The sequence below is a fragment of the Passer montanus genome, unplaced genomic scaffold (genome assembly GCF_014805655.1).
Source record: "Passer montanus isolate IOZ18808 unplaced genomic scaffold, ASM1480565v1 scaffold228, whole genome shotgun sequence".
In the NCBI taxonomy this organism is placed as follows: Eukaryota; Metazoa; Chordata; class Aves; order Passeriformes; family Passeridae; genus Passer; species Passer montanus.
The window spans coordinates 121,127-264,916 of NW_024366904.1; the positions used below are offsets into that span (position 1 = coordinate 121,127).

General features: G+C 41.5%; 3 protein-coding genes and 1 long non-coding RNA gene across 13 annotated transcripts; 2 read left to right on the plus strand and 2 right to left on the minus strand.

The window, feature by feature from the left end:
- Positions 1-15,493: 15,493 nt before the first annotated feature.
- On the minus strand, positions 15,494-21,285 carry LOC120502661. The gene is made up of 2 exons (XR_005627561.1): positions 21,201-21,285; positions 15,494-15,725 (listed from the first exon to the last, which is right to left on the minus strand). It is a non-coding gene; the product is annotated as an uncharacterized LOC120502661 (long non-coding RNA).
- A 32-nt stretch (positions 21,286-21,317) lies between these two features.
- On the plus strand, positions 21,318-34,222 carry CUNH5orf63 (chromosome unknown C5orf63 homolog). 2 transcript variants are annotated; one of them, XM_039710255.1, is made up of 6 exons: positions 21,318-21,352; positions 24,804-24,932; positions 27,560-27,680; positions 30,367-30,423; positions 31,177-31,379; positions 32,674-34,222. In XM_039710255.1, the coding sequence occupies exons 3-5, from the start codon at positions 27,561-27,563 to the stop codon at positions 31,354-31,356; spliced, it is 357 nt and encodes a 118-aa protein (XP_039566189.1). In that variant the 5' UTR covers positions 21,318-21,352; positions 24,804-24,932; position 27,560; the 3' UTR covers positions 31,357-31,379; positions 32,674-34,222. The 2 variants fall into 2 exon arrangements, with proteins under 2 accessions (XP_039566189.1, XP_039566188.1); XM_039710254.1 differs by lacking the exon at positions 32,674-34,222 and having other exon boundaries at positions 31,177-31,597.
- A 1,902-nt stretch (positions 34,223-36,124) lies between these two features.
- On the plus strand, positions 36,125-100,956 carry MARCHF3 (membrane associated ring-CH-type finger 3). 9 transcript variants are annotated; one of them, XM_039710245.1, is made up of 7 exons: positions 36,125-36,862; positions 38,219-38,365; positions 70,245-70,321; positions 76,050-76,309; positions 78,617-78,821; positions 93,935-94,144; positions 99,771-100,956. In XM_039710245.1, the coding sequence occupies exons 3-7, from the start codon at positions 70,295-70,297 to the stop codon at positions 99,927-99,929; spliced, it is 861 nt and encodes a 286-aa protein (XP_039566179.1). In that variant the 5' UTR covers positions 36,125-36,862; positions 38,219-38,365; positions 70,245-70,294; the 3' UTR covers positions 99,930-100,956. The 9 variants fall into 9 exon arrangements, with proteins under 9 accessions (XP_039566179.1, XP_039566177.1, XP_039566182.1 ...); XM_039710243.1 differs by having other exon boundaries at positions 36,318-36,862; positions 78,614-78,821; XM_039710250.1 differs by lacking the exon at positions 70,245-70,321 and adding an exon at positions 41,169-41,251 and having other exon boundaries at positions 36,321-36,862; positions 76,096-76,309; positions 78,614-78,821.
- A 5,878-nt stretch (positions 100,957-106,834) lies between these two features.
- On the minus strand, positions 106,835-128,971 carry LMNB1 (lamin B1). The gene is made up of 11 exons (XM_039710256.1): positions 128,525-128,971; positions 119,967-120,123; positions 119,142-119,267; positions 117,882-118,052; positions 116,392-116,517; positions 113,598-113,818; positions 112,135-112,360; positions 110,071-110,175; positions 109,555-109,674; positions 108,745-108,858; positions 106,835-107,586 (listed from the first exon to the last, which is right to left on the minus strand). The coding sequence occupies exons 1-11, from the start codon at positions 128,875-128,877 to the stop codon at positions 107,545-107,547; spliced, it is 1,761 nt and encodes a 586-aa protein (XP_039566190.1). The 5' UTR covers positions 128,878-128,971; the 3' UTR covers positions 106,835-107,544.
- Between the last annotated feature and the right edge of the window lie 14,819 nt (positions 128,972-143,790).

A 143,790-nucleotide genomic window follows, 5' to 3' on the forward strand; every position in this document is an offset into this window, starting at 1 on the left:
GGTGGATGTGGATATGTGTGGGTGCAGAGCCCTGAGGAGCAAGTTGTGTGTCCACACCTTGTGCCTGGTGAGTTGCAGTGGTGCTCCATGCAGCTGTGTGTTGCGAGGGTAGGGAAGAAGAGAGCAGCTGGGAGAAGGAGGGCTGAGATGGCAGAACAGCAATTTCGGGCACCATTGGGCTCTGTGTTTGCCTGTGTGTTTGCCCGCAGGATTGTTGAGGAAGATGTGAGCAGAAGGGCCCAGCTGAGGCACATCTTGCTTGCAACCCTTGGTGCTCACAGGCATTCCCTGACTCTTGGATGTTGTAGATGTGCCTCTGGTCTTGTGTGTGTTGGTGCTATGTTTAAACTGTTCCCCTTCCTGTGGCTTAAGTAGTGTAAACCCTGCCTTGTGTTCCTCCTCCATCTTTTCCGTACCGGTTCAAGAGTTGTACCCACCCCTGAGATTGTTTTGTATATAAACCTCTGTAGACGCATGTTCTTTGTGTTTCATCCCTGACCCTTCCTGAGAAGAAATCCCCTTCAAAATCCCACTGAAATCCCTCTCTCATCATTACCTCTGTCCTGGGCACTTGAAGATAGCAGCATACTGTAGAGAGCAAGCTCTGCTCTGCTGCTGCTGAGAGCAGTGTTGGTCAGAGTGTGGCCATTGTTGGTACATTTGTGTGAGCTGGTGGGCAGATTCCAGCACCACATCAGCTGGTGGCCAACATGTGCCCCCTTGAGACCTGAAGGGAGAGGCTGTTGCCAGGATTTCTTGGGAATTGAGCCTTTTGGAACATGTGTGTCCCCTGTGTGAGCAGAGCACTTCTTGGTTGGTGGTGCTCGTGGGGCCAAAGTGGCAACACTCTGATGCCCAGCAGGATGACTTGTGGAGACAGGAGCTCTTGTGCAGTTTTTAGTTGCTGGGAGTGAGGGTGGTGAATGTTTTGGAGTGGGTGCAGGTTCACTGCTCGCAGGGTTAGGAAGCATGAAACACCAGGCTGTGTTGTGAGCTGGCCATTGCACCCTGACGGAGCAGAGTGGTCCCTGGGCCATTTTGTTTAGTGTTTGTATTTTAGTGCAGGGGAGTGTGGATTGGTGCAGTGCTGATGGGATGGATGCGTGAGTGTGAGTAGATTGAAGGGAGATTTGTGTCCCAAGTTGCGGGTTCCCATGTGGGAGGTAGGAAGATGTTTTCAAGGCATTTGTTAAAGTGTTTTATTCTGTATTCTTGGCGGTTCACAATACCATCATGCTGCAGAGAGAACAAGGAGGGACAGTGGAGAGCCTTGAGGTGATCCTGCATGGACACTTGCCTAGCCCTACACAGGAGCTCATAGGTGTGGCACTTGGCTGGGTTATTTTCTGTGTGTCCCTAGTGTGTGTGACGTCTCAAGAGCAGAGAGGTGGATGTGGATATTTGTGGGTGCAGAGCCCTGAGGAGCAAGTTGTGTGTCCACACCTGGTGCCTGGTGAGTTGTGTTGTGGCTGGGTGCAGCTGTGTGTTGTGAGGGAGGCAGAGGCAGCAGGCGGGTTTGGGGCTGTGGTGTGCCAGTGGGCCATGGGTGGCCCATTGTGGAGGGGTGGGGTGGGCAGGCAGGCGCGAGGGTTCTGCTGAGGGGCTGCTGTGGTGTGTGCAGCGCTGCTTCGTTTGCTGCAAGATGGGTCTGCCCTGACCTGTCTGTAGATAAGGGAGATTGAAGGGGGGAGTAAATATTTGGTGCAACCATAGTGTGAGTGTAGGTGTACAAAGGAATGGAATATCAGTTTTTTCACGCAGTTCTTCAAATATTAGCAATGACAGTGAAAGCGATACGAGCTCCTGTTGAGAAGCAGTGGTTCCTGGCCGCTCTGTGTGTGCTCATGGCAGTGGCAGGGGTGAAGTGGCAAAGACCATGGCACTTATTCTTCATTTCTGAGTGCCTGCAGGTCCTTTTGTGTGGAGCAACAGCCTGGGCCGTGGTTGCAGGCCTGGCCAGAGCAGAAGAGGACCTGCATGATATATGTGGAGGTAGTGGGCAATGAGAGCTGTTTGCATAGCATGGTGTGGCCAGCAGATTGTGATGGCTGGTTGCATGGGAGCTGCAGTCAGAGCCAGGCTCTGCATGCTTGCATTTTCTGTGGGCGGTGTTACCAGCAGAATGAGGCATTGGTTTGGGCAGTGCTGAGCATGGGGATCTGCCTGTCCAAGAGCTTGGATGTTTTTGTTGCGGGTGGTCTGGCATCAGTCAGAAGGGCAGTAGCAGCTCCGGCCCTGATGCCTTTTGTGCTGAGGCTGTTGTGGTGTGCTCCATGGAGGAGGTGGAAATGGGAAAACTGGGTTGGTGAGGAAGGTGTGAGCAGAAGGGCCCAGCTGAGCCACATCTTGCTGGCAGCACTTGGTGCTCACCAGCCATTCCCCCGTTTGCTTGTCCTGGGAAGTGCTGCAGTGCTGATCGTGAGGTGCCCAGTGGAGCCAGTGAGGCTATTCCTGCCTGTTACTGGGATTAATGGGATTGGGATGGGATTTATGGGATTTTTGGGGTCACTCACCCATGGAGGATCACTGGGATTGGGATGGGATTTAAGGGATTTAAGGGATTTATGGGGTCACTCACCCATCGATGGTCTCTGGGTCACTGGGATCCCTGGGATTGGGATGGGATTTATGGGGTCATTCCCATGAAGGGTTACTGGGATTAATGGGATTGGGATGGGATTTATGAGATTTTTGGGGTCACTCACCTATGGAGGGTCACTGGGATCACTGGGATTGGGATGGGATTTATGGGGTCACTCACCCATGGAGGTTCTCTGGGTCACTGGGATCCCTGGGATTGGGATGGGGTTTATGGGATGTTGTAGATGTTCCTCTGGTCTTGTATGTGTTGGTGGTATGTTTAAACTGTTCCCCTTCCTTGTGACTCCCCATTGACTTGAGTACTGTAAACCGTGTCTTGTGTTCCTCCTCCATTTTCTCCCTACTGCTTCAAGAGTTGTACTTGGCCCTGAGGCTGTTCTGTATATAAACCCGTGCACATTCATGTTCTTTGTGTTTCATAGCTGACCCTTCCTGAGAAGAAATCCCCTTCAAAATCAAGCTAAAATCCCTTACTCTTCAGTGCCTCTGTCCTCAGCACTTGAAGATAGCAGCATGCTGTATAGAGAGCAAGCTGTGCTGTACAGCTGCTGAGAGCAGTGTTGGTCAGAGAGTGGCCACTCTTGGTACGTTGCCGTGAGCTGGTGAGCAGATTCCAGCAGCACATCAGCTGGTGGCCAACATGCGGCCCCTTGGGACCTGGTCCCTTACTCTTTAGTGCCTCTGTCCTCAGCACTTCAAGACAGCAGCATGCTGTTGAGAGCAAGCTGTGCTGTACAGCTGCTGAGAGCAGTGTTGGTCAGAGAGTGGCCACTCTTGGTACGTTGCCGTGAGCTGGTGGGCAGATTCCAGCAGCACATCAGCTGGTGGCCAACATGCGGCCCCTTGGGACCTGAAGGGAGAGGCTGTTGCCAGGATTTCTTGGGAATTGAACCTTTTGGAACATGCATGTCACCTGTGTGAGCAGAGCAGTTTTTGGTTGGTGGTGCTCCTAGGGTCAAAGTGGCAACTGTTTGAAACTCAGGAGAATGACTTGTGGAGAGAGGAGCTCTCGTGCAGCTTTTAGTTGCAGGGAGTGAGAGTGGAGAATGTTTTGGGGTGGGTGCAGGTTCACTACTCCTAGGAACAGGAAGCATGAAACACCAGGCTACGTAGTGAGCTGCACATTGCACCCTGACAGAGCAGAGTGGTCCCTGGGCCATTTTCTTTTTTGTTTGGATTTTAGTGCAGGGGAGTGTGGATTGGTGCAGTGCTGATGGGATGGGTGTGTGAGTGTGAGTAGATTGGAGCGAGATTTGTGTCAAAGTTGTGGGTTCCCATGTGGGAGGTAGCAAGAAGTTTTCAAGGCATTTGTTAAAGTGTTTTATTCCTTGGCTGTTTTTCCATTTTCTGGTGCATCTTCTCAGGATGTGCAGACCATCCCATTTTGGGGCACTGTTAGTTGAAAATTAACTGGTATGACGAACCGCGGAGACTCTACATCAGCAAAATTTTTTGTGTTGTTCATATTTAGTCAATTAGCAGTGCAAGATCATGGGAAAATGGAGAAAGAGCCAGCTTAGTTGTCCTTAGTTAATTCCCATGTCCTTCTTTCCCCATCCCATGATCCTAGAACCCTATCCACTACACTGGGCGAATCCGTTGGGAGCAGACTGCAAAGAGCACGGGGCAGCTCCCGACTTCCCTGTCTCTCTTCTGCCTGCCGGGCACCCTTGCTCTGGCAGCAAGTTGCCAGCTGTCAGGGACTGTTGCCTGAACCTGCAGTGTGTTCCCTGTTTCCCTGTTAATAGTCCCCAAAGTGTTCCCCGCAGTGGTTTATTCCCTAATCCCCAAGATGGCTCCTGAATGCCACAAGATGGCGGTGCTCGCATGGCATGGCCCTGCATTTGTGCTTCTTCTTCCCAAAATCCCTATCTACCCTATCCCACTCATCCAAGCCCTTCCTGTCCCCTGACACCCCCACCCATTGTGTCCTTCACCTTCATGCTGTCTCCTCCTTCAGCCCTTCCCATAACAATGTCAGTGTTTTGTCCCTCCTCTTGCTGTTGTAATCCATCCCATGTCTCCTTCCCTTGCCCCTGCGGCGCTGCCTATCCCCTTCAGACTTCCAGTTCCCATACCTGTCCTTGAGGTTCCCATAACCCATGGGAACTGGATGTGACTGGCCTGAGAACCAGAAGCCGGAACCAGAGTCCCTTCCTCTTGCTGCACCAGTTAGTTAAAATTGTAGGGGAATGCGCAACGCCTGGGAGCTCCTGTGCTACCAAAATGAAAAGGAGTTGTGTAGGGCCCAGTGTGAATTTGGGTGAAAAAATGGGTATTTTAAGGGTTATTTGTTGGCCACTTTTTCCTTAAAAGTCTTGGTCCCTAGCGATCTCAAAGATGAAGGCACTTGAAAAACAAGAAGAAGCAGCTAGAGTTAAGGGAGCGTCCGCCAGTTCTAGTGAAGGACCTGGAAAACTGGAAAGTCTGTAGGTCGATGTGATGTGGTGAGGTGGGGGCGTGGGTATGCTTGTTTATCCAAGTGGTCTGGGTTGAAATGGGTCTGCCAAGAATGGGTGAGGCCTTGTATTCCATCGAGGGAGAAGACAGTGCCTAAGGCATTATCCCAGACTTCAGATCAAACGAGGCATGGTCCAGAACTTTCCTTCCGGAGTTGCCAATGCCAAGGAAGCGGGAAAGCAGTGTCCCTTGTTAATCCAAACATTGAATTCCCAATTAGTTCTTCTCATGAATTTTAGATTGTGTTTCTGTTAGCGTTTTGTTTTGTCTCTCTTCCCATCCCTTGAGATGTGGCCAAGACATGCGTGGGCCGTAATGCCTGTTGTCCAGTTCTCAGAGGCCTGGAACAACACGTGGGTCAGTGCAGTAGAACAAGACCATCTGTATTTGTTGATGGCTGCTGCTGAGTTCCCAAGTAGTTCTTCTCATGAATTTTAGATTGTTTTTCTGTTAGCATTTTGTTTTGTCTCTCTTCCCATCCCTTGAGATGTGGTCAAGACGTGTGGGCCGTAATGCCTGTTGTCCAGTTCTCAGAGGCCTGGAACAACACGTGGGTCAGTGCAGTAGAACAAGACCATCTGTATTTGTTGATGGCTGCTGTGGGCAACCCTGCATCCACTTGCCTGGTGGGCATTCCCCTTGCATTATCTGAATACCCTCAAGGCCTGCAGACTTTTGTTTAAAAGGCCACCTACCTCAGTCTGGCACAAAAGTCAGGTGCCACTCTCTCTGCCCCAGAAACTCCCTTGTCTTGTGGAGGCAGTGGGGAAAAAACGTGCTGTGTCAGTGGGCCATGGGTGGCCCTTTGTGGAGCAGTGGAGTGGGCAGGCAGGCGCGAGGGTGCTGCTGAGGGGCTGCTGTGGTGTGTGCAGCGCTGCTTCGTTTGCTGCAAGATGGGGGTGCCCTCGCCTGCAGGATGAACCCCTCTGGAGGGCCAGGCAGGTGTCCATGTAGGATCACCTTAAGGCCCTGCTACATCCCTGCCAAGCTGGCCTTGGGCACAGCAAGGCAGCCATCGATGCCTCAGCAGGGACATCTAAAAAGGAATGGAATATATTTTTTTTCTGTGCATTTTCAAGTATTAGCAACGACACTAAAATTGCTCTCAGCTCCTATAGACAGGCATGGGATGTGTGTGTGGTGCTACGTCTTTGTTACTTTCTCTCAAGGCTGTCCTTTGTTCTGGGGTCTTTAGCAAGAGCAATTGTGGGTTGCTGTAAAGTTGTTTATTGCATGAATACATCAGTTTCGAAGGCAGTGAGTTCTAAGCATGAAAATCTGTGCTAGAAAACTTTGTGGCATGGAGCAAAAGCTACAGCTGCAACAGCTGCTGTCTGGCATGGAGTCCCTGGCGTGGAGTCACAGATTCTGGGCAGGAACAGCAGCAGCACCAGCTGCAGTTGTTCCCTGGCAAGGAGTCCAATGTCCTGAGCAGCAGCAGCAGGAACCACAGCCTTTTCTTCTTCTTTCTTCCTTCTTATTTTCTTCTTCTTCTTCCTTTATTCCTTCCTTCATGACAAATGCATCAGTACAGGGTGGTTTTATTCACAAAACATCCCATCAGCTAAAGCGTTCTTTTTAAACCAATCTAAACTTAGTTCTAATGTGTGAAAGTAGTACATAAGTATTGCCAGTTCTTACCTAAAAAACTAGGTGTATAGTACTACAGTCAGCATTGACCATTGCAGAACAGCAGCTTTTCACTAGCTTCAATTCCACAGCTGGCAGAAAATGCAGAATAATTTTTGGAATTGAGAGAAATTGCACTTACTACCTAGCAGTGTAATTTTGCTAAACTTCTGCAGCTGAGGGAGCAGACTGCAGTCTAATTTTCTAACCAAAGTCCATATTTGTGGAATTTTGCTGTTCCCATATAGCTGGCAGTTTTGTACAGACTAAAGAGAGACAAATAGTTCTTGCCAAAGATCAAACTCTTGCCAAGTTATAAAGCACAGTGCTCATGGTAAGACTTAAAGCCAACCTTTTCCACCTCATTTAATGCGGAAAACCCTCCTGTGCCTCCTGGGCAGTGTTTTGCCACATGCTGGCAGAAACTGTCTCTGCCTCTTGATGACTTTATGACAGTTTGCATGTCTGACATCATAACTGGTTCTTTCTCAGAATTGCAGTATTTCAGGTGTCTAAAAAATAAATAAGCCAAAAAAGCAGGAGTTAAATTGCTAGACTTAAAAATCCAGAACTGGACCTCACCAGTTACCTTCCCTGAAGAGATGTCTGAAGACGGTGAACTCATGGTGGCCAAAGGGCATGAACAGTTACAGACCATAAAAGTTGTAGTAAGAAATATAAAGGTGTTCCAGCCTTCCACAGAAAAACCACTCAATTCCCTATAACACCTACCTGGCATCAAATGCTGCCCTGCCAGCTGCAGAGCTCCCTCATGTGTTTAGCTACACGGTTCAAATATAACATCTTTGGCATTTAAAAGGGTGGAGGATTTAATCAACCCTCCTCAAGGACTTAGTGCTTTCTTATTTACTTTTTCAAAAGATAATTGGGCTTTGGGATTACTTCTTTTGCATTTTGAATTCAGCTTAAAGACTTAAGGGGATGTTCTTCCAATTTAACACAACTGGTGTGTATTAGCAGCTACATTTTCTGGCAGAGCTGAAAGTCTGAAAGACTAGAAATGCCTGCCAGGCTAACAAACCAGAAGTAGGAAATACTGCCACATTCTTTCCACTGTAATTCAGTAGCCTGAAGTTCAATTAGGTGCCGCAGGTTATTGGTTGTCACAGCTTTGCTTTATCTCAGAGCTCATGGAAATAGAATTGCAGAGGAAATGAGGAGGTGCTGCTGGAACTCTGAGGCATTCCAGATGTGCCTGTGCTTAGCACAGCTGTCCTCTGCTGCTGTTCACATTGGTACCTAAGGGGAGAAAAATCAATAAGGCAATTCTATTTACAGCTCTGCATTGTTGATAACAAAATCACTGTGCTCTTGGGGGCAATAAATCAGGCACAGAGTGTGTGTCTGGACTCAACAGGTCAATATTAATTTATAACTTTATTTATTATCCATAGGGGTTCGTTTATTTATTTCACCCTGTATTTTTTTCAATTACGTATTATGCTCACATCACTCTGGAAACTAGGCTATCACCTTTGCTTTTTCCCATATAATAAAGCAGAAATGACTAATTCTTTTTACACCTAAGGATCTGAAGAATGCAGAAGCTGATGTGGTGCCTTACAGATCCACAACCAGAAAAGATAAAACAGAATGGGACCACTTGCATGGGACTTTTTTGTGAGTTCATGCTGTCTCAGGAAGGACTGCAGCCACTCCAGGTGCTGTAATGCATCAAAGTACAGACAACAACCAAAATTCATGGAAACCATTTAGAGGCAAGGGAGAATTTTGGATAGTTTCTCCAGGTGAAAGGAGTCAAGACTGTTGTGTAGAAAATACCAGTTCCTCCCCAACGCTGCAGTGAACAAATCTAGGAGAGGAAATAACATCAACCTGTACACCTCTGTGTTGATTTTTAGCTCCAGGTGTGGCACTGGCAGTCAGATTTTAGGCTGAAACTGCTCTGCTCTGTGTTTGCAGTGCAAGTTCAGAGTGCTCTGGATAAAAGCAGGAGTATGGCTTCCAAAATACACTCTAAAGCAGACATTCCTGTCTCATGGAGAAGTCTAGGTTAAAAAAAAATACATTTAAGAGGAAGAGTTCTTGTTTTTAAAGACATTTCTTACTGTTTTTAAATCTACAGCAAAAGGATTCTTTTGCAGCTTTTGTCTTTGTTGTCTGTAAAAGTCTATGGACAGAATATTGCTATTGTTAAATGCATTAATTAGATATTATTAGGTACTAATTTTTTGTTACATAGATATAATAACCACAGTTGTAGTGAAGCAGAGATATCTATAGATAACATTATATTATGTTAAGCAGCTATTTACATTTATTTATTTATTTATTAAATGTAGACTTGAACTGAATAGCATTCCTGAGGAATCATTTTGCAAATTTAGGACATGAATTTTCGAAGCTAACAGAATTTAAGGAGTTTTATTTTCCTTCAGGAAAGGAGGAGATAAAAAGGGATTTTTTTTTTTTAGTTTCTAAAAATAAAAAGTGATTTTACCTAAAAAGTTTCTGTGCTTTACCTGACCTCAGGTTCTGATGAAAGTTCAGTCTCTCATTATTACCTTTCCTTAAACTGAATGTCCTGGCCTGAATGTGAGCTACTTTCCACAGATTAGAATTAGGCTTCTTCCAATTATAATGCATATGACTCCTAATAGCAGTATGTATTTTTACAACCAAACTGGTGAAGTTGTGGCACTTTACATACCTCAGTATTTTTTCCATGGAATAACATGTTCAAAAAAACCCAGACTATGAAGGAAGAATAAAGCAACACTTCTTCAGTCTTACTAATCAGGAAATTTTCAGAGAGAACATGCAAATCAGAATAAATTTAAAGTTAGGTTTTTCTGTTACTAAATAATTGATGGTTGCAAAGCAGCTATTAGGTTTATGAGATTAATACAAATACCTCTACATATAAAAATCAGTTTGTAATTAATTTTCCTTTCCTTTTTCTACCCCCCCCCGAAGAAGTTATGTGTTAGACAGTGTAAGAATGTTCATTTAAGTTTCCAGTAATTTTTGCAATAACCTAGCCTAGTAACTGTCTACCAGTTACCCCTTGTATGTTGCACAGGAAACTTTACATGCTTGCTAATGATAAAATCTATTTTAATGTGAATTGTAACTTTGAATTTTGAGAAAAACATATATATATACACACACACTATGTACTGTATTTTGAATATGTGGAATTATTTTTGATTGTTATTAATTTTGAGAAAAACATATATATACACACACACACACACTATGTACTGTATTTTGAATATGTGGAATTATTTTTGATTGTTATTTCATTATCACCTTTGTACATTTGACATTAAATGCAAGCAGATTTGACCTAAAAATCATCTTCTACACCCTTTTCAGACTTTTGGTGTACATTCAGAGGACCTAAATATAGAGAGTTTTGAACTGCTAATGATCCATCCAACATTATCTACAGACAGGATGGAGCACAGTCACTGAAATGTCATACAGATTTGAGTTTTGAGATTTCAGTGTGCTTTCTTCTAATGTGTCAAAATCATTATTTCTGTTCTGCATTAAAACCTTAAATGGAGAAATGGTTGCAAATGAACTTAGGGAACCTGATGTTTATTTAAAGATCATGCCTTTCTTTCACAACTAAATGGTTGCAAATGAACTTAGGGAACCTAATGTTCATTTGTTTATTTAAAGATCATGCCTTTCTTTCACAACCCCACTTGAAAATTCAGGAGAAATAAATTTATTTTTCAGGATCTCCTCAGTAAATTTCCTGCCATGGAGCTGTTTCCTAAGCTTTGATGGAACATCCCACAGCTGAAACCTGAAAGGTATTATTGGCATCATTGATTATTGAAAATATGAACAGTGAGTAAAAACTGGTAACAAAATCAGCAGCTGTTAGTATTTAAACATGCCAATTAACTTGTCATTAGGGCAAATTACCCACTGAGCTCTGCAATGTTGTATCTCACCTGCTGCAGATCCAGTGCAGTAATTTTAAAGCAAGTCAGGTATCTTCACTGTTTTGCTCTCATTTTTCTGCATAGAGGGGATAATCTGATTACTTCAGATTCAAAAAAGAAAATCAGAGTCAGAAAAGAAAAATAAAAGGATTTTCTTTCTTCTCCCTTACACAGTTGTACACCCACCAGCCACTCTCTCTGCATTCTTCCTCTTTGTTTTCTTATATTTGTTGTCAGGTTGCTCTGGGATTTCTTGCCTTAGTAGTGTTGCCTCCACCCCAGCCCCAAGCAGAGGGGCAATTCCTGTTCTGGAGTTGTGATTCTCATTTCAGTGTATCTGAGAAAAAATGCCAGCTAGCAGGGGCTGTTCAGCTGCTGCTTCAGTGTCTGAGAAAAACCCTGAAATACAGGTGCAAAATCAGGATGGGGCACATGAAACAAGCATGTGTAAGTTACATAACAACCTGCAGATAGAGGAGATTCACAAGCTTGTGCAATGTGACCTTAGTAAAGCCTTGTATTGACCTTTACACAACTGAAATTCCACCCAAAATGCAGTAGAAATCCTTTATACTTCTCTGTGTGTTGTGGTTGTAATTTACTCTTCTAGAAACGCTGATTATTGCTTTTATGGCATGGCCAAGGCACATGTCTGTGCTGCTGGGGCAAAACCCATCACCCGGGACTTCTGCTGAGCCCTGCTGAGTGCTGAAAGTTTGGTGGCCAGCAAAAAACAGAAGCACAAAGATTTTCACTTCTTTCCAAGCAGAGCACTAACCTCTGCAGAGATTTATTATTAAATAAATACCATCACATAGGCTGTGGAACAAATGGTAGTGATATCAGGTTAACAAAGAATAAATTAAACCATAGAGAAATACGAGTGCAAACTTATTTTGTGGCTTATTTTGTGTCACTGCCTCACTTTTTTTGACAGGTGTGGCAGGATTTTTTGAAGGTGCTGTGAGGGACAGTGACACTCAAAGTTGTCACAGGAAGTCTGAATATGGAAGGTGGTCAGTTCACTGCCTCGTTTTTGAGAGTCCTTTGCACCAGCAGAACACAGGGCCTGTAGAAATTAGCAGCAGGCTTCTTACTTGAGAAATGAACAATAAGAATACATGTTAGGTTTCTAAGCATCAGGGGATCAGGTTCACAAAGCCCTGTCCAAGGCACTGCTTGAGGTCCAGGTCAGTTTGACTAATTTCATTCCATACTGTAAGATGTATAATTGCCTGTAAATACCTCAGAGACAGTGTGGTGGCGTTCTGTGAATAATTAAAATAAATACACACAAAATTTAGTTTTAATAGCATTTTGAAGATAGAATCATATTTTTGCCCCCAATGCACTTTCTCTGATACGCAGAGCATCAAGGTCTCTAAAAAGAAATCTGCCTTTCATGGGCTAAAATAACTTCTAGCTTGTGTTATAATAAAGAACCAGCATGCACCAGAGGAAATTGGAGAGATTTTAAATATTCCAAAGCAAAGTCGAGCAGGAGCCACAGGGTGCCGCTATTCTGCCAAATAAGGAACATTTCCTGCATTTAATTGCCCGGTGAATTTGGGACAGAAGGAAAAGTTGCAGCGATAACCTCGCAAGAGCTCGGGAGTGATTTTGCATCCCGACGACTCCCCTTGGGTAATTTTAGGGGGTGTAGTGCGATTGCTTGACTGCAATCAGGGAAGTGATTAAAATGAGGAGTGAAATTCCTCAGAATGACAGAAGGGAGTGAAACACAGAGGCAGAGCCAGACAAGCTCCAAACAACTCTTCCTTTCTGCTCTTAGCACCACACAAAATTCGGATCAGATGCTTTAGTCTATGGTTTAATTAGTGTGTGCTGTATTTAGACAGGCTCCTAACATTTTGAAGTTGATCCCCCCAAGATCTGGAAGCTCCACCTGTTCTGGTGTTTTACACACAGAGTTCCTAATTTAAAATCTTGCCTAATTCTTGAGCTGCAAATGCCTTCTTGGCAGCCTTGTCCTTCTGTACCTGGGAGAAGATGAGGTTAAGTATTAAATTTTCCAGCATTGCTTAAAGAAAAACTGGTCTGCACTGACTGAGTAAATCTGTATTGAAGTGGCCTGACAGATAATGACTCTCTTGGTCAACAGAAATTATTTATTCTATTGCTTTAAAACCAGAGCTGCAAGTACCTTGTTAGGGAAATTGTGGTGCCTTGCAGTTGCTTCTTGTAGTAACCCCAAAGTGATTAAGTGCTTCCTCATCTTTATACTGATTTTGTAATGCCTTGCAGTGATAATTTTGAAGAATAGCAGTTTCTCCTGCTTTTTAATAGCTACCTTGCTGAGGAGAACGTAATTACTTTTCTCTAACTTGCTGTAAAAATATGACAAATAGAAGATTGTCCTACCTCAGCTCACTGCAGTACCTGAATTTTTTGGATTTATTAATTTCTGTCGTTTACACTTCTCAACTAAGAACTGGAACCTGCCTCCCATATCTTCTACTGAGATCCTAAACAAGGAATGGAAACCAGGCCTCAGCACCTCCTCATGGCATTTTTTTATTTTTAAATTACAAAAAAATACATTTCAAGTAACTTTGCAGTGGGTAGAACACTGTCAAATTTACTTCCAAAACAGCTGCTAGGAAAAAGTCATGGAGTGCAAGAGAGCTGGGCTAAAATATACCAGAACCACCTATGTGGTATTTGGGATTCAGAACTTAAGGGGTGGCGAACACTAGAATAAGAATTGAAGCACAAACAGATAAAATTATTTTAATCTTGCACTTATTCCTATTTAAATGTATAATTACCTTCTTTATAAACTCCCCACCTGTCTCCAGAATTAAACATAAATATAATTAAGAAAGATTTTGTCTGTATTCAGTAACATACAGTATTTCTAGTATAATTCAATAAAATTCTGCAAACTTCCCCACTCCTCCAAAACTATTAGGCAAATGTTAGAAGAGTACTACTGAAAATAATGAATGTAGCAATTACAAACCATTATAGATTTCATGGGCACACGATTTCATCTGCTGAAAGTAATCAGACATACAAAAACAGTGAGAAAAATGTTATTCCAATTATTTATTTGACCAGTTTTTCAGACAATTTACAGCCAAGGAAAATGTCTGCAAGCCTGATGTCATTCTGCACCCATGCTAGCTCACCATGGTTGTGATTAAACCCAAGATTTAAGGTGCTGAAAACTTCACATGGTTATATGAAAAATTCAGCAAATTAAAGGAACATTTGGAAGCTCATTAGACTGAAGATCTGCCAATTAAAATTACATATTACAACTGAAAAATGTGATTCCTTGATGGATTTATACTGTCTGTCTGAAGAATCCTAGGCACATTTTAAAAGAATTAGACCTGTACTGATTTAATTATATATATATAGATAGATATAGATATGAAGTTTGAATCCTAATTATTGTTCTGACATACACCAAGTCCTCGAACAGATAATTACACACCATTTTTGAGCCTCAGTTTTGCCTCCTAACAAGATTCCACTTAGCTCAAACCAAAGGGGCATCACAGCATTTAAACTGGACTTCCCTGAAGGAATGTAAAGAAAAACTTGTAAAGAGACCCCAAATGCTATATCTCAATAATGTCAGTTTAATTTTGTTCTCCAGTTAAAATAAATAAATTATTACTAATACAGCACTTTAAATTAGGAAAAGAAAATAATTTTTTTACAAGGAAGCCATGATGGGGCTCCGTTTTCCATGTTGTCTGACTCACCAAATTCCTTGTCTACACAGCCCCAGTGAAGCCAAAATATGAGTTCTGCATTTTCTTCTAACACTTTCTGTTTGTACTTCTCAGATAAAAGTTACCTCGTCCTTTGCATGGCAGTACTAACCCAGAGTTTCAGTGAATATTTTTGCCTACTTAGGTATCTTTTTACATTGTTCAGAACAAATGTCTCAGTATCTTTATCTCACCAAAGAAATAAATACGTGGATCACACAACACTGACACAAAAGGTTGAAATGTAGCTGAAAAAAGCCTCTGCAGGTGTTGTCAAAAATCAGTTTTGTTGAGTATCTGCTGTATTATTTCGATGCCTGGGCAGCATGCAGTCACATTTCAGATAATGCTTCATGAACAAGAGCTTCCCTTGAAGCTACAGGCTGCCAGACAGCAGGGCCCTTTTTCTTTTCTAGAGTATGAAACAACAGTGGAAGTAAAATAAAAAAACACATAAAATCAGGTGAATATATATAGTAAACGCTGCGGGTGCCAACTGACTGCCTGTTTTGTGTCCCATTAGTTTCTGAAATACTGAAAATAGCTGTCTCCAACAGAAACAAATCAGCAGAGTGTGCAGGGCCCTTTTTCTTTTCTAGAGTATGAAACAACAGTGGAAGTAAAAGAAAAAAACACAGAAAATCAGGTGAATATATATATAGTAAACGCTGCGGGTGCCAACTGACTGCCTGTTTTGTGTCCCATTAGTTTCTGAAATACTGAAAATAGCTGTCTCCAACAGAAACAAATCAGCAGAGTGTCTTTCTAATGAGCTGATTCTTGCAGACAATAATCTTAGATGCATAAGTATTTAGTCAATAAATCTATTTATAAATAAATAAGTGATGAAAACCCATAGAAAGTGGTTTAGAGATGTTGTATGACAAGATCTAGGTAGACAAAGAAACCAGTGAAAGAGGGGGGAAATGAGTTTTAAGGGTTTGCCCAGTTGTCAGCCTGACAAGACACACTGTGGTGACATTCCACAGTGACAGAATAAAACAAGATGGCAATGGAGAACCCAGAGGGAGGCAGATGATGTCTCCTGCAGAACTGGAAACCAAAATAAAACAAGAGGAGAAAAAGAAAAGAAGAAGGAAAAAGGTACTTAACTGGATATGTTTTCATTTGGACAGTAGAGATGTGTAGAATATAGAATTTTCAGCTTACACCAGTAGGTGAATCTGTGTTTGAGGATTCATTCACTGACAGAGAAAGTGCTGAGAGAAAAAGGTGAATATTGTGGAATCTTCCCTCCTTTTAGCTGTTTTCAACCCAGTATTCCACACAGTGTAACCTCTCCAGGAAAGTGTTGAATCTTCAGTGAAGTACTGAGTGAAATACCCTGAAATTAAATCAGACAGAAGGAATAGAGGGGATGATGTAGCTGCATTGATTAGGAATAAAATGAAGAGGTCATATTTTATAGCACCTGTGCACAAGTTACAATAGGATTGCTTTAATTGGACATGCTGCTGCAATAAAGTTGCCATCCTTCCTGGCTGTTTATTTTATGTAGATCTCAGACCAGTTGATAAAATATGATGAGACACTTCATATCATTGTCTCTTACTGATTTTCTGCTGTGGGATCATAATTACAGCAACACCCCAGCCAGGAGTTAGCCCATCATTTGTGTCTCTGCAGTAAAAAAAAATTATTAGAAGCTTAGCTCTGAACAGGGTTTGAGATCAGCCTCAATCAGAGATCCACACAACACTCCACCATTGATTTTTACTGCTGTCATATGAAGTTCTTGACATGTTTAGGCAAGGATAATCTACAGCTCTACACATTTTTTTGGTAGCAAAAGGTTTCACACAGAAAATCAGAGCTTATCTGTGTTTAAAAAAAAAAAAAAATCATAGTAAAATCACGTTGTGCTGTGTCACGTTCTGGGCAGAAAAACAACCTAGGTAAAGGCCTGGCAGCAAATGAAGATACTTTTTCATGACTTTAGGCACTTGTTTAAGAAAAGAAAAGTAAATCCATAAGGAAGTAATTCCCATGTTTTGGAAAAGTCCTCTTCAAGAGACAGGCTCTGTATGAATTTTGAAGCTGCGCCCATTGGCCTTTGTTGATCTTCCATCTCACTGATTAAAAAAAAAAAATTACCATACAAATCACTCGTCACATCCCTAGGCCTGGAAAATCCTCTGCAGCTGAACCACTATGAGCATTTTTTTATATCAGAGTCAAATGCACCTCTCAGTTTTAACTTTGAAACTATGTTATAATTTATTTTAAATCAACACAAGACACAACACTGCTGCTGTTATAATTAGCAAAACACAAAACACCAAAAAATGTCCATGGCATTAAAGGGAATGGGTTATAGCATAGATTATGCTAGTAGTCAGTCAGTTATTTACTGGGTAGCAAATGGGGAAACAGGAGAAAGAAACAAAATATCCCCCCTCCCCAAAAAAAAAAAAATCATATTAATAGAAATTTTGTGCCACGTGCTGCTTTAATCAGATAGCTAAGTTTACAACAATTGTAATTTCAAATGTGAAGACACACCTTTTTTATTCAGGTGGACTTCAAAAAGAGAGTTTTAACACTCTTAACAGTTCTTTTTAGCTTTTTAGCAAAGGAACAGAATATGACGCGTGTTTCACTGTAAAGTAATCAATTAGGAATAACAACAAAAATCAGCTTTTGCATGATAGTAACTATACTCTACATTAATTTCAAAGAAGTGTTAAAAGTGTAAGGTATTAGAATAAGATCTATTTCCCTGAAAAACCCATACTATGTGAGAGAAAATAAAAAAACCCTTCATTTTATATTAGTTAGTACTTCATTACTTAACACCATTGCAAAGCTCATCATTAGCCCAAAAAAGCTCTTCATTTGAAGACCGTAGCAGAGCCTCACACTCAGTCTTTTTTCTTTCTTTTCTTGATTTTTGTATTTCGTGTTTTTCTTTTACATTTTTTTTTCAAAATTTTTTTTTTCCAAGTGGTGAGGCTTGCAGGATGTTACAAGGAGAGTCTCTTCTTGCCTTGAGAGAAAAACCACAGGGAGACATTTCTAGGAAGAAGGTATGAATACATAGGAGCAAAATGAAATTTCTGCTGCTCGCTTTGTAACGCCAAACAAATGCTGTTTGTTCACATGCCACTTATGAGCAATCAAAGGGATAGTGAGAATGTGATGGGAGAATTTTGGTTAGCAAAGGGACTGCTGCAACCCTCCCATAATTTACGTGGCCCAAAATTATACACATTATTTTACTGTCCTGCTGTTCTTCAACTATATAATCTCAGATATGAGGGGAGTAGGGCATTTGCTGACACCATCTACGAGAGCAGCCTTAATTTGTTTGAAAATAAGTGTTTATCCTAGATCCCATAAAAACTTCTGTCTCCTACAAATACTCTCCGCTGAGCTGGAATTTATGGAAAGCAAATTTCACTATTAAAAAAGCTGCTAAACACAACTCAGTTATAGCACTCAGAGCAAACATACCACAAATTATTTTCTGTGCTGCATGCAAAAGAAGGACCTGACCCAAAGCTTCTTAAAGGAATAGCATTGATTTCCAATAGGCTCTGCCTTAGCCTGGAACCCAGTGCTTTCTTAGTAAATTAATTTTTGGATACCATGTGCCACCATAGAAAACATGAGATACAAAAATAAATTGAAAATGCTGCTCAAAAGGCTGTTACATAATGTGTCAATTAACATGCCACCATGTTCACTGTTGAGATGATCCTTGGGTTGGCAGACAGTGAAAAGTTCATGGGCAGGAAGTTCCCTCCCTTCTGCAGGTCATTTAGGCAAATGAAAATGTTTCTCCACTGGCATTCATCATTTAAGGAACACATTATGGGGTTTTTTCAAAGCATATTCCTCAAGGTGCTTTTCCTCAGGCTAAGATCTCTAAAAGCTGTTCTTTGTACAGCAAAAAAAAAATTCTCTCATATTAGAATCAAATTTTCTCATACATTTTTCTGGCATTCCTCTGCTGCTTATTGAAGTTACTGAATGTGTGATGCTGTGATTATTTTTTCGATTTGTCACATTTTCCATGCTCAAGTCACTTGAGCATTAAGAATTTCACTTTTGACAAAATGATTCCTTCCCCCGAGCAGCCTGTTCCAGTGCTTGATAATCCTTTCAATGAAGAGTTTTTTAAACTTAATATTCTAAAGCTCCCCTGGCCCAGCCTGAGGCCGTTCCCTCTGCTCCTGTCCCTGTTCCTGGGAGCACAGCCCGACCCCCCGGCTGTCCCCTCCTGGCAGGAGCTGTGCAGAGCCACAAGGGCCCCCTGAGCCTCCTTTGCTCCAGGCTCAGCCCCTTCCCAGCCCTGTTCCCTTCCCTGGCCCCGCTCCAGCCTCTCAATGTCCTCCTTGGAGTGATGTGCTCAAAACTGACCCAGGATTTGAGATGTGGAATGGCTTTAAGCTGAAAAAGGGTAGATTTAACCCAGTTATTAGGAAGAATTGTTCCCTGGCAGGGTGGGCAGGGCTGGCACAGGGTGCCCAGAGCAGCTGGGGCTGCCCCTGGATCCCTGGCAGTGCCCAAGGCCAGGCTGGACACTGGGGCTGGAGCAGCCTGGCACAGGGGAAGGTGTCTCTGCCATGGCTGGGGTGGCACTGGGTGGGCTTTAAGTTCCTTTCCCACCCAAACCATCCTATGATTCTGTGATTCCATCTCAAAATAACATAGAGAAATAAAATAGAAATCTGGAAGAGAACCAAATTGAATGCAGTCCATCAGAGCATGAGTTCTTTTTAGTTTGGGTTGTGAAACCATGTCCACACTTTATTAAGAGATAAATTCATTTAAAAAAAAATTAAAAAAGGAAGACTTGTGTATCATAGCATGGTACCTGTGCAGGAAATATAACCATTGAGTCCTAACTGCCCTTGAAATTTAAAGATGTCCTTTGTGCCATAATGAAAAATAGTGTTGCACTTCTTTCAGATGTCAGAACACGTTTTTAAGTACCAAACTTTACAGGAATTCATCTCATTCCTAAGCACAGTGATAGTGAGACATGCTCTAAGTAATAATTCTTTCTGCATCTGTCACTGTGAAGATTAAGAAGATTCATCTCATAAATACTGGATTAAAACCAAAGCTAATTTTATGCTGAGATATCTACAGTAGTGTGTCAAAAACCCGCCAAAACAAAACTGGTTAATTGCAAAGCAGATGTTTGTAGCATAATAAAACCTTTTTAAAAAAAAATGTTTTTCTTATTTTTCCTTTTTTTTTAATACTTATGTTGTATTATAAACAACCTGATCTGAGGGTGCAACCAGTTTATACCTGAGTGCAGAACAATAAACACATCTGGCAGTGTAAGAAAATTCTGATTTGGCAGGACCAGTCAGTGATTTGGCTAATTGAACTGTGTTAGGCAACATGACAATCCTGCTGAAACCAGGAAAGGAACACAGCCAGACCACTTCTTATGGAAGTTCAGCTGCAGCTGAAGTTCAGCTTCAGCTGCAATTTTGTTTAAATAAACTGACCAGTTTTGGGAGCTCTCTCCTGCAGGTTCCTCTGGGAATTTTAGACACATGTCGTAGAGAAGGATAGACTTGCTTTGGGAGCAAGAGGGATGAAATTAATCTGAGACCTGAGATGCCAAGAGCATGCTGATCTCTTTATTTATCTGCTTTCCAACCTGCCCCTGCCCTCTCTCTGGGTGTCCTCCCACCCTTTCTGAGAAAGTAAAATCCAGGTGAGAGCCAGGTCAGCGTTTCCCTTGTGTGAGACTTGTCAGGTCTGTTCTGTACCAGTGCCAAACACCGAAGTCTTGCACTGGATTTTCTGATGCTGGGAAAAGAAGAAAGAGGAGGCAGTGTCAGCTGCCAGCATTACCTCTCTGTTCAGCAGCAGGGATTAAGTCAGTGTCTGAAAAGGAGTCACTAAGATCCCGAGCTGACTCTGCCTCGTGTTAATTTAAATGCTGGTTAATTACACGTGTCACATCAGCAGGGTGGGATTACACCCCTGGAGAGCCTTTCCCAAAGCACAGATGAAGAGGAGAAGCTGACTTGAGCCTCTGCCCTAAAGATTTGTCTCCCACTCTCAGCCTAGGGATAGCTACTATGGCAAAACCAAAATCCTGACAGAAATGCAGTGTGTATTTACAGTATGTAAACATGAGCCTGCAGCTTTCATTTGCTCAGCAGTGGACACTTGCTGTTTTTTTACTTGAAATTTCTCTGGGGAAAGGAAAATGAACACACCTGATGACAGAAACACCTCAGAGTAGTCAAATGGAGCATCAAGAGCATCCTCCTAGCACCTGCCTCGGAGATATTTATATGCACTAATAAGATCCCATCTCAGTCACCTCCAGGCTGAGCAGGCCCAGCTTTTTCCCTGTGTGCTTTCGTTGTTGTGACCCTTTGTGCTCCAGTGGCACCCTCTAAGAATGCAGATTTTTTTCCATTATACAGTACACCCACCTGAGGCAAGGCAGCACTTTTCTGGGACAAAATCCTTGTTTTACGACACAACAAATAAAAGGCAGCATCAGCACGGAGGTGGGTGTGAAGTGATGACCAAAGGCTGATTTGTAGGGGGGATAGAAGACCCTCAAAGTCCCCAGGATCCTGGTCATCATCTGGACTGAATCCCTTCCCTTCCCTTCCCTTCCCTTCCCTTCCCTTCCCTTCCCTTCCCTTCCCCCCGGACTAACACACCGATTTCCAGGGCAACTCTCCAACTTACTCACAGAACTTCCCGATCCCATTATTACCATTACTCTTCCCATTTCCATCATTGCTATTACATTACTATTATTACCATTACACTACTATTTATTGCATTACTGTTATTTCTGTTGCATTACCATTGCTGCTGTTATTACTGTTACACTTTCACTTTCTCTGGCCGCCCCCCTTTCCCCCCGGGAGCGCTTCCCGGGCCGGTGTCGCTTCCTTCCCGTGCCGGAGTCACGTCACTCCCGGCGCTCCCGGCGCGGTTCCGGCGGAGCTCCCGCAGGTGGGTGCGGGACCGCCGGGAGCGGCTGCGGCTCCTCGGGGCTGTTCTCCTCGGGGCTCGCTCCCTCGGGGTGCTGCTCCCGCGGGAGTCGGATTTTCGGGGTGTAGCATCCTCTGGGATGCAGCACCCCCCGGGATGCGGCTCCCCCGGGATGCAGCATCCCCCGGGATGCGGCTCCGCTCCTTGTCCCCGCGGAGGGTCCTGTTACAAATTTTCAGGCTGGATCCCTGCGGGGAAAAGTGAGGAGGCCGCTGGATACACTGTACCCTGCTGGGCTGGCCGGCGGTTTCGCTCCGAAGTTTCCAAGTAGAAGTGTTTAAAACTGTTATTGTGTTTTATATATATATATATATATATATATAGTGTGTGTGTGTGTTTATATATATGTGACGTAAAATTTTATATATTTTTAATATATAAGATAGATAAGAATATATAATACATATATATAATTTCTATATTTTTATATGAAATATATAGAAAATATATATTTATATATCTAAAATCTATATTTATTTTTATATATAAATGTTTATGTACTTATACATATTAATATGTGTATTAAAATGTATATGTGTATGTATATGAATATGTAATATTTACTTTAAATTTGTTTTATATGCTCCTTGTCCCCGCGGAGGGTCCTGTTACAAATTTTCAGGCTGGATCCCTGCGGGGAAAAGTGAGGAGGCCGCTGGATACACTGTACCCTGCTGGGCTGGCCGGCGGTTTCGCTCCGAAGTTTCCAAGTAGAAGTGTTTAAAACTGTTATTGTGTTTTATATATATATATATATATATATATAGTGTGTGTGTGTGTTTATATATATGTGTATATATATATTATGTTATGCATATCGCACCTACATATAAACATTTCGATACATTCATTTATTTATTTATTCATTTATTTATTCATTCATTCTTTTATTTATTTATGTGGTTTATATGTATATGTGGTTATATATATATGTGTGTGTGTTTATGAGTTTTTATATATACAAACATATAAATATATTTCTATCTTTTTATAAATAAAATACACGTAAAATTTTATATATTTTTAATATATAAGATAGATAAGAATATATAATACATATATATAATTTCTATATTTTTATATGAAATATATAGAACCTCATATTTATATATATACATATATAAATATATATATAAAACCTCGTAAACACACACACATATATATATGTATGTGTGTTTATGAGTTTTTATATATACACACATATAAATGTATTTCTATGTTTTTATAAATAAAATTTACGTAAAATTTTATATATTTTTAATATATAAGATATATAAGAATATATAATGCATATATATAATTTCTATATTTTTATACGAAATATATATAAAATATATATTTATAGATCTAAAATCTATATTTATTTTTATATATAAATGTTTATGTACTTATACATATTAATATGTGTATTAAAATGTATATGTGTGTGCATATGTATATGTAATATTTACTTTAAATTTGTTTTATATTTTTAATATTTATTTTAATATGATATATTTAATACTTATTTTTCATATATATAGGTATACAAATATTTATCATATATGTAAATATATTTCATGTTATTATTTATCTATTAAATATATGTAATACAAATCTATTATTTATATTAAATATATTTCATGTTATTATTTATCTATTAAATATATGTAATACAAATCTATTATTTATATTAAATATATTTCATGTTATTATTTATCTATTATTTATATTTATATGCACTCTGTAGGTACATATCCATATGTGTGTATATATGTTTAAAGCTCTTTTTATGTAATATATATAATGCGTATCATTTCTACATTTAAACATTTTTTATGTTTTAATATATATGTGTATATGCATACGTATACATATATATGTATGTATTTGTGTGTGTATATGTATATGTAAATTTACTGTTTATTTTAAATTTATTTTATCTTTTCAATATTTATTTCAATATTATATATTTCATACTTGTTTTTCATATATATACACACACAAATATGTGTCTTATATATATATGTGTTATTATATGTATAGGCACACAAATATGGATCATATATGTAAATATTTATAATATATGTCATATTGTTATCTATTTTATATATTTATATGCTTATCCGTAGGTATATATCTATATGTGTATGAATGTGTGTGCTTATATGTGTGTATATACTGCATAATGTATGTATCTTTATGTGTGTACATATATACATCTGTATATATGTATATATATAATGTAGAAATATATATAATATAATGTAGAAATATATATATAATTTATATTATTATATGTGTATATTTGTATATACACATGTATTAACATAAATTTGTATACATGTAAATTGTATACATATATATATGCTCATGCAAATATTTGTATAGTTGCATGATTATATATGTATAGGTATGTTTTTATATGCACATATATGTATATACTTAAAACATACAAGCTGAACATCTAAATAAAATATATAAATATCACATAATATACAATATTATTATGTATATAATTAATATACAGTATTATTATGTACATATTTGATGTAACATACACTGTCATTAATACAATTATTGATACAATACACCAAAGCAATGTTAATTGCATATTAGTGACATATTAATATGACCTTAATATAACCTATATAAATATGTATTGTCAGCAATATCTAAATATTTTAATTTTATTGCTGTGTTTGTTAATATTATAATGTTATAGATAACAAACATTATCATTAATACAGTTATTGATACAATATACCAAATATTAATTGCATATTAGTGACATATTAATATGACCTTAATATAACCTATATAAATATGTATTGTCAGCAATATCTAAATATTTTAATTTTATTGCTGTGTTTGTTAATATTATAATGTTATAGGATGTGTAGCATCTAAAATAATTTCATGAGACACATGGTTTTATATAAAATACTGTGTGCTGTGTTCTATAATGTGGCATATATATTATCCTTTACTGTGCTATTATTACTATTATCTTTTAAACTCCATTACAAACTTTAGATTGTGGTAGCAGTGTGTCATTTTGTGCAAGTTCTGTATAGTGTTCAGAGCAGGCCATTACAGCAACGTGTTGGGTGTAATTTGAATTATCTGGAATTTGGAGTGTGGCCCTGGACCAGATTCATGCTCCTGGAGGGGTTACTGAGCAAAATGTGTTGACAGATGTGACATTTCCCTCTTTTCTGGGATGGAATGAAGTGTCTTTTTGGCATTTTCCCCAGGTTAGAGGAGAAAATGCATGGAAACTTGCACTGATTGATGCATAACTTCACCCCACAGCCAGAGCCGGTATTGCTGATGGTGTCTTTGAATTTCGAGCTGCTGGAAGAGCCTGATTCTCCCTGAAAGACTTCCAGAGTTATGAGCATGTGCAAAAATATTTTCTTGTATTTTGCAGGTCTCCTCTGAGTGTCTGGTGGGGTAAAAGCTGCGTGGGGATCCCCAGAGCTGCAGGGTTTGCTGTCCCCACTCACGTGGGCTCCCTGGTCTGTGTCACCTATTTTCCTGTCCAGCATTTCCTTGGCAGGTAATCAAATGCAGACTGCCAGAAAATTTCATACATTCTGATATTTGCACCCACTTTCTGCCCCCCATTCTCTTTCAGCTGTTACTTAAAAGGTAAATACTTGAAGGAAAAAAAATCCATTCCTGTCTTGCCTTGATTGATGCTGAGATTAAGTTTATACAGGTACTTACCTCATCTAAATAATGGATGGTTTTAGTGTCACAACTTACTTTTCCTGCAGATGAGGATTTATTGGGTGATGGAATTCTATTAATAGGAATTGAGTCCAACTTGGCTCTGCAAAATAGAGCATGGGCCAAGCCCAGTCTCAAAAGAATAATTTGTTAAATGAGTAGCATTGTGGTGTAGGGGAAGGTAAATTCTCAAGTTTGCAAGCATCCTTCTTTGCGTTTATGTATTAATTTCTTTCCCTCAAGCAAATCTTTATAATTGGGGGTAGTCTGGAGAGAGATCCAGAATAATGGTATGGGAAGTTTTGTGCATTTTAGTGTCTTTGGTATCATTTTGCTTAGGTGAGTAAACAGACAGGGCTCTTGTTTTCTTTAGGTTATTTATAAAAGCAGCCAACCAGTCTCAAGTTAGCCCTGGAAACAGCAAATTGTTTCTTCAGTAGCAGTACTGGTCAGGGAAGATTTGCTGCTGGATTCTGAATTTCTTGAAGGTAGTACTTCTGAATTCTGAAGGTAGCATTTCTTGTAATCAGCTAAAATTAGTGAGGTCACTAAGGCACCGCTGGCTGATTTTTCTCTCTTTTTTTGGTGGGTTTTCAAAGCTTAGGTACTGATATTGTTTTATTAATTCCTATTCAGCAGATGTTTTGGTAGGAGTTGTCCTCAGGACACCAGAGCATGGAGGGATCAAAAAAGGGCTGTATAGGACAGAGCTGGAGCTGTTTTTTGCAGATATATGTGTAGAAGGCAGAATGTGATCTATGGAAATGTGGGCTTTGTTCATTCTACTAAAACAAAACAATTTGAGAGCATCTTCCTCATTTGAAAGACTTGCTAGGCTGGCAACAAAAGCGTTCTTAAAAAACTTGTCAGAAAGCAGACCCTTTTTTTTGCCCGTTTTTTATCTTGCATGTGAACAGACCAACATGCTGTAAACACTTCATGCCAAAACTACATCCATTCTGGACTTTTATTGGTTGTGGGTTTAAAAATTTTCCACATTTGACTGAGGCTCTTCCTGCCATCCAAGTCTGCATTTCTCCAAAAGGTTCCAAGCTTGTCCTTCACATTTAACATGCAAAATCCCAGGCAGCTCTGTTTCCACCTTGCATAGTGAAACAAATGCAGTGGCTGCCAAGGACTGTGACCTTTGGCAGTGTGTGCTGTGCCAGTCACTGCTCAGTGACAGGAATTTTACTGCTCTGCCCCTTGCAGCTGACTCTTACTGATAGCTGCTGTCTTTTGGCTGTGCAGGAAGATTGGTGGAGCAGTGCCCTGTCACCCATTTGGTTTTTCTTGTGGTTGTGGCTTAGAAATACAGCTTTAGAGCTGCAGTGCTTTTCCTTAGTGGTTATTCCGGACAAACTGTCCACAAAAAGCTTTGTGATATCAGTACTGAGAGATCCAGTGGAGCAGAAGAGCACTGGGTTCTTTTTGACTAAACATCCTAAACTGTGCCTAGAAGTTGCAGTGATATCCTGCACACTCTTTAGCTGCTGGAAATTGTGACATCACGTTGTGTGTTCAGCTTTAGATAACAGAGCTGCAGGTAAGTCAGGCCTGAAGCTGAGCAGAAGCAGTTTGGCTTTGGGTGAAAGGGAATCAGTTTGGTTTTCCCAGTGTAAATTCTTGTATCAGGTGTCATGTCTGCTGGTAATGACCATGCAGACTCCCTTTGCCTTCCTTTTTTGTTCCTCAGTCCTAAAATGCCTTGTGAAGGTCACATTAAGACAAAAGTTTGGAGGAAGCAGTGTTGCTGTTAATGACATTATTAACAGGTGACTTCAAGGCTCCAACTTGGCACCCTTCAATAACACTTAACTTATTCAAACTCTCTCTCTCGAATCACAAACCCATCAATTAATTTGCTGTTGCTGGAAGGACTTGGGGCAGTGTGAATGCTTTTAATATTGCCAAGTTAAATCATCTTGGCTACAGCTTTTTACTCACTGCAGAACGCATTGTATTAATATTCTGATTAGGTACAGATTAGTTTTTTTTGATGGAATAATTTGGGTAAGTAGACTATGTCAAATGCTGCAGCAAGATTACAGAGGTTCAAAGCACAGCACTTTGCATTTTTAAATATGTAATTCCAGCTGGCATCTGTGGAGCTGGAGCAGCATAATGCATTTATGTCAGCATTTGTGTTAGGGAATTTAAAAGAGGCATTTCGACAAGAAAACGTAGGTGTTTTGTTGCTCTTTCTTCTTCTTTTTTTAATGGAACTGCTGGTTTTTGAGCTCCACAATGTTTCTGGCCTGCCACGTAGTACAGCACCTCCCTGATGAATGTGTTGATACCATGAACATAAAAACCCTGGGATGAATGTTTTGGCTGTGTGTGATTTAGAGCCGCCACAGAAGCGTCGCGTTTATCCTGACATTAAATTTCATGAGCTATAACTTGGCGCAGAACAACTCAAAGAGTTTTATTTTTTCTCCCTGCCTGGAACAGGATGATGGTGCTGTGTTTTCTGAGCAGAGCCCTGCCACGAGCCAGGCACTCACCCTGCCCACTGGGGAGACAACTCTGCTCAGCCAGCACCACAAAGCCAGTGTTGACTTTATTCACCAAGGTAAGAGCTGCTCACACAACAAAGCTGGGCAAGACTGTGTGTTTGTCAGCTCTGAAACACAGGAGTTACAGCTTAAATGGCTTGTCCTTGCCTTCTTTTACCTCCCTTCAAAGCAGTGTTGGGCGTTTCACTTAGTGGGTTTCTGCACACCAGGCTTTGCTGCACAAGTGCTGCTGTCATTGCAGCAAGTAGGAATTAGCCATCAGCAAATGTTTCAGGACAGTTTTGCCTCTGTGACTCTGTGGTTCGTTTACTAGTTGAAGGTTTGGCCCAGCTGCCAGCGTTTCACCAGGAAAATGGAGAGCAGAGATGAAATGTTGCACACAATCTGCCAACCACAAGCATCAGCAGTCAAAGCAGGCTCTTCAAAGTGCTCATGTTTAATTTCAGCACCACCTGCGAGACTGTAAAATGTATGCAATTAGTGTTGGGGGCACGTGAGGGAAAAGTTGATTTTCTTTTACCCTCTTTTTGCTTTATTGGCAGCAGATAAAATGCGTGTAAAATTCCTAGGCATATTTAGAAAACAGATGAGATGAGCAGGAAGGGTCATTTGTGGACTGTCACAATCCATGAATTGTTTTCAGTTACTACCTGCATAGTTCTGCAGTTTTATAAAGGATGGCACAGGGTGGTTTTTTCTGAATTTATGTGGTTGTTGCAGCTTTTAAGAGAAGAGTAACTACAAATGCAAAGCAGTAAGAGTGCTGGCATCAGTGTGGTGGTTTTAGATTAAAATAATTTCCTCCTCCTGCACAATGTTTTTTATTTCCATCTGTAAACATACAGGAGTGTTTAAACTGTGTGACAAATGAATAGGTTAAAAATAATAGGTCAGCATCCATTTAATAATCAGAACTATATTTTAAAGTTGCAGCTTTCTCTCCCCATGCCCAGCTCAGTCTCAACTAATTCATAATTCAAATGGTGTAAGGTTGGGAATGATGTTCTTACCTTTGGGTTAATAATTGCCCAAAAAAAATGCACTTTGTGTCTTAAAATTCCTAACTGGTGTTAGGAATTAGGAAGGCACTGTGTGAAATCAAATTTTCTAATGGCAGATTTCCAGCAGTTCTCTGAAATGGCCTTTTGTTGAAGGTGTTTTTTAACAAGAAATGTTTACTGTTAGCTTTAAATGTTCACTGGAAATTGCAAAGAAAAGCACAGACTATAAAAAAAAATCTAATCTACACTGTTAGTTTATGCTAATTGACCCCTTGTTTGCCTCCTCCTTATTTTTAATAAGGAGAAAAGGAGAAAGCAGAAGGGAATTATGACTTCTGGATAAACTGATAGAAACTACCAAATGGGTTTTCCTTCTTTCCCTTTTTCTGACCATTTGTGCACCAGTTGCTTATATAAATCTACTTTTAAAAAATATTTCATTGTTTGTCAAAATAATTCACTTTTGATTTTAAGCCAGTACCACCTAGTACTTAAGCTTGCCATGACAGTAAAAATATTTTTTCCTAAAAGTTAACCATCTTTAACAAATGCATTTAAGTACCTGGTATGCTGGGAAGCTCTCCACAGGCCTAGAGGAATTAAATGTGTCCTGTTTTAACTGGAAGGAGCCTGGTGTGTTGCAAAACTGATGTGCAGGGTTCTGGGTCAATTCCTTTCAGTCACCAGTATCTGTTAAACCAGTCCCTCCAAAAGCAGCCAGGACTTTTGTGGAAGAACACAGCACTTCAGTGTCCTGCTTAGGTTTTCAGAGCACAAGGACTTGTCCGTGTGGGAAAGGCAGTTTAGGTTAGATCTAAATAAAAGTAGAGTGTTTAATCCAAAGTAATTCACATTACTGGAAATTTCACATTACAGGAAACAAAAAAATAGCTGTTTCAGATTAATTTCACATTTAAACAAGCTCTAGGAAGATTTTTCAGTGGGAGAAAGAGAAGAAGGTCTTTTCCAGCTGTGGGAGGTGTTTTGGGGCAGAGGGACTGAGTGGTCAGGTTCACCTCCATATACTCTGCCATGTGAATTTTGGGCCAAATTCTGCTGCTGCAAATAGTTTCATATGAGTTAATTCTTCATTTACAGCCTGGGTGGTCAGCAGAACTCGGGTGAGGGAGTTTTCAAAAATGTGAGGGTTTTTTTGACCTCATCACAGGTCAGAACACTGCAGCTGTCTGCCTGTTATCCTCACTGAAGGTTACTCTTAGAGTAACTTTGAGAAGAATATTCTCCTCTTTCAGCTCTGCAGTTTGGAGGATCCTGCTTAATATCTTCCAGGCAAAGCCACCCAATCTTAAATTGCCTTCTTTTCTGATTTAAACTGAGAATGTGTCTTGATCTGAGACAGGCTGGAAGTTACTTGTGTGGCTTTCTCATTCCTCCCTTAGCAGGAATGGTGCCTGCATTTGTCTTCATTTGGTGATGATACTTTCAGATCATTCCCTTGGATCTGCTTTTAGAAAACTGTTGAATTTGCCCCATGAGAAATGCAGTAGCAAATGTAAAATAATTTAATTCAGTGGCTGGATAGTTTGTTGGGGTTATATTTTTAATCCATACTGCACTGATAAGTAAAGTTTTAGAAAGCCCTAAGACAGGGTGCTTGGTGCAGGGAAGGGAACCTGAATTCACAGCAATGAATGTAATGTTCTCTGTGTGTTATTTCACAGTACAAAAAACTTTTGTGTTTTACTGCATGCTTTAAGCTACTCTGAATGTTTTCATTTAGAAACCATGCCCTCTGTGTGACGAAGCAAAAGAAGTTCTTGAGCCATACAAGAGAAGGGTAATGTATGGAAATTCTGTATATGTTTTCTATATGGGAAGAACAGTTAATCAGGATTCTTTCTTTGTAAAAAGAAAATTGCTTGGATTTATTTGCATCTGTTATTCTTTCATGGATGACCTCTTCAAGACAATTTCAGCACTGATTTACATAAAACTCATTATCCAAAAGCGTTTTGTGATAATGCTACTCAAATAAGTATTGGCAAACTAAACCAATATAAATCATGTTACAGGAGTTCCTGAAAATACTCCTTTTGCAAATTCTGTTGCCTTGTCTGAAGGAGTTTGTAACTTTTATGAGCCAGGATATAATTTGGGAAGGATGTGACTAAGTGGGGCTTTGAATATTTGAACTATGTGACTGCAATTTTTGCCATTTTTCAGCCAGGTTTTGATCTCTCTGTTGAAGGAGGAAAGTTTTAATACAAGCCTTAAGAACTGTTGCACTCTGCTGCCTGTTTTGTTCCCAGCTCTGTGTTTGTTGAGGTTGCTGCCCACAGGAGACTGGTTCTGCACAGTGGAACAAGAATATTTTGGGCTAGGGAGAGAGTCCCTTGTGGAGAGGCAGCCAGGGCTTATGCTACATATATTTTATACTCAAAAAACCAGTCCCTTATCTACAACACAAAGAATAAACCCACAAGGTTCAGGTAAACAGCCTTGCATTTCTGAGAAAAGCACTGATCAGAGGACAAGCAGGTATTGCTTTCCAGTGTCCAGCAGGAACTGACATATTTTTTCTCTGCCACAGTTTATTCTGCAGGAGGTGGATATTACCCTTCCAGAGAACTCAGCGTGGTATGATAAATACAAATATGACATACCTGTTTTTCACTTAAATGGGAAGTTCCTAATGAAGCATCGAGTCGACGTTCGAAAGTTTGAGGACCAACTTAGGAAGCTGGAGTTGCAAAGTGAGGGAAACCAGTGAAGAAAATGCAGCAGATCTCAAAGGTGAAAAGAACTTTGTGGAAAAAAACCCATATTCCTCATCTGGCTTTAAATTTCTTAGGACATATGAGTCTGAAAAACTTGAGTGCCTTGTGTTCTGTTTTGTATTAATCACCCAGCCCAGCTGCACCAACTTTTCTGTGCTGTTCATTTGCTGCTCTCGTGGGCTGGTGTTTTCACTGAGAGAATAAAAGCTGCTCCACAGCAGCAGATAAAATAAACTCTGTTTGTGTGGGGCTGGCATGGCCAGGTTTGGGTAGTGGGGATTTCTCTGAGAAGCTGCTGGAAGCTTCCCATGTTCAGCTGGGACAGCCAGCTCCTGGAGGGATCCTGTGGCCACATCCCAGACCATCAGTGATGAGGAGGAGGAAGGAAAGAATGTTTAATAAAATGAGCACAAGCCCCATTCTCCATCTCCCTGAACCACCGAGGGGAAGAAGGAAGAGAAAATGGAGAGTGAAGTTAAGCCCTGGAAGAAGAAGGGAAAGGTGGGATAAAGGAGTTTTAAAGATTTAGTTTCCTTTGTCTTTATCCTACTGTGATTTGGTTGGTAATAAACTAATTTCCCTAAGTCTCTTCTGCCTGATCAGTGATCAGTGGCTGATCTCTGTGTTCTCATCTCAACATTTTTTGAGGTTTTTATTGTATTTTCCCTCCTCTGCCCAGCTGGTGCAGGGACTGACTTTTGTAGGTGTGTGGCATCCAGCCAGGATCAGTGTTTAAAAAATGATTGGCACGTGTAGACATAGATTAGACTGTAGGTGAGGAGGAGAATTCCTTGAAGAAGTCTAAGAGCCTAATCTAAATGATAATTCAAAATAGAAAATAGGGCATTTAGTGTTAAGTTAAAAGGACACTTGATTAAAGACCACACACTCACTGGAGTTGTATCTGTAAAATGATCATCACAATTTGATACAGTTACTGCTAACACCTCACAGGGAATAGTTTATTTTTCACATTTCAGTTCTGTCTGCCACACAGCTGCAAATCCATTTATCAGGTGGCAAGAATGCCATTTTTTCAAGGATTGATGCAGTTACAGTAGTTACATTAGTTCCACAGGCAGTGCAGGCCAGTGAAGGAGACAGAATGCCCAAGTTAAACATATTTTCAGGAAGAAGAGAATGACAGATTCAGGAAAAGGCAACCATTTTAGTTTAAATAATCTGTAACAGACTGCAGAAAGTTGCTGGTGTTTTTGATGTACTTAATAGATCCTTTAACACATAAATCCTAATCCCTACCTGCTGCATTTTCATTCTTATGGTGATACTCAGTCTTTTCTTCTCACTAGGAATTCAAGCAGGTTCACTTGACAGATGTGTCTTCAGAGAGGGAAGAATCCAGATGCAATGCCTGGCTGGAACAGCAAACTGAAATAGAGCAGGATTCAAGACAGACTCTGAGTTTTGGAGTATGGTTTTTAATAAGAAGTCAGCTGATCTGCTGTGGTGAAAATGGGCTGTTCCTGCATGGCCTCATCCTGTGTGTCTTTAGTATTTGACAAATAATTTGCAATCCAGTTTTGATGTATTACCCAAGATGAAAAATTTCTGGGGAGGAGGGAATAAGAAATTAAAACTTTCCTCCAGCTTAGTAGCTTCAATCCATTCAGGTTGGGGTCTGAAACTATCCAAGGTTTCTCAGGAGGGAGACCTGTGCCATTTTTGTAGCAGAGAATTTGAGGTAAGTTCAGCCAGATCATGGATCCACAGAGTTTTTCATCTCCATTAGCAGAGAACAGGGCTCTAGAGACAAAAACTTCTATACTTTCTGCAGTTCATGATGCTACAGCCAAAATTCTGACTGCTCCATGGGTTACTGTTAAATAAAAGTTGTTAATTATCTCCATATCAGCAAGTACCACTTGCCTTTCTTCTATGATTTGAGATGGTTTCAGAGGGCCCAGGTTTTTTCCTTACTGAGGTTTTCTTATCACAAAACTGCATAGAGCACTTGTCAACCATAGCTCAAGTGCTCTTCTAAAATGTAACAGCATTATCTCAAAGATAGGGACAACAGAGGCCACGTGGACTCACTCTATTTCTCAAAACACATAACTAACAGAGACTGGCAGAGCTCTCAGAGAGGTTTTTGCCTTTGTTTTATTTTAGTGAGGTCTGTTTTGGGAAGGAAAGAAAAAAAGAGAGGAATCTAAACCCAAACTTATTAATCGTTTTAGAGCTGATTAATCCCTTGTTCCTTTTTCTGTCAGACTGTGGAGAGTTTCCTCTGTAGCCCCTGCCAGATACTTTTCCCCCATTTATTTTGTAAAGTGAACGATAACAGGATTTCCATAATAGCTTTTGTCCATTGCATAGCTTTTATGAGTGAGATTGAGCTTTTCCATTAGGGCTGTGCTGCCAAAAACCTTTCCAGTGGCTTCACTGTTCTTCAGTTGTAAGAGAGTGGAAACCCTCTTTTCATCAGTTTGGGCACAGGGATAGGAGGTGGGAATGTGATAATATGGAGTGTTGGTGGCACCTTCATTTCCCAAGAGCAAGAAAGGATGCATCCTGTATAAATTTGAGGGGTTTTTCTCCTTTCTTCTTGAATGTAAGAAATGGAGCTGTCTCCCAGCACATGCATCTCTCTAATCAATAATGTGTTTAAGTATAACACAGATATTAAAAGGAGAAGGTATTTGCCCCTGTTGAATATGTATTTATGGAACAATGTGCAACGTTGTGAAAACTGGCAATTTACTCTTTTGGCAGTGAGTACTGGCAGGAGTGCAAAACCTTGTAATGCACTATCTCTGAAGTAAAAGGAGAATGAATACAAGATGGATTTACTTCCTATTTCTGGCCAATTAAAAAGCACATAGACAATGTCCCATCTTCTTCCAATAACTATAAAAAACAGATACCCACTGGGCTCACTTTCTTCTATGTTCTGCTTCTCTGGCTCTTTCTTTGTGTCCTTAAATTGTACACAAGACATGGAAGAAAATGTCTCATTTCTTTTAGGCACAGCACACCAGGCACAGTGTCTTCCTCTCCAAAGTGGCCTGTGGTACATAATCCCATATTCAGCTGTAATCACGTGGCCATCTGGATTAACTACACGTGGAAGTAAACAAAGCCCTGTGTGCAAGTGTTTACAAGCTTTTTTTTTTTCTTTGTTATTTTTTCTCTTGTTTCCCTTTTTTCTTTTTTTTAGTGTGCAAGTGTTTACAAGCTTATTTTTTTTTCCTCTTTTTTTCTTTGTTATTTTTTCTCTTGTTTCCCTTTTTTCTTTTTTTTCTATTTTTTTCCATTTATTTTTTTTTCTATTTTCTTTTTAATTTCAGTAGCAATATCACTTTCCAGGCAGTTTTGCTTTACAGTCTACCAATAACATCTCTCTTCTCTTCCATCATGCCCTGCTGGCAAGATCCATCCCATTCTTGTGAAACTGCTTTGCCTGTAGACCCAAACTGAGTTTTTTAAAATCATGACTGGAGCTGTGAAAACAGAACAGTTTCCAGTTAGGGAACTCCATTTGAATAATAGCCTGAGCTGCTTTGGCCAAAAAATCATGGTAAGAACAACAAAATTTATTCTCTGTCCTTTATCCTCACCTCTTGCAGCTTTTGAGATAAAATTCTGGTTTCTGGTCTGGATATTCCAGAGATAAATGACATATGACCAGGCTATCCAAAGGGTAAAATGAGTTCCTGCAGGAGACAAATATTCCCAGCTGTCTGTCTTGTCCATGGAATGAACTGCAGGGACTGAGGGCACTCCAGACCTTCCTCCTTTTCCCTCACTGCTGCCTTCTGGGGCACATATGGTTGATTACAAGGATAAAATCTAAATCCCTCCCAGTCATACCCAAATCTCACTGAAATGAGACAAAACTGCATCCACTCCCTTCTCCTGGGGGGAAGAGTGAGGATTGTAATGTGGATTGCTGGGATGCACCTGGACACGAGGTCAGGGTGTGCAAAATTCAGGGTCTTGCTGCAGCCCAGGTGGTTTCAGCCTGCCACATAAAGAAATGATACTTAGACCACGTTATCCTGAGTCAATCCGGTTCCTTTCCCTTCCTTTATCCCCTTTTTGTGTCCTTCCCAGGAATATTTAACCCAGGGACCGATACAACAAGGTGATACAGCTGGGGTTTTTTTCTTGAGGGTTTCGGTGCTGGTTTTATTTGGTTGGTTGGTTTGGGGTTTTTTGGGGGGGGCTTTTTTTGGTGTGTGTGGTTTTTCTTTTAGGTTTTGGGTTCTTTTGTTTTGTTTGGGGTTTTTTTGGGGGTTTTTATTTGTTTGTTTTGTTGTTGCTTTGTTTTGTTTGGGGTTTTTTGGGTTTGTGGGGTTTTTTGGGGTTTGTTTGTTTGTTTGTTTTTTGTTTGTTTGGTTTGGTTTTTTGGGGGTGTGTTTTCTTTTGTTGTTGTTTTGATTTTGGTTGGATTTTTTCCCCCTAAGTATGACATTCCCTAGAGATCTGCTCCCAGGAAGGTTGACACCTATCTCTCCATCCAGCGGAGGAAAGCACAGTGAACCAAACCACATTGCTACACACAGGTTTGATTTACACACCCAGACACCAATTCAAGCCTCTTCTCCATTGCTACAGGATCTCCAAGGTGCCAGGAGCTGAAGCTGCAGATCTGTGTGCAAGGCTGGGATCCAAACCACCTCACTGGTGTCCCCACTGCTTTGAAAAAAAAAAAAAAAAAACCAACTAAATTTCTACTTAATTTACCTCATCTGCCTCCTGCTGAGGTCATGCCAGGCTCTCCCTTTTTGTTTTAACACCCACAGGTATCACCTGTGTGCTGTCTCCATCTCCACCTGCAAGTGCAGCTGTGGGATGAACATGCAGGTGCAAATGTAGGTGGGCATTTTTTTTTTTTTTTTGCTTCACTGGCAGGGAAGCAAACCAAGGGCAGCTCCTCCCTGCCCCTGCGATTTGCCTTCTAGCAGAATTTCAGCTCTAAGGGGCAGCTGTGTTCAGGGAACGCAGCAATTCTGTGAAATCCCATCCCAGCCCTGCAATACCCTTTTATTTCCCAACAAAGCAAGCGCGGCAGAGGCAGTGAAATGCAGAAAGGCAGTGAAACGCAGAACTGTGGTTAGGCAAGGGAAAACATTAGCTTGAGGGGGGTTTATCTTTGCAACTTGGGGCTGAAGCAGCTTCAGCTGAGTCCCGGCAGCTCTGGAGCTCCCGCTGACCTCAGCTCCGGGAAAGCTTCTCCCCTTCCCGGACCGCGGGTTTTTTTAACTCCCGTGTGGCAGGAAAAAGAGGGAATTCCTTGGCTCCTGGCAGGGAATCGGGCTGGCAGGGAGCTGTCGCTACCCGGGCGCTCCTTTGTGTCGCTGCTGCTCCGCGGGTACCAACGGAGGAGGAGGAGGAGGAGGGGAAGAAGGAGGAGTTGATGGAGAGAGGTCCTGTGGCGACAGCCGAGCCCCAGGCTGCTGCTCCCGGCTCTCTCCCGCTGGTTTGGCCGCTCCATCCGTGTTTTTGGAAGGATATCTGAGGGTCCGGGCGGCGGAGGTGAGTGTGAAAATCTGTGGTTCCTGCCTTTCCTGTGCGGGGGGTGAATTGCTGCTTCTTTCTTCTTCTTGTTGTTGTTGCTCTTTTTCTTCCTAATATTCCTGTCGTCGCCGTCCTCCAGCAGTTCAGCTGGGGTTTGGGTTTAACTCTTTTAGTTAAGGGAAAGGAAGCAAACCCGTGTGAAGAAGATGCAGCGATCTGGCTGCAGGCTCCTCCTGCCAGAATTGCCTTCGGGACTTCGCAGCCGGCGAGGAAAGAAATACAGTTTCTGTCTGCTCCAGAGGCTGTGGCAAACTGTAGCCATTTCTGGGATTCACCATAGGAATTATAAATCCTTTTGCCCTTTTTATAATTTTTTTTTTTTTTAAATTGCCGGGTGTCGCAGGGCTCTTTGCAGGTATAAGGGGTCATGAAACCACTCACTAACCTGCCTAATCTTGTCAGAGGAGTTTAACTTTCACTGAAAAGCATTGTTTAAACTTAAATTTGGGGCTGCTGGTGGTGCGTGCAGGATGTTTGCCAAGCGGTGTCTCAACTTTGGACTGTCCAGGGCAGCCCAGCCACCCCCGAGTCATCCAACCAGTGAAGGCAGAGCCTGTTTGCCTATCGGAGACTGCTTGTTTTGGCAAGGATGTTTACAGGCCATCCAAGGCCCGCTGGAATAAACAGGAAAACTCTCACTGGCGATGATGACTCAAGTCCCTGGAAATGAGCTTCTCCAAGTGGAACTCTGTGGGTAACCCTCCCGCAGCCCCCTCGGCTCGCAGAGGGAGTGGGATGAGGCGCAGAGTGGTGTCAGACAAAAACTCACTGGGCTTTAAATGCATTTGCTAATTGCACGTGCCATTCCTTGGGGTTTTCCGTGCCACTGATTTTTAATTAATTGCCGGTGGCTGATGAGGCAGATTGCAGCCTGTCCTTCTGCAGTAATTGTTATCGTGGTGGCATCTTGGGGTGTGCACTGTCTGCTCTGAAACTTCCAGGGGCGGGGTGCTGGTGTTTGGGGTTCAGAGGCATCAGCACACAGATCAGCCGGCTGACAGATCTCCCAGTCAGAACAGAAGGACAGAAGGGGCTTTTTTTTTTTTTTTTTTTGATACCTTTTCTGATCTCTCGATCTTTAATTAGTTGCCGGTGGCTGATGAGGCAGATCGCAGCCTGTCCTTCTGCAGTAATTGTTACCGTGGTGGCATCTTGGGGTGTGCACTGTCTGCTCTGAAACTTCCAGGGGCGGGGTGCTGGTGTTTGGGGTTCAGAGGCATCAGCACACAGATCAGCCGGCTGACAGATCTCCCAGTCAGAAGGGGCTTTTTTTTTTTTTTTTTGATACCTTTTCTGATCTCTTGCTTGTCACAGGCTGCACAGGATCTCACAAATAAATTCTGCGTCAAGCCCACGGCTTCTGTGAGGTTTCCACTTGCCCCTATGGACATCCATCCATGGCAGGGCTTCAGGCATGACTGAGCCACTGCCTGGTGGCTCACGGGCTTGAGCTCTGAAAGGGTGAGTAATATCTTCCCCTTAAAAGGGCTGTAATGACGCTGGGAGCTGTTTTGATCTATCAAAATACATGGTTTTGCAAGTAATGCCTGTCAAAACATGTTGGGGTGACTGTGGTTGTTGTGGCACTGGTGCTGGCAGAGCCACTTTCTCTTTGAATTTGTTTATATTGGTCTTTGCAGCAGATGCAAAGAGATGTGTGTAGTTTCTGTAGCAGCAGAAACTTCACCTACATTTGCAAACACGTCTACCCAGTGTGTTCTTTGCATTCCTGCAGGGTCTCTTGATGCACATTTTGGGGGGTGGCTGTTTCTGAATGATGTTCTGAATGGATTCATCCTCAGACCACCAGTGACCAGATGAAAATATTACCCTAAAGATGACTCCAGCTAGTTGGAGCAGGGCCAGAAGAGCCATTGTGGGCATCCTTCCCTTAAAATAAAACAGATTACAGACCAATGAAAAGTACCTGAGAGCATCACAAACGTGGTCATGGCAGATTTCTGCTGCCAGGAGAGCATCCTGCTTTGCTTGTGGAAGCTCAGGAAGAAATGCTGCTGCTGCTGCTGCTCAGACCCACAGTCTGAAAGGGAGGGAAATTATTTGTGACACAGTGCAGGAAGGCTTGTCACAAAATCAGAATTCTGAAAAACCAGCAAAGTGATAACATGAACACTTGTCAAGAGATTCCCGCACTTCTCCTGTGCCATCCTCACTGTGCCAGCCCCCTTGGTGATGTGCTACAGATATTTTTTAGTGTCCTTGCTCTGGCACACCCCTGCACACAGCAAAGAATCTCACATCTTTCTTTCTGGTGATTCCTGAACCTGTTTTCAGAGCAATACAAAGCAACAGGGAGGGGGAAAGAGTATCTGGAATCTCTCTCACTTTGCTCTCATTTAAGCTTCATGCAAGGCAGTGTAGACCAGAATTAATTACTAATTCTAATTATGCTTTGTGTCTTGGAGATATTGATGATATTTTCAATTTCAAATTTATGCATCTGCAGCTTCTTTCTTTTTTTTTTTTATTTTTTTTTTCCACTGCAGCAACAAAGCCAGGAAAGCTCTTGAACACATGCCTATTTTAAGCCTGCCAGCAGTCCCTTTGACTTAATTCAGCTGAGTGGCCCAGGGTGGCCCAGGGCAATTGTTTGGTATAAAAATCTCTCTTTCATGATGGCACTCAAAATTGTTGTGGTTTTTTCTCCATGGTTTTGAGGGAAGAGGAGGTGGGGGAGAAGGGAAGAAGTTGTTTATTCCTGAAGCCTCACATGACTTGGCCAAGCTCTTCTGGGCAAACCCTCAAAATGGGGATTCTTGTGTGTCAAAAATGCTGGTGTCTTGGGACTTGCTGTCACCCTGAAAGAACTCTGGGTATTATGTGATACTCATTCATTCCAGACAGTTTTAGGAAGCCTTTTTCATTCCCACAACACTTTATTATAATAAAACCACTGTAAGATCTGCCTCAGACATGTCTATTTCTGACCTGGAGCATGTCCATGCCTTGGCATTTTGCCATCCTTCCACACTTCCTTGTCTTCAGTTTTTTTCTGCCTTAACCTGTTTCTGACCTGGAGCATGTCCGTACCTTGATTTTACCATCCTTCCACACTTCCTTGTCTTCAGTTTTTTTCTGCCTTAACCTCTTGCACTTTCCTGGGTTTTTTTTCCCCAATTTGCTGGTGATCACAGTGACATTTCCTTGATGATGTCTCAGACAGGGGTGCCCGTAGAAAACTGCTTGTGGTGGGACCAGTTTGGGGGATAATCCAGCACCCAAACCTGTGAGTCACCAAGGGACAGGAGGGGACAAGGATCAGCACCTGGGTTAAAGGGAATGTGGCAGTGACACTGATGAAATTTGACTAAAACGTGGCCCAATTGGTTTGCTGAATATCACCTCATAAATTCCTGATCTTTGGACCCTCCCTGGCTCTTGAACTGAAAGCTGCACCTTCCCATCCTTATTTTCCTTTGATACATGGATGTTGTAAGGAATTCCCAGTGCATTTGTTGTGCTCTGTTCTGAGAAATTATGATTATTAGCACAGTTTCCTAACAACCAGCTTCCTCTTGGAGTTGTCACTCAGTTTGATTTGCTTGTACCAGAGATTAGCAACATCAGACTCATTCCTGCTGCTGAGACCCAGCGCTTGACACCCTGGTATCTGAAAATACACAGGAAAGATGAGGGGGTTATTTATAAAACAGATTGTGGGCAAAAAGCTTGTAGCCAGTATGAAGAAAATGAGGCATACTTGAAAGAAGTGATAGCAAAAGTGCCTACAGATTACCTGTCTTTAAATTCAGTATTATATTGAAGTTATGAACAAATCTGTCCCTGATATTACCATGTGGTAATATGCATGAATATCTGTTAGTCTTTTGTCTCATTTAAAACGCTCTTCTGGTTGGTTTTTTTGTTGGTTGGTTGGTTTTTTTTTTTTGGTTTGGTTTTTTTTTTGTTGCTCTTGTGGGTTGTTTTGTTGTTTGTTTTTGTCTTTTTTTTGTTTTGTTTTGTTGTTGTTTTTTTTTGTAAATTAGTATTTGGTCCCCAGCACTGAAGCTACCACTGTAAGGAATCTGTGTTAAATTTTAAAGATTACCTCTATCAGTTTTTAAACAATCTCTTATTAAATGTATTACATAAAGAGTTTTAAAATGTCATTTCCTAAGTATTTCTGAAACATCTTTAAGCTGCTTTCACCTCCTTCTGGAGGTTTGGAAGAGCAGGGTTTTGGGCAGCAGTGGCAGGGGAGGTGCAGAGCTGTTACTAATTCACAGAGAATTTCCTTTCTCAGGTCACTTACAGGTCAAAGCCAGAGCTTTCCAGTGGGCTTTAACAGATAAATAACCAGTATAACTCCAGCCAGTCTTCAGAAAGGTAATTTTAATTCAAACAGGTATTTAAAAGGACGAGAGAGATATTTCTAAATTCGAGTACCTGTGATTTAAAAGTATTAACATTTAACACAGTATTTTAGTCTTAGTGATTATTCAAAATGAGGTTTTATATTTCCCTTTTGCTTTTCAGCATTGCAAGTGACTTTTCCTTGTACTTCTGCCCCTTTTTGATTGAATTCTGCTGTCTGCACCTCAGTGTCTGTGTGAGGAAGTTTTCTCCCGTGCAGCCACTGCCAATGTAAATTCAAAGAGCAATTTCCAGAGAGTTTTGAACATTATGCCCTAATACTTTTTATCAGAAACACATAAGAACTGCAATTCTGCTATCTCTGTGAGCATAATATTAGCAGAGTTCTCATCATCTTTGCACTGTCCTTACTGGAGCCTTAGCTTTGTGTTAAGAGCTCTTCTGGAGGCATTCCATAAAATTAAATGGAGATTAAAACTAATTGGTTTCTATGTTTCTAAGGCACTGTAAAAACTTGATATAATAAGTTGAGGAAATTGTCTTTTTGAAAGATTTTTTTTTTCTGCTGTTGAAAAATTTTATCACTAAAGAGTTATTTCTTCTCTCCCATCCTATAAAACTTTTATTAGTGGCAAAGAATAATTCATTATATGTCTTAAAAGAAAACTGTAAACAATAAGAAATAAGAATCAATGTGATAATTGAGCACAATTTATATCCCCAAAGTTTCAGTAATGCAAAAGCAAATTACAGGAGAGAACTTCCAATATCTCATTTATTATATTCTGCTGATATTAGTCATGGTGAGCTTCTGGCTAGAAAGATGAAAAATGCAGTTTTCATATTTAATACCTGATATTTAAGCTTTGAAAATCCAACAGAAAAAGTGGAATGAGGAGGTGATTTAGTGGCATAACATGGGACAGGAAATGTCACAGCCTTTAGAAGCCACACCAGTGCATTTTGTGACCTTTGCTGTTGTCCTTTGGTGCTCTTCTGAAATCCACTATGAATTTCTCTGCTCAGGAACAACCCTAGGAAGAACTTTTTCTTCAGTCATTCACCATTGTCTGCAGAGAGATTATTTCCACAGTGAGGAAAACTGAGAGTGCTGTGGGTTTTTGTGCTGCTGACCAAATCTTTGGAGCAGGATCCTCACTGGACCTTCTCTGATTTTTGACTCTTCTCATCTCTGCCTCTGTTTCCAAAGCTCAAGCTGAGTCTTGGTGTTCTTATCTGAAAATACATTTAGAGGGGATTAGCTGAGGCATGGGAGTCAAGACACTTTTGAAATGCATGGCATTATAATCTGAAATAATTCAGTGCCCCTGTTAGGAACAGTTTTTAATTTAATCCACTGATAATGCAAAGGGAGAAATACAGTGTTAAGAGGAAAAAAAAACTTGCATGTAATCATGTGAAAGCTAATGCCCCTGTTAGGAATAGTTTTTAATTTAATCCACTCATAATGCAAAGGGAGAAATACAGTGTCAAGAGGAAAAAAAAACTTGCATGTAATCATGTGAAAGCTAGGTAGATACTTTTACTTTAATTTCTAGGTTACCTTACATTCTGTTTTACTCAGTTAATCTTGGCTGTGAGGTGTCGCCAATCCAAATACTTGGCTCCTGTCTAAATTAAATTTGAATACTTTGAGTAATTTGCCAGTGTTTTGTTTGCTCTCAGTGAAGTCAGAGAGCACACCGGTGGCTATTCAGATTTTTTTTTTCCCTAAGATGTATGAATATTTTAAATGGAAATCCTTGCTAAAAAGTATTTGTGTATTTAGTATCAGCAAAGGATTACAAACTGACCTGTGGGCCAGAAGGGGAGAGGCAGAGATGCTTTCTCAGGTCTGTGAGATCTTCAGCATTCTGTAGGGGAACCTTCAAGTTTTTTTTAGGAAATGGAAAAAGAAACTGACTCAGGTTTATCTTTGAAAATTGCAGTTATTAAAACAAAAAAAAAGGGGGGGGGGGAATAAACTTGTTATTCATTTAAGCAGAATTTTTGAGCTATATAGAAATCTTTTCTGCATCCCAGGGGGGGCAATAAACTTGTTATTAATTTAAGCAGAATTTTTGAGCTATGCAGAAATCTTTTCTGCATCCCAGCTACTTGCAGGAGTGTATTCACTAGTGCCAGACTGAGACTGGCTCTGGTTACTGGTAGGAACCATCTCCTCATGCTGATTTAGGTGGTTGAAGAGATGCCCAGAAGCCTGGGGTTATTTAGCTGAAAGTAGGTTTATACTAGAGTATAAACCTACTTTCAGCTAAATAACCCCAGGAAGTCCTGAGCAGAAATAACCCAAACACAGGGTACACCATGCAGGTGACTGCTGCAGCAACCTGTGGAAATTTCTGGGCTCACATTTCCACATAAAATTCTCTGGATTGAGCACTTTTAATTTCAGGCAATGTGCTTTAAATCAGCCCCTTTTGAAAAGAGAATTCAGGGGGGCATTTTTCTTCTCAGGGGACTTCCAGTGCCATGGAAGTTTTTGGTAAAGTTTCAGATCCATCATCTTCATCATGTTTTGGATCTGATCGTGAGGTCTGTAGGCACAACCTGGAATTCCCTCCCTTTTCAAGCTATGGAAAGTTTCAGATCCATCATCTTCATCGTGTTCTGGATCTGACCATGAGGTCTGTAGGCACAACCTGGAATTCCCTCCCTTTTCAAGCTATGGATTTGTGTCCTGGCTGTTGGAAGGAGTTTGAGGTCTGACTGTCCAGGCTTCAAAATCTTGAGAGAGGCTGCTGCAAACACATCTGTGGCTGCCCAGCCATTTGTGCTGGGTCTGGCTGGGGTGGAGCTAATTCCCTCAAGTAGAAATCCATAAATTGCTGAGGTTTTGGATTTTGGCTGGACCATATTGTCGAGGTTTTTGCTCTCTGTGCCTCCCCTGTCTCCTGCCCCCCCAGCTTGTAGGTTTTTGGGGGATGACCTGTGCTGGCCAAAGGGTTTCACACAGAATTTGTTGTCATTCCCAGCAATAAAACCTTGGGTGGATCCCCGAAGGTGGATTGGGGGTCCTGCCCCACAGCTGGCATAAAGCTTTAATTGACTGTGGTGTTTATTAGCATCAGTAAACACAAATGAATATATAAATATTGTTGTGAAGCTGTTACAACCCAGTCAGTCTGAAGCATTTGATAATTTGTAAAAAGCTAGTGTAGAAAAAGAGCTGTACTGTATTTCACCCCTGCAATGGGATTTCATCCAACATTTTCCCTTTTATCCAGTGATCAGATTGTGGCACCATGCATTTGCTGCCAGTCTCCACTGGGACCATCTCCATCATTCCTTTTGCTTCCCTCTGAAGCCCCTGCTCCAGATGAGCTTCATGTTTCACCTATTAAACTGCTGAATCCTGTCCCCAGAGCTGAGGGTCACCCTGGGAATGTGGTGGCAAAACAAATCTTTGTTTTCCTTTGCTGTGAGTGCCACCACTAAAGCTGAAACCTGTTTCTGTTCTGTTAAGTGAGGTAATGGATAACCAGCAGTGAATTTGAACGCTGCCCTACAGGCAATTAACTGCAGATTGCTCTAACCTTGTTTTTCCCACTGGCCACAGCAGTCCTTGATCTGTCACCTTCTCTCTGGATGCCTCCTTGGAACCGAATTTAAATAATTTTCAAAGTCCCACACGACTTTGCCTGCTTGACACCTCTCTTCTGCAGCGTGTTGCATCCACATGAATCCTCTCTCTGGCCACTCAGGCCTGTCTCATTTCATGCTTTGGCTGAGTCTCTTGAAAACCATCTCTGTGTTTCCATTTGTGCTGCCCTGTGGTGGGAAGCTGTTCACGGTGTTGTCACCTGGATGTTCTTGCTGGTGCAGTGGAGGTGGACGGGGTGACTTCTGGAGGCCCCTTCCAGCCTCATCCTGGCTGTGGTTCCACTTGGAAGAGCTATTTTTCAGCATTAGATATCTGTCATTGGAGCTGACTGTCCATTTTAGCTGAGCTCCGGCCCTATCTCATCATTAATTACTGTAACACTACAAAAGGGGAGTTATCTAGATGTGAGCACCATTTTGCCTAAATAAGCTGTCACATCTCCCTCTAATTTACACCCTTTTGCTTCTTTCTTCTTGGATTTCAAATGCCCTAGGCTGAGGAGTTCATTTAGTGTTCCTATTTGGGAAATATCTCATATATTAACACAACCATTAAGAAATTAGCAGTAAATAATTTTTGGGTGTAGTGACACCATCAATTCATAGCTGTGGCCTTCCAGAGGAGCTTTACTGCAAGTCTGCACGTGGTGTCCACGTGTTCATGTGCTGACAGGTTCTGGAAAGCCAAAATGAGCTAAATGAGCCAAAATGAGCCCCAATTGAGGCTGGAGGTCTCCACGAGCACTCTCACCCACCCTGCTGTCACCAAACAAACTGCCCCAGACCACGGGGGCACTTTGAGATCTGTCTTCACAAAATCCAAGAGGATTTCCAGAGCTAACAAAGGCTGGTGTGCACTTTTTTTTTTGCTTTTCGCTCTCTGGACATTTGAAAAATTGTTGCTGTAATGAGGATGTGGTAAATGTATGTGTCCTGCCTTTAAGGTTTTGATAGTAAAAATGGTGGGGTCTCATTTAACCTGAAAAAAAAGGAATTATTTATTTATCTCTGAACTGCTGATTAGTCCCTGTAATATTCAAGGTGTTTAAGCAACACAGTAGAACAATGGAGGCACAACAGTGCTTAGAAATACAGGTTTGAAGGCTGTGCTGTTGACCTTCTGTGTTCAATAATTGCACTTCAAAAGGGTGGGGGTACTTTAAGTTTGTTCACTGAGGGAGTTTATAGACTCTTGGTGTCTGTAGGTGATCAGTTGTAATGTGAATATTCCGTATCCTGTGTGGATTCTGTAGAGTACATTACTTATGCAAAGTAATCTGTAAATATCTGAACACAACTTTTTAAAAAATCTATTTTCCTTCCTTTCTGAACTTAACAAGTATTAAATCAATTAACAAGTATTAAAACCAATATTAAAACCAATTCTGTCTTGGTGCTGCTTGTGACTAAATTAATTTTTTAAGGGCATCCTTATGAATAAAATCTTAGTAGTGGTGCTAGGATTTAACACATTTCTCAGTTGCAGGCATAATGCTAAAGAAAATTTGAATTATCCTTTGGCTCTTGTTCAAACAGTGAATCCCAGACAACTCCTAGAGCTTTACCTTTACCAGAGTGCAATCAGTGTTGCTGAGCAGAGTTCAAGGGTTTTCTGGGTGTTTGTAAATTGGGCTCTTTCATCTCACCTGGGCAGTTTGCAGCGGAGACATAGGTAAGAATTTCAGAAAAAAAAAAAAAGACCACAAAAAAAAACCAGAAACAAAAACAAAAAACAAAAACAAAAACCAACCAACCAAAAAAAAAAAAAAAGACACCAAACCTTTTAGCAGCACTCTTGCATCTGTGGAAGGACCAGTTTAAGCCCAGAGTTACAGATACATTGGGTTTACACACACAGCAGCCACAAACTGCAATGCAAACAGACCTGTGTGTCCTACCTCATTTAAAAAAAAGCAGTTTTGTGTGTTGTGTGATCCAGTTGGTCTATTAAGCAAAAGCTGAAATCCCTCCCTTCTCACGTTTTTTAGTTTCTCTGCATCATGCTGGAGCAGCCAGCAGAGTCTAACACCAGAGAAAACGTGGGGGCTTAAAGCAGGAGACAAAATCCTGAATGGAAACAACCTTTCAGAAAACTGTAAATTAGTACAGAAGGAGATCCAGTGAACAAACTGCTGTCTTCTTTGAGGAAAGGTTAAATTCTGGCTCACTCTGGTAATTTTTTTGTGGCAGTATAAATGTTTTGTGGGAATCAGCAGAAGCCTAGTGTTTCTCCACTAACTTGTGGTAAATATAAATATTCTCAACCTCTCTCCCTTCCTCTCTCAGTGGCAAATGAATTTAACAGGACTGAATATAAGTATTTGCAAATCCCCTTCTTCACAGAGATATTTTTATTTTTCTGTTCCTCTCTCAGTTCTGAAACTGCCCCTTCCTTGTAGACAAGAGCTTTGGGTGATTTCTGATATTTTCTGATGTTTCTAATGTCTGAATGAGCCTGTGTGTCAGTGTGGTCACAGAGACCTCCTCAGAATCAAAATCTGGCCGTTTTCAGGCAAAACCAATACTCTCATCCCCAGAAAGGAATCTGAGGGAGCACGGGTGGACAGACTGGAATGGGAAGATGAACTGTGCTCAGTGCAAGTTCAGGTGGAAAGCAAGGCTGTCTCTGGAGGCACTTTGGATTTGTGTAACCTCTGTTCCACAGCTGACCTAAATCTGCTCACTTTTGGTTGTGCTGCTCAGAGCACAACTCAGGCTACGTGGTGCTTTGAAAAAGTGATGGAAGATTGTCCTGCAGAACCCTGCTATTCTGTAAACTAACCAACTTCCACACTTCACCTGTACTGAATATTGCTGCCGTGGCAGCGTGGCCTCTGGAGAGACAAAAGTCAGCCCAGCAGCTAAAAAGGGAAATTTGCCAGCCTATTCCTGCCACTGCAAGAGGGAGAAAGACAGGCAGTACTTCCTTCCACCTCGGTTTTATTATTTGCAGCATGAATATGACTGCCTGAAAGTGATGGTTTCATATTTTAGTGTGGGTCCACTTGGCTAGAAAGGTTGCAGTAGCCTTGCATGCCACCCAAAACTTCAGTAAATTTGTTTATCTGTGGTGGTCAAACCCTTCAGGACATCTAAAGCAGTACCAGATATGCTGTCTTCCTTCTGTTGGTAGGTTATTACCCCTTTCAGCAGTGATCATCAATCACTGGGTTTTCCTTAATGGCAGGGAATGAATGATAGCCAAAGGCAAGAGTGATTTGTCTTTCCTTAGCTTTGCATTTCACTTCCCTGTGCTGAGGAAGTTACACAGTTCATTCTGCTCCAAGGTTGGCTCAGCCTTCTGCATGAAATTATTGTGATCAAAGCTTCACTTCAGAAAGGAGTCTGAAGAGGTCATTTAAAAAGGACAGAACAGCATTTCTTGGCTTTTAAAACTTGACAGTCTTCAGTTCTTGTAGTTGCACAAATGTATTCCCCCTTCCAGGAATAGCTTTGATTTTTGTTTATTGGTTGCTTTGGCTTTGTTGGAATTGGGGTTTTTGTGGGTTTGTGGTTTTTTTGGCCTGAATTTCGTTTTGTGTTGTGCCATTGATGAGTCAGTGCTGCTTGATTACCATTTCCCTGTCTCCATTTTCCCTCTGCCATGGTTTTTTACCTTTCTCTTCTGCTTCCCCTCATCTCCTTCTTCTCTCTTGTCCTTGCTGGTCCCCCCACCCACACCCCTCAGGGCTTCCCAGCAGCAGGAGCCACCAGCCCCTCTCAGTTCTAACTCCTGTAATTCCTGTTATAATTCCTGTTGGCTGCACAAGTTCTGGGACAAAAGGCCCTTTGCACTGCATTTTTCACGCTGACAATGACCTTTCCCAGGTGAACGTGGCCCTCACCCACTGGGGCATTTCAAAGCTGTTGACCAAACCTTTTTGGCAGTGCATTCCAGTGCCTCATCCTTATCAGAAACAGCAGAATCTGTTTCATTAACCGCTGGGGGAAATAATTGTCCCCTGCAGATGTCTGCTTCTGATAAACTCCACTTATGGATGTGTGGACCTTTCCAGACGGAGCAGTGGGAAGGTGAAACACAATTCCTGCTCCATTTGGTGTGGTCCTGGATCCACAGAGAGTTCACTATTCCACGTGTAAAACTCCAGCCACCTGCAGTAGGCTGGTTCTGTTAAATTCATTACCCCGCTGTAAACAGCAAGTGGAAATACTAATTTATTATTCAGCACCTTTCCAAGGGCAGAATTTTGGACAGAGACCAATGAAAAGATTACTTTTTAGGCGATGAACCAAGCCCTGGATTTCAAACTTTGTGTGCCACTGTCGTGGTGATAACTCCAGTGCAGGGGGCACGAGGGCAGAATCCCCTGCCCTCAGTTTCCTGCCCAAGCAGTTGTGACCAGAAGCCTTTTGGCTCCTACTTTTCTCTGGATTTATGATTTATGAGTCACTCAGCACAAATTGTTGAAGTATTTTGCCAATTACCAAAAGGGAGGTGAGGACAGTCTTGAATTTCTGCAAGTTATTTCCAGGAACAAGAATAAAATCCACAAATTCCTGGGCTTTGGGATAACCAGGAGCTTGTATGGGACGGTGGCTGATTGCACCTGATTGTGGATCTCTGGCTGGGAGTTTAATCCTGTTGTTTCTGAAAGACATTTCTGCACCACATTAAAGATTTCCAAAGTGTCGTGCAACAATATAGGGGTGTTTAAAAGTGTACATGAGGATGCTGTGCTCTTGCCAACAGCATTTTCCCAGCCAGAATATTTTTTTTCCTTCCCCAGTGTGTTACATTTTATAGCCTGGTTCACTTTTTAAGGGCTCCTGGCAGGTCCTTAAACTCTGGGCTCCATCCAGGAGAAGCAGCCAAAATGAAGCTATGCCAAAAACCAGCTACTGTGCTGTTGATTTGTTCATTTTTGTTACAGGCACAAATTACAGTATTTAGCAAGCAGTCATTCCCTGGCATTTGCAGCAGTGGCTGAGTTTTTCATTGTCTTATTATTAAATTAAAAATAATATTAATCATAAAAAGTCATGAAAAGCCTAAAGCAGGGTCTTGGGACTTAGTACTACACATAATTTAGATATGATCTGAGCTGTTAATTTGGGGGTTTTTTCTGCTTTTTTAAGGGAAAACTTTTTTTTTTTAAATTTTTTTGGGTTTCTTTTAAACTGGTCACCTTTTAAAAGCTCATGTTTCTTGTGTTTGGGAAGAATCAGTAGCCCAATTTCCTCCCAGTACTCTAGGATACCACCACAAACTGTGTGTGTACACAAATGAGTGCAGACACAAAATATTTATATTTAAGCCAGACATTAAAATACTTGAAGCTGATTTACAGGATGTCTTCAGAGTATTGAAAAAAAAAAAAAAGAAAAATCCCACATTTTTAGAGTATTTAACAAAAACATCCAGCCTATTCTCTGGGGGTGGAGGGTGGGGGAAGCAGCTGGGAAGGAGATAGCAGCAGAGTTTTAGTACATGCTACCAAAAATAGATTAGGCTTTTCCTTACACACAGTGCCTAAAAGAGAAATAAACCCATGCATTTTGTGTCTCCTCAAGTTCTCTGCCTGGAAATATTTTGACTAAACCTTTGGGGTGTAGATGTGGTATTTATTTTCAATCTCCTCTTCTGGTTTTCCTTCTGGCTTGAGGGTTTTTTGAAATATACATAAATTGGAATAAGAGTTTGGTCAGGCTCTGCTGGCAAAAGCAGAGCAGAGGCTTTCACAGAGCTCTCTGTGCCCTTTATTTTTTATTAGAAGCCAGTTAGATTTAACAAACCCACACCCAGTGTTTTAAATATTTAATCTCTTGCTTGTTTCATCTCTTACTTTAAAATATTACAAAATAGAGGGGTTTTTTTAGTCTGATGAGTTCTTCTGCTTCAGAAACAGAGAAGTCAAATCTCTGATATTCCCAAAAGCAGAGAGAAATACTCTCAGGGTGATAAAGCTGGGTCTTTATGTGAAAAGTGACACTGAGAGCACCAACACATTTCCCTGTCATTTGTGGATCTTTTTAATGGGCAAAAATCCATATTGGCAGCCTTGTGTGTCAGCCCTACTCCTGTGTAATTTCAGTCTTGTCTAAACTCTGCTTTCCTCGGGAGAATTGCCATTTCTCATCCTGTGAGAAGGAGCAGAGCCTTTCAGTGCTGCTAAAAATCTTCTGACTTTCCCAGGCAGCTTTTGAGACAGGAAAGCAGGGGTTGTGTGTGTAACCTAACTTTTCAAGATACAAATACTTGCCAGAATGTTTGCTTTCTGTGTTTGCAGAGGCAGCTTCTCTTGTGTGATCAGGTCAGGCAGCCTCTGAGCCCAACACCTCTGTGAGACATTAACCCAGCAAGAATGAATGAAGAGGTTTAATTTTTTTCCCCTAGGAAATGTTTCCTCCTAGCTGGAGGCTTGTGTGAAAGAGATTTCTACAGAATAATTAAAAAAAAAAGAAAAGCATACAGTGAAAATCCAGTGTCCTGCTCTTTTCCCAGAGGGTGGGAAAGATATTTAGCTTTACAAACGTTTGCAAATCTCTGTTTTCTCATTAATTTTGTCCATTGACCTCCCTAATTTTTAGATGCCACTAACTGCAGACTTTCTGTGTATATCTTGTAGGGGAGGAGAGGGTAGCTGGGTGAAGAGGGGGAAGAGAAGTTACCCAGAAAAAGAGAGTTTTAGCACAGGGAAACAAAGCTTAAGAGCTGAGGGGAGAGGAGAGTACAAAAAGTGTGTATATCTGAAAGGAAAAGATTAAACACAATGAATTCCACTGAGGAGAAGGCACTACAAACTCAAACAAAATTATAAAAAAAAGAGAAAAAGAAGAAAAAGCCAAAATAAAAAGCCAGGAGTCACAGTATGAATTACTTATCTCTTTCTTGTTTGAAGGAAGAAGTGATTTGATCTGCATGCTTCCAAAGAGGATTTTAAACCTGAAATTCTTTCGCAGGTTTTTGAGTGCTAAATGAAGAGCAGGGGAGGTGCTGATAGGAATGGCAGCAGGGGCTTCTCCAGCTGCCTCTGAGATGATTTTACAGCACACTGGAACAGGGGTTGTGAGTCCACAAGTCATTCACCAGCCCCAGTGCCAGCTAGTCCTGAGTATTTTACTTTTTACACCACTTTTGGTTGGTTTTAAGTCCCCTTACCAGATGCTGGTCTGTCAAAATCAGGGAAGATGAAGCTGTGCCTGCTTAGCATGCTTAAAAATAAAACCACAAACCTTTTTTTCTCTTCATAGCCAGGATTTTTCTCTCCTTTTTAAAGAGGGAGAAAGAACAGAGTGACACACATGAGGCTTATAGCTTGCTTTATGGCATGGTCTTCTCATAAGAAGGTGTAACATCCTCTTCATTTATTTTCTGAACATTTTTTTAAATTAAATAGTCATCTGAGAGAATGCCATTGCTACTTGATGATGAGTAGCTTTTGCAATTCTTGGCAGTGGGTAGGAAATTTGTAAGTGTGCTATACCTGCTGTAGTCCTCAAGACAGACTGTGGCATGCAAAAGTTTCTGTCTAAATTACAAATTAAAAATAACATGAAAGTTAAAAAACTACTGTTAGGAAAAGGTCTTTGTCCCACAGCAGTAACCACTCACCAATGTGTGTGGTTTGTTTGGGTTTGTTTTGTTAAGTGACCTGGCAGAGTGAGTTTTTCTGGTAAAACTGCCATAATTCCTCTCACCATTCATCATGTCCTGTGTGTTCAAAAACATAACTCTCTGGATTTTATGCTGTCATGCATGTTCAGGTGAACTCCACACCCCAGTAAGTCTCTCTGTTTGCTGGAATGCATCTTCTGTGGCCTCAGTTAAAAGAATAATAATATAAAAAGAGCCAAATAACTTCACTAAATTTAATTAAATTAATTTAACTTAATGTTATGAATTTTAATGAAGTGAAGTTAAATTAAATAACTTCATTAAATTTCTTCTATTTTTCTATCCTGGAGCTGACATGCAGCCCTTTGTGTGGCATGCACGTGGCACATCCCCTTGCTTGCTGCTGGATAAACAGGAGAGTATCGCAGGCTGTGAGGCTTTGGGGGTGAATTATGGACAGGAAAAAAATAGAAAAGCACTGTGAGACAAAGCAGAGAGGACCAGTTTTAATTTGCTCTTGGCCTGTTCTGCTGGGGTGGTGTGACCTGCCCAGTTCTGGTGTCACATTTTGGGTGTGGGATGTGCAAAACACCCAGCGCTGGAAGGGCATTATTTTTTAAACTTCTAAATTTATTTTTTTTTTCCCTTTCATTGTTCTGTTTCTTGGCAGGAAGGAAAATAACCCACCTCTGCAGAAAGTGCTGTCAGGGATGCATTTACTCTCTGGGACAGAGAGTGCTGCATTTGCCTTCGGCCTTTTTATAGCACTCTCCCTGGCCATGCAGTTTTCTTAATGGAGCCACGTGCCTGAGCCTTTCAGCTGAAAGAAACATTTCAGCATTAATGGCTAAGAAGGAATTTGGGCTCTGTGTGTGCAAGGAAGGAACTCAGGAATGCTCTGGGAGGCAGCTGTACAAGCCCAGGTGGTTGTGGCTCTGCTGAAAGGATGAGAACTCTGTAAGGATGGAAAAGGAACACGAAATTTTAAAGCATTTGATGAAATACAGCAAGATTGTACTGTATAAAAGGAACTTGTGTTCCTTTTGCCATATGTGTGGGTTGATTTATTGATTTATTTATTTTTTACTTTATTTATTTATTTATTACTTGATTTATTTATTTTTTAATGCAATAAAGTAGAATAAGGAGGCATAAAAGGAACTTATGTTCCTTTTGCCATATGTGTGGGTTCTTACTTGATTTATTTATTTTTTAATGCAATAAAGTAGAATAAGGAGGAATGGAAGTGCTCAGCTCTATCAGTTCTGTCCTTCCATGGTCACATTTTTAACCACTTTTAACAGTTTTTAACCACTTTTAACCATTGAGCTGTTAAAGTATCTGTGAGCTAGAAGTGGTAGAAAAATGTTGCATACCATTCAGCTCTTTCAAAATCCTGAGTTATTTTGATGAATGATGCATTTCACAATTAATTAGTTTTCCTCCAGCCGAATACCCCTGTGGGAATAAGTTTGGCTGATGCACAGTTCACATGCAAAATCAGGCATTGCAGAGGTTTCATGGGTACATTTTTGCAAGTTTTTAAGGTATTTATTTTACAAAGCAGTGTGGGGAAATTTAAAAAAAAAGTTTTCAGGGAAATGTCTCTTTGCTTTGGAAGTGCCATCCAAAAGTGCACAGGGAGCTGCAGCACAGGAATTGTCATTCTGGATTTGAAGGAAAGAAAGGAAAATATATCCAGGATGAAGCCTGCTTCCTCATTTTGCTTTGCACACGTTGGTTTTCAGATGTTGGTGTTTGTGACTGTGGTTTGGAGAGGAAGGGATTTGTCCACAGGATTTGTATTTTTGTTCTTTTAAAACTTCCCCATATCAAAGAAAATTACTTTCACACAGTCTACTAAGATATGTGGGAGAGAAGAGGAATATGTTTGTGGGAGTGGAAAAATGCTTCTTTTTTAGGCATGCTAAGCTTTGAAATCTTCTTGTGAAGTTTTCATGCCAGGTGTGACAAAATAATGTGAAAGTAAGCATAGTAGCTTTAAAAGGCAGAAATCACAGTTACTGATAATTGTGCAACATCTGAAATGCAATTTTAAAACTGAGAGTTAAGAGCAGATACACAAATCACAGGCATGGATAACCTGAAGTACATTTGAATATATAATCTAATTATTGTGTTTTAAAGGTTCCTGAAGCTCTTATCCCAGAAGAAAATGGGAGAAAATGCACAAGAAGATGGGTTTTAATTTTGTACAGTGAACAGTTATATTTGTGTTCATGACAGAACTAGAACTTTATTATTGTAATCTCAAGAAAACAAGACTGGGGGCAGGTGGGTGTCTTCAAAGTCATAGAAAACCAAATGAAGTTTTAGTGTTTGTGCAATGTTAGTGTGAATGACTGGCTAAAGGTACAAACTCAGTGCTTCTGAATGTGTTTGGGATGGTCATAAAAGTCTCACAAGTGCATTGTACTCGGTTTTGGTAAATAATTAAACACATGTTGTGGGACTGAAGCACTAAAAGCTCTGTGTGAGTGCTTGGAACTCAGCTGGTGGGAGCAGCAGCCCTTGGAAGGCAGCTCTTCTCCACAGGGAATTCTCAAGCAGCTTGGCTATGTTTAGCCTGCAAGATTTTTGTCTAAAAAAAAAGGCTGAACAAATAATCTTTTGATTTTACTGCCACGAGTTTAGAGAAGCTGCCTACCAAGGAATAATCAAATGGGCTGTGAGTACCTGGTGCTTTCTTTTGCATCACACACCTGACTGCCCTTCTGCTTCTGCAGAATTGAATTCTGGAAGAAAAGCATTCCTAGAAAGGGGCACTGAAAAGTTTAAAGTCATCTCTGCCTTTTACCTAAGCTCAAAAAACCACATTGCCCATACATGCTGTTGCTGTTCTGGAGCTGCATTGTGATTCCCACCCAAACCTGGATATACTGGAGCTGCATGCCAGCTTTCCTTGCATTAATCTTTAACAGGAGAATGTTATAAATGAGAAGCTTGACTAGGCCAAGAGGACACAAAAATCCATGTTCGTTGTCACAGAATCACAGAATCACAGAATCCCCCCTCAGTGATTTATTAGAATCACAGAATCACAGAATCACAGAATCATGAGGTTGGAAGAGACCTCTAAGATCATCAAGTCCAACCTATGCCCTGACATCTCAACTAGACTATAGCACCAAGTGCCATGTCCAGTCTTTTTTTAAACACATCCAGAGATGGTGATTCCACCACCTCGCTGGGAAGACAATTCCAGTGCTTTATTATTCTTTCAGTGAAAAATTTTTTCCTAATATCCAACCTGTACCTTCCCTGACGTAGCTTGAGATTTGTCTTTATAACTGTCCTGTGGTCACACATATCACAGTCACAGATGCACACATTTCCTGTGTGTACCTGACACAAAACTCAGATTTGCATTTCACACGAAGGGTGCCCAGCTGAGGCACAGATCTGCCCCCACAACCTCGTGCTGGAGCCACTCTGAGCCTGCCAGGCTGATGCACCTCAGGGAAACCTCTTTTCCACCTGCTGGTCTGATGATGCACGAAGCTGTAGCAAAACATTCATTCCCAGAGCCTGGAATTATTGTCCCTTGTGCCTGTGGCTTTATAAGTGACTGGGTGAATTTTGGGGCAGAGAGCAGCTGCACAGATTTTACTCACAGCCAGTTTTACTCTCAACACATCCTAAAATCCACTAAACTCCCTGTAAACATTGAAAGCCTCCCAAAACAGGAGGAAATAAACTCATTGAAAAGACATAATTCTTCTTCATAAGATGACCACTAAGATGCAATTCTTACCAGTGGTGGAATAAATCCTATTATTCCTTATCAGATATAAAAGGAAAATATGTGATCATTCGTAGCCCAGGTTAAGTTATGGATTGGTATCTATGAATGATGAGTTAAATATTCTTTGCTTGAGACCTCTGTCCTTCTCTAGTGCTGTGGCAGCTAAAAACTGTGGTGTAGGTACAGCATAACTTTAATTTTCACACCCTGCAACCTCACCTGAAGTGTTGGAAAGGCTGCTCTGCCTGCCTCAGGACTGCTATGAGGCATTTCTGGCTGACTTGGGTTTTGAGATGCTGAAAGTAAAACTAGCCACCCAATATTTGACACAAAACAGCTGAATATCAAGTGAAGATTCAGAGAGAAATAACGCAATAATAATTTTGTCAGCTGGCACAAAGGAGCTGAGTTTAATTGCTGTAAATTCTGTTTCTTAGAATGGTTAGCATTTCTAATTAGCAATTTTGTCAACTGGGCTTCCAAGCCTGCTCAGCAAACGTGCAGAATATTTGATCTTGCCAAGAACCTACTGAAGTGGACCCTTTTTTAATCAGTAGGATCACAATGGCCAATGCAACACCAAGGAAACCCTGACCCTACTGAATTCAGTGGCAAACTTTTGCTGAAAATCAGTGGATTCAGGTCATCTTAGGTGCTGGGTCAGAGCCCCTGAAAGCTGCTGGGGGTAGATGGAAGGCTCCTGGTGGAATCTGAGGAAGTCAGCAGGACAGGATGTGTTCCTTTTCTTCTTTCCTCTGCTTGTGTTGCAATATTGGATTTGCATCTGGCTAAAATCCCTCACGATGAGCTCACCCCTCTGTCTGCTGCTGGGCTTTGTGCCTGTCCACACAAACTCCACAAAAATCTGGGGTTTTTCCCTCGGTGTGGAGTTGTAAAAAACTTGTTTTCCAGGTGTCATGAGGCTGATGCTACTCTTGGGTCAGTCCAAAAAATGTGGCAGGACCAAGCTGCCAGGCCCCATTAGGTGCCAAATAAATTTTGGAAGAAAGCAACTCTGTTGTTCTGTATCCTGTTTCCTTGTTTGGTCCCTAGGAATGCAATTTCTTAAAAATTTAAAGCCTAAAATTAAAAATAACGTTATTTTTGTTAACCTCAACCCTTGCAGAAAATTAGTAAATACTTACTAAATACGTACAATTGGGTCAAATGTTCCAGAGAATACATAGATTTAATTTTATTTTTTTTTCAAGAGAATAAAATAAAGCAAAATACATTATAAATCTGTGCTTGGCAGAAGGAGAGAAGCATTGGATTACACCAGACACAGGTTTAAGAATGAAATACTGGTAGATAGTGTAAAAATAGTAAATTCAGTATTACAGTACTAATATTAAGGTTGTATGTACAATACCCAGACTTTATTCACAGCCAGTTTTACTCTCAACACACCCTAAAATCCACTGAACTCCTTGTAAACATTGAAAGCCTCTTAAAATAGGAGGAAGTAAACTCCTTGAAAACATATAATTCATCTTAATAAGATGACCACTTAGAGGCAATTCTTACCAGTGGTGGAATAAATCCTATTACTCCTTATCAGATATAAAAAGGGAAATATGTGATCAGTTATAGCCCAGGTTAACTGCTTTTTCTGCTTTTTGAGCATGCAGACAGGCATGCAAACCCAAAATGTTTATGGTTTCATAAAACCTAGCAGAAAGTGATCCCAGGAAAGTTTTCTAAAATTGAAATTAATTAGAAACTTGGTGCAGCAGTCATGTCTCCAGCTCTCCAGATATCCCAAATTTTCCAGAAAAGCCTACCTTATAAAAAAAAAAAAAGATAGCATTAGCATAGACAGCACTTCAACAGGACCAAAAGTCATAGTTTTGCATCATATTTTTCCTTACAATTTAACTGTAAGTGCTTTTAAGAAGTACTGAAAGTGAAGCATGACACTCAGTTTTGGGAAAACTTGAAAAGAAACCACTTGAGAAAGCTGCCTTTTTATTTCTGCTCCTCCTTTAGCTGGAACACAATGTTAATTTCCACCAAGTGAGACCCAAGGCAGCTCATTGCAGTCAGCAGCCCTAAAAACAATGGGATAATCAGCTTGGGCAGCGTGTGCTGATCCCCAGAAATGAGTAAAAGATTGTGTCAGCTGATGAGCAAATGTTAAATTTTATGGGAGGGACCCAACCTTTTTCCCCTGTAAATGTTTTTCTCTGTGGTTGCATGGCCAAGGAGCTCCCTGATAATAATGATAAATGGCTGAGGTGCCCTCAGTCTCCCTCAGAATAAAGGGGTTTTTTTCACAGCAGCATTATCTTAAAAATGCAGAAAATAAGAAGTTTCATGAATCTGGGATTTATCCTTTGGAGTAATTAACATCCCACTGAACTGAGGATTTCTTCCTCTGCTCTTTGTGGGAAAAATAATAAAATTGGTAATAGTTGCCATTCATTTTTATTTAGTGGAGTGGTGAGTTTGTTTTTTTTTTTCTTTCTTTTTCTTTTTTTTTTTTTGTTTTGTTAGCAGAAACAGGAAATTAACAATCTTATTAATGTGTTCTGCTCTAAGGTGTTGGTTGTCATTGCAACGCTGCTCTGCCAAGGACAAAGGAATGGCAAATAACTTTGGATAATGTAGTCTATAAATTGCTTTCACCTGAAGAGTTAGTGTATTCCTGTGCTGAGCAGATCCTAGAAAAATGAATGTTAATTAACTGAGTGGTAGACATTTGTTTCAAAGGAAAAAAATTAGGAGTAGGGAAAAAAATGTTATTAAGAGAGAGCAGAGATATCATCTATTTTTAATTATTCAACAGTATTTTGTAGGGATGAATCATTGCTGGCACTGCTAAAGCAGAGACAAAATATTTGGTCTAACACTGTAAAAAAACCTCTAAATGCTCAAGACAGATCTTGGATGCTTTTCCTTTGATTTGTGCAGATCTTTATTGAGTTTTATTTTGTGGAATCACACAGAACCACAGAATCTATTAGGTTGGGAAAGAGCTCTGAGTCCAGTCTGTCAGCCAAGTCATTCCATAAACCCCTCCAGGGACAGTGACTCCACCACCTCCCTGGGCAGTCCCTTCCCATGAGCAATCACCAATCCATTTCTGATCAATTTCACCAATCATCAATCAATTTACGATCAATTTCACCAATCAATTTCCAATCAATTTCACCATTCATCAATCAGTTTCTTCACTTGTGTGAAGAAATTCCTCCTCTAGTCCCACCTAAACCTCTCCTGGTGCAGTTTGGACTAAGTGAAAGTGGAGTTTTTTGTATTTTTTTTACCTGTTTTACTTTTTTTTTGTTTATTTGTTTGGTGGTTTTTTTTTTTAATATTGAATTATTCTGGTTCTACTTGTAACACAGAACTGCTGAATTTTGAGGACAAAATTTCCTTGTCTAACTTTTATGTCTTTGTAGAGGGAAAAAAAAAAATCCTTGTAACTTTTATGGCTTTATGTGTGTAGAGAAGCACATTGGCTTGGATAGAGCACACTGACTATGACAGACCCTTTTACCTCCGCTCAGTTTCACTGATTTTTTTAAAAGTTGGCTGTTCTGTGGGGGATGTGGAGGCATTTCATGCAGTCTCTGCAAGACTGGGGATTGCTGGAATGAGGGGAAATAGTCAAAGACAGGAAATAAATCTGTGGTTCACCAAGCTTGCTTGATGAACTGCTGCTCAGATGCTGGGTGTCTTTTTAGAAGGAATAATTTAAAAAAAGGTACAGGCCATGTTTTTCTTCCTGGTATAAAGCAGCAGTGGAGATGGCCACTGGAATTTTAGAGTAGACTTCTGATAGATAGAGGTGACCAATGCTTGGTTTGGTTTTTTTTTAATTCTGTCACACTCATATTAGGCTGCCTAAACTTTACAGCAAGTGTTGTAACACCACTAAGCAAGTCTTAAAGTATTAACACATAAAATTTGCAAAGGCATGTCTGTGTTAAAATGCAAAGGAAAAAAAAAAAACAAACAACAAAACAACACTAGCAAAAGAATAATTTCTGTCATCATCAAGCTCTTTGTGGCTTGATGATGAAGAGGTAAATTTTGCAGAAGGTTAACCAAAGGATACAGGCAACTGGCATAAAGCTTTTATTGACTGTGATATTTATTAGGATGTGACAGTAAACACAAATGAATAAATACTGTTGTGAAGCTGTTACAACCCAGGCAGTCTGAATCTTTTTAGAATTGGTACTTTATAAAAGGCTGGTGTGGAAAGAAACTGGCCACATTTCACCCCTGCAATGGGATTTCATCCAACATTTCAACTTTTATCCAGTGATCAGGTTATGCCACCATGCAGTGGCTGCCAGACTCCATAATTCCTTTTTTCTTTTCTCTGAAGCCCCTGTTCCAGGTGAGCTTCATGTTTCACCCTTTAAACTGCTGAGGATCACCCTGGTCACTTCTGGGGATGAGGTCAGGAGGGTGATGCTGCTGCAGAGCTGCAGTTGTTCAGCTCTTTCTGCATTTCATCATTTTTGGAGACCTGGGATTGCTGGAATTCAGAGAGGTTTAAAGCTGCACGCTCAGAATGCTGGCTGCTGCTTTGGGGTGAGGTGCTGACCCATAACCTGGTGTTCCTAACCCTTCCATTGAGCCACCATCAGTGACACACTGATGGAGAAGAAATAATCCAAGATGTTTAGATTGCAGCTGAAGTGCAATTTTTTTTTTATTTTTTTCTTTTTCATCTGGGCTCTGCTGTCCCAGTTCTCATTGTAATCAGTGCTTTACCTCAAAGAGAGCAGGAGAAGCACAAGGCAGGGTCAGAGTCTGCAATCCTTTCTTATCCACCTGGGTTTTTTTTCCACCTCTCTGTGAGCTGGGTGCTTTACAAGCCTCACTGGGCTGAGCACTGGGCAGATTAGTTTTCTCCAAACTGGCTTATGGCTTAGGAAATTGGTTTTCCGAGGGCTTAAAAAATAAAAATTGTAAATATGAAACAAGGTCAGTGTTGGTTCTTTGCTTATCTGCTCTGGGCTGTTTATGAGAGGCATCAAATGTTTCTTTTTCATCTGGGCTCTGCTGTCCCAGTTCTCATTGTAATCAGTGCTTTACCTCAAAGAGAGCAGGAGAAGCACAAGGCAGGGTCAGAGTCTGCAATCCTTTCTCATCCTCCTGGGTTTTTTTCCACCTCTGTGTGAGCTGGGTGCTTTACAAGCCTCACTGGGCTGAGCACTGGGCAGATTAGTTTTCTCCAAACTGGCTTATGGCTTAGGAAATTGGTTTTCCGAGGGCTTAAAAAATAAAAATTGTAAATCTGACACAAGGTCAGTGTTGGTTCTTTGCTTATCTGCTCTGGGCTGTTTATGAGAGGCATCAAATGCATTTATCTCTAAAACACTTGGAAATAAAACCATGTAGCATTTCATGGCTGTAGCTGGAATATAAAGGCCTTGTTTAAGCCCCTGGTATCTTCACATGAGGACAGGTTTACACCTTCATCTTTGGGATTTTTGCCCCCAGTTTAGTCCTTAGGATCTGTATGGAACAGAACAAAATCCCTCCTGTGGATGCCACTGGAGATGTCATGAACTTTATTTTACAGAAATCCTCAGGCTGCTCCTTCCTGAGGTGAACTCTGCCAAATCACGTCTGAGGGGGCTGGTGCAGCAGAGGGAGGAGTTATTAATTCAGCGTCAATGGGAGTATCAATAACACACTTTGTTTAAGCTTTGCTTTCCACGACCAGCCCCTGAAGACCTTCTGAAGCTGGAAATCGAATCCCAGCTCTCTCTTCTCCTCCTCTCAAATTGCAGATCCACTTTTTCACGGCTGCTGAAGTTGTGGTGTCTCTGACTTGGTGTCCTGTCTCCAGGACAGGCAGGGAGATGAATGTGGGAGATAACCTGCCCATTCCTGACCTCCCACTTGTGTCCTTTACCTTCCAATCCATGCAGCATAAAAGGACAGTTTCCCTTGCAGCAGCTTTATTTTAAATGTAGACGTGTTCTGAAGCCCAGGAGATCAAAGCATTCCCAACAGCACGAGAGGAACTCATCCACAGCAGAGCCCTCAAAGCCAGCTCCTTGCCTGTAAGCTGATTTCAGTGTGCAGCAAGGGCTGGTGGCTCACTTTCTGTGGCTACAGGGTTCTGTGACAATCCTGCTTTTAGGAACACATCTTGGGCTGGCAGTAATTGGCAGCTGCCAGGCTGGTGTGGGCTTTCAGCTGTGACACACCACCCAGAGTTAATTTCTAGCTGTTGTTGGACTGTCATTATGAACAGCCAGGGGTTTATAAAGACTGAAAAAACTGCAGTGGCGAAGAGCAATGGGAGTACTTCACTGGACATTGCTGCTGTAAGCAAGCTCTGCTGCCACTGAGGTTTAGGAATTAGGGACAGCTCCCTCAGCTCTTTGAAATATTTTTTACATGTACAGGTTGCTTGTGCTTGCTGGCACTCAACCCACTCAAACAGAATCCAGACAGAGATTGATTTAATAGCTTCTATCAACTAAATCAAATTAAATAATGAAATATCAAATGGAAAAATGAAAAAACTGAGAGCGACTGCAGCTCAGTTTCCCTGTGTTTTGTACAAATCTATGTTAAAGCCACAAGAGCAACTCCATCCCAGCTCACTTGGGTTGTGGCTGCCAGAGCTTCACCCTTTGCCTGCTCACACTTTGTTAGGAGCACAACCTGCTTGGGGGCATGAAAACATGTCTTTTTTTTTTCTCTCTCCCCCCTGAAGTCTCAAAAGGCAATGAATCTGTTCCCATTTGCACACACAAAAAACCACCCCCAAAATCCAAGTGAAATTTTCTCCCTCACCTCCTCCAGTGCTGGCTTGTTCCAATTAATTGCTTTTGTTGATCATTAGGCTTCTGTTGTTTTACTTTTGACAAAAGACAAGTGTGCTCTGGCCTGGGCCGAGGTTCTTGAGTACTTTGGGGCTGAGACAGTGAATTTCCTGTCTCTGTTTTGCTCATTTCAGTCCTGCTTGGCAGCTGAGAGCTGGTGGCTCTCTGCAGTGAGACAGATACTCCGAGTTTCTGGAAACACTTGGTCACAAATTCCTACCCGTAATTAATTTATCCTCTATCTCCATCAGCAGCCAGGAGTGCAGTGTGCTTGAAACAGGTAATGACTGTCAGAAATCTCACAAATAATGGGAACAAATATGTGGTTTAATTATTGAAGTTGTTATATGAGACTGTTCAGCTTTGGAGATGAGCTGCACTGAGGAGGGGTTTGAATAAGGCTTTGTCTGACTTTAAAGTAATTTTTTGTCACTTTTTTAACTCACTGCTCTTCATTAGGGCTACAAATTTATTGTATGCCTGGAGGATGTTAAATGGACAAGGATGCCATGAGTATTCAGATGTATTTTATAGAATGATGGGATATCAGGGATTCATTCTGCTTCCACTGTAGCTGTGGTAGGAGATAAACCAGGAGTTAGAAAAGAAGAAGAGCTTCCTCAGAAAAACACCGGGGATTCATTTGTTGGAAAAATTGAGCAAATTTTAGGACTAGCTGAGAGCAATGCCCAGATGGCATGGGAAATGTAATTAACCTTTGGCAAATGCAGCAGTCTCAAAATGATGATACAAAAATTCACTAAGATTCTCTGGTTTATTAAGATGTTTGTACATAAAGGGATCAGTTTTTCAACCTCAGCATCAATGCTATTATAAAATACTTGTGGAAGTATTCTAATAATTTTTAATTAAAGAGCCAGAAACACCCACTTAAAATCTCACTAGTCAATGGCAAGGAAGATAAAAGTGATGGAGATAGCCTAACATAAAACAAAAATATGATTGAATCTTACTTATCCAATTTACAGGGTGAAAAATTATGTTTCCAGCAATAGGCAAAAGCTAGGAGACATGGTACTTAATGAGGAAATTTGTTTCAGTGCTTTTCCTAACAAGGTGCAATTTCTTTCTGACCTGACAGGCTGCTAAACCTTGGGATGCCATTAAACTGGTAATGAAGTGCCGTGCTAAAAATAGTATTTCTGCTTTCTTTCTGGTTGCCAGAACCAGCAGAATCATCTGTATACTCAATTTACCACTGCGTGGAGGCCTCCAGGGAGGAGGAGTGTCCTCTTTTCTCTGTCACACAGAGCAGAGTTCTGTGCTCATCAGGTGCCAAACAGGCAGGCAGATTTGGGAGCTGGGCGTCTGCTCATGTGTGTTTGCTCACCAGGTCTGGATTATTGGGAAGTGTGCTTTGACAGCTCAGTCCCTGAGCATCAGCTGAACCAAGGAAAGTGCTCCTCGTGGAAAATGGGGTGTGCTGGTTTATTCTATTAAATAGCAGAGAATCCTCAAATTTACATTTCATGGGCTTTGTAAATATAGATTGCGCTTGGTTAAGAGAGAGAACTGCTTTTTAGGGCTGTTGAGGTTTCAGTTTTTAGGTTTCATTGGTGATTGTCTCTACCTAAACTCTCCTCAGCTGCTGTTGCAGCCATTGCATCACAACTGCCAGGATGGAAAGTGAGTAAATTCTAGAAATTTCCACAGCCCTAGAGTGAGATAAAGCTGGCTGACTCTAAACTCTGGTGTTTAGGGTAGTGGAGGGGACAGAGACCCACAAAACCCTGCAGTGTGTAAGGTCGAAATCAGTCAAGAGTTTGTGGAAAACCTAAACTTCCAGCAGGGTTTTCGTTTTCTCCTGCCTCAGCAGCAGGCAATGGCAGGAAGGCAAGTCTTGGAGGAGTCATCTTTTAGTGACTTGTTTACTAAGAAAGAGTAGTTTTTTGGAGGATGAAGTAGGCTGGTAAAACACATTGCTGAAAGCAAATAAGTATTTTATCTTCTTTTTTACTTCCGGCTGCTCACAACACCTCCAGAAACCCCAGAAATTTTGCAGCCCCCAGGGTAAAACTTGGAGCTCTTAAATTACTTCGCCCTTTGTCAAGATCCAGCTTCACACGGATTCTTCTGCAGCAGAGCCAAAGTGCTCAGCCAGGTTTTAGCATTTCCATGCTTCTGGACGATTTCTGTGCCATCAGTGATGTCTTAGGATGTGCAAGGTGATGCAAAGACGGGCGAACGTTTCCATGAGACACAAGTGAATCTTTAATAAGATTCTTTAAAAGTGTGGTTGAAGGAAAATCACAATCAAAATGTTCTCAGACCTCGTGGAACTTGGTGCTTGGGGCGACTCCAGGTATCAGCCTGGGGAAGGAAAGGCTTCAGGGGGAACTAATTGTGACTATTTTGATGCAGAAGGGAGGCTACAGGAACGATGGAGAGAGACTGTTTATAGGGTCTGGAGTGACAGGACAAGGGTTAATGGCTTCAGACTAACAGAGGGTAGGTCTAAATCAGATATTAGGGAGAATTTCTTCCCTGGCAGGGTGGGCAGGCCCTGGCACAGGGTGCCCAGAGCAGCTGGGGCTGCCCCTGGATCCCTGGCAGTGCCCAAGGCCAGGCTGGACACTGGGGCTGGAGCAGCCTGGCACAGGGAAAGGTGTCCCTGCCATGGAAAGTTGGACACTGGATGGGATTTAAGGTCCCTTCCAGCCCAAACCATCCCAAGATTCTGATACACAAAGCTCCAGCAGCATTAATACAGTGGTGCATAGATGTGGTTTCATGTTTCTGGATTACACACACTCAGCTTCTTAAAAAGGATCAGTAATTCTCTGGCAGGGAAAACAAACAGCAGAGCTGGCTAAATGGCACTATAAAAATCTATGAAATGTCTAGCAGGTCCAATTACACAATAGTATCTATTTTTAGCATTACTCTGGCTCACTGCTGTTCTGCAAAGTTGTAATAGTCCTATACCAAGCTTGTCTTGGGTGTGCAAGAAAAGCTGCATGTCAGGGTTGATTTCAGTGCAAAAGGCCCAATAACACACAGAGTAAAATCTCAGCTGAGTTCAGCTCAAACCCACTCCAGGCTTCCACTGACTTTATTTCTCATAGAAATAAGGCTAATACCTAGTTAATTTCTAACTCTTGTTATTTCTCTTGTTGGTATTTCTCTTGGATTTGCTAAGGACAATAATGTTGTCCAGTCAAATTTTACCTCTGCCATTTTGATTTAGTTCTGTCTTGTAGTTTTGATTCACTAGTGCAGCATTTCAGTAATTTGCCCGAAGATTTACTGAAGAGAAATTTGATTTTAAGTGCTTTATTTTGCAGCACTAACTTTTCCTTTCCAGGTCTGCATGTCAGATCTGGTTTGTTTGACTATTGCCAACTTCATGTGACAATGACTAAAAGCATTCTTGGTGTGCTTGTTACCGGAAAAGAAGTGGAGCTGTTCAGTCCCCACAGCATATAGTTTTATATAACACACCACAAACCCATGTAAAACTAGTTACTGTAGGGAATTATCAGTGATTTTAATTAAATCACAATATTCCCATGTGTTTGTCTCATGCTGGACTAGAGTGCAAGTCTTGGAGCTTGATGAAAATCCCTCCCCCTCCCCCAAACTGAAGTTCAGAGGGAAATTTTTATGTAAATATTGCAGAAACCCATGGAGTCCACACTTTGCTCCTGCTGAGAGAGGCAGACTGATATGGGAACAGGGAGGGTTTATCTTCCCATGTGAAGAGAAATGCAGCAAGAATATTTTTAGCTGCTTTTGACTGAAGGGCAGAAAGGGAGAAGGGAGAGGAATAGACCTGCATTTGGAGGCATTTTGCCTTTTTAAGTGTTTTCCTCTTTTTTCAGACGAGATGTTTGGAAGACTGATTCCCCCTTGCTGAACATCAAACACTCAGCTGAAACACAGCAAGATAAAATCATGCAGAGTAAATTATCTTCAGGGAAGGAAAGTGGCTTGTTAGATGGCACCTCCAGAAACACCTGGGGTGATCCCACAGTCAGGGAACAAGTGAAAGCACAGATTCCACCTGTAAATATATTAGTTTGGGACATGCTTTGCAAAGCATCACACACAAGCCAAGCTCCTTGTATGTGCAGATTGTCACCCAGGTGATTCATTGCTGAATAAAACATGAGAATTTAATCCACCCCGTGGGGTTTTCAGTCTTGTTGTAGAAGTGACAGACACAGTGCCTGGGGAAGAAGAAAAAGATCTTCTGATTGTACCTGGTGCAGAGCACCAGACAATATTTTAGTAATGCAGGTACCTTGCAGACAGTGAGATGTTTGGGATGCACCATGTGGAAAGGAGAGAAGTCCTCTGTGGAGGAACTAAATATTAAATTTTTATGCAGATGAAGACTAAGGAAAAAAAAAAATTTAATATGATGGTACCTGAGTGATTTCTGGTTAAATTACAATGCATCAAAACAGAGGTATGCAGGCTAGGATAATAATCTTTGTTTCAAAACTGGAGTCTTAAAGACAAGTTGTGCTCACTGAGCACCTAATGAAGCTTTTCTCAAATGCAAGACTGATGCAGCCAATATTGCTGAACTCTGGAATTAAAATATAAAGCTATTAGAAAGAGAAATGTTTTCAATTTTCAACTTACTTTAATTTGAAAGCGGGCTTAGTATCTTTTCTAAGTTTCATACATTGAGCTGTTTTGCCATCAATAGTGAGAACTATAAGTGCAATAATTGTAACAGGATCATATTCATGTGCAGTATTGACTGCAGGAGCTGGAAGAATCAAATGTACTAAAACCAGCCAAATAAGTAACTTAGCAATGATGAACAGAAGAATTAGCATTTTTTGTTAAGCTGTCTGTAGAAATACCATGGCCACCTTTCTCCAAGTATCCCCCATAAGTAGTTAAAAACATTTTGCTTTTTGCTGGCTCTTTTTCCCCTGCAGTTTTCAAGCTCTTGCCTCCGTCACCTGCCAGCACTCTCTGTGTCCAAGCTCTTGTGCAAACAAATTTATTGGACACAGCTTCAAAATCTGAGTGGATTTGGCCACTGTGAGCAAGGTAAAACTGTAATTTAGGAGTTATTTGCTAAAGAGTTAATTTACACATGAACAGGATGAATGAACAGGATTTCATTACCAAACCCCAGGCATGAAGTCAAGCCTCGGGTATTAACCATTTACTCCATTTGCAGTTTAAATAAGTAATTTTCACCTTGCCCCTACCAGGCCAGGAGGAATCAGTTGTATTCAGCTTTAGTTTAGCTGTGTGAACGAAAAAAAAAGCCAAATTAGGGATTTTTTACATGGGGCAATGCAATAATTGCAATGATCTGTGTGATGTTGGCAGCTCTCCTTTCAGCCTTGCACTGGAAATGGGGAGAGCTACTTTTAAATGTGAAAACGTGGCCTTGGGAGTACATAAATGTTTAACTTTGAGTGTTTTCCCCTGAGCTCCATCCCACAACAGTGGGACTGTAGCTCTGGGTCCAGTCTAAATGTGGGGAAGGACAATAGTAGCAGTTCCATCAAATGCAGCACATCTGGATCAGATCTGGCTGGATTTTCCCTCCTAAGACCTTGTATTTAAGAAAGACTTCAAGACTTTATATTTGCCAGAAACACTGGTCTTCACACTGTCTTCATTCTCCCCATTTCTTGTAAGAATAGTTGAAGAAATCAAGGTGTAATTGTGCAATTTCTGTTCAATTTTTTGGTGCACTCTGCTGTGTGCAGGTGGGCTGTGGGTCTCAGGGGGTGGGGTGAGCATCCTGAACCCTCAGATTTTGCTTTTCCTGGCAAGACAAGCAGCAGGAATGAAGCACCTAAATGGAGCAGGGGTCAGGGTCCAGAGGCACTGGCTGATGCATTAAAAACGGGGGGGGGAAAAAAAAAAAAAGTTGGAAGTTGCAAAAGACAGGTTTTCTGATGAAATCCGGGGTACTTCAGAGAATGGGGCTGAAAGTTTTGCAGTTCCCACGATGGAGGAAGTGACTCGTCAGTAAAACACAGTGTGCAAAAAAATGGTGTCACTCTCCAGGACAAAGTGGTTTTTGGGGATGAACCCTGGCTTCAAGGACTGACATGGAGTTCTTTGTCCTTTGACAGCTGCTGAGAGCAAATTAAATTCCCATCTTTCACGTTTCAGGCCAAGAAATGCTTGACTCATTTGTATAAGGTGACCTAATTTGGAAGGGGGAAGAGAATCCAGAGCTTTCTAGTGCAAAAAAACCCCAAACTTCTGGGCTTTTTAATATGCAGTCTTTGAGTATATAGGCAGATATTTATTTTTCCACTGTATTTTGGTGCCTAGGTGTGAAAACAATTGTGGTTTAAGCCATGTTCTGGTGTATAATCAGGAATTTTGTGGGTGGGAAATAGGGAAGTGGGGGTCTGAAGCAGATGTGGCAATGAAAAAAAAGAGAATTTAGGAACATGTTGGAGTAGGTGCCTTTGTAACCTATGAGGAAAGACATTTCTACTAGAAGAAAACTAACACAAGGAAAGAAAATATACATGTTTCCTTGTACCTGGGGGGGGAAAAAAATTCTATTTCCAGATCAGTTATAAACTGAATTTGTCTTCTGAGTTTTTTTCTTATTCATGCAAGGCTAAAATGCCACCACCACAAGTGCTTCTGGTATTTATTATGATCTGAAAACTTTCATTTCAACAACCAACAGAAGGATACAAATCTAAGCAAATGACCCAAGTTAGTGGCTGTGCAGGCATATAAAGCAATTTATTAAAGTTCACGGTGCCAAGAAGGGAGTCTATTGCTCCCATGGAAAGTGGCTCAAGGTTCAGTACCCAACAAAATAACAATGATTTATGGGTGGGCACTGAGGTTTTAAATGCGTGGTCAGACTCTTAAGGACTACTTATGCTGAAGTGCTTTGTGCTGCTGCCTCAAATGAGCCCTCGGTTTTCTGACGTGCTTGTTTATAAAATTGCACTTTCCAATGCAGCCTGCTGTGTGGCAGCTTTTAAAAGCCCCTGCAGCTCTCTGCAGTCAGACCAGATGAATGGGAAATGCTTGAAAAATTAGCAAAACTTGGGCTGAAACAGAGTAAAATTGCCCAATGTCGTCCGGGTTTGTGCTGTGCTGCTTTCTGTGTGTCGAAACACCTTAACTTGAAATCTGTCCTCCCCAGCTGGGGAACAATTGCCACATCTTCCTCTTGCACCTTTCAGTGGGCTCCTTAAAAGGTGGTGGTGTGTAGTGCAGCAAAGTGGATGCTGCTGACCAAAATAAAATTTTCTCCAGCCTTCCTCTCCTGTCGCCGTGCCCCAGAACTGCCGTGTCCTCTCTCCCTGATGGCTTTAGAGCTCCAAAATGAACAGGTCAGGCAGCTTTTTTTTATTTTATTTTTTTTTTTCCTCTCCTTGTGCTGAGCCACGTGTCGTTACCAAATGTAGGAACTGGTCTTCTCAGTTTAGAGAAATGAATTTTTTTACTCTGGGGGTGCTGCAGCATCCACAACTTCAGGTGGAGCTGCCAGTGACTCCACCAATTTTTTTGCTCAATATTTGTGTAAATATGAAGCTCCTTGTGGAGGGGAGAGTCAAGAAACATTTCAGACTATTCCAGATGTGAGTGCCCAAGAATGGACGTGCATGAAACTCGTTGTTTTTACAGTAAAACAGGATTTTGAGGTGCCCCAGGGGTTCTTGGTTTTTAAGAAGTGATCTGTCCATTCCACCTTCACAGCACCCTGCCTCGCTTCTTAGCAGGTGAAAGCCTAGGTTTCAGAGTGCTCTGGAGTTGAGAATTTATCTTTTTCACCCAGCCTCTGACAACTGCACTGCTTTTGAAAACATTTGTGTATTACTTTGAATGCAACAATTTGCATTCTGAGCAGCCAGCCAGGACTGAGAGCAGAAAAGGAGGTGGGAGATGCTCCACCATGATTTGAACCATTCTTCCAGCTGGCAGCAAGGTGCAGAATTCTGTCTCTGTTCCAGATCTGCTGGCCTGTTCCAGGTAAAAAACTGGCTACACATCACTGGGGCCCAAAATTCTGGAGTGAACTGTGCAAAATTATGTGACATTACATAAATAGTATAAATAAATAAATAATAAACAATAATAAATAAAGAAATAATAAATAATAATAAATAATAAAATAATAATGAAAAATTAAACAAATCTATATTTAAAAATGAAATATAAATTATAACAAAATTTATATTTTAAATTTATTTATTATAATAAATATATATAATTTATTTATTATAATAAATATATAACAATAAATTTATAATAATATATAATAAATATAATAAATATATAATAATAAAATAATATAATATACAGTAATTTATTGTAATAAATAAATGTACTTTAAATAAATATATAATAAATTAAATACTTTATTAAATAAATAATATACTATATTTAAAATATATTTAAATAAATATATTTTAAATATATTTAATTAATATATATTTATATATCTAAATTTTTAAAAGGTAATAATATATTACAGTACAGTATATACTATAATTATATTATATATAATATTATAATACACATTATATTATTATATATACTATAATGACATTATATATATCATATAATGTTATAATATTATATTACACTATAATTATATATGTGTATATATAATTTTAATATGATTATATATAATTATAACATTATAATATATTATAATATTATAATAATATTGCTGTTATTAAATAATAAATAAATATTAAATAAACAAAAACGTATCTCTGAGAGCTTCTGAAAACTGGAGGGTGTTTTTTTAGTTGTTTAAGTTGTTGTTGGTGGTGGTTTCTGTTTATTTGTTTAGGATTTTTTTTAAATTATTTTTCTGGGTTGGTATGTATTTGGGATTTTTCTGCTGGTGAGGCTTTTTTTGGCTTTGGTTTGGTCTGTTGTTGTTGTTATAATTGTTATTAATATTAGTATTAGTATATTTTGGCTGCCTTTTTAAAATAACGCAGTATTTCTTGGGAAAATGTCTCCAGATGGGATGCTGGTGGTTTTTCATGCATATTTTTAAGTGTTGAAGCTGACTGATGCAAGCTCATGTCACATTTCCTGAAACTAATAGGGTGAACTCGTGGGAACGTGGAACAAGAAAGGTGAAAAGGTTTCCAAATTTGAAACCATGACTGAGAGGTGGAATAAGTGCTGTTCTTTGCAGAGGTGCTGAAAAAATTAAAAAAAAAAAAAAAAAAAAAAAGGAAAAGAGAGCAACTCCACAAGTATCTGTTCAATATTTGCAACCCACTGCTTGAAGTGTAAAGATAATTTTCCTTGTGCAAATCCCAGCCAATCACAGCTTCACAGAAAAACAGCTTTGTTTAAAAAAGCTCTGCTATGATAATTTAGCTCTTTGGCTTTAAATTCCGTCTCAGGGCACTAATGCTGGTTTCTAACTTCTTATTTGAGTGCAGCTCAGTTGGAGTGGCAGTGCCTTGCTCACTGGCACTATAACTTCTATGCCTTTTTTTCTATAGAAGTTATAAATCTCTAAAATAGCAATATAGCATCCTATAAATTATTATGGGGGAAAGGATGTCTTCTGCATTTGAATCTTCTGCCTAGCTTCAACAAGCCCTCAGATAATTTGCTTGAGTTTATTGGTTGGTTTGTCACTTTTTTTTTACACTTCCTGCATAAAGAAAATACTTGCAACACATTTACTTTTGCTCTGATACCCATAAACCCATATACATACATACATGTATATTTGTATATATATATACAAATGAAAAACTATGACTCGTGACCACACAGAAAAGAAAAAACAAAGAGCTAAATACTACCATCCATTCATCGTGCCAAATTCAGACACTTTTCTGAGATTTTTCTGGTGTCTGGAATAAATATTGCTACTCTGTCTTCCCCAGTTAATATTGCATGTCCTCATAAATACCAGCTAAACACATCTTCCTGCTTTGTGTTCTTTATTTTCTCTTTTATTGAGGCTTTTTTGACAGATTTCCAGTGGTTTCAGGTGAAATTTTTTTTAATATAATACATACATATGGGTAAATACTGAATTTGGGGGTTTGTGGCTGTTAAAATTACAATTCCCTAATGCCAGATTTACCTTAGGATTTGCTTAGGATCTCTGTGCTTCTCAGGACAACTAATTTACATTATTTGCCATGGGGTTCAGTATTAAAGCAGACATCATGTAATTCTATAATTGCATCACTTTTCAGGCACATGCACTGATTTTGTGTGAAAATGGTTCTTCTGAAATCAGAAAAGTGTGTTGTAACTTTCAGCTTCCTTTAAAAAAAAAAGTAGAAAGGGATTACCTGTACCTTCCTTCTTTAAAAAAAAAAACAAAACAGAAAGGGATTAACTGTATCTGCTTTGCCAAAGTGGGAAATCAATGCTGTAGGTAGAAATTTGAATTAACATTCTTGAGATACAGCCAGTTAATTTCCTGTGTGCTTTAAAGCTTTGCATTTAGTTGCATCCTCTGATGCTCCATCGAGCCCTCCAAACTCATCAAGTGACTGAGGGATGTGTTTGTAAAGGCCTGGATGGTCATTATATATGAAATTATAAACCCACTGTTGTACTTAATGGGGTCAGTGAAGCAATCAGGATAAAAATACATAATTCTGCAGCGTGGGTCTGTAAGCATGATACTTCTTGGGCTTTTTAAGTTTAATGAAGCAGCTACTCAGCAGCTGAACGTTCTTGTTAAACAGTCTCAGCATGGATTTTAGGACTAAAACTGAACACCACGGTCTCCTTGGAGAGCCTGTGGCTCTTATTCTCTTGAAATGTCTGCATCTTTTATATGTTAATGGTTTTGACATCAGCCATTTGCTTCATTTTCATTGTAAATGAGGCCCAGAGTCCGATTCCCTTCCCCATTCCCCGAACACTCCCTGCCCTGCAAGCTGCATCATCAGCCTCCTGCTCTCTCCCTGGGGTGTGTGTGCTCTGAAAACAGCTCAAGCAATCCTGCAAAACAAACCAGTTTCCCTATTTTTAGATGCCTTTCTAAGAATATGAGTCCCTGTGTGAAAGCTTGTGTGGTGTGAGTGGTCCAGCACCCACACCAGTCCCCACATGACACAAAACCTTACTGCCAAGGCCAATTCACCAATTCCCTTGCCCAGGATTTCCTCATGGAAAGCTGGGAAGCTTCAGCTTCTCCCTGTTTTGCTGCTTTGGAATGTGATTTGGAGAATTGTTCTTACTTAATGGCCAATCCCAGCCCAGCTGTGTCGGACTCTCTGGCCAGTCACGGGTTTTTATTATTCATTCTTTTCTAGCTTTCTGTCTGTATCCTTTCTCTCTAAAGTTTAGTATAGTTTTAGCATAGCATTTTTAATATAATATAATATAATATAATATAATATAAATCAGCCTTCTAAGAAATATGGAGTCAGCTTCATCTCTTCCCTCTTCCTGGGACCCCCACAAACACACCAACAAGGGGGCTTCCAAAGGTTGGTGCTGCTCTTCCTCAAACCCAACAGAGTCAAATCACAGGGTTTCACCTAATCCCTTGGAGAAAAAACCCTGTTTAGAGAGTTTTGTTCATGTTTGGCTTTTAAAGATTCTTCCCAGCTGCAGTGCTGATCCCATACAGCTGTGGTGTATGGGCAGAACACTTTTTTTTAGGGGAAAACTCTTGATTGTAGCACGGGGATATCATCATTGCACCCTGCAGTGTTTACACAAGAGTGCAGCCAACTGTCCCAAGGTCTTATAGGGAAATCTTTCCCCTCTTTTGCAGAGGGATTAACCCACCCTATGTGTGGTTTTTGGTGCCTGATCCAAAGGGGAAGAGAGCAGGGACAAAGCCTGGTGGAGCCCACCAGGACCAGCACACCCAGCCAGGAGCATCCATCCCACCAAGGCATGAGGAATTTACACGCCCAGGCTCCTTCTGGTTGGAATCTGAAATGCAGAGAACTCTCAGAACTTTTGGCCTCTAAGGCAAAGCTTAGAATTAAACACAGGTTTTGAACTGAGACCTTGGAAAAGACTTCCAAACTTAGGTGCTAGCAGTGAGAACGTGTATTTATAGCTTAAAGCAAAGACATGTTAAACTAAGTAAAGGAAAGTTTAGAGATTTAGAGTTTAAGATATAAAAGTTAAAGTAGTTAGAGTGGTAAACAAGGAGTTTAGAATGCACCACTGTAGGTTTGTGTGTCATAACATGATTGGCTAATAAAGCTTATACTATAACACCATAAGATGAAATATTTCAGGATTGGGTCAAAAACATAGACATCCTTGTTGGCAATGTTTTATTGGTCAGTAACTCCTTAAAAGGTCTTGTAAATAGGGGTCTTCTGACCTTGTGAGCCAAACTCCCCCTTCCTACCTATGCAAAAGATAAGAAAAATAAACCGCATCATCAAAAACAACTCAGAAGGCCCATCTCAAATTCCTTACAAAATTCCCCACAAGTGAATTATCACACTTGTTCCAGCACAGCCCTTCCTTCCCAATTGCCATGTGTGGAAGCACTGTGCCAAACACACTCACAGTGATGTGAGAGAGAGCAGAGCAGAGCAGAGAGGCACGGGCAGGCTGTGATTTCTGCCTCACCTTGTGGCATAAATTACTGCTGTGCAGGCTGTGTTTAAGCAGGTCTGTGTGACTAAAGCCCTGTACAGGATTAATTGCCAGGTCTGTGCTCTGCCGTGGGTTGGTGATAGAAGACACTAAGCAGCCTTGAAGTGTTTTCAAAGGGGATCTGAAGCAAATCAACCATTTTCTCCTCCAGTACATAACTTTTTCCCCTTGGCGGACAGTGGCAGCCTTTAAATTTGAAAGTGAACAGGGTGAAGAGTGTATATAGCTTTGAAACATTTATAAGGGGAGTGACAAAAGGTTCAGCCTCTCTGTTTATCACTCATTACTTCAGCAGAGAGAAATTAACCAATTTTTATAAGGGTTGCAGCCTTGCTGCTTGTGGGACGTGCAGACTGTTTTTGCCTGTCTCACCCAATACTGCAAACCCCCAATACTGCAAACCCCCTTTCCCTCCTGAGTGGGCTTCAGAAACATGGGATGGGCAGCCAGGGATGCTCCTTCTCACGCCTGCTGTTGGTCAGACAGGGAGGGATGTGCCCCACAGCACCTCCCTGTCCCCGTTCCTGCCTAGATGGGGACCCGCTGCCCAGCGCCATGAGGACCAACCACTGCAGCCACCTGCCTGGAGTGCCCCCGGAGCGCCCACACCCTCCAGCCCCCGATGGAAAGAGCCTGCCTGGCAGCAGCGGGGGCCTGGCCACCAGCTGTCCCCAGTATGTCATGCAGGTGTCCTCCAAGGATGGGCAGCTGCTCTCGTCCGTGGTGCGGACCCTGGCCGTGCAGAGGTGCGTGGGGGGACAGAGGGAGGGGTGGGCTCCTTCCCCCTCTGGGGTGGTGAATCCCCCATCCCAGCATCACAGGGGTCGTGCTGCAGAAGGCATCCTGCTCGCTGAACACTCCACCAGCCCCTGGCGTGCTCAGCAGCCAGACAAGGTGTTTCTTGTGGCCATGATATTTTATGAAAAATCCTTTTGCTAGGATTTTTGTCCAATTCTAGCTGAGAAGCCACAGAAAAGAAATGTAAACAAATAACTATCTGATGGCTGTGGACATTGTTTACCAACGGGTGCAGCTGGGATTGGTGCATGGTGGTTGTTTCTAATTAATGGCCAATCACAGTCAGCTGGCTGGGACTCTCTGGGAGTCAGGAGCTTTTGTTATCATTGCATTCCTGATCTTTCCAGCCTTCTGATGGATCCTTTTCTCTCTATTCTTTTAGTATACTTTTAATATAGCATTTAAATATAATATATATAAAAATATAATAAATCGGCCTTCTAAAACATGGAGTAAAGATTCCCATCTCCTCACATGGGGCATCAACCATAGTTTCTAGCACCAGTGTTGCAGCTTCTGTCATCATCTGAGTGACTGACCTTCCTTTCTGCTGCTGGGTTAGAGAGCCAGATTGGAGGTGAAATATATTGTTAATCTATGCCTTTGAAGCGTGCTTCAGGCTGGATTTGTTCTCATTAGAAGCAAGAAGGAGTATTCTGATGTGCTTGGCCTCATCCAGACTTGATGCCTGGGTCAAAATTAAATTTGTCTTTGCTGGTGGTGAGCTGGAAAGGCTTCATGGCTCTTAAAGCAGTGCAGAAGAAATACCCACCTGCAGCCCCACAGCAGAGATGCGTTTGTATCCCTCCTTGACCTGCCTGTGGGCTGTCCCAAAGAGAGGGAAACCCTTTCCAGGGAGAGGAGGTTTCTGCCCTCATGTACTTTTCTGAAGTTGTGGCCCTGCCTTCGGGGTGCTACAGGGCAAGGTGCTGCTCTTTCAGCAGTCCTTTATTATTGGCCAGTGAAAATAAACACTCCACCAGCCCCTGGCGTGCTCAGCAGCCAGACAAGGTGTTTCTTGTGGCCATGATATTTTATGAAAAATCCTTTTGCTAGGATTTTTGTCCAATTCTAGCTGAGAAGCCTCAGAAAAGAAATGTAAACAAATAACTATTTGATGGCTGTGGACATTGTTTACCACCAGGTGCATCTGTGATTGGTTCATGTTGGTTGTTTCTAATTAATGGCCAATCACAGTCAGCTGGCTCGGACTCTCTGGGAGTCAGGAGCTTTTGTTATCATTCCATTCCTGTTCTTTCCAGCCTTCTGATGGATCCTTTTCTCTCTATTCTTTTAGTATACTTTTAATATAGCATTTAAATATAATATATATAAAAATATAATAAATCAGCCTTCTAAAACATGGAGTAAAGATTCCCATCTCCTCACACGGGGCATCAACCATAGTTTCTAGCACCAGTGTTGCAGCTTCTGTCATCATCTGAGTGACTGACCTTCCTTTCTGCTGCTGGGTTAGAGAGCCAGATTGGAGGTGAAATATATTGTTAATCTATGCCTTTGAAGCGTGCTTCAGGCTGGATTTGTTCTCATTAGAAGCAAGAAGGAGTATTCTGATGTGCTTGGCCTCATCCAGACTTGATGCCTGGGTCAAAATTAAATTTGTCTTTGCTGGTGGTGAGCTGGAAAGGCTTCATGGCTCTTAAAGCAGTGCAGAAGAAATACCCACCTGCAGCCCCACAGCAGAGATGCGTTTGTATCCCTCCTTGACCTGCCTGTGGGCTGTCCCAAAGAGAGGGAAACCCTTTCCAGGGAGAGGAGGTTTCTGCCCTCATGTACTTTTCTGAAGTTGTGGCCCTGCCTTCGGGGTGCTACAGGGCAAGGTGCTGCTCTTTCAGCAGTCCTTTATTATTGGCCAGTGAAAATAACATTTAGATCAGAAGATTACCAAAAAATGCTCAGCTGAGGCAGATTTACAACCTCCCTGATGCATTTTGGGATTTCCTGAGGCGGCTGCACCGCTGCTTTGTGAAGAGCTGGGAAATACAAAATACAGAAGGGCCTGGTCTTCTGCCTCTCATCTACCACTCTGATGTTTCTCACTCTACACTTTTCCCCCCCTAATAAAAGAGGTATTTTAAGCAAGAATACCAAAAGACCTTAGCCCACCAGCTTGGATCACTAATCAGAGAGCAAAGCACTGCCAACATTTCTAGCTCGCGACAGAGGAAAAAAAAAATCTATCTCCACACCTCTCCAGCCCTGACCAGCAGTTTTCTCTCCCTCTCCTGCAGCAGCCCCTTCAACGACCGGCCCATCTGCAGGATCTGCCACGAGGGCAGCAGCCACGAGGAGCTGCTGTCCCCCTGTGAGTGCACGGGGACCCTGGGCACCATCCACCGCAGCTGCCTGGAGCGCTGGCTGTCGTCCTCCAACACCAGCTACTGTGAGCTCTGCCACTTCAGGTTTGCAGTGGAGCGCAAGCCCAGGCCACTGGTGGAGGTCAGTGCGGCCCTGAAATCTCAGTTTTGGCCGGGAAAATCCTGCCTGCTTCCGTGCAGGGGTCACAGAGGCTCTGTGGTTCCAATGGGGTTGGGCGGAGTGAGGGTGGGAGCTCAGGGGAAGGGTGGGATGGGACAGAGGCCTTGTTTTGGAGGAGATCAGAACCAAATTATTGGGGTTTGTTAGGCTTTTTTTATTATTATTATTATTATTATTATTATTATTATTATTATTATTATTATTATTATTATTATTATTATTATTATTATTATTATTATTATTATTATTACTATCAGTGGGTTTGCTTCACTGCAGACCTGAGTGGAGGTTTTTTTGGCAGCAAATTCCCGGGATGCCAGCCAGCTTGGCTGAAGGTATCGCGAGATAAGTTGCAATTTGTAGAATCGGAAGTCACCTATTTAGGACATGTGATTGGAAGAACCAAGTTATTGGGGTTTGTTAGGCTTTTATTATTATTATTATTATTATTATTATTATTATTATTATTACTATCAGTGGGTTTGCTTCACTGCAGACCTGAGTGGAGGTTTTTTTGGCAGCAAATTCCCGGGATGCCAGCCAGCTTGGCTGAGGGTGGAAGAGAGGTAAGTTGCAGCTTCTGTGGAATGTGGGGCAGGTCTCTGGGCTCAGAATATTAAATATAGATCAGAAATTTATGTATTTCTTCTTCCTTTTGAGAGGTAACAATCTTAGGCGCCTTGGAAACCTAGTTTGCCTGTCTAGCCCACAAGAAAAATGGTTCTTATTGGGTGTCTGGTGTGTTTAGACATTTGTGAGTCACCTTTTGGCCTATTCTTGCCTATGTGCCAGACTCAAAAGTGATTTGGACAATTGTTTCTACTCTATCAATGAAAATTCAGTTTTTGCCAACTATAGATAGCAGCTTCATGAAGTTTTCCAGGTTTTAGGGTATTTTTGGTCCCCGGGAAAAGAAAAGAAACCAAAACAAGTTCAATCTCTCCACATTGTTAATGAGCTTTTTCCTCCCTTATTTTATTTTGGGAAGCGGTGAAGCAAAGTTAGGGTTTCTTTTGGAATTAAAAGTGAAATACAAGCAACATTTTGGCAAAATGAATGAGAAAAATAATTTTGTACCTGTTTGTGACACAGGCACCTACATGCAGAGCTTGGGCTCAGGACAAAATGTCTTTCCTGTGCATCTTAATTTTCCTTTAAATTGTGTCCAAACTGGTGGAAGGAGGTACAGTATTAAAAATGGGTAGGGGGAAGCAGCATTTTGTCTTTCTCCTGCTCACAGAGAAGAGGACACAGGACAGAACTGACTGGGAGGTGGCTCAGGGGATGAGCAGCTCAACACTACCAAAATTGCTTTAGTTGAGACAGGCCTGCACATTTTGTGTCTGAGCCTAAGGATGTCTTCATTCTTCCTCAGGATCCCCCCACAAAAGGGACATGACATGGCATTTAGCACAAGTCCTGCACCCAGAGCAGGTCCTGGCCAGCTTGGGTTGCTGCCTCTGGGTTGGTGTCTGGTTCTCCTCTCAATCTTTGCTGCAAGAACTCAGAATCTGCCCTCTGAGAAGAAAGACAAGTGATGCTCAGGCATCACAGTTTGATTTTAGAGCCCAGCTTCTGGAAATTGTTCCTTTTGTGATGGCTCCTGGTCAGGCTTGGGCTGCACAAATTGGATGTGCCAATTGGAACAGCCAGAGCTGCTGATGATGGCAGGAGTGGAAAGCAAAGCTGACCCTGCCCAGGATGGGGCACTGTGGTTGCTTGATTGAAATGAGGCTTCTTTTTGGCAAAAGCAGTAGTAAGTAGTAGAAACATCAGCAATGATGTTTAGAGTAATAATGGTAAACCAGCCAGTTGTTTATGTTGGCTGAGGATGAATGAAAACCCTGAGCAAGGATATTTTTGAAACGTAGCTAAGTGGTTTTTATCTTTGCCCCTCATTATTTCCTGACTTCTCAGCTGCTTACACCCACAGTATTTTAGTGCAGAAATCAACAGTTGGGTGCTGTCGCAGGAAAGGTCATAAAACCTCCCAATCCTGTGTGATCTTGTAAAGGGAATATGTTTTCACTTTAGAAGGGAAATGAAGATGTACTTCCAAAGCTTAGAGAAGAGACAAAGAGTAACTAAAATGAGCTGTATGCCAGGGGGAAAATTAAGCAGAAATATAATCAAACTTCTTGATTTCTGTAGGTGTACTTTAAGTTTGTCCTGGACATTTTTGCTTATTTAACACACAGTGCTTTGAAATTAAAGACCTCCCCATGCAAAAAATTGCAGCAGAACTCTGAAACTTCCCAAAGCAGGACTAAAACAGATGTAGGTTGCCAGATTCCCTCATCTTCTGTGTAGGTTTTGGGGTGGGGTGTCAAAGTTCTCTTCATTTAGCAGCGAGGTGATTCGTTCTCCTAAGATTCCCCTGACCTGGACAATGGAAAGGGTGAATGGTCCTCCTCTCACTGGAGGGGAGTGATGAGTTTTACCAATGCATTTCAGTAGGTCAAGAGGGGCTGTTGTACTCATGAAGTGATTTATAGGGCACAGACTCTAAAAACCTGTCCAGGAGCTCCTCAACAGAGCCTGTTCTCACAGAGTGAATGCATCCCATCCAGGGGTCACTGACAGGGAGTGAGGAAATGCTGAAAGCAATCAGTCATCCTATTGATCTTTTCTACAAGATACCTTCCAAAAATGTATTTCTGACTATTCCAAAATGTATTATACTGTTTTTCAAAGGGCCAAAAAAAACCCCATACAAAAAAACAACAACAAACAAAAAACAAAAACAAACAAACAATGAAAAACCCCAAAACCCCCCCCAAAAAACAAAACAAAACAAAAAAACAAAACAAAGCTATTCCAAAATGTATTGTACTCTTTTTCAAAGGGCCAAAAAAAAACCCCATACAAAAAACCCCCAACAAACAAAAAACAAAAACAAACAACAACAAAAAGAACCCAAAAAAACTCCAAAAAAACCAAAAAACCCCCCCAAAAAAAACTATTCCAAAATGTATTATACTGTTTTTCAAAGGGCCAAAAAAAACCCCATACAAAAAAACAACAACAAACAAAAAACAAAAACAAACAAACAATGAAAAACCCCAAAACCCCCCCCAAAAAACAAAACAAAACAAAAAAACAAAACAAAAACCAAACCAACAAAACAAAAAATCCCAACAAAACAAAACAAAACAAACAAAAAACCCAAACCAAACCAAACAAAAAAACCCCAAAAAACCAAACCAACCAAACAAAAAACCCTAAAAAACCAAACAACAAACAAACAAAATCAACCAAAAAAAAAAACCAGCAAAAAAGCCACACAAAAAAACTTCAAAACAACAACAACAAAAAATAAATGAAACCAGCAAAACCACCAAACCAAACTAAAAAAAAAAAAAGAAAAAAAAGAGAAAAAGACACAAAAAAACCCACCAAAAAAAGCCCCCAAAAACCCCAACAAAACAAAACAACCCCAAAAAACCAAAAAATAACCATGCCATTATGTTTTGTCCTCATCCCTTCACTAGATTGATCACTGTTTCCTGGTGGCTTAGGCATGGGTGGGGAAGAAATCTATTTCAGTGGGAGCAAATTGAGGCACTTCACTCATTTTATCTAGGAATGTCATTTGTGGATTTATTCCTGCTGTTGGCAGCAGCAGTCAGATTGAAATGGAGTGACTGGTGTGGCTGGTGGCTCTGCCAAATTCCTTCCTTCCCCTGTCCATCCTTATGGAGGAGTTGACCAGACACAGCTCAGTGCTTCTTCTTTGTCTCTGCCAAGGGTTGTGTATTTTTGTCTGAGGGGGAATCCTCTCCCTGGAAATGCACAAGGTGCTGGCTCTTTGGTGCCCAAAACCCAAGCAGAGCAGCAGGCAGCGGTGGTGCAGCCTGTCAGGCAGACCCAGCCCCTCAAAAATGGATTTGTGATGCTTCTTGGTTCATTTATTTTTCTGAACTCACGTTATTCTCCCCCCAAAAATTGTGTTTCCACACTGGGAGTGTGAATCAGGCGCTATGGTGGTGATGGAAACCCTCCTTCAGCATTCACAATAGTGCAGAATTCAGTGAAAGGAGTCAAGGTCTGAACCCCCTGACAAAGGAAAGAGAAATCTGTAATGTGGTGGCTGATATGCACAGAGATGATATTCCTTGTGACAAGGCAGCCACGGGCCTCAAAACCAGCACAGTGAAATCTCAAACTGCAATAATTCCCTTACTGACTTTTATGGACCTTCTAGTTTTATATAAGCTGCCTTTTTAATGCAGCCAATCCACAGGAAAAAAAAAAAAAAAATTTTCATTAGGAAATTTGGGCATTTTTCATGTAGTGTAAAGGGAATATGTTTTCACTTTAGAAGGGAAATGAAGATGTACTTCCAAAGCTTAGAGAAGAGACAAAGAGTAACTAAAATGAGCTGTATGCCAGGGGGAAAATTAAGCAGAAATATAATCAAACTTCTTGATTTCTGTAGGTGTACTTTAAGTTTGTCCTGGACATTTTTGCTTATTTAACACACAGTGCTTTGAAATTAAAGACCTCCCCATGCAAAAAATTGCAGCAGAACTCTGAAACTTCCCAAAGCAGGACTAAAACAGATGTAGGTTGCCAGATTCCCTCATCTTCTGTGTAGGTTTTGGGGTGGGGTGTCAAAGTTCTCTTCATTTAGCAGCGAGGTGATTCGTTCTCCTAAGATTCCCCTGACCTGGACAATGGAAAGGGTGAATGGTCCTCCTCTCACTGGAGGGGAGTGATGAGTTTTACCAATGCATTTCAGTAGGTCAAGAGGGGCTGTTGTACTCATGAAGTGATTTATAGGGCACAGACTCTAAAAACCTGTCCAGGAGCTCCTCAACAGAGCCTGTTCTCACAGAGTGAATGCATCCCATCCAGGGGTCACTGACAGGGAGTGAGGAAATGCTGAAAGCAATCAGTCATCCTATTGATCTTTTCTACAAGATACCTTCCAAAAATGTATTTCTGACTATTCCAAAATGTATTATACTGTTTTTCAAAGGGCCAAAAAAAACCCCATACAAAAAAACAACAACAAACAAAAAACAAAAACAAACAAACAATGAAAAACCCCAAAACCCCCCCCAAAAAACAAAACAAAACAAAAAAACAAAACAAAAACCAAACCAACAAAACAAAAAATCCCAACAAAACAAAACAAAACAAACAAAAAACCCAAACCAAACCAAACAAAAAAACCCCAAAAAACCAAACCAACCAAACAAAAAACCCTAAAAAACCAAACAACAAACAAACAAAATCAACCAAAAAAAAAACCAGCAAAAAAGCCACACAAAAAAACTTCAAAACAACAACAACAAAAAATAAATGAAACCAGCAAAACCACCAAACCAAACTAAAAAAAAAAAAAAAGAAAAAAAAGAGAAAAAGACACAAAAAAAAACCCACCAAAAAAAGCCCCCAAAAACCCCAACAAAACAAAACAACCCCAAAAAACCAAAAAATAACCATGCCATTATGTTTTGTCCTCATCCCTTCACTAGATTGATCACTGTTTCCTGGTGGCTTAGGCATGGGTGGGGAAGAAATCTATTTCAGTGGGAGCAAATTGAGGCACTTCACTCATTTTATCTAGGAATGTCATTTGTGGATTTATTCCTGCTGTTAGCAGCAGCAGTCAGATTGAAATGGAGTGACTGGTGTGGCTGGTGGCTCTGCCAAATTCCTTCCTTCCCCTGTCCATCCTTATGGAGGAGTTGACCAGACACAGCTCAGTGCTTCTTCTTTGTCTCTGCCAAGGGTTGTGTATTTTTGTCTGAGGGGGAATCCTCTCCCTGGAAATGCACAAGGTGCTGGCTCTTTGGTGCCCAAAACCCAAGCAGAGCAGCAGGCAGCGGTGGTGCAGCCTGTCAGGCAGACCCAGCCCCTCAAAAATGGATTTGTGATGCTTCTTGGTTCATTTATTTTTCTGAACTCACATTATTCTCCCCCCAAAAATTGTGTTTCCACACTGGGAATGTGAATCAGGCGCTATGGTGGTGATGGAAACCCTCCTTCAGCATTCCCAATAGTGCAGAATTCAGTGAAAGGAGTCAAGGTCTGAACGCCCTGACAAAGGAAAGAGAAATCTGTAATGTGGTGGCTGATATGCACAGAGATGATATTCCTTGTGACAAGGCAGCCACGGGCCTCAAAACCAGCACAGTGAAATCTCAAACTGCAATAATTCCCTTACTGACTTTTATGGACCTTCTAGTTTTATATAAGCTGCCTTTTTAATGCAGCCAATCCACAGGAAAAAAAAAAAAAATCTGCATTAGGAATATGTGGCATTATTCATGTAGCTGCTTTTGCTGTGTTTCAGCATAAAGATTAGTCAAGCTTTATGTAAGTATTATGTATCATCTTCATTTCAATTTCCACATTGCATCTGTGTTGCTTCCACTTGGCTCAGTGCAGAAGCAGGGCACGAAATGCAGCAGTACAAATATATTTATGTGCAATAGTAAAATGTTAGGGAGCAACCAGCTACAAAATAAAAATGGTATAAGAGTATTATGTGACCATATAAGTCAGGCTTATATTGCTTGTAAGTTACTTACATGTTTTAAACCAACCAGGATTTGGTATCTGTTGGTTCTTTTTTTTTTTTTTTTTCTTTTGCAAACAAACAGAAAGCACTTAATTAACAATACAAAGCTCATAAGCAAAACAGCATGACTAGGAGAAAAAACAAAGTCAGGATAATTACAGCAATATTGGGCAGAAATTAGCTTCAGTTTTTCCCTGCTGTGTTGCTGGCTATAGAGCCTATATGAGCGAGGTAAAATAAATTTAAAAAGCCTCTAAAATGTACACCTATGCATGAAGTATTTAAGATGAGCTAACATTATAAATTAAAACCTCACAAAGCCTTACACTGAAATATGAATTCATTTCCTGTGCAAGGACTTTGAGTCACGACGTTTTTATCTGTTGGGATTATTTTTACTTATTTTTCCTCTCCACTGCTCAGTGAAGCAAGTCATTAGCATTAAATTACTGTAATGAGCAGACACCAGATTTGCTGCAGGTAGTTTATAAAAGGATCACACCTCAAGGCAGAAGGAAAATAACTGGTTCCTCAGCATAGTCACCTACCAGGAAAACTTTCATAAATAAAAGTTTGGAGGAACTGCAGCTGTCCATAGAGCACATAATGGGAGCAGATAATTAAGGCGTGTCTGTCTTCCTTCCTTTCTTGACCCAAAAAGGGCAGGTTAAAGGGAAAAGGTGATAGAGACATTTTTGTACCTAGTTATCTCTGGCTGTGAAAATAATCCCCCTAAAGACCAACTCACACAGGGAGAATTGGAAGCAGCCATGTACATTTCCAGTAGAAGTATGTCTGAGTTAAAAAAGGTATTAAATTTTTTTAAAGTAATAAACACCCCAGCACAGATTTAAAACCATAAACTCTCCAAGATGCTTTTTTTTTTTTTAATCTATTTATTCCTAATGGAGTGAAATCCAGAGACCAAACCAGAATGCTCTTTCTCCTTTAAAGAGAAATTAGGAAGCTCTTTTATGTTCCCTGCAGCAAGGATTTGCTACAATGCACAAATCTTTCTTATAGTACTGGCAGCAGGAGTGCAAACAACAGCAACCCACTCCCCATAAAAAAAAAAAAAATTAAATGACTTGTCACTGAACAGACAAGTTCAAACATTCACATCTGTAACTGCTCATCCCTAAATTTATTACAATCAAGGGCAAAAAATACTCGAGGAAAGTTCCCAGGAGAAAGTAACTGGACAGTGAGATGCTGGAGCTTCCACTGTTTCAGACAATGGGTTTGGTGACTTTTCTTTGGGCATCATGGTCCTGTAAAATAGTCCTGAAATGCCCAGTTGTCATCTATCTCTGTCCTTCCTGCTGGCAGCATTTCCTAGCACTGACAGGAGCCAGTCAAAGTTTACATTTTCCAGGAAAACAGAAGTGGTAAGATTTATTGCATCTGTCTTTATTTATAGAGCTATCAAGAATTTAATATCTGTCATGTCTTTGCTTCCCATATATTTGAGCTTGTAGATCAGGACATTTACAATGTCTTGAAATAAGTTTTGCCAACGGCAAATCTACTTTGCTTTTGTTGTAAAATGTGGAATGTGATTTTTGTTGCTTTTTTTTTTTCTTGAATGCATACATTGGTCTGCCTAACTGGGAATACAGTCATCCTAAACAGAGTGAGAACTTTGCAAATACACAGATAGAAAGACACAGAGCTTTTCCCATAGTTACACAAAATCTTTTTTTTCTTGACACATCCTGAAATCTTTCAACTGACACAATCATCTCCAGATGTATAAATTAAAAGTGACTAGTAGAAAAACAGAACAGCGGTGGGCCAGACTAATGTTAAAAAATTCTACTATTGTGTAATTGGACCTGCTAGACATTTCATAGATTTTTATAGTGCCATTTAGCCAGCTCTGCTGTTTGTTTTCCCTGCCAGAGAATTACTGATCCTTTTTTAGGAGCTGAGTGTGTGTAATCCAGAAACATGAAACCACATCTATGCACCACTGTATTAATGCTGCTGGAGCTTTGTGTATCAGAATCTTGGGATGGTTTGGGCTGGAAGGGAACTTAAATCCCATCCAGTGTCCAACTTTCCATGGCAGGGACACCTTCCCCTGTCCCAGGCTGCTCCCAGCCCCATCAAACCTAGAACAGACCATGATCAAATGCATCTCTCCCCAGTTCAGACAGAAGGCTGTTCTGGGAGACTCTTTTTGCAGAAATCCAGGTAAATTACATCTTCCCTTGTCCACTGGTGTGGCCAGCCCATCAGGGAAGGCCACTGGGCTGGTCAGGACTGAAAATTGAGTTGTGGTGTGACAGCAACAACCTGTGGTGATCTCCTCACACTGAGGAACCAGCCCTAGGTGGTCACTGCCTGTGCTGTGATTTACCCTTTCTAGAAAACAAAACTAAACAAAAAGAAAGTTTTATCATACACCATCCTTACAATGCAAAAAGGAATCTTTCCCCTTTCAGAAACACGCAGAATAATGCAAAATTTATTTGCTAAGAAAGAAGCCTTGGCTCATTGAGACATCCACATTTAAAATATTTCCTGCAATTTGAGTTAAAATAGACTAAATAAACTAAATAAACTAAATAAGAGCAGACTCATTTAGAAAGAGTTGGTACAATATTGGTACAACAATATTACAGAGATCAAATAATTTTGATTCCAGCTCTCAAATACACTCTTTGAGACCAAAGAAACATCTCTGTGGGCTGTCACCATGGCCTTTCTAAAGGCACCCAGTAAAGACAACATCACTGTGTCAGTAACAGAATGTTTGATATAAGGAGGAGACACAAAAACTGGAGCATTAATATTTTCTTCTGCCACAAAGTAACTGTCAAATGTACATTTTGGTTGGCAAAACATTAACCTAGGAAAGTTTCAAGTCACCCAAAATCTTTAATGACACTGAAAACAAGCATTTATATTCAAGCCGGAGAAATTTTCTTTTTTAGTTACATGTAGTTAAGCCAAGTTTCAAAACATTTCACTGAAAAATGTTAAAATGGATATGTCAAGTAAAAATAGCATCAGAAAACAAAAATTGCTCAAATGCAGTATTTGGGGATGGACAATAAATGGGAGGAGGGGGAGGAGCAATAAATGGTCCTCTGATTTTAAAAGAAGTTATTCATTCCAGAGAAATATTATTTGAAAAAAAAAAAAAAAGAAAGAGGAAATATCAGCCTTTCTGTGCTTAAAGCCCAAGGCAAAATGCTCCCATTGGTGGCAGAAAACAGAAAACACAGTAATTTCCATCACTTCAGCTTGTGTACAGCCTGCTTCCACCAGGACTCACTGCTGAGCCATCAGCATGAAAATGACAAAATGCACTGATAAGTTCTGATGTGCAGTGAGCTATTTTTGGCTCAAAGGACAATGCATTCAGGGGAGATAATTCCTTCCTCAGTGGTGTGACTCCAGTAATGTTTAAAATCCCCTCTCCAAGGGAAATGAACTGAACCAGACGGGGCTCTCCAGCAGAAGCAGATGGTAGCCTGAGGATCTGATCAGGAAAAACACTGTGCACACACTTTGCTGTTACGTTTGTGAGTCATCTAATTGAAGTTAGACCTGCAGAGATTCCAGGATTTGGCCTTTGGCAGTGGTGAGGCAGCCCAGAGTCGTGGAGGTGTTTCACAGCAGCGCTCTGCTGGCAGCTCATTTTGGGTTAGAACAGATAAATTCAGGGAGTCTCAGCCTCTCCAGGGGTTCTGGTCCTTGGCTGCGGCTTGCTCCAGTGATTTCCTCCTCCAATTTCAACTCTGCTTGTTGAAGTGGCTGCAGCAAATCTTTCTGTGTGTGGGGTGGAGGAGCCCCAGGTGTGCTCACAGTGTTTTGTCAAGTTGAATGCAGTACATCAAAAATCTCAGTTTGCAATCCAGTTCCTTCTCAGAACTCTGTCAGGTTTCAAGGGCTTTAGCCTGAGCTGCTCTTCTTGGGAGGCTCCTACAGGAGCCTGAAGGATCCTCTGAAGGATGAGGATTTCTTTTTCTGATTCTTATCCTAAATTTTTTGGGGACAACAATTATCCATCTGTTCTTAACCCAACCTTGTCCCCCGCCTTAAGTAGCACTTTTACTTCACTGATGGTCTTCTTCAGTTTTCCCTTCTGGCTTTCCTCAAGATGCATTTAGAGAGTGACTTTGTTGAGATAAATGTTAACCCCCATCTCTCTGAGGTGCTGGAGTCTCAAAGGGTTTCTTGGCTTGTCTCAGTCATGAGCCAAGGTTGGGTTTTGCATCAGGCGCTGTGCTTAAAATTCTTGAAATATAATTTTTGCTGCCATTGCTGAAGTAATTTTTGTCTTGCTACTCCAGCTCCAGTTGCCTGTGGATCGGGAACAGGGAACACTGATAACTTTAAGTTTTCACTTCACAAATAGCCAGGCAGGCCATGCTTTTACATCAAACATGACCCTTTTTATACCTCCTTTTTTCTTCCTTCCCCTGCTCTCCTAAATGGAAATTACCACTCTGAGAGTCTGGATTTGTTGCAGAAATAATTGGGCACATAGACACATTTTAACAGGACGGGTTTCAGGGTGCCACAGTGCAGATCTGACAGCTTCATCTGGCCTTACATCTCGTTCTTGGCCAGCAGGGCAGTCCATACCATACTGCCACAGTAATTAATCAGCTCGGGGCTTTGTTAGGATCCCTGTGTGGGCATGAGCTGCACAAAAGGATCTGCTGACTTAGCTTTTTAGCCCTAAAGAAACTTGACAGTGCCCATTCCACTCCCAAAACAAATGGCTGAAACGTAGAAACAGAGGCAGATTTGGAAGCAGGTGTGCACTGCTTCAGGAGAAAAATAATGTGACTGAAATCTGTACAACCACTGAAATTGCTTAATCTCTGCTTTTGACTTATACTTCAGAGCTCTTCAGAAATCCTTCTGGCTTTTTGAGGTTAGACTGTAGAATTGTGATGGCTTTATTTATTATTTAATACTACTCTTGCCTGTCACAGCCCCATCTAATATTTGAATTGCTTGGGTTTGGCTCTCTGTTCGTGTGCCACAGGGCATCAGGAGCAGGGAGCCATCAGCTCCACGCCACTTTAATCTGCTCAAACTCTCAGTTTTGATGGCACAGTGAAAAATGCTGCCTTGATTCAGGTGCCCTGCACTGTGTGTAGTGACAGTCACAGGGTGGGGACAGCAGCACATGCCTTGACAGGCGTGCTCCCTCCCCTGCATTCCTGATGTTCTTTCCTCCTGGCTCTGAACTGGGAATTATTTCTTGCACTACCTGAGTGGCACGGGTGCCAAAATTTTGAAGTCTGCCCTGGGAAAGTGGTGAGCACCTGCAATTCCTGTTGAGGTCAAGGAGAAGTGTACAAATGCCCGGTGTTTCTCTTACAGGTCACCTTTCAAACAAGTCCTTTTCACAAAACCTCTGTTTTTTGCAGCCTTTAAAAACTTTAAAAGCACAATCTCTGCTATCAGGTGCTTTCAGCTCCTCTCGATTTTTGGTGGTTTCACATTGCAAGAACTCCTGGAAATGGAAAACAAGGGGAATAGCTGCAATCAGTCTTTTCAGAAGCAACCAGATACAACCTGGAAATGTTGTGCACAAACCCTCAGGGCTGTTTTTAAGTAAATTGATAGAAACCTCCAAGGAAAGCAGTGTGAGACTTCTGCTCGCTTTTTATCATTCTCTTTAAAGCCACAGTAAAATAAAAAGATGTCAAAATGTAAATGTATGTCCCCTTATTTTGCACAAGCTCTGCTGAAGAAAACTCTGCTTGCAGCCCATTGCTGTTCTCCCCCTCACACTGATGGGGTGGAGGGGTGAGGAAATGTCTGTGTTGGGGCTCAGCTGCTTCTTGGGGTAGACTGACCACAGCTGGTTACTGTCTTTCCTGGTTAAGGAGATGAAAAAAACCAGTTTTGAGCCTCCTTCTTTAATTGGCATCTTCCCTTGCAACTTCTTGCTCACAGTAATGTGTAGCTGGTTTAAATTGCTTTGCACTTCTGTGGCATTTCAGAAGTACTCAAGCAAGTTAAAAGCCTACATCCTGAAAAAAAAATAAAAATTTATGAACGTATTTTTTGTTGTCCATGAGACAGAATTTCTACTGGCAATGTGTAACACACTTAAAGAAATAAGAGGACTGAAGTGTTTAGGGATGCATGAGCCTCATCTGGTTCTACTGGCCCCAAAAACCCATAAAAGGATGCTGCAGAACAGGTTTGACCAAACCCTACGGCTCACACTGGCAAAAAGTACAGGGCTGGGTAGTTTTCCTGTTCAAATATTGACTCGTGCGATGAAGTTTGGTTTAATTTATTTTGTTTTTTTTAATCCAAAGACCTCAATGTACTGCTGTAGGAACTTCTTTCACCTCTGCTATCTCAAATCCTGCTTATAGAAATGTGGGTGTGTGGGCTTGATAGCTGTTTAACCCTAACCTTTGCTTCAGCAGCTGAGTTTCAGGCACTGTGTTTCTCAAGATTAATACCCTTTTAATAAAAATAACCTTGTGTGCATTGAACTCTGCTTAAATGTGGGGGTATCTGAAAACAAGTTGAAAATGACTTTGTGAATGTTATGAGCGGAATGTTAAAAAAAAAAAAAAAAAACCAAAAAAAATCCCAAAAAAAGAAGGAAAAAAACCCCAAAAAAAGCGAATTTCGGGCGGGAAAATCCCCCAAATCGGGATCGCGGCGGGCGGGGCGCTTGTTTTTTTAATCCGAAGACCTCAATGTACTGCTGTAGGAACTTCTTTCACCTCTGCTATCTCAAATCCTGCTTATAGAAATGTGGGTGTGTGGGCTTGATAGCTGTTTAACCCTAACCTTTGCTTCAGCAGCTGAGTTTCAGGCACTGTGTTTCTCAAGATTAATACCCTTTTAATAAAAATAACCTTGTGTGCATTGAACTCTGCTTAAATGTGGGGGTATCTGAAAACAAGTTGAAAATGGCTTTCTGAATGTTATGAGCGGAATGTAAAAAAAAAAAACCAGAAAAAATTCCTAAAATAGCATGGAAAATGTTAAAATATTTTCTGCACGTTTACACATTAAGAAGGGAGTTTTTCAAAGAAGCCAGTGGGCAAATGTTAGGGGAAGCACTACATAAAACACTTTTCAAGGCAGCCTTTACCACAGCTGAATAAATTATATGGTGGGTTCAGATAAAGGTGGACACCAGCAGGAAGCAAGGGGGAGAAATTCAGGTAAGGTAAAAAGCAGTTCTTTAATGAAAGTTTTCAGGTACACAAAGTGTAGGTATGCAAGTGAGTGATACAGGATTTATACAATTTTAATAAGCTTGATTAATTAGTGTATTTAGCAAGCACATGCAATAAGAGACTTGTTGCCCTGGGGTCTGCCCCTTGGAGATGGTCCAGATGGTTGGCTCTATGTTTTGTGGTGAAAAACAAGATTTCCTGGTTAGAAGTTCTCTTCTTGAGAGTGAGCCTAAGCAGAATTCCAAGAGCCTGTCATAAAGGATTGGCTTTTTATTCTGAAATGTGAGAGAGGGCAGGAAGAGTGTTGGGGATGAAGAGAGACGGGGAAGACAGATTCAGTGATCAGAATCCAAACACTTATATTCTGTTTCAGGGAGACTAGTAATGTGTAATACAATGACTGGGTTAAGGAACACATAAACAAACTTATGCATTTTAAACATCTCTTCCTTGCAGAGGCCTGGTGTAATTTTCTTTTTCTGGTAAACCTGTCTGATTGAATCTTCTTGCAGTCCTCAAAGTTTCATTTTCTTTTGCCAAGGCATGATGTTATGAAATCTCTTATGTTAACCACGTCCAAAGCCCATCATCTGTCTTGTGTCTCCCACCATTTTCCCCTTCCTTTTCAACCAAAATCACCCCTTTAATGGCCTTATTAATTAACCTATGCACATATTGAAAGGTATCGTGATTAATACAATTGTCACATACACACCTATTCTGAAAAGAATCTTTCAGCTAAAAACTCCTGCCACTGAAAGGCTCAGGCTTAATCTTTATAAATTGAAAGCATTTCTGATGGCAACCACATTACTGTATTTGGAAAGACTGCCAGAAGTGTAATTGTACCAAAAGTTTTGATTCTTTTACACGGGGTGACGGGGGGAAACATTTAAAAAGTTTTAGGCTGGTTTCTTCCCATGTATTTAGAATTAACATAAAAACCCAGTTTCACAGACCACAGAAATTCTAATTCTTGGGGTTTCAGGAGGGCAGGGCATCAAATTTGATGCCACTTGATTTGCTTTCAAAGCTTTTGGTGCAAATATTAGTGTAAGGTTCTGGAGGAGCTATAGAAAAGCACTAGGAACTGTAGAGCTGTACATTAAATGTATATAGTAACAGCAACAACAACAATAATGATAATAATAATGATAATAATAATAATAATAATAATAATATAATCATAATGCATAGAGCTGTAAATGAAAAATCTACAGATCCATGAGAGGCATACGGGGGGGGACACCGAAAGCCGCGTCCGGCACGTCCAGCCCTCGAAGGGGTGGGTTTGTGCTTTGAGCTGAGGGCAAAACCTCCTCCCTGTGCTGACCCCTGACGTGGCTGTGTTGTGCCTGCAGTGGCTGAGGAACCCGGGCCCCCAGCACGAGAAGAGGACTCTCTTTGGGGACATGGTGTGCTTCTTGTTCATCACCCCGCTGGCGACCGTCTCCGGCTGGCTGTGCCTGCGAGGAGCCGTGGACCACCTGCACTTTAGCAGTAGGCTGGAAGCTGTTGGCCTCATTGCACTCACTGTGGCACTCTTCACTATTTACCTCTTTTGGACCCTGGTAAGTGTCAGGGATTTTATTTAAATCACGGGGGGAAAGGGAAAGAGTGAGCGGGGAAATTGATCGCACGCGGCGCTGTGGGTCATTGCACAGGGCTTTTCTTCTGTTTGCCTCCTGTGCTGGTGAGTACAAACTGTACCTGCAAGAATCCTCTAGTTTCCACACCATTCAAGCTCCCTGGGACACCAGGAGTTTTGTGTATTTTCCAGAAAGACAGCTTGCTTTGGGGTAAGGGTTCTCAAATCCCAAGGCTTCCAAAATTGAATGACAGAACTAAGATTGTGAGTGTGTGGTTTGAACAGAAGAATGTAATATCACATGGTGGGAATTAGAGTTTAAGGTTTAGAATATAGTAATATATATAAAACCAGATAGAGATTTTAGGGTGGAGAGTAGTCCTTCTTCTTAATTTTCCTCATGAGTTTAGGTAGTATTGTGTAATCAGATAAAAAAATCCACATTGCGGGCCACAAGTAGTTATTAAGTTAAAAGTAAAAACAATTTGAATGTAATTTCTTAATTAGACAGTTTATCCTTAAAAAAACCTTGTAAGGAGAGAGAGACAGCTCAATTTTTAGTTTGCTAGGGGGAAGTACTATAGAACTCACAGTTTGTGAGTGCTATATAGATAAAAAGTAATAAATATATGATTCCAAAAAAAAATACCGTCTCACACATTTAATCCCAACCTTAGCAAAAAAACCCCAAAGAATCCACACTACAGGAGGGAGTTTCACCAAATGTGATGTGCAAAGGATGAAGGCACAGCACACACACAAAAAAACTATCTAGGTAAACAACTTGGCTGCCACAGAGGATTCAGGTTTCATTGTAATCCAACATCTTGCCAATTTTACAATTCAAAAGTATGGTAAACACACACGTGCCCAGGTCTGTAAAGACAGAGGTGCTTTTCCAGGGCAGGTTAAATTGCATCCTGCACCCCAGCACGAGTCATGCCAGTCCATCCTGAGAGCCACTTGCTCTGTGTCAAGTTGCTGAGCTGAGATAATTTACTGGCCCCAGTGCACTGACAGGGAGCTGGCCCAGCAGAAATGAGAGGAACACAGGGGGCAGCTGCCAAAAAGGGTGTTTATCAGGCCGTTGTGTAAGCTGCACAGGGAAAAGCCCAGGTTAATACTGTGCTTGACACTTGTCAGCTCTTTTTGTGGAGTGGGAAGAGTGGGGTGGGTGCTCAGACGGTGCCAGGCTGTGCTGCTGGGGCAGGAAAAGCCCAACCTGCCCATGGCATGGCCAGCACACAGCTCTGCCCCTCACTGGCTATGGCCATACCCTAGCCTAGATATAAGAGCCTGAATGAGGGATGCAGGATTCCAGGCAGCTCTTCAAAATGCAGTTTATTGCATCCAAGGTGTTACAGCAGTCCAGGGTCGTGGGCGACAGAGCCTGTGCCTACAGCTGCAGGCAGGCCTGGAGACCCTTTAATTTTGAGTCTCCAAATACTGCATAAAATACTGTACAATGCAAATCTTAATACTGTATTAAGATGCTTTTCTTTGCTGAGCACCTTAATACAGTAGAACCAATCTATACCTTTACTTTTACCTACAGCCTATCATAACTACTACAATTACCATATTCATGTCTCTATTCTCCAATCACTAAATGTTAGTACATTACAGTTTAAGCTAGGAGTTTTTCAGTTTTCTTTCTAGCCCAGATGTAAGAGCCTAAATAAGAGATGCAGGACTCCAGGTGGCTCTTCCAAAATGCAGTTTATTGCATCCAAGCTGTTACAGCAGTCCAGGGTCGTGGGCGACAGAGCCTGTGCCTACAGCTGCAGGCAGGCCTGGAGACCCTTTAATTTTGAGTCTCCAAATACTGCATAAAATACTGTACAATGCAAATCTTAATACTGTATTAAGATGCTTTTCTTTGCTGAGCACCTTAATACAGTAGAACCAATCTATACCTTTACTTTTACCTACAGCCTATCATAACTACTACAATTACCATATTCATGTCTCTATTCTCCTATCACTAAAAGTTAGTACATTACAGATTAAGCTAGGAGTTTTTCAGTTTTCATGCAGTGGAAAATTCTGAGACCTTTTTTCTACTTGCAACATCTGCTGACTTGTTTGCCTGTGCTATCTTTCTGCTTGGTAAAAACATCTTCTTGTTTGAGGTGGGTTTATTCTTTGTTCTAAGTCATAAAAACCCCCTTCTAACTAACATACCCTTTGCCTCCTTGGCTATCCAGTAAGACTGGCTCAGCAATTCTGTTCTTCTATATCAAAACTTGCTTCCATCTCTATTCCTTCTTCAGCTTCTACGTTCAAAATCTTTCTGCTAAGCATACATATCTGTGAGACTTTCTTGTCAAACTTCCATCCTTCCCAAGACCCCTTCCAGCACATTTGTGCCCGTGTGAGCTGCTGAGGAGGTGGCACTTTTAAAAAGCTGCATTGGTGGAGCAAGAAACCCCCCTGTGCTGAGCCCTGAGGAAAAGGGGGTGTGGGTGGAGCACAAAAACCCCACACTTCCTCACGAGTATCTCCAGGAAAGCTGTGAAAGGGAAATCTCATTTGCACATTTGGGAGCCCTGCCTCACCCCCGGAGGAGTGCAGGCAGGAGGGAAAGCTCAGAGTTTTGCCTCAGCCTCGTGCAGTTCATCTTTTTTGTTGTTTTCTGCTTTTCTGTGAGGCAGCAGCACTCTCCTGAGACGGGCTGTGTACTCCAGCAGTGAGGCTACATTTGTTTTTCCTGCAGTGCTGGGTGTAGATGTGCCTGGCAGGTATGCAAGCAAATATTGTTCAAATTTCCTTTGTGTTTGGCTCTCTTAGAAACCAAAATGCTGGACAATTTACCTGGCACACTTAATTCACCATCACCAAACCGTCAGAAGTGGTAAAAGGCATTTTTCAGGTGGATTTAATTAGCTATGGCACAATCTTGCTTATTAAGACTGCTGCAGCATCCCAACATTGGTCCTTATCCCTGGGTGTTGCATTTGCAGAGTAAGAGGCAAAAATCCCTTATATTCACTTTATAATTTTTACTCCTCCTAAAGCACACAGGGAAATGTGCTGTTGGCTCTTGGAGAACATGCTAGTGATATAAATGTATACCTTGGTTGATTTAATAGATATTCAGTATCTCTGATGCTCTCTCAGTTGTGGACAGCTGTAATTCCATTTTAAATTGTTATTTGGGGCAGAAGGAGATGGATGGGCTAAGGCAGCACTGTGCTCACTTGAGAAGGGCAAGGCAGGAAGGTTTTTAGGGGAGTGAATCACCAAATTATTGAGGCTGGGAGGCAAAATAATTTTCCTTTCAGTGATGTAGGAAAACCCCAGCCTGGATTTGCCTGGGGGAGGGCTCCAGGCTCCCCTTGTCATGCAGGAAGGAATGGTCCCACACACAGAGAAGTGTTAATTCCACAGAATTCTTCACGTGCCTTGTCACCTTGGGAGTGGGAGAATCCTGTGGCACAGCCATGGCTGTGCAGGGAATAGGTTCAGTGCTGCGGGGCAAATGACACACGAGATGATACACCATTCCTTTAGGTCCTGGGGAAATGAAGAGAGCTAAAACTTTGTTTTACTTCCAGTAAATCAGCCTTCCTTCTCCGGAGGCAAGGGCTGGCATACAGATTATTTACACACAGTTATCCCAGTGAGCAGGGAGCAGCAGGGATGATATTTTTAGCACCCCAGAAGCTGTTTTATCCCTCCCTCTAAAGCAGACAAATTCTCCAAAAAACACTGTTGCTTTTTACTCTGTATTTTTAACACACACTCCCGCCAAAAAAGGCACCTGGTCCTCCCAAGAAGAAAGCTCCAGACTCAAAAATGGGATTGTTACTTAAACTAAGGATTCAGGGCCACACTTTGCTCTCTCTTGTATAACACACATACCCAGTTTAACAATGCAGATATTGCTCAAAGGACCTCATGTTGTGCTGCTGGAAAACCCAACCTGAACTCCAGCTCACTCTCCTGAAGCTGCCACTGCATTTTGCAGGGCATCCACCTTTGCAGGTGTCGGGGAGTTCTCACCCTCCTCACTACTGCAAGTGATTCCTGCTGCTCCTGCAGTGTCTTTTGAGAAGGGATTTCTCATATTCCTTCATACACCCTGCTCCACAGGAACAGAAGATGCAGGATGCCTTCCTTCAGGGGGAGGAGAGGAGGCTGAAAGTTGGGGGAATCAATCTGAAGAGCTGTCTTTGTTAAAAATTGATTAATGAACCAAAGATTTGTAGGTTTCTCTCAGACAGCTGCAAAAAGATCTAATTTAAAAAAATAAAAAAGGACTTTTTAGCCATTTTAGGATATTATTGAAAGGTACATTTCTTTAGTTCTTTAGTTATTTTTGCAGTATGGTGCATGGGTCAACTCATGCCCACAGCTCAAGAAGAAAACCATCATCATTTGGCAGATTTCTCTAAGAATTTACAGTTTTTTATTAGTTTTTATTTTTATTTCTTTTTTTTGTTTGTTTTTTTGAACTGCATATACACATCCTCTTAGACAGCTGCAACTCTCACAATGCTTGTCTGCCACTAAAACAAGTTGTGAAGTATTTCTTAAAAACCTGAGGCCGGGCTATCTTGCATCTCCACAACAATCACACATTTCTCTTCCACACAAAGGTTGGAATTACCTGGTAACAACAACAATACTTTCCAGACACAATATAAATTGAGACACACACGCTGTCAGCTCATTGACTCTGTGCAAGCCCAACTTTGGTGCATTCAGCAGTAAAATATTACAAGGTAGAACACACCTGTGTTATCTGCCTGCAGTTGCACTCTGTCAATTTAGCAGCCTGAAGCAAGAGAGGATATCCCAAATTCTCACTTCATGTGTGCCAACAGCTCTTGAGAAAGGCAGAAGCAGGAGGTCTGATTTTTCAGGCTGTGGAAAAAGGGGAATGGGAGGTGAAGTAGTCACAGGCTGTTTTTCTCCTCTGCTGTGGCACCTCGGGGCATGGTGGGTTGTCACCATGATATTTTACGAAATATCCTTTTGCTAGGATTTTTCTCCTATTCTAGCTGAGAAGCCTCGGAAAAGAAATGTAAACAAATAACTATTTGATGGCTTCTGCTTTCCTCCTCTGCTGCGGCACCTCGGGGCATGGTGGGTTGTCACCTTGATATTTTATGAAATATCCTTTTGCTAGGATTTTTCTCCAATTCTAGCTGAGACACCTCAGAAAAGAAATGTAAACAATTAATATCTGATGGCTGTGGAATGTGGCCTGGACTTTGTTTACCAACAGGTGCATCTTTGGTCCATGTGAGTTGTTTCTACTTAATAACAAATCAGAGATGCATCGGACTCTGAGAGTCAGGAGCTTTTGTTATCATTCCTCTCCTGTCCTTTCCAGCCTTCTGATGGATCCTTTCTATTACTTTTAGTATAGTTTTAGTATAGAATTTTAATATAATGTCATAACATAATGAATCAGCCTTCTGAAACCTGGAGTCAAGATTCTCCTCTCTTCCCTCGTCCTGGGACCCTCGAACACAACCATGGTGGGTCTCTCTTTTCACCAGTTCTCCCCCATTTTGTGGCACTGGGAGGCATCTGGAGCCCCAGCTGAGCCCTTGCAGGGTGGCAGTGACTGAAGGCAGCTCTGTCCCTTCTGTCCCCAGGTGTCCTTCAGGTACCACTGCCGGCTGTACCACGAGTGGCGTCGGAACAATCAGCGGGTGATGCTCCTCATCCCAAAATCTGCCAACGTCCCCTGCACCCAGCAGTCCCTGCTGGGCCTGCAGCCCCTCAAAAGGAGCTCCAAGGAGACAATCGTGTGATTTGGGGGTGCAGCTGCACACTAAAGGTGGTTTTGGTTTTGTTTTTTTCCTCCTCAGACCCGTCGGGGTCGGGCAGCGTCCAGCACCCAGGAATGTGCAATTTGGATTTACGGACTGACTGCAGAGGGATAAATCACAGTCAGAGTTCAAGTGGTGGATGCTGCAGTCATCTGTGGCACATCTGTGGCATCTGCTAAGCTGCCAAACGTGTTTAGTGAGCAGGGACCCTATGGATTCTGCAAATATGTTAATTGTTGCGTCATCGAGTGATGCAAACTTTTTTATTGTTTAAAGTATTAAACTATGGTAATTAACAATGCAAAACAGGTTTTAAAAGTGCTTTGTTTTTATGGTTTCTTGTTCCTACAGTGCTGTTTCTTTAGGCAGCTGGACAGTAACCAATATTTATTTCTGCTTCCTAAAGCACAGCAATGGCATTTCCTCATTTGATTTTATCTGCAGGTCCATTATACCAATGTTTTGATTATTAAAATCTGTGTATAATGAGCTCTAAAAATTGGCACATTATTTAAATGCTACAAAGTGATTAGAAAATTGTATTACCCGTTTCCTATTTGGCAGGGAAGATCTGACAGGAAGATTCTTCAGTTATGACTCTAGCATGCGCAAGAGAAAAATTACACAAATTGCAATAATCTTCCTGTCAAAAGTATTATAGTACATAGCACTCAGGAAAAAAAAAAAAAAAGATATTGTACTTTTCCATAAAGAAGCACCACATTCTTCAGTAAAGTGCACATTCTGCTGGTGTGAATTCAAACTTAGCCAACATATCCTGCATTTATACCAGGCTGAATTCAACTCTGCAGCTTACTTTTGTATAGGGAAAGATCTGCATACATAATGAATGAGATCATCAGATAAGTTTTAGGAAGCAGGGACTCATCTTGCATGAAGAGCAGCATTATTTTAAAGCAGCAGAAACTCCAGCTTGACAGGTAGGATTTGGCAAAGTGTGTGCAAACCCTGACCTCTTATGGTAGCACTGAGACAAAAAAAAAAAAAATTAAAATATTTAAGACACAGTCTTCTATGGTGACCGAATTGAATTTGGAGTGTAAAATCAGACCTTATTCCTGGGTGACTTTATCTGCTTCCCCTTGGTTTTGTGCCTAATTCATTCAGCAATTCTTCACTCCCAGAAGGAGTGTGTGCAAACCCTGACCTCTTATAGTAGCACTGAGACCAAAAAAAACCCACTAAAATATTTAATACACAGTCTTCTATGGTGACCAGATTGAATAATCAGACCTTATTCCTGGGTGACTTTATCTGCTTCCCCTTGGTTTTGTGCCTAATTCATTCAGCAATTCTTCACTCCCAGAAGAGACACACTTATTTTAAATAAATACACAAAATCTCATTACTGAATGCTGTTGGAATTAGAAATCGATACAGAGCCCCTCAGAACAGATGAATTTCTTAGAATTGTGCATGGATGGCAGTACCATCATGTGCTTTGTTTTCCAAAATCTGCAGGAAATCAAAAGGAAGATGTAGCAGCAAGGCTAATAATTTGTTATTCATAAAGTTCAAGGTATTATGGGTATTTACCACCAGACAAGAAGTTATTTGATGTTTTGTGTGTGCTCTGTGGGGGTGAAAAATCTTAGTACACAAAGCCAGACCTGTTAAATTTCTTTATTCTGTCTGTGGACCAGTCTAGCTGTGAGCACGTTGTTTAACAATGTTCTTTGTGACTGTCAGTCATGGGGATAGGAGAATCATGGGGATATAAAGCAATAACAGCCTCATTCCAACAGAAAGGCACTTACACAACGAGCCAAGGCGGGCAGGAATGTCATGAACCTGCAGATCTGTACTCATCAGCCTGACAAGGCTGGGGTTGCTCATATTTGCCTGTGAATAACTGCTTCTCTTCCTGGGAAAACTAAACAAGTATCTGAAGATATCACAATCTCTGCAACAGCCTGTAATGCTTTATTTTATTTCATTTTTATACCTCTTCCCAATGGTAAATAATTATTTGTAATGAAGACTGAACATGCACTTAAGCAGAATTCCAGATTTTAAAAGAAATATCTGCTGGCCAGGGGCAAAGAAATAAAGCAAATCTAGCTGGGTCAGGATGCTGTCAGTGTTTTAATGCCTACAACACAACTTTAGGTAAGGTTGATTCAGAACTTTATTACTGTGCTCAAATTCTTTGAGAATTGTTATTCTTAGTGAGTGCTATTGTTGGCTTTGCCTCATGAAACCAAAAATCAGCGTGATAGAGAATTAAGAGGCAAAACATTCAGGGAAACATTTATTCAAGTGAAGCTGCAAGGTCTGTGCACAGAGATCAGCACCATGGCTTGGCCCAGCTCATCTGTGCTATTTCAATTTTTTTTAAATTTGTTGGGGTTTTTTTTTGTTTTTGTTTTTTTTTTGTTTTTTTTTTGTTTGTTTGTTTGTTTGTTTTGTTTTGTTTTGTTTTTTTGGGGTTTTTTTGGGTTTGTTTTTTTTTTTTGTGAAGACATCTTTACTGAAGAAGGCGTATTGAAGCAGACAGATTAAAAGCCTTTTTTTTAAATTTGTTTCTTGGGTTGTTTTTTTTTTTTGTGTGTGAAGACATCTTTACTGAAGAAGGCGTATTGAAGCAGACAGATTAAAAGCATGGTCCAGTTTAGCACACACATCACTAACCCAGTTCCTGTGCTTGATGCAGCAGCACAGCAGACCTGTCTGGTGAAGTCACAGCAGTGTCCCATGGTTTTTCTTGAGGAAAAAAAAAGAGTGGCAGAAAAAATCCAGTCAGACACTTACCATTGCATTAAAACCATGGGAAAAAAAAAAAACAAACACCATACTTGTATTCTTCCTTGTTTTTCCTAAAACGCAAGAACTGGGAGGTGAGAGATATTACTTCTTAATCCCACTGCTGCTCTGAAGATTTACAGACAGAAGGATCTCCCAGATGGGAGCTAATTTTTCTTCCACGAATTGATGCCACACCAACCCCAAAATTCCACAAAAAACTGGGTTATTACAGCAGATTATTAAAAACAGGTTATTACAGAATATTTTCTACAACAGCAGCAACACCCATTTCTGTCTGAATAAAAGTGAAAAGCCAAAATTAACCACAGCAGAAGCCACAGCCAGCAAAGCTCCTGGCAGTACAATGACACCTTTGTTATGCTCTCCTTAGAAAAAAAACAAAATTAAAGAACATAATTAATGACAGAATGAGTGACCATTTTTTTATGTTTTTAAAATGCCACTCAACTTCTCTCTCAGCAACTCTATGCTTTCTTCTCATGCAGCTGACCTTGTAATTTACAGTCCTTCTCCAGATAAGAAGTTACATGTAAGGAACAGCATTCAACAGTATTTGAGCCAGTATTTTAGGTTGCAAATGATAAAAGCAGCCTGTTCTGATTCAGTGTGATGAGTGTAATGCAAAATGAGGAAGTTTTACTTTTTTATATATATAGTCTTTCCCCTGCAGGACTTGCCTATCACATTACATGAAGATTTAGAAATACCCCAGTTTTCTGTTCAGCTGGAAGGAAGTCACAACAGAAGCAGTTATTGAAGATACTTCAGTTTTTGGTGTTGTTTGGGGTTTTTTTTTCCGTTACTCAGCTGAACAGCTCTGCCTGACTGAGACCTCAAAATGTCATTTACATTTCATTTATTTAAACCAGCTTTGCACCAGTACAAAGTCACACAGGGCAAAGTGACAGCTCTGCATAAAGGGACCCAGAGCCAATAAATGCAACTGGCCTTTGATGCAATGGGAACCATCAGAAAGAGGTTTGAGAACAGATTCTGGGACAGACTTGTGCACTAAGAGAGCTAAAGAAGCTCTCCTTTTGAAACAAACAGAAAAACCCAACCTGTTAAGAATTAAATATCTTTACTTGTTACTTTTTGTGAGATGGCGCCTCATTTAACACAGAACTGGTTAATTAAAGAAGCATTTTCCTTGCAAGCAGAACCGAGCCCTGCCTCTTTACTGCCAATTATTGGGTATTCAAAAGTATCTTTAAAACTACAATGCCAACTCATAGAATCCCACAATTTTTAAGGTTGGAAAGGATGATGCAGTGAGTGCAACCACTGACCCAGCACCACCACGCTGACCACAAACCATGTCCCCAGCTGCCACATCCACAGGTTTTGCTGAACACTCACCGGGATAATAATTCCACCACTTCCCTAGGCAGCCCATTCCACCCCTTCAGTGAAGGAACTTTTCCTAATATCCAGTTTAAACCTTGCCTGGAGCTGCAGGGGTTGTTGTGACCCAAGGGCAGGACCCAGCACCTCCCCTGGTTGTCCCTGACCCCACTGGCCTCATCCCATGGATCCAGCCTGCCCAGAGCCTCTGCAGAGCATTTAGTGTTATCCAGAACTCCAAAGTAGTGTTAGCTCCAAATTTACTGAGGTAAAACTCCAGATCAATAAAGATAAATAATAACGAGAGCTCGTCCCAACACTGCTGACGACACCTCACTGATCCACTCTGTTATTCCACATTTCAAACTTAGTTCACATCCATGTCCAAATCAGCTTTTTAAAAAATCAAGGGGTACATCTTAACCCTTAACCTGCTTTCAGGTATTAAATCTTCTGCTGACAGCCTCTCCTCCACACCTGCTTGTGGCAAGGCTGCAAAACACTCGTCCTCCCTTTGGGGTTGAAAGGTCACAAAACCAAAGGGAATTTTTTTTATTCTCAGTGCACCAAATACTTTCCCAATAAAACCTGTCAAAACAGACAACAAATGTTGATATCCTATGTACAACATGCCCTTAGGAGCAACAACAAAACACACCAACCTCAAAAACAAGATGCTGCAGTTGCAGGGGAAATCAATGTCACAGTTTCATTCCATGGCTTCTATTGTTATGCAGAAAGTAAGACTAGATTGCCAAAAATAATATTTGTTATTCTGAAAGTGCAGAACAGCTACGAAAACTCACACCCAAGAGTTAAATTTTAAGAGGAAAATTCTATCAGTCAATCATCTTAAGCTGAAATGTGCCTTCCTTTATTAATGCCCCAAATGCAGCTTTTCTTCAGGGCTAATCACAGTGTTTTTATCACACAGAAATCCTGTATTTATGCAAACCTGCTAAAAAGAAACCAGGAGATCAGCAAAAGGCTCTGAGCAATAAATGCACACCAAGCAAAACCTGGGATAAAACAGCTAACTTCTGCCATAATCCTATGATGGAGCTAGTTGAGTATTATAAATAATTAAGTGTCCCAGCACTTCCTTGATGTCCAGGAAAGGCTAAATAAGCATTCACATCCATCACACACAGCCTTCCCCTCCCTTTCTAAAAATCACCAATTATTATCAGCTGTCCTCTTTGGGACAGGGGCTTTAAGAGCTTTTATTCTCCATCAACTACTTGATTTCTTTGCCTGGAGAAAAATCCTTCACAGTTATCACGTGGCCATTTCTGTAAAAGCAGCAGCATTTAACTTGTAGTACAGATACAGCTTACAGTTCAATATAAATGAAACACAGTGTTCCACAGATAAAAAAAATCTTTTTCAATACAGAAACCCCCAAATTGGTATCTAAATGATACACTGGTAAGACAAATTTTCATGGAAACAAATTAAACTAAGACCAGCATTTAAAATTGCATAATTCACAGAAGAAAATTAATAAATGGCATCTGTTGAACAGAATTTATATATTCATTTCTCTGTCCATATTTTGCTGTCAGCTTGGACAAATGTGATGTATATGTGTAAATCATGAGCAAGGAAATACAAAGCAAAAACCAATTTTTAGCACAAAACTGCTGCCAACAGCACCACAAACTAATTTGCAGCAGTTTTGGCTACACTGGGGTTTTTATAATGAACACTGGGAAAAAAGAATGCAGTTCACAGGTTTGCTGCACAGGTCAAACCACTTGTTTCCTAAATTCCTAATCTGTTTCTCACAGGAGTGAGTGTGTTTGAGCAGAAACATTTCTGGTAAAGTGTTTATCCAGCTACAAGCAGTAAATTGCTGAAGAGTTTTCATCTGCAGGAGGATGCAATTTGTATCTAATGCCAGAACCAATGATAATCAAGTTATGGAACTTGCAGGGAAGTGCAGGAAGTGTTGGGTTGCTGCTGTGTAAGTATTAAAAAAAAAAACAAGCAAAACAAGATCTCCACCTTGTGGCAGCATGTTTCACAGCTGTGTTTCCTAACATTCCCTTCTTCTAATTTACAGTGATTCCTGCCACAGCAAAGAAAAAATGAAAAATTATTCTAAAATCTGCATTTCTCCCATTGCCATCGAAGAACAGGCTCTACAAAAGCTATAACCAAGAATTTGACCAGGCAGGAAGGTTCCTACCATAACTTCAGATTTGTACATGAACCCTTTCCTTTCTACCTTCTGCTGACACATGGTTGAAATGCCACCAGAAAAGGGCTCATCCAAGGTGAAACACATGCAAAAAAAATCTTAATTTTGCCATGAAAAGTTCAGTCAATTAAAAAAAAAATATATATAATCAGTTTCCAAAATTCTGGCTGTGCATTTGAAACAGTAAATTCACGTTTTGTCAAAGGTAACTATTTTATAGCACTTCTGAATTTCTCTTTATGTTACTGTGCTTGCTCACATTGCTTAGCCTGGCACCTGCAGGATGCAGTAAAAGCCAGTCCACTGAGGACAGAACCATGAGCCAACATGAGCACAAATGCAACAGAGTGTGAATAAAGCTTTAAAGAATTGATTTTCCAAATGTGAAGCAGTATCAGTCATTATTCAGAAGGAATCTTTGCACCTCAAATGCCACTGTTCCATTTAATGGATGTTTCTTCAGCTTCAAAGCCCATCAATTTCAAGGATTCAACGCTCATTCAACTTTTAGCTCAGTTCTAGGAAGAAACAAATTCCAAAAACTTTACTCTGCAGCACAGACATACTTTATTAAAATGTTTTTCAGACATTGGAATACTGTGAAAAGGACAGAAAAACTTTCAACATTGGCAAAATTACAACTGTTTCCCATACAAATGTAGACTAGACGTCTAGAGACTTTGTTTTGTTACTAAAAATTGTAAACAAGTAAGGCAATCCATATTAAAACAGCTTCCTAATTTGTTAGAAAAAAAACACATGAGAAAATTTAAGCTGGTAACACTACCTTAACAACACAACTACAAGGTGTAACATGAATCCTCTTCCAGAATCAAGAACTCTAAACCAATCCCCAACAGCACCTAATTACAAAGAGGTTCGTAGCAACTAGTCTAGAGTGGTATAGTCTAAAAAAAATCGATCCCCAAAACACACTGGAATATTCCTACTCCAGCAAGGTTTCAATGAAGAGAGACTGGTGTATAAATCTGAGAGAGACACAGGAGCATCAGGTAAATCCTCCTTGTCAGGAGCTACCACCTCACATCCTGCAAGGAAACCGAGATGCTTGTGACAAACCTTCCTTTTAATTTTTTTCTTTTTTTTTTTTTTCTCCTTCCTTCAGTGGCAGAGGAAATTTAAGGCCATCAGACTCGCAGCTTTAAAAATTCACAGACAGGAAAATAAGGTTGTGCTTCTCAGAAGGCTCTGTTCTGCAGGCAGGGATTACCACGGCTGGAGGAGCCTGGAGTGGCTGGAATTTCACATGACCACACAGCTTCTGTTGGCTGCTCTTTGCTCTGCCTGTAGTGAACAGGGAAAACCATTTAAAACAAAAAAAAGACCAGAAAAAAAACCCCCAAAAAATCCAACAAACCACCCAGCAGCAAAATGTTCAAAATGCTTTTCTACTCAAATTAATCTACTGTGCTTTTTAATATATACTTTTAAGTATATATAAATTTTATGGGAATTATAGATTAATTATCTATCAAACATACATTAATTACATATTTATACATAATTAATTCTATATTTAAACAATTGTCTATTAAAATATATTATTGTATTTAATATAGAATTAAGTTTATATATATGTATATATGTATATACATACATATATGTACATAAGAAATATATATGTATATATACATATGAAATATATATGTATATACATACATATATATACATATGAAATATATATATGTATGTATGCATATACATATATTTCATAATATATGAAATTATTGGCCTGGCATGGTACAAACAAGAGCCAGCAAAGCTGTACAACCTGTTTTACCCTGGAATTAAAACAATGACACATGTCCTTTCTTATTGAGGAGTAATAGAGGACGGGTATCAGAAAAATACAAGTAACTGTCATATCAGGGAGCATAAACAACAACCTTGAGAGATTTTTATATAATAATTCTAACATCACTGATTTCCAACAGAGTCCTTTTTTAAATTTTTTTTTTTTGGTTTTCAAAACTTAATTTTCAGTATGCCAGGCACATTTTCTCTCAAAGAGTTTTCAAATCTCAAATTATCTCTATCAGAGAAAATATGTGAGTATAAGACACTAATTTTCTCTATTAGAGACAGATTCATGATTTTCTCTATCAGAGACAGAGATTTAAATTTTGAAAACTTTCAGTAAATTTACCTTCTTGAGCCAAACTCACTATAACCAACTGGCATGGGGGGGAATCTTATGAGGAACAGAGTTTAAGGGGAAAAAAAAAATCCCCATATCTTAAACTGTAAAAAATGTACTTCTCTGCAAGAGGATGTGTATTAGGCAATGTTTTCAATAAGACAGCTCCATGCTTTCCTTAATTACTGATTAAAATAAATAAAAGAACATCCACACTCGATTTTCAGATTTTTTTTTAATAATTCATGACTTCTATCTCCATTTTTTCAATGTAAATAACCTTGTTAACCCTAAAAAAAAAATACCTGCTGACGGTAAATGTCTTCCTCATCCAGAGCTTCAGCTACTTCTTCCTCAACTTCCTCATCTTCCCCTTTACGTGCTGTTGTTTTGAACACAGTGCTTCTCTGAGCAACCTCCTGCAAGACAGATTTAAGACTTGAACTCTTCAAAAAAACCCAAAATAATCTCCTGTTTCTCACCTCCTTCAGACTTTTGAGAAATGAAAGCTCCAGCTGCTAGGAAAACTACTTTTACTCATTTTGTCTGTATACTTCTCAAGTATTGTTGATCACAAACAGCTTAGTTTTAAATATCTTAATGATTAAAAGGACTGTTTCTGACAACACAGTCATCAGGTTCTTCCGTTTTTTCATATATATTTATATATTTTCTTTCATTTGCAGCATATCACAGTAACTATCCCACCCCAAGTTTTACTAACCCCTCACTGCTTCACATGGATTTTCACTGTGGGATTCCCTACTCCTCATAAGCCCATAGGCCTAAAGAAAGCTGATTTAGAAGACAAATCACTCAGGAGTTTACCAAAACTTTCTTTTCAAGGCATATTCTAAAGCACTGCCCAGCTCCTCCCATGAGGAAGACGCCTGAACAAGTAATTTTTTCACTATTTAGACTCAATACAGAGGAAAAAAAAAATCACAGGGGTCAGTAGAGGCATTTCTAAACTGCAGCTAGTTCTCCAAAAGGAGAAAACTTTACCAAAAAAAAGAAAACAACACTGCAGGACATTCCTGTATGGAGCCCTAATCTGAATCCTTGCAGGTGATGCCAGCACAGAAAAAAGCTCACACAGATCTGAGGTGCTTTACCTCTCCCTGAGAATTTTTCAGCACAACTTTCACATCTTCACCGGTGCCCCAGGAATTCTGGTTCTTCCAGATGAGGTCAGTGGGAGGGCTCGCAGTTACTCCAGCATTTGCAGCCCAGATCTGACAACAGAAGTCACACAGGAACATTTTTTGCCAGTCCTACCACATTTCCAAATTCAGTTTTATTTAAGTGATGCTGTGAATCCCTCCCAGTGAGGAAGGCCAAGCATCTTCCAAAGTTTTGTGCAATAAAACAGACGTGTTTTTAATGCAGTGACTTTATGTGTAATATGATGTAAAATTTTCACCTGTACATGGTGAAAATCAGTGCTTCATGCAGAAAATTCTGAAAAACATCTCTGTATTAATTATCCCAGCAACTGACACAATGAATGCCCAACACGAACACAGGTGATAACTTCCTGAAAACATATAAACACTAAAAATCCTTTTGTCTTTTTGACCCACAGAAACTGGCCTGAAGTGCATTACAAGGGAAAAAACTTGACAACTTACTGTAACAGTCTGGCCTGCCTTTAGTACATATCTTGAGGTATATCTGTAACTTGCAGAAGTGTCTCCTATTTTTCGGATCATCTCCCAGCCTCCCATAGGTTGATCCTAAAAAAAGGGAGAGGAAAAAAAAGAACATAGTATTTCCACCAGCATGCAGTTTTCTGCTGTGCATGTAGTTTTTTCTTTAAGGTTGTGGCACACATAAAACTAAGTGAAGGGGTTTATTATCACTTGATCTTCAGCATGGAATTGGAATAATTTTAGGTAAATTTATCTTACCTCTTATTTGAAGTTAAAGCTTAACACATCCTGCTTTTGAGTTTTGATGTTAACTTAACTAATGTTTATGATTTGCATCAGTTTTGTTATCACTTGGTCCAGAGAAATACATATTAGTAATAGGTATTAAGTATTAAAATCCCCTTACAAATATTTATTGTGTTTTGAAGCACAGAATAGCAAGCAGGCTTCCTAGAAAACAGAATATTGCTGTTAGTATTCTTGAAATATTTTTACATATGCACACTTGCCACCACATAATCCCTACATTATTTTTTTTCCTATCAACTACTTGAAAAGCATTAACAAATCATATAAAATTCATCTCTACAGAATGACTGCTTCAAAACAAGAGTAGGTGTTTTTTAAATTCAAAACAAGAGTTCTAAATTCAAAAAAAGCACTTTTTCAACTATCCCACTAACAGAGGTGCTGATCGTTCAAGAGTTGCCACTGTCAGTTAAAATTATCTAAAATAAACAATCTCATATTTCAATGGATGCTGACATTCAGTTTGTCATTGCACCAAAACATGCCATACTTAGAGAGGATTTTATAAATTTTTAAAATCTATTTATTTATATAAACTGTCAAAACACTCTTGAATATTCTCCAAGTACAGTTTATTACACTGCACTACAGGTAGTTGCTCAAATCTATACCCCCTAGAAAAGTGCTAAAAACATGAACCACCATGGTTACTGGGAACAAAACTGATGCTTCTCCTTCCTTATGAAACAATGGATGTGCAGGGAAATTAAAGGTGGAGGGAAAGCAAGTATATGGAGTTTAAAAAGTATATGTGTGGGGAGAAGCTCAAAAAAAACCCTCTCAAGGTAAAAAAAAAAAAAAGGCAGGATCTGACTCACCAGCAAGTTTTTGATCTGGCTGAATTGAGTCATCTACAGACTGAAGTGTCTAGACCAAGAGAAATGTCAAGGTTTCTTGAATTCACAAAACAAAGCCATTGCTCCCCAGGTGTGGTAATTACAGGTAATTAAAACCCACATTATCACTGGCACTGGAGGAGCCTGTCCATATCCTCACTGATTGGAGGGGACTGGGACACTTGGAACCAGGTTAGCTCATCACAATAAACTGCCTTCAGTGAAGACAAAGGAGGGAAATATACTGCATGTAACAGCATCATTTTAAGGGCAAAATAAGGAAGTGATTATTATTTGTTAAAGGGTTCTTCATTTGTGTAGATATGTGTACCCTCCCAATACAAATTCTAACCTATTCAGAGAATCATATAATCTCAGTAGTCACTGCAATCAGTGGCTTTGGTATGGGGATTGAGGGCTCATAAAATTGTGGGTGCAGCCAAGGAAGAAAAACCTGTGATTTAGGAAAGCTCTATGCAGATACAAGGGACACTGGCAGTTAATTTCATCTAGACCTTTATTCTGCATCTCTATTTATTTATTTTGAGCCTTTTTAAGTCAGAGAAAGTGATGAAAAGGCTTCCAAAGCAGCCTAGTGTCCGCTTGCAGCATTGCTTATCAGGAACAATGTCATCTGTAAAGCTTTACAGCTGCATTACTTGCAAGGCAGAACGCAGAAGTGCGAGGTAACGATTTGGGGGACGGGCCACCTTGCAGCAAAACAAAAGCACCAAAAATCCTTGGGGAAAAGTCACCATCAATCCAGACCAGTGTGTGAAAGCTTTCTTTGAGACACACCAGCTCCTTAATGCCACGAGCTTGGGGGTCAAAGTGAAGCCTGGGAGCTGCAAGGACGCCCCGGCGCCTCAACTCATGACACGTGTAGGCACTTCCAAACCTGCTCAGAGGTGTTCTTCAAGCGGATGAACTTCCCATCCACGTCTATCTCCTCGATGGACACGTTGCCCGTGGCAGAGGCAGAGTGGGAAATGGTCACGCTGCTGCTGGCTTCGGATTCCTCCACATCAATCCTCTTCCTCTTGCCGCCGGCCATGCGGACGCTGCGGCTGGACGAGGCGCGCGAGACGGTCACCCGGGAGGAGGGGCTGGGGGACAGCTTCAGCCTGGCGTGGGCAAGGGAGAAAACACACACACACACATCCCATCAGGGAAAGGGAAGCTCAGGGAGGGACCTCCTTGCTCTCCACAACTCGCTGGCAGGAGGGTGAAGAGAGCTGGGGGCCGGGGTGCGCTTGCGGGGAATGCGGGACAGAGTGAGAGGAAACAGCTCAAGCTGGGACATATGGGATGGTGTACACTGGGTACCAGGAGGAATTTCTTCACTGAAAAGGCAGTCAGGCTTTGCCCAGGGATGTGGTGGAATCATCATCTCTAGAAGTGTTGGAAACACATGGGGATGTGGCACCTGGGGACACTGGGGCACTTGGGTTTATGACCACAGCTGTGCTGGGTCAACAGCTGGATTCAAATCTTTCCCAGCCTTAATGATTCCATGATTTGGTTTCACTTTTCCACCTTTTTTAAAAAAATAAACTTCCTTCCATCTCCTCTTCTTCCCACAGATTTATACAGCAACATAGTGAACAGAGCATGTCACATGAAGAAGTGAAGGCTGAAGTACTTAAGGGGTGAATAAAATGTTGTCAAACAGCTGATTAATGTTCCTGCAGCACAGAATACTGATAGACCACTACATTAAGAGCATAAAAGCATTTCTGTGCATTTGTTGAAGACTATAGAGAAACAAAAACCCTAGGAAGACTTAAGCCACTGTGGGAAATTAATGCAAAAACACAGTGGCATAAAAGCTTTGGCTGTTTCATCGCCACAGTTGAGAGGAATCAGCAGAGAGCAGCTCAGAATACAGTGAAGAACAAAACTGCTTTAAATGACAGAAGTGAAAATTCTCAGTACTGGAGGAACTCAAGAGGCCAGATTTGGAAAATGCAGATGGCTGATGAGCTGGGCAATCACAATGGCTATGACTTAATTAAAATTATTCTTCTGGGTAACAATTAATTAACCCTGCAATTAATTTAGGAGAAGAATATTAAGCACAGCACCAAACAGGCATACAAATGACAATTCATTGCTTCTTCTCTGCTGGATCTAAACAAAAAAAAAATTTAAAAAAAAAAGTGTTTGCTGCCTTTTTGAGAGCTGGTCTGGCAATCAGTGTTTGGTCTCATCATGACTTTGAACTGTGTCAGACAGGAGCGGGCGAAACCAGTGCCTTGGAAAGCAGTCAAGCACCACTAAAAACTACTTTTTAACAGAGAAAAAGGCAAGAAAAGCACAGAGATAACAGAGACAGCACCTGGTTGCCATGTCCTTTCCTACCTCTCCTCTTCACCCTCCAGCAATTTCCGGTATGCATTGATCTCCATGTCAAGTGCCAGTTTAACATCCAGGAGTTGCTCGTAGTCAGTCAGCTGCTCCTGCATCTGATTTCTTATCTCTGCAATTTCCTTCTCCTTCTCTGCCAGCGTTTTGCGGCAGTTTTCCTGCTCCTGGGCCAAGCTGCTCTCCAGCTCCTGTGCTCTGTCCTGCCATGCTCTGGACTAGAGGAAAAGCATTGAAAACATCAGTGATGGTGCAGAGGAAAGCCCACCCAAGACTCTACAGGTTCTGCTGTTCAGGCAACACAGAATTCAAAACACAGAAGTTACGTCCTCCCTTATTTCTGAGTTCAAACTCACCCATGTGTTCAACTTCCTGCTCTCCACCTCACCTACTACAAATGTAAACACCTCAAATTCCAGTGAAACTTGCAACATCCTTGGGAAAACAACTACTTTGCTTTGTTTTTCTGAGGTCTGACAACATGCTACTGTACTCTGTATTTCCCCTGAATTTACTCGGGGAAAGAAAAATTGAGCTTAAGAGTTTAAGTGTTTAACATGTGCCAGACAGGACACAGGAACACAGTCCTACGCTGCACCAGGGCAGGTTTAGGCTGGACACTGGGACAAATCTCTTCACCAAAATGGTGGTTAGAGATTGGAATGGGCTGCCCAAGGAGGCAGGTGGAGGAGTCACCATCCTGGAGGTGTTTCAGTGCTCTGTAGTTTCCAGATGTCTGCTTTGTGCTTTGCCTTGGTGCTGCTAATCCTGAATTCTGGGAGGCAGCTCCCCTAAAGGAACAGGGGTTGTTGTCAGTGCAAACCTGCCTGCCTATCCTTAAAGCCTCCAAGGCTTGCTCAGAGTGTGGTGATAAGCATTCCTTGAAGAAATCTGATTTGTCTTCCTGCTTCAAAAATTCCATCAGGTCAGCAGATCTTAAAACTGTATATCTAGAATAGAATGCTTATCAAAGAAAGCCCAAAATTATGTCAGCTTTAGGGTTTCTATAAGCATGCTTTCCTTTGTTTCACAGCCCCTTGAGATTTAATTATTATTTTTTTAAATTAAAGAGCAGACACAGGAACCAATGCCCCATAATCACAAAGTTTGCTATGCATGTATCCAAATTTAGGAAGTCAGCACATATTCCAGAGACAGAGAGGAAAGGGAGTCTCCATGTCTGACACAAGGGACCAGTAGAACTGGTTGTCAATGCTAAGAGTCATATATAGAATTTAATAAATGGAGTTTTGTATCATATGGAAGATCACAGTGGAGTCTGCTACAGAGCTGGCAACTCAAACCAGACCAACATCAGGAATAAAAAAGATTTCCAAGCAAATAAAGCTTAACTTAATGCTAGTAAAGTGGAACACAAAAGTGTCCTGGCTGATTTCACTAATACTACCATAAAAAAACACTCCAAAACCACAGCAAAATGGTTTCTTTGGTGGAAAATCACAACCAAAACAATAGAAGTTGATTTCCCCTGAAGTTGATTGCCCTGAAATTAGCAACACTTTTGCCAGTTCAGAAGCAAGTCCTCTGAACCAAGCTGTCATTTCTGCAGAACAGAGGCAATTAACTTAGGAAAACCTGTTGACTGAACCCCCTAAAGATGATGGCAATGTGAAAGCAGAAATAAGATCTAAGTGGCCAAAACTTTCCAGCCAACTCCTGTAGAACCTCATGCACATTCATCCTATCACCTGATCTTTTCCAGAGACTAACTTGACTAGATAAAAGGAGGACTAGGAAGACTCTTACTAGTATCTGCCAATTTACTTGGAAAATTAGGAAATAATATCCCTCACATTTGTATTTTTCACTGGAAATCCACTGAATTTTGATGTCCTATGAGTCTACTGTACAGAAGGAATGAAATTCAAAAAGTATCACATAAAGGATCAAACAGTACTACTATTTTATATTAATAAAAAAGTTTAAATGTTTTGTGGCATGTTCCAAAAGCCTCCTGTAAAACCTACTCCTAACCCTTCTGATTTTCACTCTGGATTTTCCCACTGCAGTGCACACAATGTTACAAACTGGCCAGTGCTGAACATACCACTTGTCATACATTATGTCACACTTCTCTGGGTGTGATCTATGCCCTCTGTGATCTAGGAATAACCAGTTTCTGCTCATAATCTTGCCTTACAGATGCTTAAGTACAGTTATTTGATGTTTTTACTCATTCTCAGATTCCTAACCTGGGCAAGATCACATCATTAGTTTTGGGTTTTTTTAGATGACTGGTTACAAACTGGGTCTAGGATGAAAAGAGACTGCAAATTCCAGTTCTGGCTTTGAATGTTGCTTTGTAGAATTCTGCACTAGGCTGGTCCAGTCACTATTAAACTGCTCAGAGTGTCAAGAACATTTCATAAACATTTGTCTAAAATTGCCTCATCTCTCCACAAAAACTTTCAGAAAAGCCAGTTAAATGTACCCCATTTCAAACAGTGGCTCTATAGCAGAATACTACGCACAGGAAAAGAAAATAAAAGTTTGTCAGAAGGAGACATTAAGGAATTTGAAAAAGCACACAGAAAAAGAAAATAAAGTTTGTCAAAAGGGGACATTAAGGAATTTGTCACAAGGAGACAATAAGGAATTTGAGAAAGCACAGAGCAGGAGGAAAGAAGACAAACTCCAGTCGCGACACTGAACAAACTGAGGGCAAGACAGGCCTTTAATACAAAAACCAACAAATGTAATGGGAAGAAAGCCCTTTAATGCAAAACCCAGCATCTGTAAATAGCAGGACTGGGGAGGCACAGCTGGATACCTCTTTCTGGAGGCTGGTGATGTGGGAGGACAGGCTGTCGATGCGCATGCGGCTCTCGTTCAGCTGCTCCCTGATGGTGTTGGCTGCAGAGTTGCTCATCTCCGAGGACAGCCTGGCACTCTCCAGCTGCAGGGCACCAAAGTGAAGACATCAGTTTCAAAGGAACTTTCATTAGAAGAAGGAATGAATCACCAAAAAGCCACAGGCCACGCTAAGCCACCCTAGTTCCTCTCTGCAGCTCCAACGCACTGAAACTTTTCTTTCTTTAGGGTAAAAATGTGGTCACCATGTTAGATTCCACCCTGCCTGGAATTCCAATTCTCTGAATATTTACTTTAGGATTAAAACTTTCCCTTGTAGACTCTACTGAAACTGAGCTACCAAGTTCAGTTTCCATGCTGGCCAAAGTTTATTTAATACACTTAAATGTTTATTTAATACTTCTCAGTAAAGAAGCTAAACTGAAATTACCAATTCTCTAAAAAGAGGGAAAATTGTTAACTATCAGGCAATATACCAGTGCCCTAAGCCACTACTGCTTCATTCTATCACTTCAATCTTGAATACTTTTATAAAGTAACCAAATCATTCCTGTGGAACACTTCCCCACAGACTTGAGCTGCACCACAGATTTATTGAACTTGATGATGATGCAAAGAATCCAATTTATTTTTTATAACTAAGCTTCCAAAAATACAGAGAAGTACACCTGATGATAAAGACCAAGGAAGCAATGAGAGGTTGCATTTTTGGCTATTTTATTATTAGCATTATTATTGGCATTATTGGCTATTTTATTATTTAGAGATCGTATTTTAAATAATCTTTTCCAAGCCAAATTGAAGGCCTGGGGACAAGCAGGCTGAAAAGACCAAAACCAATGCTAATAAATTCAGTCTATATGAACTTTTCTGATGTGAAATCACACTTTGCTTTTAAAAATTACCAACTGCAACAAGCACAGACACAGAAACCAGGTTCAGTTGAGACATCAGGGTGCCTCCTGACATAAATGCTGAGTAACAGCAGAGGAAGGAAATGATGAAGTATAACTGATTTCAGCTTTCTGCCTAGATGAGTGAAAAACAGAAGTTACAGGGCATTGTAAAACTTCCCCATGTTTTATACAGGCTCAGAGGACTCTGTCTTCTCAGCAAGCCCCATTATGAATTTTTATACAAAACACAGATCGTTGTGCAGTATCATGCTTAACAATGCACAAACTTCTCTTGAATTCACAGTAATCCCAGCATTAATCACTTTTCCCCTCAGACCACCTTCACAGTGCTTCCTCCTCCCCTTCTGTTTTTGCTCCTGATGAGGATTAAACCTGCTCCCACAGCGAGATGTGAAAATGCAAATCCACACTCAAACGCATGCTAATTTCAAACCCAGCTCCCTAACAAACCCCTCCGAGCCGCCAGCAATTATGCTATTAAGCAAAACAAAAACAAAGTACATCAAACAGCTGTGTGAAAACATGTTCTCACTTTGGAATGGTAAGTGTCTTCCAGCTCTTGTTTGTACAGCCTCACTTGTGCATCGTGCTGCTCCCTGATCTCGTGGAGGGCCTGGGCCAGTTTGTGCTCGTACTCAATCTGACGCCCAGAATCAACCTCCACCAGGCGGGTTTCATGCTTCCTTCTTGTCTCATTGATTTCCTGTGAGAGCCAGGAAAACACGACATCACTCAGTGAATACAGGACAAAAAAATTTTCAGGAGACTACGCTGCTGAGTGGAGAGTAATGCAGGTTCTAGTATCAGATTATTCTGGCATGAAACTTTCAGTAGAAGTGGTCTCCCCAGTTTTATTTTGCAATAGCCAGTCATTAAAGTAAGAGCTAGGATACCATCAGCATTTTTTTTCTGAGAGTTCTCTGAACTTTCAACAAATACACCTCAGCATCATCAGATTTTAGAAATATATCCCCCCTTTATTGAGGTCTCTTCTGTGCTTAAACAAAATCAAACTACTGTGAAGTAACAGTCACCCCACCTTCCCCATTTACTTGTGTGCTTGACTGTCATCCTCCCCTTTCTTGAGCTATCTTCTGTGCTTCAACAAATTAATCTACTGTGAAGTAACAGTTACCCCCACCTTCCCCATTTACTTGTGTGCTTGACTGTGCTTTCTCTGGAAAGAAAGCAATTCCAACAATATGAAGCAAAGCTGAAAATACTTCTAGCAAGTAAAAGCACACATGGGAAAAAAGACAGTATGGTCAAGTACATTTGTTACTGCTTTAAGGTTCCTCCTGGAAAGCCTCAAATGCCCCAGCTGAAAGGGAGGATGGCAAGAGAAAGGTCTAAGAGACAAATATTCATCAACTTCTGTTTCTATTATTCAAAAGCATTCTATTAGAAAGGTTTGAAATTAAAAAGATTGCAGGTCCAGAGCACCTGTTTGAGTCTCCCTCCATTTTATTTCTTATAATGGGATTATGTGGGAAATTACTAACCTACTTTCTCATTAATAAAAAAGACATGTGCATGGCATACCATGATCAGAATTTACGATTAAACAACATGACATATAAAGTTACTTTACCACAAGAATTCAGAGTTAAAATAATTTTTCCTAGAAAAAGGAAGTTAGAAATCTTCATGCTAGAACAGAGGTAAACCCTGAGTAGGAGTTCAGAAAACTTGCAAAGGTACCTCCCAACCTAAACTGTTTTCCTGTTCTAGATTTTCCCACAGCAGTTGCCTTCTTCTCTACAAAAATGTTAATTCACGAGGCTAAATTTACCTCTTCATACATATTTTTACGGAATTCCAGGTCCTCAACGAGGCTCTGACAACGGTTTTCAAGGTCCACTTTCTGCAGGGTTTCGTTTATAAGCTGGTCCTTGGCAGCAGCTAAAGAAACTTCAAGCTTTAAGAAATAAAAACATCAACACAAAAATTATGCAGCAGAACTCACACAATGGCCAAAGCCTCACAGAACTACAGCTAACTACACATTAAGGTTCAACTTCACAATCAAATCCCAATATTTACCCCAGTAATATTACATATCACACACACACACTTTTGCAGTTGCACATACAAGCGAGTTCTATATATTTCACATTAGTAGCTGGCATTAAAATTGCTACTCAATAATTTTCCTTACAAATCAGTTTTTAATATATGGAAAACACCACTTTCCTTGTCTCCACAACTTGTCTCCTTGAGGTGGTGCTGCTCAAGATTACAAATCCAAAGGCTAACAAAACTGGGTCAAGAGGTTTTCCTCCACATTGTTCCACCAGAACATGCAGAACCAAAAGGAGGGCAGAGAAACTCTTATTTGTCAGTTATTATCTGCTCTTGTGAAGTCAATCTGCCCCCCAAAACACTTCTGAAAAGCGTCAAGGGTACTTTGAGTCTTGACCTGCTTTCTTCCCTCTAAGTACCATCCTTCCTAATTCAGCATCTGCAATTTAAAGAGCTCTCTCAGCTCTTAAAATTCTTAGGTTTTCATCCTTTTTTTTGGTTACAAAGTTATAATTTATCAGATTGGCTGCTCATAATACAGAAACCCATCTCACTCACTAAGAGAACCTGATGGTTAGGCATCTTTCCTTCTCACCTCTCTAATTTGATCTTTCAAATCTTCAATGTCTCCCTCCAGACTTTTCTTATCACCAAGGGCTGTGGCCAGTGCAGCTTCTTTAGAATTCAGGGCTGCTTCAAACTCACGAAGTTTGACCTGGGCTCCACTGAGGTCAGATTCCTTTTTTCCATAGCTGGAACAAACCAGAGCAAGTGGTTGCAGGAAAACCAAAGACAGTTGGTGGCCAATAAAGCAATCTGAATCTTGAACTTGAGAAAAACCTGTCAAAACCATTTTGTGTTAGCTAAATTTACTGTGCTTTGGCAGCACCCTTCAAAAATGGCAAAGCTCCACAGACCTAAGGAAGCAGACCCAAATCCTGTTTATACAATATCTGCCATCATAGAAATTACACTGGTGCAGAGGTGATTTCTTTATGAAGGCAAGCACAGAAGACTTTCAAATTACCTTCAAATTGGATTTTGTGTCTAGACAAGCAGTCAAGCATTTTCTAGGTGTTTATCTCCTAAACCAGCATATTCAAACAGAGAAATCAAACGGGGGAAAAAAATAATGTCCCATAAACACAAGTTTATTATCCACAAATAATACTGTAACAGGCTACTATCAAAATCAGGAGAAAGGAAACCCATATTCATGAATCAAAGTGTTTCCTGTCCTTAGATGGCACAAGCAGCCATTAAATGTGTAACAAGTTGTACAGCCTTGGAGTTCATTATTTTTCTGCCTGGGACATCCACATTTGTCTATCAAGGGCAGTAGCATGCAGAAGTCCTAGATGGTCTTAACTGAACTATGAACTTTTTAAAGGAATGGACAGATTTAGGCTCAATAATACCAGAGCTGGCATATCCTTCTTCAGTTCTTAAGCTTTTCTTTCCAGACGTTTAAAAAAAACAAGAACAAAAACCCCCCCCAGAATTAACAAAATAATGTGCAGAAAATTGGATAAATTAAAATTAAATCAGAATTGGATAGATTCAGAACACATCCACTACTCTTTTTAGTCACTGCACAGCTTATAAGATGCAACAGCAATACCTCTTGACAAAATGAGAACTAACGCAACATCAGCACAATTTTAAAAGGAGACATCCTCAGCTTTAAAAGATCCTTTTTCCCCCAAGATTACCTGCACTTATGCTGAGGAGAGGCGCATGCACAGAGGGGTGCAGGGATTGAATGCAGTCTGGAGGCTTCAGCACCACAGCCACACCACATGGCAGGCTTTACACAACAGATTTAGCGCTCGTTAATCCCGATCCCGTGGGATTAGCACCTGCTCCCCCCTCCACGGCATCCCAGGGCCAGACACACAAAAACACTCTCTTCTGCACTCAGCTGCTTCCTCCTGCTCAGCAATCCCCACTGCCTTAGTGGGATTTCACTCCTCAGACCCATAGCTCAATCCACTGCTTTTTTTCCACTGCTTGGGAAAAAACCCACAGGATTTAGGGTTTGGATACTCCTGCTTCCAGCTCTCTGCATTATTCCCTAGTGGTTCTGTCCTGTCCTTCCTGTTCCAACCAGTCCTGTTGGAACTTCAGCATGCAAGGAAGGTGTGCAGCAGAAGAGGAAAAGGAAGGAAGGGAAGGTATAAAACGCAATCTGTAAAAAACGCAATCTCTCCATCTCCTATTAGGAGCATGAGGGTCCACAGCAGACATTTCTTGCTTGATCACTTCTGGGGAAAAAAGCTTTAATCAAAACATGAAGAAACTGCTTCTCCCATGCTGCAACCAAACCTACCAAGTCAGACCCTGAAATGAGAAAGTTGCAGAGTTTTAGACGGTGTGCTGCTCCCCAAATTACCCTGGACTCTGAAACAAAGAGATTCCCCAAAATGTGCCACTATCCAAAGTGTGTGTATACCTTAAAACTACTTGGATCGTAAATTACTTTAATGCAAGTACCTTTTTAATGCATTTACAGACTCAAAGGCAGCTGAGAAGAGCATTCTTGCCATGCATCAGCAGAGAAAAATAGGGTATTATAATAAAATAGACTAGCAACAACAACACGATTAAAACCCAGTGTAGTACCTGTACCACAAACAGTATTACCAGTTAGATCAGCCCTTTCTGGCTTGTTTGCAACAAGACTGTCTGTGAAGCCACACTGTAATTTAATGCAACAAAAGCCACAGCAGGGGGGGCGGTGGGTGGGTGGAGAATTAAAATTAAGCACTATTAGTTGTTAGTGACATGAGCTGTCTAACTATGAGACAGCTCATGTGAACACATTCTCAGAGAGAAAACAGAAACTAGAGCTCAGCACTTCAAACGCTGGAAGCCAGATGAAATCTCAGCAACTCAACAGTGTCATCCCAGCCCTAAAGGGAATGCAGGAAAGGAGGGAAAGATCATAAAAGCCTCTGTGATTTATAAAAACAAACACTAATGTATACAACACATGCTTCACCCTCACACCTATTAATTTTGACCAGGAAGAACTCCAGCCTCTTGACAATAGATGCCTTCTTCCTCCCCAGAGAGCCAAAGCTGCATCTGAATGGAGCAAATGAAAAAACCTCAAACACCTTCCTGTTGCAGTGTTCAGAAATTACCTAGAACTATGCTTCTTTTCAAGTAGTTTGACTCATGAAAGGAAAATAAAAGCAAACAAGTAATTGCTGACTTGCATCTTTTTCAAAGAAGCAGTTTGGTTTTCTCTCTTCTGACTTCAAAGTGTATGGATCTTCTTATCCATGGAATTGTTTACAACAACGTAGAATTTCCCATCATCTCCTTAAACTTCTTGCTGAGTTAATAGAAAAGCCATACAAAAAAACCCCAAAAAACCCTCAACTAAACGAAAACCCCAAATAAATAATTTTCTAGATGAAATGACCATCTGGAGCCAGACAAACCACACACCTAACGCAAGGCAAGCAGTCAGCAGCAGGGCCTTGGGAGGTGTAATTCAAAATTTCCTTTGAAACTGACCAAGTGCAGGATGCCACCAGCCTACGGCAGATTCTTCTCACCTCCCACACCTCACCCACTCTTTTTTGCTGCTACTTAAGAGCCTGATCACAAAGCTAAGCATTACCAACACTAATCAAACCCTCCTCAAAAAGCATGGGCTTTCAGCCAAGCCATGACATAGATACATACGTGTTGCAATTCCTGATAATGCAACCTATATTTAGACCCATATAGAATTTCATTTACTGCACAGTGGGCTGGTTTTCTACTCCACTTGTAGAGAAATATGAAAATAAAAAAAAAAAACAACTGCAGCAATGAATTTTCTGTGTTTAATTTAGCTAGCGGTCAGTTTGCACATTTTTCCCCCACAGCAAACAAAATGCTAAGGCCGTATTTTGCAAGAAAGAGACTTAAAATAACCTAAGAAGCACCTAAGAGCATTCAAATTTTTGAATAGAGACCAACAAGAAAATAAGAGTAACTGGACAGAGTTTGGCTTTCCCGTAAATAAGTATATGTAACATGGTTTCAACTTGTCTCATGTCACCCTTTTTATTTAAATGTAGTGTTTGCAACCAACAACACATCATCTCTGGTCACATACTGCTCAGCTGTGACCCTGCTTGAAGTCACAAATCCAACCTGAAGCTCATGGTCACCTTTGTGAACCCCATAAACCCCATTTTAAGCAGAAACTACACACACAAACACATATCAAGCCACTGCCCGTTACCCTGTCATCATTACATGTCCAGGTATTTGAGACCAAATATTTATGTTCCACACTGTACAGAAGACATGCTGACTTCAGGATGTAAATTCTTACATTTACGTGGCTTGAATTATTTTGCAACAGTTAATCACCCCACTTTTTCTCTGGGTGCTCTGTGGTACACATCCAAATGGCGACGGATTTCAGATTAAAGAAATGTAAATTCTTACATTTGAGTGGCTTGAATTATTTTGCAACAAATTAATCACCCTACTTTTTCTCTGGGTGCTCTGTGGTACACATCCAAATGGCGACGGATTTCAGATTAAAGATCTGAAGTTCCACTGACTCCAATCTTTGCCTCGCTTTCCAAGACCACCTACAATAACAAAAATATGCCTACAAAAAATTTCAAAGTCTTTGCTTCCTTTCCATAGTACCTCCCCAGCTCCTTGCAGCACAAATGCAGCCTGGAAAAGCCTGGAACAGGTGTCACATCTTTGCCTGCACCAACGCCACATGGCCCTGTGTAGCTGCTCAGGGTACCAGCTGCACAGTGCCACACACTTGCACAGTAATTCAAGCCACAGGCTGATGGGAAGCTGTTCCTGGTATTTATTTTACTGCCTAATCTCAGTGCAGAAATGTACTTCAGAGTGTAGATGGGAAGGAAGGCCAGGTGGGGATGCAAAGCCAGACAGATAAATTATCTCTTAGATATTTAAAGTTTAGTTGCTTGACACAGATACATTTGCTATTAATGTGACAAAACACCTGAAGACAATAAAGGAAGATGAAGTCCTTTACCAACACCTTCAATAAAACACACAATTTCCTTCAAAGTCACTTTGATCACACTGTCTCCTCTCCCAGGAGAGCAGATGTCCCTCAACACTGGCACACTGCCACAGTGAAACCCCAGCCTGCCAAAGACAAATGTAAACAATGGGTTTCCTAAATGAACTTCAGCTAACACCAGCTTATACCTTCTAAAGAACACAATTTCCTCACACGACCAACCAGAATGTGGGCAAGTCCAGACAGGGATTTTTGACCTGCCATACACTGAATTAAGACCCCACTGCAAACATTCTTCGAAATAAATTTTCTTTATCTTGGAAACCATTTCCACCAGTGGAAAACTATGCTGAAACCTGACCCATCAGCAGAGCCACACAAGACAGCAGCCAGCCTTGGCTTTCTGAACAGCCCTTGTTCTACAGGACTTGGTGACACAGCTGTGCCAAAATTCACAATGTGCACCCTTGTTGAGTTAATTGCTCCAGTGACACACGAGACCTTTTTCCCCCACCATCCTGGCCCAGCGGTTCTCCCTGGTGTGCACTTGTGGCAAGTGATGAACCCATGACACATTTCCCCTCAAAAGCAGAAGCTTTGTCCAGTCTTGTAGGATGTCAAGGAGCAATTGGGTCCTGCTGCTTAAATGGTGGCATTATGACATGCCCAAGGATGACATCCTTCACTGATTTGTATGCCTTGTCTATTTAATCCTTTTCTCAAGAAATACGGAATTTGCAGAAATCTGAACTCCCAGCCAAGGCAATGCTGCTCTGCTGTAGGAAGTGCACTTTACCAAAAAATAACAGGAGTTGTTACACCAAAATAATTTGTTGCTAATTGTATTGTCACACATTTTGAGACTCCAAGATCCTGCTACCTACAGGCAACCTTTCACCTTTACTGTTCATGAGCAAGTCCAGCAGCTGGAAATCCATATGCACACATTTTTTCTGTGGAGCTACTGCTGGTGTCTTCCACAGCCCTTGATTTGCAAAACTGTAGCAGTCACAATTAATTACACTTTTTATTTAAAAGACTGAAGTAGAGGCACATCTCTACAACAGCCAACACCAATGGCAAAGCATACAGTAAAGTCTTGTCTAATCACTAATGAGAAAAATTGGAAATACTGTAAAATTTGTACTGTCTCTCAATTCTTTCTCAAACTATGGAAGAGAGATCTCCCTCTCCTCCATCTCTCAAGAGCTCTCCAAGAATCCTATATACCTAAACTCAAATAACATAGTTTTTTCCCCAAGTCTTGAGACAGAGATTTATTTTCCTTTATCTCCATTCTGCCCATCACAAACTTCCTGCCTACACAACTATGGGTATCACTTTCCTATCCCCTCCCCACAACATATATAGCCAATTTTTTTAATCTTATTTTTTCCCCTCCTAGTTCTTTAGAGATTTGAAGTATCAAGGGAAACCTTCATATTTTTGCTACAGCAGAACCCACTGCATGGCAAGCACGCTAGAAAAAGAATATGCAACAAGTCTGCTATACACAGGAGTGTCAGCTAAAGAAAAAAAAGCAATTTTCCTCAAGGTTTAGAAGTATAAGCAGAGCAAGTTTTTTGGTGCATCACACCATACAGATGGCACTGAAGTCGGCAAATCCAACAAATAGGTGACTGGACCTTTAAATTTTGTAAAGACAGAATAAGAGAAGTTCTACAGCACCTTGAGATATCTAGAAGCTTGAGTTTGAAGCACCAAGAATGACAAAGACGACTGGAATAAAATGGGTCAAGCAATTAAGAAGGATGCCTGCTAACCAGAGGAAAGAGAGTTGCACAAGAATAACACCTGCAAAAATCTTCAAACAACACGAGAAGGCCAGCTAGACCTTGAATGGTAGTGCCCAGCTTCAGATAAAGACCCAGAACACCTAGAGAGCCATTTCTCCTCCACCAGCCCTGTAAGGAAACAAAGCCATCACTAATTTGAATGTTATGGCTACCAGAATACCTAAAGCACACAAATCAAACATGCCACGTAACTTTTATTTTTTTTTCCTTTTTTCCAACCCCCCACAACTGACTCTGTCAGATACTCTTGTTACATACTCAAATTTTAACTGAAATTAAAAGCTGGTTTTATTTTAATTAGTTTTTAATTTTAAAATTAAAACCAGTGCATACAGCACACTGCAGTTCAGTTTTAGAGAGGGCAAGGAAAATCCTGTTGAGAGCACACATCCTCATCTTGCCTTGCAAACCTTTACAGTACTCCTAAGCACACTTGTGCAAAGTGCTTTTAAGAGTATTTTTTTTTGTCAGGTCATAATGTGACTTAACAGCTTTAAGAAGCCATGAGGGAGCGTGCTCCTGTTCAAGTGAAGAAACCCTCTGCTCCTTTTTAAGACTTTGCAAATAGAATTACAGATAAGCTTAGATATCCCCAAGATATCTATCTTAACACTCAAAGACGACTAAGAAACTGCACGCCCATGGTGAGGTCTGCCACCAAACAGCACCAAAGAGCCACAAACAAGTGGAATCCAGGAGCCTCAAACACCATTTTGTGTTTGTTTTACTAAACCATCAAGGAGTTCTTGGCAATCAACACCCCACCCCCAACAAAACAGGTTTTTGCCAAGTATCCCATCATAGCAAATGCAAGACAGAATATGCAGATGCCCATGTCCACATTATTAATGCCCTGGTTCCAGCCACAAAAAGGGAATCCACTGCAGACTGCATTCAGATCCCAGTCCCACACATGGAGTCTTGTCAGAAGCTGCCACAAGAGTGCTTCTTCCTCAATAAAATCACTTAAGATGTGGAAATTCCTGGCTTGACCTTAGAGTCAAGTAATGTTGGTGCCTGTCTGCAGCTACACCTGGCTTTCCCCTATCACTGTCAGTGACTACTTTGATTTAAGGCTTTCATAAGGCACCGAGATAACCTCAAGAACAACCAGCCTCACTAATTAGAAGCTCACAGCTTTAGCTTTTTAAATAACAGAGTCCAAAAGATGTCAGAGATGTCTGCAGATGCATGAAAACATCAATATGCTGGTTACACATGAAGCATCTTTCTCATCGTGAAAAAATCAGGGCTGAGAGGGCATTTAAGACACACTAGCACACGAAGAATAACAACTCTGGAGGTTTCTTCCCCATCCCAAAATTGCCACATCTTGTAATTCCAAGACTAAAGCATAAATGCAGCAGCCACAAAAATCAAACTGAAGGTAAACACAAACAGGGAACCAAATAAACAACTGAATAGAGTCGAATGTTTAAGAAGCAAAATCTAGTGTCTCAAAATCAGTTCGCGGCTAGAGCAGGGATTTTGGCACTGTGCCCTAAAGCTGTCAGTCCGGGGGATGCATGGACACAAATTCCTCCTTTTGTAACATCTGAACAACCAGGGGGGCACACAGAAATTACAGTTTTCTTTGGTTTTAAGTGTGATCCATGTACGGTTTTAAGTGTGATCCATGTGTTACCTAGACAGTATTTTCACATTACGAAGTAAATCTGCTTCAGAAAGGTTCAATTTTTCATCCCGAAGCAGCCTGAGCCTTAAAGAAAGCCCTCTATCCGCGCAGGGAGAGGTGAATAGTCATGGAAACACAGCGCTAAGGGACTGGGATGGTCTCTGAAGTCCCCAGACACAGGCAGGGATGCCACTGACTACAGCAGATCGCTCAGAGCTCCACAAGCCTGGCCTGGAGCACTTCCAGGGATGGGGCATCCACAACCTCCCCAACCTGTGCCAGGGCATCACCTCTCTCACAGCCAAGAGCTTCTTCCCGACATCCCATCTAGACCCGCCGTTCTTCAGTTTAAAGCCCAGCGCTCCGTGCTTTCGTCAAAAATCCCTCTCCAGCCTCCTTCAGCCACAGGAAGGCTAAAGGCTCCCCGTACAACCTGCCCCAGCGCCTCACCGCACCATGAGCGACTTCTGCCCGCTATCTGCCGTGTCTAAACCAAAACTCCCCCCTCTCCGGGAGCCAGCCCGGAGCATCCCGCGGACGCTCGCCCGGCAGGGGCGGCGCTCGGGGCGGAGCGGCGGCCGCGCTCTGCCCGTGCGCCTCGCCATTCATTCCCTCTCATTCATTCCCGCCCGCACGCCCACCTCCACCCCAGGGCATGCCCTCCTCTCCCCGCTGCCCACCTGCCCAGCAGCTGCTCGTGCTCGGCGCGCAGCTTGCCCAGCTCGATCTGCAGCTTGGCGCGCTCCCGCGCCGTGTCGTCCAGCGCCCGCCGCGCGTCCGCCAGCTCCGCCTCGTAGATCGCCTTGAGCCCGGTCACCTCGCGGCCCCGCACCTCCTCCCGCTGGGTCACCTGCAGCTGCAGCGCGCTGTTCTCCGTCTCCAGGCTCCGCACCTTGTCGATGTACACGGCCAGCCGGTCGTTCAGCTGCCGCAGCTCCTCCTTCTCCTGCAGGCGGGAGATGCGCGTCGGGCTCTGCGGCGTCGCGGCGGCGGCGGCTGGGCCGCGGGGCCGCGGCGGCGTGGGGTCGGCCATGGGGAGCGGGAGCGGAGGGCTGCAGCGGGCGGGGAGTGACGGACAGGCGGACGCGCGGACGGACGGACCGACCGCCGTCCCTCCTCCTCCTCCGCCGGCTCCGCACCGATCCAATATGGCCGCGCGCCCGCCCCGCCGGGCCGCGCTCGCGGCCCTCCCGCCCACGTGGCCGCGCGCCGGCCAATCGCGAGCCGCCTTCTGCCGCGGGCTAAATTCAAAACCCGCCAACGGCCGCCGGGCGCGCCACGCAGGCCACGCCCCGCCGGGCCACGCCCACGCCCCGCGCGCGTTCCCGCCCGCCCCCGATTCCCGCCCATGGCTCCGGACAAAGGGAGCCGCGCGCCGCGTCCCCTCACGGGCACCCCGCGTCCCCTGCCGCCCTCACGGGCACCCCGCACGGCCCTCCTGGCCTGGCCCGGCGCTCCCCGGGGCAGGCGGGGGTTTGGCGGGGTGGCTGTGAATTACAGAACGGCGGGATAAGTCAGGCGGGGGTGATGGAGCCCAGCGTACGGCCCGACACCACCCTGTCAACACGAGCGCGGCGCGGTGCTTTCCTTAAGCGCCACCGGGCGTAGTAACTCCCACTGCGTCCCTGGGCAGCCAGTTCCAGTGTCTGGGCACCCGTTCTAGGAAGAAATTCCTCCTGATGTCCAAGCTAACTGCCCCCAGCACAGCTTCAGGCCATTCCCTCTTGTTCAAGGAGCACAGCCTCTCACCCCCGGCTGTCCCCTCCTGGCAGGAGCTGTGCAGAGCCACAAGGGCCCCCCTGAGCCTCCTCTGCTCCAGGCTGAGCCCCTTCCCAGCTCCCTCAGCCTCTCCCGGGGCTCCATTCCCTTCCCAGCTCCGTTCCCTTCCCTGGCCCCGCTCCAGCCCCTCCATTCCCCGTGTGAGGGCCCAGAGGTGACCCAGCACTGGAGCTGTGGCCTCAGCAGGGCCAGCACAGGGCCGGGCACTGCCCCGCTCCTGCTGCCACCCACGGCTGGCACAGCCCAGGGGCCATCGGCTCTTGGCCGCCTGGGCACCCCTGGGCTCTGTCCGGCTGCAGCTATAAACCCCTCATAAATAAGGAATTTTGGTGTTTCTTACAGGAATCCACTTGTCCCGCACCCACAGGCTGCTCGCTGTGGTTTAAAAAACAGCCTTGGCCCCAGGTGCTGCCTGAGCACCCAGTGTGGGGCTGCTCTGGAGGAGTTTGGTATCCAGGGATCTCCCAGCTGCAGGATGAGGGGGCAGAAGGGGCTGTCCGGGGAGATGGTGGAGTCACTGAAGTCCCTTGTAAGAGTTTAAGGAAAGGCTGGAAGTGGCGCTCAGTGCCACGGTCTGGGTGACACGGTGGTGTTCAGTCATGGGCTGGACTTGATGACCTCAGAGCTCATTTCCAACCTAACCGATTCCATGATTCTGTGAGTTTGCTCATTTCAGGACTCGGAGTGCAATTCCTCAGGTGGAGTCAGCCCAGCTTTGGAGTCTGGATTTTCATATTCCTTGGCTGATGCCAGTGTGGCTGATGAAGTTCTGCTGCCAGTGAGAGGCACTCACTTTCAGGTTGAACATTAATTCTTCAGGAAAAACGGGAATCCTTTTCCAAACTTCCACTGCTAGGTGACAGCCCTTCAAACTGCAAAGAGAACATATTCCAGTCACAGGGGTGTATATAATTAAAGTAATTAAGGCATAGCTGGGAGCTCCTGCTTTTCCCACATGGTGCCTTTGCTGACACAAACCATTATCTCAGTTTTTTCCTTCCCTGCCATTTACTAGAATTTGCTCCTTTTCCACTGGAAAAACAGAAAAGCTGGGCAGCAAGAGTGATAGCAGCTGGTAAAAAATTCTACAGCACCTGCTGGAACATAAAATTGTCAGCACAGTAGGATTACAACCCAGGGTAATTTTACACTGCAGCTGGCACTGGTGTGAAAGGGTCTGTGTTCACAGGCAGTACGAGAGACAAAGTTTGGAGGTTTTATTGTTGGACACACTGAGCCCTCTGCAGGTGTTTAGTGCTGGCTTTGGTTCTGTCTGCTTCCAGAATTTAGTTTGGTGCTTGGTTTTAAATCAAGGAGTTTTTATTGCGTTATAAAAAGTTGTGGTATCATCCCTTCCCCATCCCTCGTATATTTGTCTTGCAGTTGGTCTGCCTCAAGCACAGCACTTTTCTCTCCTGACAGAGGTATGGGTAGTGAAGTGTTCCCTTTCACCTCCCAAATCAAAAGGATATATTAAAAATCCAAACTATTTGCAGGGAGGCCTTCCTTTCCCCCTCCCAGAAGCCTCAAGATTCATTTTTTTTGTTGTTGAAACCATTGCATTTTAGATTCCTGGTCTACCACATGAGATTAAACTAGATGGTGCTTATTTAGCAGACAAGATTGGCTCATACTATTAAAAAAAAAAATAATGGAAACAAATATTGTAATAGAAGCAGCTGGCCAGGTCAGTCTTCTTGTTGTAATTACCCAGTGGAAAAATTAATGTTGATTTTGCCTATTCCATGTTTATTTTTTACCAGTCTGTGTTTTCAGGTTGCTGCTTCAACCTAATTGAAAAAAAAAATTGATGTAGCATTTACTATGCACATAAAATTAGAATAGTTGAATCTATTAATATGTCATTATTAAAAAAAAACCCAGACTTGTGTTGGTTTCAACAGCAAGACTAGCTTCCATAAAGAAATAAGTAATAATTGCTGCTGCCAGACTTCCCTGCAATTTTTTATATCTGAGATTTCTTTCTGGTGCTTTTGTGATTGAATTCTTCCTGCCGGCTTAGTCTGGAAAAAGGAAGAGAGTAATGATGGGTGTTCAAACTGTGCCTGGGCCGATGAAACTGAATATCAGCACTGTTCCTCTTTACTCAGGACAGCTCCAAACAAACAAAAAAGGAATGTGGTGTTTACCCGTGTGACTCAGCCCTGCCTCTGACACACCTCTAAAACACATCAAAAGTACCTTCCACAAGGGTTCAAAATGCCACTGCAGCTACAATTTATTAATTTTAATTTACTATTTTTTTTGCAGTCCGCATAAATTGTGTCTATGTGGCTTGTACACAACTTACAGACCCAACAGATCACACCTCTTGGACTCACCTCCTCGAAATGTGGAAAGCTTTTCAATAACTGAGACATTTTTAAACAAAAGCCTTCCAACTTACACCATTTAGTAGCAAAGGTTTTCTCTGTACACTGATTTAAGTTTGGAGAAATTTGCATAGGTCCTGTACTTCCTAATAAATGAACCAATTTTGCTCTTGCCAACCTTGTACTGCTAAAACAGATTTTATATGTATATATAATAATTTGTATTTACACCATATTTACTTTTAAAGTGGACAGGAATTACAGTGAATACATTCTGCATATGTGTCCATAGACTGAGGGCTACCTCAGCGATTCAGATATTGTTCTCCTAAAGAAAATAAAAATGTTTAAATTTATATTACCTAACCTGAGTACTTATGAGAAAATACTGCCTGATTATTTCCACCTGGGGAATGTCTGCCAAAGAAGAGTCAAAATAAAATTTGCTTCCATCTGGACTTTCAAGAAACCAAGCAAAACAACAAAAAATGAATAGAAATGTTTTTTTTTTCTTTAACAGCCATGGCAGGAGGAGAGAGCACGGGGGTGTCTGCAGCTGTTTAGAAAAAGAGCAAAATCTGGAGACTCCTCACATGAGCAGATGGGGTAATAGTAATACTCCTCCCTGGTTTTTGGCTTCACTGATGTGAAAATGATAACTGTGACTGCTGCATGGTCCCTGTGCAAATTCTAATTGCTGCTCTGTATGGCAATAACTTGAGTATGACTACACTGCACTTTGTAGGTTCCCTCATGCAGAACTTGAAGCCTTTCCTAAAAAAAAAAATACTTTAAAAATATTGATTTAGCACTGTGTCTTACCAGGATTCAAAGAGAGCTCTCAATATTGTTTGAGCTAAATGAGTGTATGAAATGAAAACAAACAAATGACATTAAAAAAAAAAGAAAAAGTGCATTTTTTTTAACCTGCTGTTTCAGGTAGAATGGAAAGCCTGGTTTTACTTTCTGCTGAATCTGTCACATTGAAAACTTTCTTAAAAAACTTTGTTTAGGGTTCTGTGGGGTCTCTTTCTCCAGGAGAAGCCCAAAATGGGAACAATAAACACATTTGGGACGCAGACACACAACGTGTGCCCGTGACAGGCTGGAACATCAAGGAGTGCTGGGGCAGGGGAAGCAGAGCAGGAGAAGCAGAAGCAAAAAGAACCATCACAAGAACTGCCCTGCTCTGGTTTTCATCACCTAAATCATCATCTAAACCACCACTCTCCAGCTTGCCTTGCTTGGGCAGCTGCTGAGCCAGGCAGGGATATGTGTTTGAAGAGATAAACACATGGGGTGGGCGTTGGGTTTTGGCTGAGAACAGCCCAGGGAGTTGTCTACCCGCGCTGCAGAGCTGCCCACAGGGGAGAAGCAGTGATATGGCTGTTGGCTGTGGTTGAAATCACTCCCCACAGTGATTGCAAAACACAGAGAGAGAGGGGGAGAAGCTGTGGAAGGTAAAGGAGAAGTAGGAACTCGTAATTGCACAGTGCCACATGAAGGTCAGGTTAGGCTGACTTTAAAAAAGACCATGCAAAACTGGAAAAGTTGCATTTCTGCAGAACAGGCTACAAAACAGAGTGTAAATAGAAGAAACTCCTTGCTGAAGAACCCAGTTGTTAGCACAGATGGCTTATGCTTATAGAGAAGTACTAGTTTTTGGTAAAAAATGGGTTTTTGCCATGAAGTTACAGAGGTATTAACCCTCCTAGTACATGAGAGTGCCCTGCTGTGGCTGGTCCTTAATTTCACATTGTAAGTGCATGGTTAGAAAATACATCAATTATTGCCATCTTCTAAGACTTTGTAATTAGTTTTATGAAACTGTCAGCTTTGCTTTCAAAGGCTAGTTATAATAACTTGTCAGATTAATCACAACTCAAAGTCTCGGTTAACAGATCCTTGACCCCTTAGAGGCAGGGGAGAAAAGCAAACCTGTTGTGTGAGTCAGTGCAAAATTAAACATCTTAAAGAAAATTAAACACTTGCCCCAAGTCTAATCTGGCATGTGACAGGTAACAGCAGGCATGGTGAGTTTCCCAGATTCTCTGAGTTAAGGTGTGTGCTTGTGAAGCTGATGTGCTCCACATCTCTGGACAGGTATAGCACAGAGTTTCAGAAAACCAGATTTTAGCAGCCTGCTTGTCTTTCACATATGCTGCTCTCCTGCCAGTCAGAGAGCCTCTCCTTTTTTCACAGAGATCTATAGAGTTTGGGGCTCTGGAGGGTTTTAACTTCCAGAGCTGCTCATCTAGAAAATAATTTAGTGCTCTTTCTGGAGTGAAAATGCCTCATTTCCACTCACCCACATCTGGAAGATTGTCATTATCAACTATTAAATAATTACTAAGCACAACTATTTTTGTTATGTTTGCACACCCAGAAATAGTACTGGGGGTGGAAAGCCAACCTTCTCCAGCAGGTCTTGGAGGGGGGATGGCTATGAGGTGGGTTTAGGGAAATTTTACACACACACCTCTCCCCACCCTGCTGCCTGCATGGGGTCACTGGACATGGGCTGGCCTTGTCCCTCAGCTGCAGTGTCACCTGTGTCACCCCCACGGAGGGCTGGCACCCACCACAATGTAAATGGGGCAGGGCTGTCCCCGGGGGGGTTCTGCTGGGATCCTGTCAGCTGCTGGCCTCCCACCATGAGGAAGAGGAATCCACTCTGCAGTGCAATGCCTTGAGGCTCCTGACATACCCAAGCAGCAGTCCGCTCTCCCTGCTGCCCTGGAGAAAGCTGCGATGGCGAGCAGTGCGGCGGTGTCAGGGCAGCCGTGTTGGCTCTGGGGCCACGGGGAAGGAGCTGGCTTGGCCTGAGCTGGAGTCAGGAGGAGGGGTGGCTGCTCCAGACACCCTCGCTGCCTCGGGGAAGCCGTGCTGGCTTGGAGCTGCTCACAGAATGGAAGCTGCCTTCCACACGTGCATGGGGGGCATGGGGAGGGGACTGACACCTCCCGGAGGTCCCAGGCCTTGGGGCAAGGGCTGCTGGCAGCGTTCCCCCTGCCCAGCCCGAGGGAAGGGTTCCTGCAGATCGAGCAGGGGCAGAGGAGCTGGCACGGCCATTTCCTGCCCCAGCAGGGCTCGGCAGCAGCCCCGGCCACAGAGGCTGCACACGGGTGTGCCCAGAGCCTTCCCAGCTGCCCCACTGATGTGGGAGGTCACGGCTTTGATCCTCAGTCCCTGTGCCCCGTGGCTGTCCCCAAGGGACCCCCAGACACTTCGGTGGGAGCACAGCCCAGCCGGGGATGCATAAGGGCGGGATCAGCCCAGAACAGAGCCCCGAGGTGTCTTTCCCTGGGCCCTGCTGCCATCTCCCAGCTTCTGCTGTGCTGCAGGTCTGCAGGCAAGCCCTCCTTGCTGCCGCAGAGCCCCTCAGGTGGAAGGAGGGCCCGGTGCAGCCGCAGCGGCCGCGGAGGATCGGCGGGTGCTCGGTGGGGACGAGCCCCAGCGCCGGGCTGGGCCAGGCCTGCCCCTTCCCTGCGGCTCTGGCCGGGCCCCCGCTGCAGCCACGGAGCCGCACCCTCGGTCCTGCCCTCGACAGCACAACCCCCGAGGGCTCCGCAGGCCCCTCTGCCCTCTCCCTCCGGGCAGGGGGCAGGGGAGGTCCGGCAGCGGGCACTGCTCCGGCCGGCTGCGGGCTCCGGGACGAGCCCGTGTCCCTGCGCTCGCTGGGCTGCCAAGGGACGGGAGCAGGGCTGAACAGAGCCTCGGGTGCCTGCAGGGCCCCCGGGCCCGGGCGAGAGGCTCGGGGCCACTGCTGAGGCCGTTCCCCAGGTCCCCTTGGGCAGCCTGGCCCCGTCCCCACAAGCCCAGGGGACGGCCCGGGCAGGGCCTGGGGCTCCGCCTGCCCCTCTGCCCTCACAGCCGGGCTCGGCCCGGGCTGCCGGTGCTCACCGGGGCCAGCCCCGCCGAGGGGCGAGGGCCGGGCGGGGGGAGCTGCTGGGAGCCCGGCGGGAGCTGCCGGAGCTCCGTGCCCAGGGATGGCCGCACGGAGCCCAGGGGCCGGGCTGAGGAGAAGCTGGCTCCGATCTCCAGCCGAGTGGGGAGAGAGGGCTGGGGGCAGCTCTGCAGACACGGGGGCTGATCTGGGTTCTGTTTCCTTTGCTCACAGCCCTCCAGCCCCATTCCACCATCTCTTGCCCGGCAGCTCAGACTGCCTGGATCCTGAGGAGCCCAAGGAGCAGCAAAGACCAGGAGGCTCCCTGCGAGTGCTGTGCTGCTGCCACTGTGCCAGCCTGGGGACTTCGGACCAGATTTCACAAAAAACCACAGAATTCTGAGTTGGAAGGGACCCAGAAACGTTGTCAGAATCCGGCTTTTAAGTGAATGACCCACAGAGGGATCCAAGCCACAACCTTGGCATTGTCAGACACCCGCCTGCAATGTCATGAGTAGCAAAAACACCTCCAGGCTTTCTAAGTCCTTCTCAGAGAGGAGAAGGTCCAAACCCAGCGCCCAGGCTGGTCACCAGTTTATGTCTAAAGGATCACACAGGTGTCGTTGAGCCTCACAGGATTCAGGCTGCCAAAAAACTCTATTTATAGAGATAACACAGATTATTTATTTGGCAGCCCCAAAAGCTAAACACGCTTTGGGTTGATTCCCCAGCATGGGCAGCAGGGGAGGTGGGATTCTGCACCTCTGCCCCTGGGCTCAGGTGACACCCCATGTGCAGAGCTGCTTTCGGCACTCTGGAATTAATTGAGGTAGGGTAGGGTGGTTTTTGAGACCTTCCATGAAAACACTAAAATCTTAGAATGTGGCCAGTCTGTCTGCTCCTACAGGAGTTGCTGTGGGCGACAGAGCAAATAAAAGACAATAAACATGCAGCAGATTTCTGGTCCAGACATGCCCTTATATTTAGTTTTATTCCAATAGCCTCTTCTATATGGCTGCAAAGATAAGGAGTGTCAGTTTGTTCTAAGGGTGTTGCAGGCATTGGATATACCAGTTTTTATACTATGAGGGCACAGGGGCGTATAAAAGCCTCATGGTTTTGTTAAATGAGTTAGCAACATGCTAATTATGATTTTAAAGTTTGGCTGTAGAGGTATTTTTTTAAAAGTCACATTTGTGAAAAAGCCTTGTGAATATTGTTTCAGAGTTAGGAACTTTGATCATGATGATGGTGATGATGATGAGTCATTATTGATGACTTCAACCTGTCAAGGGATTTCTGATACAGAGGACTGACATAAGGAAAATACTGTAAGCCACAAAACAATTTCAATGCAATTAAGGCGAGTCTTCCTCCTAAGCCCAGAAGAAAACTTCATTTCTTAGATATGTAATACTGCCTTACAGTGTCTCTCCAGTGGAAATTCTGTATGTGGTTTTTTTTTTTTGAGTTCTCTAAGATTCAGAGTAAAGGGGACTTGCTCAGGCTGCTGAATTTGATAGTTGAAAACTCTTCATTTTAAGTGTTGCTTTAGCTGTATCTGCCAAACTGTCCTAAATCTTGTTTGGCAGAGGAAAAAGACTGCAATTTCAAACCTGTCATAGCAGTGTCTTTTCACAGCCAAGCTATCTGTGGCCCTAAGTTAGATGGGAGTGTGGATCCCCAGAAAACTGGATCCCCAGAAGACTATACAAGCACTCAAGTAGCCATTTCAGGAAAAAAAATCTTTGAGAACAAATGTAAAGATTTGCCAAAACTTGAGAAGGAAGTTTCAACGTGTATTTGGTTATAAGTTTCTGGTTCTGGGCTTTATGAATACAACATTGTAACCACAAGGATAGGAGAATTTCAGTTCTGCAAGTTTAAGATGTTTTAATTTTTTTTTTTATTTTAATTTCTACTGTTTTTTTTAACTATGGCTCTATTTAATTTTGGCATGCTGCTTCTTACTTCTGGAGGGAAGTGCACATTACTGGCAGGTTCTTACCTTTTACATTACCAGTAGCATCATTATAAACATTTTTCAGTGCACAGGTATGTGCAGGACTAATTATTCAGAAAGAAGGATCTTTACCAGAGTGCAGAGCTTTATTGTACAGATCCTGAGTTCTTCAGCAAAACTGATCTCAGTAACTTCCTTTCACCAAATACATTTGCTCATAGAACAACACTTCTTGAAGTTCTCCTACATCTGTTACAAATGGTGCAAGAGCACCCTGGAATTAACTACAGAAAATTAAAAGTTGTTTACTTCTTCTTGGCTTCAGTGGCTAAAGTAATGTGTTGTGTTTGCCTCTAATATTCAGCTAGCAAGTTCTCTGAAAAATCAGCTCACTGCTCCAGCATGAATTAAGGAATTAAGGTGAGATAAACCAAGGTCCAACAACACAAAATCTGATCTTTCAGCTTGAGGATCACAATTCCTGTGGTGGGGATGGGAGGGAAAACTTTACCTGTCCCCTCAGCTACTAAATTAACAAAGCACAGACTGAAAATAGGATTATTTGTTCTATAACAAATAGACAATAAAATGTTTGTTATTATTTATTTTATTATTTTTTTACCTGCAACTATTTTCAATGAGCTCTATGTGTATACTTGTAGTTTCATGCTCTTGCATTTTATTTCATTTTATTTTTCTGCCAGGTAAGGCTCCAAATATAAGACTTTCCATGATCTGTGAGTGTCTCATTGTGAATTTTGGCCTTAGCTATCACCAAATGGACACTGTTTGCAGCAGTTTATCCAAATCAGCTTCATTTTTGCCCTGAGCACATTGGGGGCACTTGTGCTTCTTGGTCACTACAGTGCTTCTTGCTTAAACTACAAGAAACTACATTTAAAATTGTGTTACCTTGAGAAATTTCTCTAAGGAGGACAAGAAGATAATCAATATTGTTAAGTTACACCTTTGTAAGTTTCAGGTCTTCTGTTAATTTTCTACAGGGTTGTATTTTTTGAATTGCATCTCTGTAAAATTATTTTACAATAATACGTAAAATTATTTTACACTGATAATTGGCTGCCTTGCACATTAAGAATTTTTGGAATCCTGAAGCTTAGTTCCTCATGGTTTAAGAGATTTGGGTATTAATTCCAAATGGCATCTCACAAAGGGCCAAATTCCATCCAGGGATAAATGACTGCTCATCCATGCCAACCTTAATGTGATCTGCTCTGCTCAGCAGAGGACAGGATTTCACAGAAGGCTATTTGATTCTGCACCCATTTGCAAAAAGTGAATACTTTCTGCTTCTCTTGGGCACTGTTGAAATGGTAAACGATGTTAAATGCTGCTAAGAGCATCAAAAAGAACTTGAGCTAGTATTCTTACTGATAAAAAAACATTTTTGAATTAGCGGACAGAATCATGAATGAAAGGTGCTCTGCCTTGTAGTAGCCTGTGAGTGGGAAAAACAGCTTTTGACAACAAAGCTTTTTAAAGGATAATGCAAATTGTCCTTCAAAATTAAAAATAAATTTCTTTACAAAGAAAGTAGTGTAATGCAAACAAGGTAATAGCTAAGATACTGATGTGCTGGCTACAAAAGATAACTCCTGTGCTTTCTAGAACTCTGAGAATCTGTTCATCATCCCTCAAACTTCTCTAAGGCTCAAACAGTCCTCTGCTGGTTCCAAGAGTTTAAAGATATCTGAATAATTGTTTCAGGCCTAGTGCCAAAGATTGCTTGAACATCTTGCAGAGATGACTTAGTTCTGAAAATATGCGTGCAGATAGGCAATAGTAGACTTGCAAGATATCCTCTCCAAAGTTCTGGGATAAAAACTTAAAGCAACAAAATCTGTTTCTTTCTCCCCTGCTTTTCCTTTCAGGATGTAGCTAGTTTTTCTTGCCTGTGATTTCCCCTAAATGTGCCCTGGCAAAATACCACTTCCTCTTGTGTGTACCAATATGGAAGGATAATTTGCTGGAGTAATATAGGGTATAGAAACAACCAAGAAAGAATAAGGAAGTAATTTATTTTTTATTCAGCCTGCATGATAAACTTTATGCTTCACTCTGAATCAGAAATACCTAAAAAAATCTAATGAATAGTTACCTTTATTAATCAGTTCATTTATTTACTATAAACCTTTTCACTTGCAAGTAGTATTTGCAGGCTTTGGGACAGAAAATTCATTATTCCTTCCTCCTCCACTGGTAATTTTTGCATAATTACCTGACTCAGCTTTAAAGGTGAAAAATTTAGCTCTACAGACAAACATCACAAAACTACCTTCAAAGAAGTGGCTCGGAAACACAAAGCAGTGGTAACGTGTTATCTTTTTTATTATCATTATTCTTAAGAGTAACTTCTGCTTGTCTCTGATAAGCACATTCAAGCAGCACAAACAACCCCACACCCAGCTCCCTTTGACAAAAAGCTGTTTTAGTGCCTGTCCTCTAGGGAATGCTTGGGCAGGAGCGACACTTAGAGGAAGGCAGAGATGACACACTTTGTCAGAATTTTTTTTAAAATCAGTTTTCGATATAACAAAATTAATACTTATAAACAAAATTAATTTTCCTGCCCATGCAGAGGCAGGGATATGGTGGGTGCCTCTGTTTGGATTTCCTTGAGTCCCCAGCACCACTTTAGATGATGGGCCTTGCTGAGTTTGGCTCCAGGTCCTGCTGATGACACCTCCTTAACTTCTCAGACATCAAACTGCTATTTCCTTCATTTACTCCTCCTCTGGGGAAGCCTGTCCTCCCAGCACACACCAGATCCGCATTTCCTCCCCTCAGATTCCTGATTCACAGACATTATCCAACACCTGCACAGGATTTCCCTGAAGGAATAACTCTTTCCTATTTGTCTTTCAGTTTAAGAAAAATCAGCCAATTTCCTTCAGGTCTCCTGAACGATCTCTGAAAAATTTCCAACACTTTTAGCCTGTAGACCCTTAATGTTTTTCCTTTTTTCCAGTCATGGGGAGGAAGCTCACTCCCAGGTGAGGCTGAGTTCCACTCAGAAGGTCTAACTCTCTTCCTCCAAAATACTGTACAATAAACAGGGTAGAAACCATTGCTCTGATAGCCTTGAAATATTTAGGATAGTCCATGCTGCTGGTGAAGTCTCATTCTCACCAAGAATCACTGGGTTATGTTTCAATGGAAATGTTTTTCCTCTATTTTCTACCCTGCACAAATCAGACTTGTAAGGAAATGAAAGCTGCAGCAAATGAAAGCTGTAGCACAGCCTTGTTTCCTGCAGTACAACCAACTCTGGACTGCAAATTCAAAAGCCTAATTTTTAGGCTTTTGAAAGAGGGTTATTAAATCCTAAAGTGTGGTGTTCTCCATTTAGAGGTTAAAGATTTTACAAGTTGAGCTGTTAACATCTACCTACTTCACCTTGAAGTATCAAGGCACTTGTATCTACTTTTCGTCTCTTTTAGGAATTTCCAAACTACAGTGAAAGTGTGCTGGTTTGAAATTGCAAGTAATTACATCTTCAAGAAAATTCTGCTTTTCCCACTTAAACTCATTTCTTCATAAAAATCAAATAATCTTAATTATTTTATTACTTTATTACTCAAATCAAGTAATTTCACAGATGTGGTTTAGCATCGTTATCAATTCCTGTTCACTGCTGGAAGGCTTAATTTTTCCTACATAAAGCTGGCAGCTCTTAAACACTCCCAAAAGGCCAAAGGAGAATTGTGGGATTTTCTGTGTGTAGCGTTGGGCACAGTTGAAGCAGCATGGAATGCATCCAGAGTCCCTTGAGCAGCTGAGGAGTTTGGGTTTGTCCTGTTTGGAGGGATGGCCTTGTGGTTCTCTGCAGCTTCCTGAGGAGGGGATGTGGAGAGGGAGCTACAGAACTCCAGGGATCCAGTGACAGGATGGGTGGGAATGGCTCAAAGCTGTTTCAGAGGAGGTTCAGGAACAGAGTCCCTACAGAGGTGATGGATACCCCATGCCTGACCCCTGCCTTAAAACAAATTATTTGGACAACAGCCTTAATAAAAGGCTAATCTCAGCTCTGGACTGGTCAGGCAGTTGACCTAGATTATTTTCATAGGAATAATTCCATTTCTATTATTTCTAGTTCTACTTCTATTTCTTTCTATTATTTCTATTTCTATTCTAATTCCCCATTTTTTAAGGGCTTGCTGGAGGAACCTGTTGATTTCACTCTTAGCTATCTCTTGGGCAGGGACTTTGGTTTTGTAGATAGCAGCAGAGTGATGTATTAATTACATGAACAGCCTCTTTCATGCCTCCTTTAATCTCATTTGCTTAACTCCTCATGTAACTGCTGAGATGACTCTAAGAATCACCTTATGGCTTATCTCTCATGCACACACCCCTCCGTTCTCTGTGCAGAGAAAATTCCAGCAGGTTTATGTCTCACTGACTCTTTTCACTTGTGGAGAGAGTAAACAAACCTGCAGCAGGGAGGAAGGGAGGGAGAGAGGGTGTCCCAAGGGGCCAGGGCCCTCATCCCATAAATGCTTTTGGATCTGTCTACAGGAAACTCCTGGAGGAGGTCACTCCCAGAGCTGGCTGCTGAGCAGAGTATTCCTGAGAGCCCAGGGCAGGCAGAACCCAGGAAAATCTATCTTCAAGGTAAGGAATCCTGAAGACCAGACCCTTCTTTACCTGCTTGCTTCCTGATCTTTTCATCCCATCATTCTTCAAACTGCAGATTATTGCACTTTCCAGCTGTGGTGCTCAGGAATTCATCTGCTCTACACTCTTTTGGCTAAACTGGGGCACCCAGGCCTGCAAAAAGCTCCAGTCTTTTGAGAGATAATGAGGATGTTCTGGCACAGAAACTCATCTTCAGTGCCTTTCACAGGGGAGTATCTGTGTCAGGTAAGAAATCAGGGAGTTTGTAGAAAACAACTAAAAGGAATAACATTAAAAACAGAAGAAAAAACAAAACAAAACAAAACAAACCCCCAAACAAACAGAAGGTGTTACCTGTTCTTAAAACATGGAAATGGACTCAGTATTACTAGCAACTTCTACAGAAAACAAAGTTGTGTCAATCATAGATCTTTAATCACCATGACAGTTCTTAATGGAAGAGCAACAAGGTGCAAGATATAGTTTATATTTTTACCGAGTAAATATAAATGCAATTTGGTTTTTAGATTTGAGACTACTTAGAGAAAAAAATAAGAAGATTGGGCTGCTACATAGCTCCTGTACATCTACACAGACATTCTGATTTTCCAAAGCAGCTCATGAGTTTTCCAAATGGAAAAGCAATCACAGTTGCCCGGGGGAGTATCTGTGTAAGGTAAGAAATTAAGGAGTTTGTGGAAAACAGCTCAGAGGAATAACATTAAAAACAAAAAAACCAAACAGAAGGTGTTACCTGTTCTTAAAACATGGAAATGGACTCAGTATTACTAGCAACTTCTACAGAAAACAAAGTTGTGTCAATCATAGATCTTTAATCACCATGACAGTTCTTAATGGAAGAGCAACAAGGTGCAAGATATAGTTTATATTTTTACCGAGTAAATATAAATGCAATTTGGTTTTTAGATTTGAGACTACTTAGAGAAAAAAATAAGAAGATTGGGCTGCTACATAGCTCCTGTACATCTACACAGACATTCTGATTTTCCAAAGCAGCTCATGAGTTTTCCAAATGGAAAAGCAATCACAGTTGCCCAACATCTGGAAATGGGAATGTGTGAGGATATCAGCAACTAAAATTTCTCAAGGTTTTACTTTTTTTTGAGGCATTTCTTTCACCTCCATGGCAAGGTGCTCCTGGTGCTCCAAAACAGAATGATCTTCCAGGATCTATTTCCCCCAGTTCTGCATGTTGAATAAAGACATTTCAGTGGCTGAAAGGGTGTCAGTACAAAACTCATCAGTGGTAACTAAATAAAGTGGTAAAATAATTACTGTAAATAGCTGTACTGTCCATTGAGGGGAAAAAAACCAAAACCCAAACAC

Bases quoted from the DNA above. Each gene is read 5' to 3' on its own strand.
- MARCHF3 (XM_039710243.1), top strand. From the start codon at position 70,295: ATGGCTTTAGAGCTCCAAAATGAACAG. The intron at 70,322-76,049 runs GTCAGGCAGCTT...TTGGTCAGACAG, and splicing joins TAGAGCTCCAAAATGAACAG to GGAGGGATGTGCCCCACAGC. The intron at 78,822-93,934 runs GTCAGTGCGGCC...TTGTGCCTGCAG, and splicing joins AGCCCAGGCCACTGGTGGAG to TGGCTGAGGAACCCGGGCCC.
- CUNH5orf63 (XM_039710255.1), top strand. From the start codon at position 27,561: ATGATGGTGCTGTGTTTTCTGAGCAGAGCCCTGCCACGAGCCAGGCAC. The intron at 27,681-30,366 runs GTAAGAGCTGCT...GTTTTCATTTAG, and splicing joins TGTTGACTTTATTCACCAAG to AAACCATGCCCTCTGTGTGA. The intron at 30,424-31,176 runs GTAATGTATGGA...TCTCTGCCACAG, and splicing joins TTGAGCCATACAAGAGAAGG to TTTATTCTGCAGGAGGTGGA.
- LMNB1 (XM_039710256.1), bottom strand. From the start codon at position 128,877: ATGGCCGACCCCACGCCGCCGCGGCCCCGCGGCCCAGCCGCCGCCGCC. The intron at 110,176-112,134 runs GTTTGGAAGTGC...CCCTTTTTTTAG, and splicing joins TGAAGAACACCTCTGAGCAG to GATCAACCTATGGGAGGCTG. The intron at 108,859-109,554 runs GTAAAGCACCTC...TCTGTCTTGCAG, and splicing joins TGAAAAATTCTCAGGGAGAG to GAGGTTGCTCAGAGAAGCAC.